The 129,238-nt window shown below is 41.9% G+C and overlaps 14 protein-coding genes and 3 pseudogenes across 14 annotated transcripts; 2 read left to right on the plus strand and 15 right to left on the minus strand.

Moving 5' to 3' along the window:
• Positions 1 to 2,988: 2,988 nt before the first annotated feature.
• Positions 2,989 to 8,628, plus strand: LOC134322899 (extracellular calcium-sensing receptor). The gene is made up of 5 exons (XM_063004313.1): positions 2,989 to 3,279; positions 4,668 to 5,486; positions 5,635 to 5,862; positions 6,783 to 6,906; positions 6,986 to 8,628. Exons 1-5 carry the CDS (start codon positions 3,004 to 3,006, stop codon positions 7,888 to 7,890), a joined length of 2,352 nt encoding a protein of 783 aa, XP_062860383.1. The 5' UTR covers positions 2,989 to 3,003; the 3' UTR covers positions 7,891 to 8,628.
• Positions 8,629 to 9,579: 951 nt separating this feature from the next.
• Positions 9,580 to 14,301, minus strand: LOC134323408 (extracellular calcium-sensing receptor-like). Its single transcript, XM_063004936.1, has 6 exons — positions 14,111 to 14,301; positions 13,644 to 13,944; positions 11,758 to 12,543; positions 11,068 to 11,292; positions 10,860 to 10,983; positions 9,580 to 10,478 (listed from the first exon to the last, which is right to left on the minus strand). Exons 1-6 carry the CDS (start codon positions 14,299 to 14,301, stop codon positions 9,580 to 9,582), a joined length of 2,526 nt encoding a protein of 841 aa, XP_062861006.1.
• Positions 14,302 to 16,016: 1,715 nt separating this feature from the next.
• On the minus strand, positions 16,017 to 20,712 carry LOC134323409 (extracellular calcium-sensing receptor-like). Its single transcript, XM_063004937.1, has 6 exons — positions 20,597 to 20,712; positions 20,215 to 20,515; positions 19,346 to 20,131; positions 18,618 to 18,842; positions 18,277 to 18,400; positions 16,017 to 17,001 (listed from the first exon to the last, which is right to left on the minus strand). The coding sequence occupies exons 1-6, from the start codon at positions 20,701 to 20,703 to the stop codon at positions 16,112 to 16,114; spliced, it is 2,433 nt and encodes an 810-aa protein (XP_062861007.1). The 5' UTR covers positions 20,704 to 20,712; the 3' UTR covers positions 16,017 to 16,111.
• Positions 20,713 to 22,815: 2,103 nt separating this feature from the next.
• On the minus strand, positions 22,816 to 27,861 carry LOC134322901 (extracellular calcium-sensing receptor-like). The gene is made up of 6 exons (XM_063004314.1): positions 27,617 to 27,861; positions 27,223 to 27,523; positions 25,613 to 26,398; positions 24,023 to 24,247; positions 23,797 to 23,920; positions 22,816 to 23,714 (listed from the first exon to the last, which is right to left on the minus strand). Exons 1-6 carry the CDS (start codon positions 27,850 to 27,852, stop codon positions 22,816 to 22,818), a joined length of 2,571 nt encoding a protein of 856 aa, XP_062860384.1. The 5' UTR covers positions 27,853 to 27,861.
• A 5,651-nt stretch (positions 27,862 to 33,512) lies between these two features.
• On the minus strand, positions 33,513 to 37,012 carry LOC134322902 (extracellular calcium-sensing receptor-like). Its single transcript, XM_063004315.1, has 6 exons — positions 36,795 to 37,012; positions 36,320 to 36,617; positions 35,431 to 36,216; positions 34,855 to 35,079; positions 34,652 to 34,775; positions 33,513 to 34,411 (listed from the first exon to the last, which is right to left on the minus strand). The coding sequence occupies exons 1-6, from the start codon at positions 37,010 to 37,012 to the stop codon at positions 33,513 to 33,515; spliced, it is 2,550 nt and encodes an 849-aa protein (XP_062860385.1).
• Positions 37,013 to 39,107: 2,095 nt separating this feature from the next.
• On the minus strand, positions 39,108 to 42,724 carry LOC134322903 (extracellular calcium-sensing receptor-like). The gene is made up of 6 exons (XM_063004316.1): positions 42,534 to 42,724; positions 42,106 to 42,403; positions 41,237 to 42,022; positions 40,935 to 41,159; positions 40,681 to 40,804; positions 39,108 to 40,006 (listed from the first exon to the last, which is right to left on the minus strand). The coding sequence occupies exons 1-6, from the start codon at positions 42,680 to 42,682 to the stop codon at positions 39,108 to 39,110; spliced, it is 2,481 nt and encodes an 826-aa protein (XP_062860386.1). The 5' UTR covers positions 42,683 to 42,724.
• Positions 42,725 to 45,123: 2,399 nt separating this feature from the next.
• Positions 45,124 to 56,499, minus strand: LOC134322962 (extracellular calcium-sensing receptor-like; annotated as a pseudogene).
• Positions 56,500 to 57,839: 1,340 nt separating this feature from the next.
• Positions 57,840 to 61,435, minus strand: LOC134322963 (extracellular calcium-sensing receptor-like; annotated as a pseudogene).
• Positions 61,436 to 63,687: 2,252 nt separating this feature from the next.
• LOC134323413 (extracellular calcium-sensing receptor-like) lies at positions 63,688 to 67,539 on the minus strand. The gene is made up of 6 exons (XM_063004941.1): positions 67,403 to 67,539; positions 66,956 to 67,244; positions 65,955 to 66,773; positions 65,633 to 65,857; positions 64,683 to 64,806; positions 63,688 to 64,586 (listed from the first exon to the last, which is right to left on the minus strand). Exons 1-6 carry the CDS (start codon positions 67,450 to 67,452, stop codon positions 63,688 to 63,690), a joined length of 2,406 nt encoding a protein of 801 aa, XP_062861011.1. The 5' UTR covers positions 67,453 to 67,539.
• Positions 67,540 to 72,538: 4,999 nt separating this feature from the next.
• Positions 72,539 to 76,682, minus strand: LOC134322905 (extracellular calcium-sensing receptor-like). Its single transcript, XM_063004318.1, has 6 exons — positions 76,546 to 76,682; positions 76,095 to 76,383; positions 75,068 to 75,886; positions 74,746 to 74,970; positions 73,535 to 73,658; positions 72,539 to 73,437 (listed from the first exon to the last, which is right to left on the minus strand). The coding sequence occupies exons 1-6, from the start codon at positions 76,593 to 76,595 to the stop codon at positions 72,539 to 72,541; spliced, it is 2,406 nt and encodes an 801-aa protein (XP_062860388.1). The 5' UTR covers positions 76,596 to 76,682.
• Positions 76,683 to 79,603: 2,921 nt separating this feature from the next.
• LOC134322904 (extracellular calcium-sensing receptor-like) lies at positions 79,604 to 83,555 on the minus strand. The gene is made up of 6 exons (XM_063004317.1): positions 83,419 to 83,555; positions 82,968 to 83,256; positions 81,950 to 82,768; positions 81,628 to 81,852; positions 80,601 to 80,724; positions 79,604 to 80,505 (listed from the first exon to the last, which is right to left on the minus strand). Exons 1-6 carry the CDS (start codon positions 83,466 to 83,468, stop codon positions 79,604 to 79,606), a joined length of 2,409 nt encoding a protein of 802 aa, XP_062860387.1. The 5' UTR covers positions 83,469 to 83,555.
• A 1,807-nt stretch (positions 83,556 to 85,362) lies between these two features.
• LOC134322906 (extracellular calcium-sensing receptor-like) lies at positions 85,363 to 89,690 on the minus strand. Its single transcript, XM_063004319.1, has 5 exons — positions 89,421 to 89,690; positions 88,437 to 89,249; positions 87,289 to 87,513; positions 86,359 to 86,482; positions 85,363 to 86,267 (listed from the first exon to the last, which is right to left on the minus strand). Exons 1-5 carry the CDS (start codon positions 89,673 to 89,675, stop codon positions 85,363 to 85,365), a joined length of 2,322 nt encoding a protein of 773 aa, XP_062860389.1. The 5' UTR covers positions 89,676 to 89,690.
• Positions 89,691 to 90,750: 1,060 nt separating this feature from the next.
• LOC134322964 (extracellular calcium-sensing receptor-like) lies at positions 90,751 to 96,963 on the plus strand. The gene is made up of 7 exons (XM_063004369.1): positions 90,751 to 90,780; positions 91,972 to 92,132; positions 92,271 to 92,568; positions 93,187 to 94,020; positions 94,117 to 94,338; positions 95,848 to 95,971; positions 96,068 to 96,963. Exons 1-7 carry the CDS (start codon positions 90,751 to 90,753, stop codon positions 96,961 to 96,963), a joined length of 2,565 nt encoding a protein of 854 aa, XP_062860439.1.
• Positions 96,964 to 98,559: 1,596 nt separating this feature from the next.
• On the minus strand, positions 98,560 to 101,476 carry LOC134323414 (extracellular calcium-sensing receptor). The gene is made up of 6 exons (XM_063004942.1): positions 101,340 to 101,476; positions 100,959 to 101,247; positions 100,074 to 100,874; positions 99,744 to 99,958; positions 99,547 to 99,668; positions 98,560 to 99,467 (listed from the first exon to the last, which is right to left on the minus strand). The coding sequence occupies exons 1-6, from the start codon at positions 101,456 to 101,458 to the stop codon at positions 98,560 to 98,562; spliced, it is 2,454 nt and encodes an 817-aa protein (XP_062861012.1). The 5' UTR covers positions 101,459 to 101,476.
• A 12,450-nt stretch (positions 101,477 to 113,926) lies between these two features.
• Positions 113,927 to 117,162, minus strand: LOC134323415 (extracellular calcium-sensing receptor-like). Its single transcript, XM_063004943.1, has 6 exons — positions 116,993 to 117,162; positions 116,583 to 116,871; positions 115,666 to 116,481; positions 115,350 to 115,577; positions 115,151 to 115,274; positions 113,927 to 114,822 (listed from the first exon to the last, which is right to left on the minus strand). The coding sequence occupies exons 2-6, from the start codon at positions 116,835 to 116,837 to the stop codon at positions 113,927 to 113,929; spliced, it is 2,319 nt and encodes a 772-aa protein (XP_062861013.1). The 5' UTR covers positions 116,838 to 116,871; positions 116,993 to 117,162.
• Positions 117,163 to 118,794: 1,632 nt separating this feature from the next.
• Positions 118,795 to 121,761, minus strand: LOC134322965 (extracellular calcium-sensing receptor-like; annotated as a pseudogene).
• A 2,035-nt stretch (positions 121,762 to 123,796) lies between these two features.
• On the minus strand, positions 123,797 to 127,574 carry LOC134323416 (extracellular calcium-sensing receptor-like). The gene is made up of 6 exons (XM_063004944.1): positions 127,360 to 127,574; positions 126,953 to 127,244; positions 126,070 to 126,861; positions 125,730 to 125,957; positions 124,920 to 125,043; positions 123,797 to 124,695 (listed from the first exon to the last, which is right to left on the minus strand). The coding sequence occupies exons 1-6, from the start codon at positions 127,572 to 127,574 to the stop codon at positions 123,797 to 123,799; spliced, it is 2,550 nt and encodes an 849-aa protein (XP_062861014.1).
• Between the last annotated feature and the right edge of the window lie 1,664 nt (positions 127,575 to 129,238).

Raw genomic sequence — 129,238 nt, forward strand, 5'->3', positions numbered from 1 at the left:
TTTCACCCTGTTCTTCAATGGTCAGGACCCCCACAGGACCCCCACAGAGCAGGTATTATTTAGGTGGTGGATGATTCTCAGCACTGCAGTGACACTGACATGGTGGTGGTGTGTTAGTGTGTGTTGTGCTGCTGGAGTTTTTAAATACAGTGTCCACTCACTGTCCACTCTGTTAGACACGCCTACCTAGTCGGTCCACCTTGTAGATGTAAATTCAGAGAAGATCGCTCATCTATTGCTGCTGTTTGAGTAGGTCATCTTCTAGACCTTCATCAGTGGTCACAGGACGCTGCCCACGGGGCGCTGTTTGCTGTTTTTTTTTTGGTTGGTGGACTATTCTCAGTCCAGCAGTGACAGTGAGGTGTTTAAAAACTCCAGCAGCGCTGCTGTGTCTAATCCACTCATACTAGCACAACACACTAACACACCACCACCATGTCAGTGTCACTGCAGTGCTGAGAATCATCCACCATCTAAATAATACCTGCTCTGTGGGGGTCCTGTGGGGGTCCTGACCATTGAAGAACAGGGTGAAAGGGGGCTAACAAAGCATGTAGAGAAACAGATGGACTACAGTCAGTAATTGTAGAACTACAAAGTGCTTTTATATGGTAAGTGGAGCTGATAGCATGGACGTTATTATGGCTGATCGGTATATATATATATATATATACAGTGTATCACAAAAGTGAGTACACCCTTCACATTTCTGCAAATATTTTATTATATCTTTTCATGGGACAACACTATAGAACTAAAACTTGGATATAACTTAGAGTAGTCAGTGTACAACTTGTATAGCAGTGTAGATTTACTGTCTTCTGAAAATAACTCAACACACAGCCATTAATGTCTAAATGGCTGGCAACATAAGTGAGTACACCCCACAGTGAACATGTCCAAATTGTGCCCAAAGTGTAAATATTTTGTGTGACCACCATTATTATCCAGCACTGCCTTAACCCTCCTGGGCATGGAATTCACCAGAGCTGCACAGGTTGCTACTGGAATCCTCTTCCACTCCTCCATGATGACATCACGGAGCTAGTGGATGTTAGACACCTTGAACTCCTCCACCTTCCACTTGAGGATGCGCCACAGGTGCTCAATTGGGTTTAGTCCATCACCTTTACCTTCAGCTTCCTCAGCAAGGCAGTTGTCATCTTGGAGGTTGTGTTTGGGGTCGTTATCGTGTTGGAAAACTGCCATGAGGCCCAGTTTTCGAAGGGAGGGGATCATGCTCTGTTTCAGAATGTCACAGTACATGTTGGAATTTATGTTTCCCTCAATGAACTGCAGCTCCCCAGTGCCAGCAACACTCATGCAGCCCAAGACCATGATGCTACCACCACCATGCTTGACTGTAGGCAAGATACAGTTGTCTTGGTACTTCTCACCAGGGCGCCGCCACACATGCTGGACACCATCTGAGCCAAACAAGTTTATCTTGGTCTCGTCAGACCACAGGGCATTCCAGTAATCCATGTTCTTGGACTGCTTGTCTTCAGCAAACTGTTTGCGCGCTTTCTTACGCGTCAGCTTCCTTCTGGGATGACGACCATGCAGACCGAGTTGATGCAGTGTGCGGCGTATGGTCTGAGCACTGACAGGCTGACCTCCCACGTCTTCAACCTCTGCAGCAATGCTGGCAGCACTCATGTGTCTATTTTTTAAAGCCAACCTCTGGATATGACGCCGAACACGTGGACTCAACTTCTTTGGTCGACCCTGGCTAAGCCTGTTCCGAGTGGAACCTGTCCTGGAAAACCGCTGTATGACCTTGGCCACCATGCTGTAGCTCAGTTTCAGGGTGTTAGCAATCTTCTTATAGCCCAGGCCATCTTTGTGGAGAGCAACAATTCTATTTCTCACATCCTCAGAGAGTTCTTTGCCATGAGGTGCCATGTTGAATATCCAGTGGCCAGTATGAGAGAATTGTACCCAAAACACCAAATTTAACAGCCCTGCTCCCCATTTACACCTGGGACCTTGACACATGACACCAGGGAGGGACAACGACACATTTGGGCACAATTTGGACATGTTCACTGTGGGGTGTACTCACTTATGTTGCCAGCTATTTAGACATTAATGGCTGTGTGTTGAGTTATTTTCAGAAGACAGTAAATCTACACTGCTATACAAGTTGTACACTGACTACTCTAAGTTATATCCAAGTTTCATGTCTATAGTGTTGTCCCATGAAAAGATACAATGAAATATTTGCAGAAATGTGAGGGGTGTACTCACTTTTGTGATACACTGTATATATATATACACTGTATATATAATTATAACTCCCTAAAACGGTAATAAAATTTTCTATATTTTAAAATGATTTCTATTGTGTACGTTGTGTTTTCTTTAGTACAATGTGAGCAGTTCTAAGAAGCATGTATGATCTGTATGTGATAAATAAACTCAGATTTCATTAGATTTTCGTTGATTTTAGTTTTCATCTGATTGGCCTGTTTTAAAATCAATCCCCGTCGTGACCAGACGACGTGACGAACATCTCGTATAAAGCTCCGTCCTCACGTCGCTGTTCACTTTGGGTGGAGTCCCCGGTGCCCATGATTGTATTCAGGAGCCTCTCTGATGCTTAAGAAGATGCCAGCTGGTGTGTTGGCACTACTGGCTCTTTTTCAGCTCTTCTGGTTTAAAGTCGAGTCTTTAAATTCGAGTCACGGGTGTCAGAGGTTCGGGGAATTCGATCCGTATGTTCTGGAAGAGAACGGGGACGTTATTATTGGGGGGCTTTTCCCTTTGCACTACGTCGCTCCAGAACCTGATCATGTGTTTACAGGCCAACTGCTGGATCGGCGGTGCAGTGGGTGAGTAAGATCGTGCAGGGTGCACCTTGTGTTTGAGTTTCACACATGAACGAGCTTCAGTATGTAATAAAAACACGTCAAACTAATAATGTTTAAATTTTATATTATTTTATCTACCTCTCTCACCCTGTCCAGTTTTGATCTGAGAGCTTTCCGCTGGGTCCAGACCATGGTCTTCACCATCGAGGAGATAAACAGGAACCCCGCTCTTTTGCCGGGGGTGAAGCTGGGATACCGGATTCTGGACTGCTGCGATCACGTTCACACCAGCCTGCAGAGCGCGTTCACTCTGGTCAACAGATCCTCTAACCTTGACGTGGAAGCTTCTGCAGCCAGTAGTCCACGCTGCCTTTCTAAAGCTCCTGTTCCTGCTATCATAGGCCTGGCATCATCCACCCCGACCAGGACAGTAGCTCACACGTTCGGACCATTTGAGATCCCTCTGGTGAGCTCGGTTTAAAGAAGGAATGTGGCTTTATTTATAAAATTTAAGGAGAGTATCAGATTATCTGATGTATCTGATGTATCTGACACTATCGTCATGAGCACAGGCGGTGGATTCTGTATCTGTAGAACCAGTGCAGCGATATTTTAAATGAGCTTTAATTATCATGTCACTACATTTACACTCTTAACTGTAGCTTCTGTGCTGATGCAAAAAAAAAAAAAACACAATAAATATGAAAATAAAGGAAAATAAAAAAATAATTGCAGAAATAAACAAATAAATAGAGAAATAAATAAATAAATGCAAAAATACTTAAATAAATAAATGCAAAAGTACTTAAATAAATAAATAAATAAATAAATGAAAAAATACAAAATAAATAAATAAATATATGCAAAAATACAGAAATAAATAAATAAATGCAAGAATACTTAAATAAATAAACAAATGCAAAAATACTTAAATAAATAAATAAATAAATGCAAAAATACTGAAATAAATAAATAAATAAATAAATGCAAAAATACAGAAATAAATAAATGAATTAATAAATAAATGCAAAAATACTGAAATAAATAAATGCAGAAATAAATAAATGCAGAAATAAATAAATGCAGAAATAAATAAATAAATAAATACATACATAATTGCAGAAATACAAAAATAAAAATAAATAAATAAATGCAAAAATACAGAAATTAATAAGTAGAAAAATGAAAATGAATGCAGAACTTCAGAAATAAATAAATAAATGAATAAATAAAGAAATCCAGAAATAAATAAATGAAATAATAAATACAGAAATAAATAAATAAATGCAGAAATAGGCTTATTAGACAGTGATGTATGGAAATGTAGAAATAAATTCAGGGCATTTATTGAAATATGTCCTATTTCATGTATTTATCAACTTATTATTTAATTAATTAATTAATTAATTTATATAATATACGTTTTATTTGTGCATTTATTTATTTATTGTCATTTCTCGTCCACTGTATCACAGGGCCATTACTGATTACTGATTACTGATTTACTGTATGGTTGAAAGCCGCTCTGGTCGCATACCAATAAGACCGAACACTCCAGCTTTAAAATAAATCCTATTTCTGGTTTAATCATCTTTCTGTTTTTATAAGGTTCTATATGGTGGAACAGTGGGTCATGTACTTGCTGCACAGACTTTATCAAAAAAACTTGGTTCAAGATCATGTGTATCATAAATATGTGCTGAACATTACGTTTAAAACAGATTGGTGTGGTTTAATGGTTTGTAATATTTTCTATCTGATGTGAATGAAACACACTTATATATCTGTGAGAAGCAACTAACCCATTCTGCTCATCCTCATCCTCGTTCTCTTCTTCACCTTTACTTCTCTCAGATCAGCTACTTTGCGACCTGCACGTGTCTCACCGATAAGCGTATTTACCCCTCGTTCCTGCGCACCGTCCCCAGCGATGTTTTCCAGGTTCAGGCTCTGGTTCAGCTGATGGATCATTTCGACTGGCGTTGGGTGGTCACGATAGGCACGGAGGACGATTACAGTCGCTACGGGATCCAGGCCTTTACGGAGGAGCTGGAGAGACGGGGTGGCTGTGTGACTTTCCACCGTACCATCCCCAAGGTGCCCGTTCCGGAACAGATCAGTGGGATTGTTGATGCCTTGGAGGCCTCCACAGCTCGGGTGGTCGTGGTTTTCGCAACAGAGGGTCAGCTCCTGGAGCTGCTGATGGAGGTGGCCCGGAGGAACCTGACAGGCTGGCAGTGGGTGGCCAGTGAGGCCTGGGTGACCGCCAGTATGCTCACTGCACCTGAGTTTCAACACGTCTTAGCCGGGACGTTGGGCTTTTCCTTCAGAGGAGCCAACATCTCTGGACTGGCTGAGTTTCTCCTCAAGGTGCGCCCCTCGGCCGACCCCGGGGCCGTCTTCACTAACATGTTTTGGGAAGAACAGTTTGGTTGCAGGCTAAGTTATGCTGGCAGTAGGGGCGCAGACAGGCCGCTGTGTACTGGTTTGGAGGATCTAACCCAGGTGGAAAGCAGTTACACGAGCATGACTCCGGTGCGAGTCTCCTATAACGTGTATAAGGCGGTATACGCCATCGCCCATGCCCTACACCAGCTTCTACAGTGCACCCACTCGGCACAAGACTCAAATCAGAGGAGCTGTAAGACTGGCACACAGTTCTCACCTGGGCAGGTAATGTATGTGGACACATAAGTAAAAGCTTGTTGGACAAATATGAGCATCAAAACAGAGATTGTCCATATATATTTGGCTATATGGTGTATTAATTCCATAATATCCATTATTAATGTATATATTCTCACCCTGTTTCCTTTATTAGTTACTACAGTATCTGAGGAACGTAAAGTTTACCAACCAGTTTGGAGAGAAAGTGTATTTCGATGAGAACGGAGAGCCGGTTCCACTGTACGACATCATCAACTGGCAGAGAGACGGGCACGGTGGAATCCGTTTCCGGAAAGTGGGCAGCTACGATGGTTCGGCGTCCCGTTGGCAACAGCTTGACGTTAACATGAACCTGATCGAATGGACAGGAGGGCAGAGAAAGGTAAATCTGCTCTGGTCAGCAAAGCAAAGAGTGGTTTAACGTACGATTAACTGCTTATACAATCAAGGGTCACTCTCTGGAGACTTTGCCTGCTTTTCAGTAATACCCTGGATGGGGTGCCAGTCCATCTCAGGGCACACACACACCCCTTCACCTATAGGTCAATTTTGTATCTCCAGTTAGCCTGACTGCATGTTTTTGGACTGTGGGAGAAAACCCACACAGACACAGGGAGAACATGCAAACTCCACGCAGAAAGGACTCGGACCACCCCACCTGGGGATCGAACCCAGGACCTTCTTGCTGTGAGGCGTCAGTGCTACCCACCGAGCCACCGTGCCACCTTGGAGTTGAACAGTAATTCAATAATTGAATTCAACAGTAACTCAATAATTTAAGTTTTATTCTCAAATTTTGACGAGACCCACTGTGCATTGTGCTTTTTATTGGGTGCAGTCAAACTAGCCTTATTTAAGTTTCTAATTCTATCATTTTGACCAAACACACAGATAAATCCATAATAAACTTAATAAAAAATATATCATTTGTCTTTCTTTGTGTGTCCAAAAAGTTACTGGAACAAAATATATAAATGATAAATAACTGTATGTCGGCTGTATGTCAATCTAGTCATATCCAATTCCCCGATCACATTTCGCCTCCTCTACTTCTGCAGACCTCCACTCCTGACCGAGGAGGGTCGCTTCTTTTCACCTGCACCAGGCGGGTTCATACAGAGATCTGTATCATGCACAGAGAGTCACGCACTGATCTCCGTTATCCCCCGTCTCTGTGCAGTGCCTCGATCAGCCAGCAGAGGTCGTAACTGCAGCAGTTATGATAAATCGCCCGGCCTCCCAGTAGTACAGCTTTAAAACCCTTAGATTCTGATCTAAATATAGGTTGTTTTTTTACTGCAGGTTCCTTCGTCTCTGTGTACGTCCCCGTGTCCTCCCGGGACTCGACAGGCCACGCGGACAGGACAACCCGTCTGCTGCTTCGACTGTCTGCCCTGCACCGACGGAGAGTTCTCCAACACATCAGGTAAAGACAGGTGTACCTAATAAAGTGCTTGTCAAGTGTATGTACGTTATATCAATCACGTGTGTGCCGTTCTTTTCAGGAGTCACAGAATGCATCAAGTGTCCTCTGTATTACTGGTCCAACGCTGAGAGGGTGGCATGCGTGGCTGGCATCGAGGAGTTCCTTTCCTTTCAGGAGGTCATGGGTATCATCCTGGTGGCGCTGTCTCTCCTCGGGGTCGCCGCCGCCAGCGCCGTCTTTGTGATCTTCTTCCGCTTCAGAACCACTCCTATAGTCAAAGCCAACAACTCGGAGCTGAGCTTCCTGCTCTTGGTGTCTCTGAAACTCTGCTTCCTCTGCTCACTGGTGTTCCTGGGTCGACCCTCTCTGTGGTCCTGCCAGGCCCGGCAGGCGGCGTTCGGGATCAGCTTCGTCCTCTGCATCTCCTGCATCCTGGTGAAGAGCATCGTGGTGCTGCTGGCCTTTCGTTCCACCATGCCGGGTTCCAGCTCCCTGAAGCGCTTCGGTCCGACTCAACAGAGAGCGTTCATTGTCTTCTGTACTGCCGGCCAAGCCGTGCTCTGCATGAGCTGGCTGGTATCGTCGCCCCCGTACCCCTATAAGAACACCTCCTATCAGGGCGGGAGGATTGTGCTGGAATGTAAAGATGTCTGGCCACTGGGGTTCTATCTGGTTCTTGGATATATCGGCGTCCTCTCCTGCATTTGCTTCATCCTGGCCTTTCTGGGTCGGAAACTTCCGGACACGTTTAACGAGGCCAAGCTGATCACGTTCAGCATGCTGATATTTTTCGCAGTTTGGATCTCGTTTATTCCGGCGTACAACGGCACACCGGGGAAATACACTGTCGCGGTGGAGATGTTCGCCATCCTGGCCTCCACTTTCGGCCTGCTGTTCTGCATCTTCGCTCCTAAATGCTACATCATTCTGCTGAGGCCTGAACTCAACACCAAAAAAGGACTGACTGGAAAAAGCTCAAAATGAGGCATTCTTATAATATGCGGTCCTATAGGGCCTATACTGTATGGCCAGAACAACACGGACAATCCTGCTTAGGTGTACAAAATCCCATTAAAAGCTCAACCCTCATTAAACACCTTTGGGATTGATTGGAACCTCAACTGGGAAGCCGGCCTTCTCATCCAACATCGGTGCCTGACCTCACAACAAAGTCTCAGAGCAGAGGCTGTTATAATAATAAATACAAAGGATGCACGCTCAGGGTCAGGTTAGACCAATGCACATCAAGTCAACTTAGTTTTTAAATAATATGGACAAAGTGTACTTCAGTTCTAGTCTTTAGCACTGCTGCTTTGTGTGGATGGCTGGTAAACTCTATTAACTCTATAATACTTTAGAAAATTATAATGTGAATGGTGGCCTACAGGTGGCGCTGGAGTAAACCAGTGAGGTTTCTATATAATACTGTAATAATAATTGTAATAATAATAATAATAGAAATAAGCCTGTGATTGTTTTAGCAAGAAGATGCCGGGCCTCATTCTGCACATACAACTACAAAGTGCGTGTGCTTGAGCGGCCTGCCTGTGGTGCATCATGAAGAGGACGGCGAGCACGGACTGTCGAGCACCTGAAGTCTCGTATCAAGCAAAACTGCAACCATTAGTGTTCTCAGTTCCCCACACATTAAAACATCTCATAAATAGGAAAGCTGATGGAACACGGGGGGAACATGCCCCCATCCTGACTTTTTTGGAGTGTCCTGCAGGAATCTATTTACACATTTATTATTATATATTAAGATTTTTTTTCTGTTTACTTGTATCCGTTAAATAAAGATATAAGAGAATAAAGATTTAAGAGAATTAACACATCACAGATTCTTCTTTTTATTGCGTATTACAAAGTGGCCTAACTTTGACTTATTGGGCACAAATTCCCACAGACACACTTCAAAACCTTGTGGAACGCTCTCCCAGGAGTCTGGGCGCTCTCTTTTAACCACTTATCTCGTTCTACCATCTCATTAGACCCAGAATTATCTTCCTTTCTGGTCAGTGATCCCATTTTAAAGGCAACCTTTTCGTCATCCTGTGGGCTACACCATACGGCCAAAAGTATTTGGACACCTGACCATGAGCTTGCTGGACATCCCTGTTTTTGTCTTTGCGTCTGTCAGAATGACAGCATGTGTATGTATACGGCTGGGCACTGATTGATCAGTCAATGTTCCAATTCATCCCAGAGCTGATGAGTTTGGCTGAGGTCAGGGCTCTGTGCAGGAGGTTTTCTTGCTCTGTATAGAGCTGGAACAGGAAAGGGCCTTCCATAAACTGTTGAAAGCATTAAATGTCCTTTATATAACTGATTTATTACACCTTTTAGTATCTGTCGTGGCTGAAACACATGAATTCGATAAGTAGAAGCGGTGTCCCTATACTTTTGTCCATGTAGTGTATAGTTTTCAGGTCACCCAAATAACATTCTATACATTTATTGTTTACTATGATTTAATGGTAAACACAAAAACCATGTGAGAACATATATTTTATTATTATTTACTGTGACGTGTTTATATACAAGTGCATTTTACAGTCTTTTAAACACCTGACACTAAATACAAACCAGTATCTAAGTGGACGCTGCCTTTATATAACATTCTTACATTCTATATATATTTATGTCACCCTTATTTTTTATAAAAAGCATTGATCATGTTTTCCCCATGAGGTGCTTCTTGGTGTTCTGCTCCGGCCTAAACACGATTATAAAACATTTAGGAGCAAAAATACAAACAATCAGACCAAAACTTGATGCTAAAATAGCAAAAATCTCCACAGCTACAGTAAATTTACCAGGTGAACTGACATACGCTGGAATAAAAGTGATCCAAACTGCACAGAATATCAACATGCTGAAGGTGATAAATTTAGCTTCATTAAAATTATCAGGAAGTTTTCGAGCCAGAAAAGCCAAAACAAAACACAGAAGAGCCAAAATCCCGATATAACCCAGAACAGCCCAGAAGCCCACAGCTGATCCTAATCCACATTCCAGTATGATTCTTTCCTTGTATGTTAGTAGATTTTTAAAGGGGAATGGAGGGGAGATTTTTAACCAAAGAACACAAATAATGACCTGTATTAAAGTAAAAGCAAGAACACTGAGTCTCTGCTGTGGAGGCCCAAACCATTTCATGATGTTACTGCCCGGAAGTGTCGCTCTGAACGCCATCAACACCACTAATGTTTTACCCAGAACACAGGAGATGCAGAGGACGAAGGTGATCCCGAACGCTGTGTGGCGCAGCATGCAGGACCACTCCGAGGGTCGACCGATGAAAGTAAGTGAACAGAGGAAACACAGAGTCAGAGAGAAGAGCAGCAGGAAGCTCAGCTCAGAGTTGTTGGCTCTGACGATCGGGGACATCCTGTGTTTGTAGAAGATGGTCGCCACGAATACAGCCATGACGGCCCCAGCGATGGAGAACACGGTCAGGATGATGCTGAGGGTGTCGTCCCAGGACAGGAACTCGACGGGTTTGGGGAGGCAGCTGTCTCGCTTAGGATTGGGCCAGAACTCAGGAGGGCAGCGCAAACAATCTAAAGAGTCTGAAAGCAAAATAAAACCTTATTAGAGCCTAATTTTATATTCAACACTATATTGTATTTTACACTACATTACTCCCCTTTGGTACAAGAATATTTCACCCTGTCATTTCTGTCGTCTTCTAATCAGTCTTCTGCTGCTGGGACCTTGATGGCATACGAGGAGGGTATATTTGCCTGACATATGATGTGTACGCTGTCCACTGACCCCCTATTATTCGCCTGTACTTTGAGGGATTTGTGTGTAGGGGCCAGTCTAGCACATGGAGAGTCACACGCTCTTCTATATCTATACAGCCGCCTTTTTTTCGACAAGTAGAATATCAGAGCTTGATCTGAGAGTCCAGATCAAGAGTCTGGATGAAAGGAGTCATGATAACCTACCTGTCGTGTTACTGATCTCTCCCTCCCCGCAGGGTATACAGTCATAGCAGCAGACAGGTCTTCCCTTCTGCACGGCCTTCCTGGTACCCGGAGGACAGCTCTCGCTGCACACGGAGACTGGAACCTCAAAAAGAAATGTTATAATGCTTTAAATCCAAATTATTCAGAATGTATTACAGCTTAAGGATGCAGAGCCTCGATACCGTACCTTGGTCTGTCCTCCCACCCAGCTGATGGCTTTGTTTATGGTAAATTCTTGCCCTCTCGGTCTGGACGAGTCGTAGTGACCAACAGCCACAAAATCCAAAGCGCCGTCCTTCTTAACCTGCCAGTTTACGAGCTCGTAGACGGCCGGAGGGTCTCCGCTAGAGTCGAACGAGACCTGTAAACCGTTCCTGGTAGTGAAGTTTACTCGTTTGAGCTGGTCACGTATCTGCAATTTAAAAAACCTGTTTATTAGTTGTAGTGCATATATTCTATTTACAGAAAAATGCCAATAATGTAGAGTTCTGGTCGCCCAAGTGCTCTCCGAGTCTCAGCTCTGCTACCAGTCAGCTAGGCGCCCCCTTGTGGGCACAACTGGCAGAGCCTGCAGCAGACAGAAACGTACAGTAGTCTGCTGGAAGGGAAAAGACGGGACTAAAAAGAGGGTGTGTAAGGACCCCGTACAGAAGTGGAGGAACGTGGAGATCAGTGCGTGACTCTCCGTGCGCGAGACCGACCTCACGTGCTGATCCACTGAAGTACGGGGGGATAAGAAGGGAGGGCGTGTCAGGAGACTATACCCTTCCTGTACACCATCGGGGTCTCGAGCAGAGGAAGAGGAACTGGCTACGACTAAACTGGGAGAAAAAGGGACAAAATGCATAAATTAAATAATAAATGATGTAGTTTATACCTGCCATGGTGCCAGTTTAATGTTCTTGTCGCACTGCGTTTCATTACATATCAGCTGGTGAATGGCGTACGCTATGGCATACGTTGCTTTGTACACCATATTAGTGACGCGCAGCTGAGACGTGTCTGTGTACGCATTGTGCAGTGCGTTAATGTCCTCGGTGCCATCACACACCCGTGTGCCCTCAGAGGTGCCCGTCCGCCCTTCAAGCTTACAGCCGAACGAGCTCTCCCAAAACTCAGTAAGCAGAGGCGATTTCAAAGCCTTGGTGGCCGTCAGGTCTAATAGAAACTCACGAAGTCCTGGAATAACGTATCTGGGGATCCCGAACCCTATCGCCCCGGCGCACATGTTAAAGCGCAGCAGCTCGGGCTCAATGATCCACGTCTCGCTTCCTATCCACTGAAGAGGAGGCGGTGGCTGTCGGGCGAGCTCCTCCAGGAGGAACCGCATATCACCAGAGGCAAGAAACGCCACGATGACGCGGGCGGTCGACCTGCGGATCACGTCGGCCACTCTCTCCAGTTTACTGCGGGGTTGCGTCCTGTAGTAGGACTCCGAATACTCAACACAGATCCCCTCCGCCTGCGCGGCCTTCAGGAACGCCGCCATGCCGTAATTTCCGTAGTCCGAGTCGCTGCGCACCGCTCCGATCCACGTCCAGCCGAAGTGTTTGACCATTTTCGCCAGCGCGGCCGCTTGGTGTTGGTCGCTGGGTATGGTCCTGAAGAAGGCAGGATACTGAGCTTTATCACTCAGACACGTGCAGGTTGAATAGTGGCTCACCTGGAGTTCAGACAGAGCAAGAAAAACAAGATCATGAAATGTTACTTTGATCATCATAAAACCTTTTGATGTTGTGGATCAAAGTCAGAAAATTTGTTTGCTAATTGATCAAATACTTGATCACTGCTTTATTTATCAGGGGTCTGGTGGGTCTGGCACCACACAGAACTCTAGGTGCATGGCAAAAATTCACACTGAGGGCTGTGTACAGTAGCCAACCCACCTTCTGCACATTTAGAAAACAGGAAAGGGGGAGAGAATCCTGATGCAGACACTGAGAAACCCGTTATGATGAATCTCCAGGCAGACAGAAAACAGGAGCAAGGATAAAACCCAGGTCCTCAGGTTCTATGCTGTGCAAAGACATTACACATCTACTGTATACTGTATATTCGTACTAAATAGCCAAAAGTATTCGGACGCCTGACCGTGAGCTTGTCAGACGTCCCATTTTAAAAACAAACACTACTAAAACAGAGCGACCTCAGCTAGAACAACAGCCGCTCTTCTGTAAAGCATCTCACAAGACTTTGAAGTGTGTCTGTGGGTATCTGTGCTCATTCAGTCAAAAGCTGGCAGCATTTGTATGTACTGTTTACGGCCGGGCACTGATTGATCAGTCGATGTTCCGGTTCATCCCAGAGCTGTTGACTGGGGCTGAGGTCAGTGCTTCGTGCAGCTTGTATTTACGTCTTTATAGAGCTCGCTCATGCTGGAACAGGGGTTTATTACTTGTTGGCTTAAACACTCAACTTCACTAATTAGAAGCAGTGTCTCAGTACTTTAATATATATAATATACTATAAAAATATAATTTATAGTTAAATATACCAATTTTAACCTTAAAGTTAATTTTTATATACATTAATTTAAAATAAATACAGTCAGTAATGCATTTTTCGTAATGGAAGCATGAATAAAAACAATAATAAAAATAAATAAATAAATAAAAGCCGCTTTTAATAATCTTTAGGAAAGTCTAAGACAAAGAAAATGTTTTCCCTTTTTTTCTTCTTTACATGATCATCATATTCAGAGTTCATATTCATAAAATCTAAATTATCATATAGATTCAGAACCCTGTGCCCACTATTATTTACCTGAGGAATTCTAAATAGCCCGAGCAGCCTGGCCATGCTGATAGAAGGGGTGGAGGCAGACTCCCCCACTATGGCGGTCACAGCAGCAGACGCTGATTTTGAGCATGAATCCGTGTCGTTAAATGCGGCTTCCAAACCGTTTGCGAACTGAAATGCGACTTTGATGGCCATGGGTACGGCGGAACAGGAATCGTGTATCTGGTACCCCAACATGATGCCTGGGAGGAGGTCGGTTCTGTTGTTGATCTCGTGGATGGTGAACTCCATGGCACGGGCGAAGCGCAGCTCCCTGTAGTCCATGCTGAGAGGAGGAGAACAAACAAAACAACATTAGGGGTGAATTTAAGCAAGAACTTAGTTATGCTTTAACAGACCATGTTGTGCCATTTAATGATTTGACTGGAGTTATAATGCTATAAATGATCATCCTGTATTTAATCTTTGCATGTTTTTCATCGTGCACAGACCTTCCGGAGCACTGGAGCTGTGACGGCAGCTTGGTGTAGCTGATCTGCTCTGATTTTGTGTAATAATGAATAGAAAAAATCCCTCCAACTACAAAATCTCCGTTCATAAATATACCAGGCAGCTGAGGGTCTGTCCACAGTCTGCAGCTGACCGGGTCAGACCGACATGCCGCAGGACCGAGCCCGGTCATCCACAGCGTTAACACGAGTGGCACCAGACCTGAAACGAGCTGCATGGCAGGATCAGTGATGCCAGGTTCTCTGCAGGCCGGGGTGCTCGCTTCGGTTGGCTTTAAATACCCGCCCTGATGTAGAGCTTTGATAGGAGCAGTGGGCGTGAATCGAACACAATGGGCATGTTGGCATGTTGACGTGTTTGTGTAATCGTGACCGTGGCCTTCTTGTTGTTCTTTCAGAAATAATCATTATTACACACACACACACACACACACACACACACACACACACACACACACACACACAGGTACTGAGCCAAACTGCTACCTGTCCACCTAGAGGTCTCACTATTCCCAAAAAACGTCCAAATTACCAAAGCACTAACTAATTTTCCATAGGACGATTTTCTTAGTAGTTCCAAAACGTTCATGCATGCAATCAAATCCATAGAATCACGCATGACTTATAATATGTTGGAATACCGTTCAAGTTTTAAGCCTTAAATTCAAGGTATGCACATCCATATACTGTCACAGGGTGGCACGAGGTGCCGGGTGTACCCCACTCCTGTGGTGTTTTTGTAGGAGACAGAACAAGACTGCGGCTAAAGATACTAATATCTGAGATGAACAAAGGACTGAAATATGATAAAATAATTATATTTAATATGTCTGGTTTATTTAGTCTAATTCTGATTGATCCAAATGATCCTCAAGGCCGCCCGAGCAGTATGTTGGTCCCTGCTGAGTCCTGGTTCCTCTCAAGGTTTCTTCCTTGTAACCAGGCTGCCACAGCGTGAGTCTGCAAACAATGACCCTGGCATTTGGGCACTAACTACACCAACACATCAACAAAACTTTATCGATGACGTCCATCCATCAGCACGCCCTGGATAGGACACCATTCCACTGCGGGGTCTTGACCATCCCTCTTCAGACATCGTTATCGTCTGTATGTAGACGCTCGACTGGCTCAGAGGACCGCTGGGGACTCGAACCCTTGATCCCAGCAGTAGTGCGCTAGTGTAATTTCCCTCTGCGCCACCCGAGCACCCTAAACTTACATTCATCGTCTTCCTGTTCTGCCAGCTGTGCAAGTGTGTGGCAAGTCCCTGCCATGTGCCATCATCAGGGACCTGGAATTTTGCTCCTTTATTAGCATTGTACTGTATGTTACTCACTAGACCAAGAATTCTTTGGCCAGTGAGCCTGTTAAGGCCCTTAATCTGCCAAATGCTGTAAATGTAAATGTATTCTGGTTAAAAGCCTTGTTGTTCTTGTGCCAGACAAACTGCTGATCTATAGGGCCAAACAGTTCCAGTGTAGGGCAGTGGTTGAAGTACTGGACTAGTATTTAAATCTAGCTTAATACTGTCAGATGATTTTCAAATAGAATTAGTAGCCTGAAATGCTAAAAGCTTAAAAATGTTCCACATTTATTGGCTCTGATCGTTATTATGTTTGTATTATTTGTTTGTATTATTATCAGATTATTCGTTTGTAAAAATCTCTACCTGCGACACCACGTGGAATTCCAATCTCAGGCCAAGCACATGGTACTATTTTGATTTGGTGACATCTGGTGGTGAAGCAGTGTAATAGCATCCTTCACCCATATACGGTACTTGATTTAAATAAACACAGAAACGATCTGAGGAAATGTATTTTATTATTATTTACTGTCATATGTTTATGTACAAGTGTTAGAACAAGTGCAGTTTACAGTCTCTTAAACACATTTATTTTTATTCTCATACAAACAAGTATATAAGCTGATATAAAATTCTTAGTATTTTTTATTTATTTATTTTATAAAGGCATTCAATTAAGTTTTCCCCATGAGGTGCTTCTTGGTGTTCTGCTCAGGCCTAAACACGATTATAAAACATTTAGGAGCAAAAATACAAACAATCAAACCAAAACTTGAGGCCAGAATAGCGAAAATCTCCACAGCTACAGTAAATTTACCAGGTGAACTGACATACGCTGGAATAAAAGTGATCCAAACTGCACAGAATATCAACATGCTGAAGGTGATAAATTTAGCTTCATTAAAATTATCAGGCAGCTTCCGAGCCAGAAAAGCCAAAACAAAACACAGAAGAGCCAAAATCCCGATATAACCCAGAACAGCCCAGAAACCCACAGCTGATCCTAATCCACATTCCAGTATGATTCTTTCCTTGTATGTTAGTAGATTTTTAAAGGGGAACGGAGGGGAGATTTTTAACCAAAGAACACAAATAATGACCTGAATTAAAGTAAAAGCAAGAACACTGAGTCTCTGCTGTGGAGGCCCAAACCATTTCATGACGTCACTGCCCGGAAGTGTCGCTCTGAACGCCATCAACACCACTAATGTTTTACCCAGAACACAGGAGATGCAGAGGACGAAGGTGATCCCGAACGCTGTGTGGCGCAGCATGCAGGACCAATCAGAAGGCTGACCGATGAAAGTAAGTGAACAGAGGAAACACAGAGTCAGAGAGAAGAGCAGCAGGAAGCTCAGCTCAGAGTTGTTGGCTTTGACTATGGGAGACGTTCTGTGTCTGTAGAAAACAGCAGCAACACACACAGCCATGACGGCCCCCGCGATGGAGAACACGGTCAGGATGATGCTGAGGGTGTCGTCCCAGGACAGGAACTCGACGGGTTTGGGGAGGCAGCTGTCTCGCTTAGGATTGGGCCAGAACTCAGGAGGGCAGCGCAAACAATCTAAAGAGTCTGAGATATCAACAAATGAAAGGTTAGATCCCTGTAACGTCTGGAAATGTGCATTAAATCCATCCATTTACAAAACCCTGGGTTCAAACCTCAACGCTGCCATGTTCTGCACCTCCCAAAACATGAAGAATCATCATAAATCTGGTCTTGGTTCCACCCCAGAACCACTGGGCACTAAGATCATCAATACACAGTATGAAGACTGGTATATGGACATATGAGCCATGTACAGTACTAATTGTAGATGATTTGGTAGTGTGTCTGTCAGAATTTATGTCTATTAGGCAAAAACACATAAATAAGGTACAACATCAGGCACAATTTACCTTGTGTTTTTTGTGGTTGAGGTCAGGGCCATGACTTCATGGACCTTGCTTGGTTCACAAGGGCAATTAAGACTGAAATAGTGTATAGTCGTTCCAAAATTTTAACTGATGACTAGGTGATTAGATGGGGTGTTTACATACTTTTGGCCATATGGTGTACAGTATTTGTAGAATTAATATTATAATAGTGCTAGAAAATTTTTATTACAGGGGTTAAATCATATCAAAACAATCATACTGGTTTGTACTGGCTCATTTACATTTATGTTTATGTATGTACATTGTGGCAGCGAGGGTGGCGCAGATGGTAGAGCGGCTGCCGCGCAGCATCCTGGAACTTGGGGTCCTGACCTGAATGGAGTGTTTTGTATGTACGTGGGTACGTCCCACGTACATACAAATTAATAATGCAAGCATTTAATTATTTAATTATGTGTAAATAACTTTTTAACTTCTATTTGCAAATTTTTCTTCTTTTTTTTCTTTGTTTTAAGTTAGTAGAGTGTTTATTCTTTCTACATAAATGGGTGCTACTGTAAGAACTGCAATTTCCCTCTGGGATCAATAAAGTATTCTGATTCTGATTCTTCAAAACATGCAGAGTGTGTACTGGCTACTTTAAATTGCTCATAAATGTGAGTGTGTGAGTGAGTGAGCAAATGGATAAGTGTGAGTTGCCCTGCCATGAACTGGAACTGGTGCACTAGTACGTAGGGCATTCCTGTCTCAGTGCCAGTCCCACCACAACCCTGCAGAAAAAGTGTTGTTGCATGTTGTTTTTAATGCATCATTTTGGGGTTTCGTTGCCGTTTCATTGTGCCACCAAGTCAACTAGTGGTGCCATGGTCACATTGGTGATGGAACCCTTAATAAAAAGGTTCTTTTGTGAACGGTAGACCTACACTAAACTAAACTAAATCTTTGTATTGTGATTCCAAACCTGTTTTGTTGCTGATCTCTCCTTCAGCGCAGGGTATACAATCAAAACAGCAAACAGGTCGTCGCTTCTGGACGGCCTTCCTGGTTCCTGGAGGACAGCTCTCACTGCACACCGACACCGGGACCTCATAGATGGATGAGAAAAAAAGCCTTGTTATTTAGTTTCTGACTGCACGTCTTTGGACTTTTGGGAGGAAACTGGAGAACCCAGGGGAAATCCATGTGGACGGAGAACATGCACATAGAAAGGACCCTGGATGCTGCACCAGGACTCAAACTAGGAACTGCTATTTAAAACAATGCATTTATAATACCGTATTCATCACGGTGGTCATACCGTACCTCGCTCTGTCCTCCCACCCATCTGATGGTCCTGCTCATTTTAAACTCCTGTCCTCTCGGCCTGGACGAGTCGTACTGACCCACGGTCACGAAATCCAAAGTGCCGTCCTTCACGAACTGCCAGTTTAAGAGCTCGTAGAGGGCCGGAGGGTCTCCGCTGGAATCGAACGAGACCTGAAAACCGTTCTTGGTGGTGAAGTTCACTCGCTTGAGCTGGTCGAGGATCTGCAGACATCACAAAACATGTGTACATGTCTCTGTGTCAACTCGTGTACACATTAATCACAGATAATACTAAATATTAATCTACATATTGTTTATACACTGTAGGTACATTATAGGGGCAAAAGTATCAGGACACAGCTCAACAACAACAGTTACTAACAGGTGTAATAAATCAATCATATAAAGGGAAGAATGTGCTTTGCAACAACTTTAGGGAAGGCCCTTTAGGAGTCCTAACCTCAGCCCCACTCAGCTGCTCTGGGATGAATCGGAACATCAGTTAAATCTTTCAGGGCCCAACTGTACAAAATGCTGTCATTTTTTTAACTGAATGGACACAAATCCCTACAGACATATTTCAAAGTCTTGTGAGAAGCCTTGTCAGAGGAGCGCCTGTCGTTCTAGATGAAAAGATCCCACCCAGGTTTTTTGCTCATATAGTGTATATGTTTAAATAAACACATTATACTGTATTTTATAATATATGTTTAAAATGTTTATACCTGCCAGGGAGAAAATTTGATGCTTTTATTACATCGTGTGTCATTACAAATAAGAGCATGGAGGGCGTGCGCTATAGCATACGCTGCCTTGTACACCATGTTCGTAACACGCAGCTGAGACGTGTCCAAGTACGGATTCTGTAGTGTACTTATGTCCTCAGTGCCATCGCATTCCCGTGTGCCCTCAGAGGTGCCCGTCTGCCCCTTAAACTTACAATTAAATGAGCTCTCCCAAAATTCTGTTAACAGAGGCGATTTTAAAGCCTCATCTGGACTGAGATCCAGCAGAAACTCCCGGAATCCTGGAATAACAGACTTCGGGACGCCGAACCCTATCGCCCCGGCACAGATGTTATATCTCAGAAAATCAGGATCTGTGATCCAGGTTTCGCTTCCTATCCACTGGAGAGGAGGCGGTGGCACTCGGGCGAGCTCCTCCAGGAGGAAGCGCATCTCGCCCGTGTGCGTGAACGCCACGATGACGCGGGCGGTCGACCTGCGGATCACGTCGGCCACTCGCTCCAGTTTACTGCGGGGTTGCGTCCTGTAGTAGGACTCCGAATACTCCACGCAGATCCCTTCTTCTTGCGCGGCCTTCAGGAAGGACGCCATGCCGTTGTTTCCGTAGTCGGTGTCGCTGCGCACAGCTCCGATCCACGTCCAGCCGAAGTGTTTGACCATTTTCGCCAGCGCGGCGGCTTGGTGTTGGTCGCTGGGTATGGTCCTGAAGAATGTCGGGAACTGGCGCCTGTTGCTCAGACACGCGCAGGTCGAGTAGTGGCTCACCTGCAGTTTTAACATGATACAGATTGTGAATTAATAATTATTATTATTATTTCATTTCTTACATGCGGGACGTTTCTCTTTACCTGCGGAATTCCGAACAGGCCGAGCATTCTGGCTACGCTGATGGACGGAGTGGAGGGAGAATCCCCGATGACGGCGGTTACAGCAGCGCGTGTCGATTCTGAACACAAATCAGAGTCATTAAAAGCGCTTTCGAAACCATTCGCGAGCTGAAAAGCGACTTTGATGGCCATGGGCACCGTAGAGCAGGAATCGTGGATCTGGTACCCCAACACGATGCCCGGGAGGAGGTCGGTTCTGTTGTTGATCTCGTGGATGGTGAACTCCATGGCACGGGCAAAGCGCAGCTCCCTGTAGTCCATGCTGATGGAAGATAAAACAACATTAGACGAACATACAGAGAGATAAACGTACAGAAGGTAATTGTATTTCATACACACAGACCTCCCGGAGCACTGCAGCTGAGATGGAAGCCTTGTGTAGGTCATCTGCTCGGATCTGGTGTAGTAATGGATGGTAAAAATCCCTCCGATTATAAAATCTCCGTTCATAAATATACCGGTCGGCTGAGGGTCAGTCCAGAGCTTACAGCTGACCGGGTGAGCATTACACACTGCAGGACTGAGTACACTTACACACATCATTAATAAACACCACATTAGATTGGAAGTGAACTGCATGGCTGGATTGATAGAACCCCGCGCTCTGCAGCCCAGGACGGCCCACTCACCGAGCCTTAAATAGCAATCCTGCCATGATGCGCTGATAACCGTGGGTGTGGTTATGCGTGCTGTTTTCATTATTCTGAATCCGATAGGTTGTTGTCGGACTGTTGTAGCAGGTTGGTGTGTTGCTAAATTCTTGACCCTAACAGGCTACTGAGATTGTTGGAATCAGAGGTGATGCCCCCGTAGACCCTCAAATATTATACAAAACATAATATATATAAATATAGAATGCCTTTATTTGTCATATATACAGATACATGTGTACAGTATGATGAAATTCTTTCTTAGCGTATACCAGCTTGTGTGGAAGTTGGGGTCAGAGTGCAGGGTCAGTCATTGTACGGCGCCCCTGGAGCAGACAGGGTTAAGAGCCGTGCTCAAGGGCCCAATGGTGGCTGCAAGGCAGAGTTGATAGCCCAAGGCCCTACCGACTAGGCTACCAGTGTCCCAAAACAATCCTGTCCCCCTGTCGGGGAATCGAACCCCAGTCTCCAGTGTGACAGGCGGACATACTGTTCACTATACTAACAAGGACTATAAGATGATATAATTAAATATAATAAAATAACTGACTTCTGCTATTTCATCCACTCCTAATTCCACAATCAACATTTAAATCCAAGCAAATCAATCCCTCATACCTGCCTGTTCAATTTGTGTCGGTACGTGAAGGGTTAGAAAGAAAGAAGTAAGTTTGCTGTTCTTAGCAGGAACGTCCAGCCAATTCCAAACAATCACATCGTCCCTCTAAATGATCAGGCTTTGCTATCGCTGACTTTATGACAAGTTCTGCCCGCTGTGGGAACATAATAGAGATGTAATATAGATGGTGTAGGATAAAATTGTTATTCAATGGTTCTACATGAAAACGTTTAAGTCTGACACAAGTGACAGGGAGCTTCGGATGTAGGAAAGGAATTTGCCATGTCTGGAGAACTAGAAAAAACTCTACGTTTACGTGCGGTTCTATTCTGCTTGTAGCTTGTTTATTATAAAAAAATTATATAAATGCTATTGATCAAGTGAACACATAAACGTACAGAAATACAAAATAAACAGTTAAAATATTATCAACTTTCATTAACTACATCAGATTAAATATATCATGAACATTTAAATGCAACAATAATGTTTAACTTTTACTACAAAATTCAGTCCCCTGGACAGTTTTAGGGGGTAAGTAAGTTTGTTAATTAGCTTAATAAACAGAAAAAATACATACAAAAAGAGAAAAATCCAGCCTTTTATTTTAAATAAATTTATTCCATTAAAAAAAAAGTTTAATCAGAAAACTAAATGTCTAAAGCAATTTTCCATTCATTTTTATTTAAGTTGGAATTGTTATGCAGTAATCCATGACTTTCTGTTTTACTTGGGTATGTATATGAGGTGCCACAGAGGTCAAACGATCAGAGAGCACACGATTCAAATAAGGACAAAAAGCAGGTTGACCTTCATGAGTCAGAAAATGGCTTTAAGAACCTATTCAATAGCTTCGATTATGAGTTCTTACAGCAGTTTATTAGCTGAAGAATAAGGACCAGAACTGTGGGCCTCCCTTTATACTGCTCTAGTCAGGTTACATGTTCAGAACTTCCTCTGAAGATCGGGTGTAAGCCATTCTGTAATAAACGTTGTTCCTTATTTTGCTTACAACATCCTACAACAGCTTAAGACAGTGTTGCTTATCTCTGTAATTTCCACATTCAGATTCTACTAAGCATAAAATCTAACATTTCCACTGCAATGGTCAGTGCATGTATATATTTTCAGTGTGATTAAGCTGCCTCACCATCATTTTAACTTCTTAGCTACACTCTATACTCATTGTTTGACTACATTGTCAATAATTGTAGAGGTGACTGTAGATACTAATACAAACCGAAGTACTTTCTTAATTATAGACTCATTATAACCTACAGTAAGTAATTTTGATCAAGTTTTCCCCATGAGGTGCTTCTTGGTGTTCTGCTCTGGCCTAAACACGATTATAAAACATTTAGGAGCAAAAATACAAACAATCAAACCAAAACTTGATGCTAAAATAGCGAAAATCTCCACAGCTACAGTAAATTTACCAGGTGAACTGACATACGCTGGAATAAAAGTGATCCAAACTGCACAGAATATCAACATGCTGAAGGTGATAAATTTAGCTTCATTAAAATTATCAGGCAGCTTCCGAGCCAGAAAAGCCAAAACAAAACACAGAAGAGCCAAAATCCCGATATAACCCAGAACAGCCCAGAAACCCACGTTAGAACCCAGGTTGCATTCAAGAATAATTCTTTCCTTGTAGTGTTTTAGATTTTTGAAGGGGAACGGAGGGGAGATTTTTAACCAACACACACAAATAATCACCTGAATGATCGTGAAGGTAACAACACTGAGTCTCTGCTGTGGAGGCCCAAACCATTTCATGACGTTACTGCCTGGAAGTGTCGCTCTGAACGCCATCAACACCACTAATGTTTTACCCAGAACACAGGAGATGCAGAGGACGAAGGTGATCCCGAACGCTGTGTGGCGCAGCACGCAGGACCACTCGGAGGGTCGACCGATGAAAGTAAGTGAACAGAGGAAACACAGAGTCAGAGAGAAGAGCAGCAGGAAGCTCAGCTCAGAGTTGTTGGCTCTGACTATGGGAGACGTTCTGTGTTTGTAGAAGATCGTCGCCACACACATGGTTAGAACGGCACCGGAGATGGAGAACACGGCGAGGATGATGCTGAGGGTGTCGTCCCAGGACAGGAACTCGATGGGTTTGGGGAGGCAGCTTTCTCGCTTAGGATTGGGCCAGAACTCAGGAGGGCAGCGCAAACAATCTAAAGAGTCTGATAAACGATATTAAGAAAACAGATCCAATGCAGAGATTTAAACACAACCTTGATTCAACATTATGTTGTGAAACCAAACCTGTTTTGTTGCTGATCTCTCCTTCAGCGCAGGGTATACAATCAAAACAACAGACAGGTCGTCGCTTCTGGACGGTTTTCCTGGTTCCTGGAGGACAGCTCTCACTGCACACTGACACCGGGACCTGAGCATGAGAATATTAGAGTCATTTCCTTCCTCATGCATTTGATAAGACATTATGATCAGATTATTATTTTAGCTTCTGCGTATAAAATATATACTCTACCTCAGTCTGTCCTCCAGCCCAGCTGATGGCACTGTTCATGATGAACTCCTGTCCTCTCGGTCTGGACGAATCGTACTGACCCACCATCGCAAAATTCAAAGCGCCGTCCTTCTTAAACTGCCAGTTTATAAGCTCATATACAGCTGGTGGATCTCCGCTGGAATCGAACGAGACCTGAAACCCATTCCTGGTCGTGAAGTTTACTCTTTTGAGCTGGTCAAGCATCTGCAGACGTAATTTACACTGAAACTATTAGTACTGTGTGGAATTATCTAAACTTATATAATGTCGTTTATTTATTTATTGTAGATGTGTGGTTCAAAAAGTTGGGACAGTATTTAAATCCAGACAATAATCAGAGTTTAGTGATCTGTATATGGTATTGTACACTTTTTTCTCATAGATTTTTCTGCCAGTTCCTAATTCCATTCCTACAACACAGTTGGTACAGGGCGATATAAGACAGGAAGGTATGTAAAATATTAATAAAAAGGCCTTTTTTACAGTTGGCGCTCTCATGATTTAAAAAAAAAGGTGCATTACTGAAAGGTTCTGTTGTTTGCAAGCATGGATGGGTCAAAAAGTGTGGGGACAAAGTTTCTCAACTCATAATTGCAAGGAATTTAAGGATTCCTCACCTACAGTCCCTAATACAGCGGTACCTTGTAACTCAATGTCCCCTAAACTCAAAATCTTTGAAACTCAACGCCCTTCGTCGTGAAATTTGTACCTTTACGCTCAAGGTGTTCAGTTTTTTTTAATATATAGAAACACTTAACCTCTCTTAATTAATAATAAGTTTCTCACTCGCTGTTTTACTACAATAAGTCACGTTAAATTTTGTGCACCGCCAGCGGCGCAAAAGCGGTTTTGTCACTTCTCATGTGAATGCGTCGGTGCTGAACGGAATACGGTATTCCAACATCAAGCATCTCCACCATTAAGAAGCATCAGGAAACAATGGAGAAGTAAAGCTAAAGTGCAGCTTTTATTGTATTTTTATTGATGCTTAACTTTTTGTAATTGTATTTCTGTGTTTATATTATATTTGTGTTATTTTCAGTGTTTAAGTGTCAAAAACAACCTCATTATTTTACATGAGACTAAAATATCTGCAGCTCCACGGGACCATGGACGCATTAACAGGTTTCCCAAACATCCTTATGGGAAAAAATACCTTGAAACTCAATGTCATTAAACTCAACGTCGCTCCCAGAACCGACTGATGTTGAGTTTTAAGGTACCGCTGTATTATTAAAAGGATTTAAAAATCTGAATCTGGTCCACCTGCAGTCCAGACCTGTTTCCAGAAAATGTGTGGAGATCCCAGACTGCACCAGCTGAAGTGTTATATCAAGCAAGAATGGTAAAAATAATTTTACAGTTATAAAAAATCAACTATTAAGAAATTGTGACCTAACACAGAGGTAAACATTCTGCCCACCTGAAGTTTTTGGGATGTTACAGCCATCAAATTAAGAATGAACTGTATACTGTACATACACGAAGCCAATAAAATGGATTATTGAAAACATATCGTGTGTTTGGACTGTTTTTAATGAAATACGGTGTAATTAAAGCACTTTATACCTGCAAAGGTGTAAATCTGATGCTCTTGTCGCACCGTGTGCCAGTACAGATGACGCCGTGGAGGGCGTACGCTATGGCATACGCTGCTTTATACACCATGTTACTGATGCGCAACTGAGACGTATCAGTGTACGCATTCTGCAGTGTTTTTATATCTTCACTACCATTACAAACCCGTGTGCCCTCAGAGATGCTCGTCTGCCCTTGGAGCTTACAGCTGAACGAGCTCTCCCAAAATTCTGTTAACAGAGGCGATTTTAAAGCCTCATCTGGACTGAGATCCAGCAGAAACTCATTCAGTCCTGGAATAACAGACTTCGGGACCCCGAACCCTATCGCCCCGGCACACATGTTATATTTCAGGAACTCGGGATCTGTGATCCAGGATTCGCTTCCTATCCACTGAAGAGGAGGCAGCGGCTGTCGGGTGAGCTCCTCCAGGAGAAAGCGAATGTCTCCTGTGGCCATGAACGCCACGATGATGCGGGCGGTCGACCTGCGGATCACGTCGGCCACTCGCTCCAGTTTACTGCGGGGTTGTGTCCTGTAGTAGGACTCCGAATACTCCACACAGATCCCCTCCGCCTGCGCAGTCTTGAGGAACGACGCCATCCTGTAATTTCCGTAGTCGGTGTCGCTGCGCACCGCTCCGATCCACGTCCAGCCGAAGTGTTTGACCATTTTCGCCAGGGCGGCTCCCCCGTGCTGGTCGCTGGGTATGGTCCTGAAGAAGGTGGGGTACTGAGTCTTATCACTAAAACATGCACAGGTAGCATAGTGGCTCACCTGCAGTTCAGACAGAGGAGGTAAAAATGAACCATTACTGAATTGCTTACAGTTAACAAACGTGCATGTTTATGGGTTCTACATCACATGTGATGATAATATAAAAATTGCTATTCTTTTTACTATTATATCAGGGGGGGGCCAAAAGTCTGAAACCACTAGTAAACATGTGTCTGAAATATATCCTGGTCAGGGTTGCACTGGGTCTGATTTATTGGAAAAAAGGCTAGAAACACCCCGGACAGGTCGCCAGTTCTAATAGCTCTAATGATCCTGACTGTACATCTTTGTGCTATTGGAGGAAGTCCACACGGACACAGGGAGAACATGCAAACTGTGGTGGCTGTGTGACCAAGGAATAGAACCCAGGCCCTTCTTGCTGTAAGGTGACTTTGCTACACATTGAGCACTGGGTCTGATTTTATGGGTAAAAGGCAAGAAACACCCTGGACAGGTCACCAGTTCTAGTAGCTCCAATGAACCTGACTGCACGGACACAGGGAGAACATGCAAAACTCACACAGAAAGGACCCTGGCTGCTCGACCGGGGAATTCTGTCCATTGACGCTGAGCAGCTAGCATCAATTAATATCTATTAACAGCTATAACCTGTTTTAAATATGGCAAAACCAAATATTAAGAAGATATAACTTTTTACTCAAAGTGTTATACGATTTGATTCAATATGATTTGTAATAATAAAAAATAAAAAAACAATAAATTAATGGAAAAACCTAAACAGAAGCATTTGTGCAGTTGGCTCCTAGTTTACACTCTTAAACTTCCATATATCGTTATGATAGATGCAGCAAAACGACCTTCACCTGCGGAATTCCAAACGGACCGAGCATTCTGGCTATGCTGACCGATGGGGTGGACGTGGAATCTCCAATAACAGCAGTTACAGCGGGAGACGTTAATTCTGAACACGAATCAGTATCGTTATACACAGGCTGGAAACCGTTTGCCAGCTGAAAGGCAACTTTCAATGCCATCCTTGGCGTGGCGCATGAATCTAGTATCTGATAGCCTAACGTAACGCCCGGAAGGAGGTCGGTTCGGTTGTTAATCTCCTGAACGGTGAATTCCAGAGCTCGAGCGAAGCGGAGCTCTCTGTAGACCATTCTGTTAGAACAAAACATATCAAATAAACATTAATACAGTGCAGTCTGAACAGAACGCACACACTAACACACTCTCTCTCATACACACACACACCTCCCTGAGCACTGTAACTGTGATGGCAGCTTGGTGAAGCTCATCTGCTCTGTCTTTATGTAGTCATGAATACCAAATATCCCTCCGATCATGAAGTCTCCATCCCTGAACAAGCCGAGGTTCTGAGGCTCGGTCCACAGTCTGCAGGTGACCGGGTTCGCTTCACACACCGCAGGACTGAGAGTTCTGATCCACAGAAATAATACTAATCTGTTCAGACTGGACGTGGCCTGCATGGCAGAATCGGCCGCATCGAGCACTCTGCAGGTCATTGCAGCTTTCTGATGTGAACGCGCTTTATATAACCACATTGCCATCATGCCTTGTCATTAAGTGTGGGTATAAAATGGGCACAAGGGGTGTGGTCATGTACGCAGTGTTAAAGTTTTCTTAAAATGTACTGGTCATAAATATACATACAGCAGCTTTTTTGTTATGTGAAGCTTGTTTATTAGTAGACAGTCACCCTGGTTCCAGTAGCTTTTATTTTAGATCTTTTTTGTTGATGTTTTTTTGAATACATATGACTATCTTACGGTGGCCGAGAAGTGCAAAACAAATTTACATTTCAGAAAACAAAATTACAAAAAAACAAAAACAAATTTACAACAAAAGCAAAAACAAATTTACAAGTGCTCGGGTACCCAGTGTTTGTAAATTTGTTTTGGCATATGTAAAAGTGTTTCAGCACTTGTAAATTTATTTTCGGCATATGTAATTTTGTTTTCTAAAATGTATATTTGTTTTGCACTTCCCGGCCGCACATATTTGACGGAAAAGGCAGGGACAATAAACCGGAAGTGCGTGTTGCTTACCTGCTGTCAATCAAACTGTTTCTCAGCGATAAAGTGAACGGAGTTTGTGATGGTGACGATAAACAAGGTTTTGTCTAGTTTGTGGAAATCATTTCATCCAGTTGACCCGCTATTGTTTTTCTTGTGGAAAGTTTTGTGCAGATGTTTAGACGTGGCGTGTGCATCTCTATTTACCGTCCGCTCTTCTAAACATCTAAGGAATTCCCACAAGAACAACAAAAGCGAAATAATGAAAATCATTAACACAAAATGGACAAAACATTGTTTATTAGGGACGGAACATTTGATACCGAGGCTTTAAAACTTGTTTCACTTTTGTAACAGTGGACTCAGTGTATCGGAACTTATATTAAAGCAGCAGCATGTGCGGGACTGATGAAGCTTTGTGCTGTGTTTTATCTCACTCACTATATAAGAGACAATCAAACCAGGGTTACCCACCGTCCTGTAACATCCACAATCCTGCTTTATCTGGAGACTAAACACCGCGTTCAGTACTGAACTGATACAGGACGCTTTGTTCCGTATTTTTATCAATGGGAGACGGTGTGGTGTATAAAACAGAAGGAAACTGCTGCTTAATTCATTATATTAAGTAGTGTTCACTTTTATTCTTAGTAACGGTGTGTGTGCGCTGGTTATAGCAGCAGGGGGGGACCTTACACAGTCATGAGAACAAAGGTTTTATTTATGGTGTTTAACATTTATTATTTTCATTCTTTATAATAATAAGTCAGAACCATATTTTAGGCAAAACAACGCACTCCGCCCACTGTGCTACTCATACAGCGGTTTATTAAACAGGTTATGTCACGTTACTAAGAATAAAAGTGAACACTACTTAATATAATGAATTAAGCAGCAGTTTCCTTCTGTTTTATACACCACACCGTCTCCCATTGATAAAAATACGGAACAAAGCGTCCTGTATCAGTTCAGTACTGAACGCGGTGTTTAGTCTCCAGATAAAGCAGGATTGTGGATGTTACAGGACGGTGGGTAACCCTGGTTTGATTGTCTCTTATATAGTGAGTGAGATAAAACACAGCGCCAAAGCTTCATCAGTCCCGCACATGCTGCTGCTTTAATATAAGTTCCGATACACTGAGTCCACTGTTACAAAAGTGAAACAAGTTTTAAAGCCTCGGTATCAAATGTTCCGTCCCTAATAAACAATGTTTTGTCCATTTTGTGTTAATGATTTTCATTATTTCGCTTTTGTTGTTCTTGTGGGAATTCCTTAGATGTTTAGAAGAGCGGACGGTAAATAGAGATGCACACACTACGTCTAAACATCTGCACAAAACTTTCCACAAGAAAAACAATAGCGGGTCAACTGGATAAAATGATTTCCACAAACTAGACAAAACCTTGTTTATCGTCACCATCACAAACTCCGTTCACTTTATCGCTGAGAAACAGTTTGATTGACAGCAGGTAAGCAACACGCACTTCCGGTTTATTGTCCCTGCCTTTTCCGTCAAATATGTGCGGCCGGGAAGTGCAAAACAAATATACATTTTAGAAAACGAAATTACATATGCCGAAAATAAATTTACAAGTGCTGAAACACTTTTACATATGCCAAAACAAATTTACAAACACTGGGTACCCGAGCACTTGTAAATTTGTTTTTGCTTTTGTTGTAAATTTGTTTTTGTTTTTTTGTAATTTTGTTTTCTGAAATGTAAATTTGTTTTGCACTTCTCGGCCACCGTACTATCTAGACAAATTTTATGTCATAATAAGATGAAAATTTGCACCTCATGTATATTTCAATAGGTGCAGTCAAGGTGCAAACCAGGATCATGTGTACAAGTCACCAGGTATGAAGCTTACGAAGCTTAATGACATTACAGAGCTGCCTAGATCATTCATTCATTCATTCATTGTCTGTTTTTACCACCACTTTATCCTGGTCATGGTCATGGTGGGTGCAATTTACTGGGCAAAAGGTTGGAAACACCCTGGACAGGTCGCTAGAACTTCACATGGCACACACACTCACACTCACACACACTCCTAGGCCGATTGTGTATCCTGACTACATGTCTTTGGACTGTGGAAACCGGAACCTCCGGAGGAAAAATGAAAAGAACATGCAAACTCCAATTGGAAATTGAACCCAGGACCCTCTTACTGTGGGGCGACAATGCTACCCACCAGAGTCTCACTCACTGTCTTTATCGCTTATCCAATTAGGGTTTCGAGAAGGGGGGGGGGGGGGGGGTGCTGGAGCCTATCCCAGCTTCTCAATGGGCACAAGGCACACACACACACACCCATTCACCTATAGGGCAACTCAATGTCTCCAATTAACCTGACTGCATGTTTTTGGACTGTGGGAGGAAACCTGTACCCCTGGAAGAAAACCCACTATAAATGGGGAGAAAATGCAAACTGCACACAGAAAGGACCCAAACTGCTCCACCTGGGAATCAACCCCATGACGTTTTTGCTCTGGGGCGACAATGCTACCCACCAAGCCACCGTGCCACCCGCCTGGATCATCAAATTAAATAGTAATAATAATAATAGTACATTTTTAGAAAATCCACGAGTGTATTTTTATAATTTATTTAAAGACAAACAGTTGTGGAAGTCTTTAAAAACCCAACATGGCATCGGGGTGATCCGAGGGCAGCAGCTAGGGGTCAGTACAGGCTTATCCATGTCACCAAAATCACACCGACGTCTAAAGCGAGACATAAAAGTAAACAAAATGTAAACACATCTCACAACTTTATCTCTCAGACTCACATAATAATGTAATAACATATATTTTAATTCAATAAAATGTCTTTATTTCTTCATTTTGCCCATAAGACAGCGTTTGTTCCAGGTATGTCAACAATTTTGGAATTGTTCAACAGTTCCAACAATCTTTTTTTGGCTTCTCAGCTTTGACTTCAACTACACCAAAACTGTCAAGTTCAGCACACCCTCTTTGTAGGGTGTCCAGTTTATGGACCGGTTTGTCCTCTTTTGGAAGCTTAGATGCTTCTAATGATCATAATTAATTTTCCCGTCGTTGGATTACGAACACGTCAACAGAAACGACTCGTATTTCACTGGTTTGAAGTGGGCGTCCACCACTTTATTGTGGAACATCCGGCCCTAAAATACTGGTTATGACTAAGTTTTAATAACCGTCATGCTGTCGACACACCAACACCAAAACCAGCGTCCAGCTCTGAGTGGTCGCTCAGCACCGACTCATTTGGAAGAGCAAGAAAGATGAACTTCATGCTTTTTGTATTTAAATAACACAAGTCGAGTGTAAATGTGTAGAACCTTCATTAATGTGCTGTTTCAATTATATCAATTAAGGTTTTAATTTTAGGTGCTATAGACACGATCCTGACTACCCACTGTCATGCCCTCCTTTTTAAGGTAATAGAAGGAGCCACCCTACCTCTATGTGTAACGAAAGTCTGGGTGAAACGGCAGGACACGAGTGCACAGACGTCAAAAACACGTTTAAATTCATTTAATATTAAATTAAATAAAGAAGCAAAACACAGAACTAACAAACAGCAGAAAAAAATTGAACACAAGCATTAGATGCCAACTAGAAACTACACAGAGGCTACTCTTTGTGCTAAGCTAAGTGCTAAATGCTAACAAGAACTAATCTAAGTCAACCACTAACGCTAAATCCTACTAACCTAAGCTAACAACAGATTAATGGAAACAAAGAGGAAAACCATAAAAACAACAAACAGAAAGGACCCAAACCGTGGACTGGTACCAGTCCGTTACTGGGCCGCACAGAAAGAATAAATAATTGGAGACGCTACAAGAGCAATTACGTTTCCAATACTCTTCAGGTGTTATTGTGTCCAATGGGAAGGTTCCTAGTATTTCCCTTAATACTCCAAGCAGGTAGTGTGGGTGCTGCTCAGCAACATCAGTCCTAACAACCAGGGTTCAAAATCCATCTGGGCTCTACAGCTTCCTTCAGTACAACAGTGTTTTATTTCCTTTTAATTTCCACGGTAAATCAGAAGTACGTAGCAGAGCAACCTGACCAAATGGCTCAACATCTGCTGTGGGAATTAGATCTGGAAACCCTATAGCACTGTGCAAATGGCTGGGAATGTCACTAGGGTCCTCGTCCCATGTAGGGTTGCCACCTGTCCCGGTTTTCCCAGGATTGTGCTTCTTTTTAACAGTCAGTCCAAAAAACTTTTACCTCTCTCCCAGGACACTTAATGTTCTGGTTTTCTAAGTGTTAGAGTTTGTGTTCCTACATGTTTTTTATCAGGCAGACCATCAGTTAGTAAGGAGTTCGGCATCAAAGCGGCAGTTAACGATAACTAATTGTGCTAAATCTTCTAATTAATAGAGACGTTATTCTCGAGTAAAGGCCGTTAACATGGGTGGCGAAGAAAATGAAGCGTTCATCTTACTTCAATAAAGACTAGGGATGTAACGATACACTCTATTTATGATGTGATGCGATTCACGAACCTGGCAACCCTGTAGTGACGTCAACCAGGCAAGGTGAACAGCGCCAGCGCCCTCTGCTGTTTAAAGTAATTATCGATTCATTATACTTGTAAACTGATTTGAATCGTTACACATGTGAATCGATTTTTAACTGTCTTGTGGTGCATCGTTACATCCCTAATAATGACTGGATGAAAAATGAAAAGCATACCCTGGGCGATCCACTTTCTGCTACCTGTTCCACGTGCTCGGTTAAAATGCTGCCACCGTTGGACCCTTGAGCAGGACGCTTAACCCTCTCAGCTCTAGGGGTGCCGTACAGTGGCTGACCCTAAGCTGTGACCCTAGTTACCAAGCAAACTGGGAAATGGAATCAGTATTTCATTGTACTGTACGTGTGTATATGTAGATTATTATTATATTGACTTAGAAATGATCACATATACATGATGAATTGTTGTCAAAGGCTTTTATTTAATAAAATTTCAATATGTACATAAATGTACCTTTAAATATTTTATCGTGATATGAAACAATATTCTAAAAAGCATAAAAGAGGACATATAGTTACTGTGCATATTTATAATGCCACATTTGTCATCGATATCTGGGACTCAAATAGATTTTGATCATGTTTTCCCCATGAGATGCTTCTTGGTGTTCTGCTCCGGCCTAAAAACGATTATAAAACATTTAGGAGCAAAAATACAAACAATCAAACCAAAACTTGAGGCCAGAATAGCAAAAATCTCCACAGCTACAGTAAATTTACCAGGTGAACTGACATACGCTGGAATAAAAGTGATCCAAACTGCACAGAATATCAACATGCTGAAGGTGATAAATTTAGCTTCATTAAAATTATCAGGCAGCTTCCGAGCCAGAAAAGCCAAAACAAAACACAGAAGAGCCAAAATCCCGATATAACCCAGAACAGCCCAGAAACCCACAGCTGATCCTAATCCACATTCTAGTATGATTCTTTCCTTGTAGTGTTTTAGATTTTTGAAGGGGAACGGAGGGGAGATTTTTAACCAACACACACAAATAATCACCTGAATGATCGTGAAGGTAACAACACTGAGTCTCTGCTGTGGAGGCCCAAACCATTTCATGACGTCACTGCCTGGAAGTGTCGCTCTGAACGCCATCAACACCACTAATGTTTTACCCAGAACACAGGAGATGCAGAGGACGAAGGTGATCCCGAACGCTGTGTGTCGGAGCACGCAGGACCACTCCGAGGGTCGACCGATGAAAGTAAGTGAACAGAGGAAACACAGAGTCAGAGAGAAGAGCAGCAGGAAGCTCAGCTCAGAGTTGTTGGCTCTGACTATGGGAGATGTTCTGTGTTTGTAGAAGATCGTCGCCACACACATGGTCAAAACGGCACCGGAGATGGAGAACACAGCAAGGATGATGCTGAGGGTGTCATCCCAGGACAGGAACTCGACGGGTTTGGGGAGGCAGCTGTCTCGCTTAGGATTGGGCCAGAACTCAGGAGGGCAGCGCAAACAATCTAAAGAGTCTGAACAGAATAGAATGTTTTTATTTGTCATGTGTACAGTACAATAAAATTATCTTTCCACATATCCCAGCATGTTTGGAAGCTTGGGGTCAAAGCGCAGGGTCAGGTATTGTACAGAACCCCAGGAGCCAACAGGGTTAAGGCTGGTACTCTGATTTGTAGACCAAAGCTCTGCCCAGTAATTAAAACCTTGTATCATCCAACACATTTTAGAAAAAGCATTATGTTGTGAAACCAAACCTGTTTTGTTGCTGATCTCTCCTTCAGCGCAGGGTATACAATCAAAACAGCAAACAGGTCGTCGCTTCTGGACAGCCTTCCTGGTTCCTGGAGGACAGCTCTCACTGCACACCGACACCGGGACCTAAGAAAGTCACGAAAGCTAAAATTAAATAAACAAATACATTTTTATAAACAAATATGGCAGGTTTTTCATTCTGTACCTCGGTCTGTCCTCCCACCCAGCTGATGGCTTTGTTCATTTTAAACTCCTGTCCTCTTGGCCTGGACGAATCGTACTGACCCACCGTTACGAAATCCAAAGCGCCGTCTTTATTAAACTGCCAGTTTATAAGCTCATAGAGGGCCGGAGGATCTCCGCTGGAATCAAACGAGACCTGAAAACCGTTCTTGGAAGTGAAGTTTACTTGCTTGAGCTGGTCAAGAACCTGCAGACACAGTTTGTTAAGTACAGCTGCATTAATTCTAAAATTTGTATGTACAGCTTTTAGGGTTTCTGTCTCTCTTGCTTGAATAACGTCCATCAGTGAAGCTGGGAACTCTGGGACAAGTAAAAAGGTCCACAGTGGACCTCTAGTCAGAAACTGACCACTAATGAAAGGCAACTGGATGACTATTGTGTACTCGGTCAGCACTTGGTCTGAGACTGCATGTCAATACTGAGTGCACCTTCATTATTAAATTACATTAGTGCTAATAGAATAGTACATTATATTAAATTATATAAAAGCATATATGTTCTAATAATATAATGTATATGTTTTCCCATCGATTTATACCTGCCAGGGTGAAAACTTAATGCTCTTGTCACATTGCAGGTCAGTACAGATGAGACCGTGGATGGCGTACGCTATAGCATACGCTGCTTTGTAAACCATATTAGTGATGCGCAGTTGAGACGTGTCAGTGTAGGAGTTCTGAACACCACTTAGGTCCTCAGTGCCATCACACACCTGGGTGCCCTCAGAGATGCCCATCTGCACTTGAAGCTTACAGCTGAAAACAGTTTCCCAAAATTCTGTTAACAGAGGCGATTTTAAAGCCTCATCTGGACTGAGCTCTAGAAGAAACATACGAAGTCCTGGAATTACAGACTTCGGGACGCCGAACCCTATCGCCCCGGCACACATGTTATATTTCAGAAAATCAGGATCTGTGATCCAGGTTTCACTTCCTATCCACTGGAGAGGAGGCAGCGGCTGTCGGTTGAGCTCCTCCAGGAGAAGCCTCATGTCTCCTGTGGCCATGAACGCCACGATGACACGGGCGGTCGAGCTGCGGATCAAGTTGGCCACTCGCTCCAGTTTACTGTGGGGTTGCGTCCTGTAGTAGGACTCTGAATACTCCACGCAGATCCCCTCCGCCTGCGCGGCCTTCAGAAATGATGCCATGCCGTAATTTCCGTAGTCGGTGTCGCTGCGCACCGCTCCGATCCACGTCCAGCCGAAGTGTTTGACCATCTTTGCCAGTGCGCTTGCTTGGTGTTGGTCGCTGGGGATGGTCCTAAGAAAGGCAGGGTACTGATTCTTATCACTCAGACACGCACAGGTAGCATAGTGGCTCACCTGGAGTTAAGGCAGTGCAAAAAGGAATCATTATTTCAACAAACTGACTGTAAAATATTAAATGTATTATTCTTACACATTGTTACACATGCCAAACCATTACCTGAGGAATTCCGAAAAGGCCGAGCATCCTGGCGATGCTAAGCGACTGTGTGGAAGCAGAATCTCCGATGACAGCAGTCACAGCAGCTTCAGATGTTGAACAAGAATCAGTGTTGTTTAAAATGGGTTCGAAACCATTTGCAAGCTGAAATGCATTTCTGATCGCCTTCGGCACCGTAGAGCAGGAATCGTGTATCTCATAGCCCAACGTAATGCCAGGCAGGAGGTCGGTTCTGTTGTTGATCTCATGGATAGTGAACTCCAAAGCACGGGCAAAACGTACCTCTCTGAAGTCCATACTGTTAGAAAAATTTAAATAATCTTATAATATCGTATTATAATCGTATTAAAATGAACAATTTACTTAAGCAAATATTTCATTAGTACATTTTGATACAAGCAAAACAGGACAGAAGGTAAATTACAATGTAAAAATTCTACAAATCCTATAAATAAAAGCTATGTACTCCAGAGACTCGTACCCAGAGCACTGTAACTGTGATGGGACCCTGGTGTAGGTAATCTGCTCAGATCTGACAGAATCATGAATAGCGAAAATGCCCCCGATTACAAAATCTCCGCTCATAAAAATGCCAGGCGACTGAAACTTGCTCCACAATCTGCAGCCGGTTGGGTTTGCTTTACCGGCTGCAGGACCGAGCGCGGTCACCCACACCATCCATACGAGTGGCATCAGACCCACGGTTAGCTGCATGATCGGTGGCTTTCAGTGCTCTGAAGGCCAGGACTGCTCATCTCGCAGGGCTTTATATAACCACCATGTTTTGATGCCGGGTACGTAAGTGCGGCTATGAAGTGGGCGTGGGGGCGTGGTTATACGGCAACTTAGAAAACATTCTGCCCCTGTTGTCTGTGTTGTTTTCTCATACTACAAATAAACAAAAGCAATAATAAAAATCTAATCAGTAAATATGTTTTTTTTGTGTTTTTTTTTTTTTTTAATTTAATAAAATAGAATTTAATAAAAGTTAAAAAAAAAGAATAATAAAATTCTTGTCTGAATTCTTGTCTATTAAAGGCTACCAGAATTGTCAGCGCACAAGCCCCAAGTGACCTGCAAAGGGGAAAGCAAGTTCCAGAATAATGAGCTTACTTGGGGTAGAGGAGTGAGCTTAACACATTAAATGTGCAAGCAGTTCCCTATTTCCCATGTCGTAATATCTATCATTTAAGAGAGATTTATGCAAGGCTGTCATTTATCATTGGGCCTGGCACATTTGGAAAGGACTACTCTGACCCCTACATTGGAGGTGTCCAACTTAATGATGACAGGAACCTCGGGGGCGGACAGTTTAAGGAAAGGGGCTGAGCTCCTCTTAGAGTGGTTAAGGGCGGTTAAGGGTGCCACAATGGTACTTAATTTTCTGATAAACCATCTAAGTAAGTTATCAAAGCCCAGGAAATGTGCCAACATACCAAAAAACCGAGGTGGGGCAAGGCTAATTGATGATGTCCTTTGTTTTGTCTGGGTAAATCTGAAGACTTTGTTGCCTTCCTTGAATATGACAAAGCCAAGAAAGGCCACAAAGCTGGTGTCAAATTGCAGCAAGCTGGTGTCACCAATTGCAGAATGTGCCTCACACATGATACATGATGTCAAGATTCTTACTATAGGTAATAATGTCATCTAGATAGACAAATGCGTCATTATGGAACCACTGGGAAATGGTCAGGGTGTTCTTGAGCCCAAAAGACATTATCTTATATTCGTACTGGCCCTAAGGGGTGAACAAGGCAGTTCTTTCATTAATTCCATTGTAGTGCAGAAGTCCAGTTTGGTGGGGAATGCTGCAGACTGCTTGGTGTCCTTCTACTCCGGAATGATAAGACTTAATAGTTAGATTTTATTATTTTTTTTGTAAGACAGTTTACTAATTAAACACAATGATATTTATTAAATAATATATTTTTCCAGAATTATTAAGTGGACTGTGTGTTGAAATGGTAGGGGCTTTATACTTTTTATGGACTGGATTTTCATTGACGATCCAGTCTGTTGTAATTGTGAGTTGTATCATTGCTAAGCCAATACACAGAAATGTTATATACATTTTTATGTACATCATTATATTTAATGTTACATCCAGATATGCTTAAAATAATGTAAAAATTATAATGTTCCCATCACTTGTTGATATGACTACAATGTTCTAGTCTGGCAAGAGATCCCCCAACCCAGGACATTTGATTGCCCCCAGTGTCCATTCATGGTTATGGCCTTGACTCACTAGTATCTCTCATTTTCTGGTCCTCTTTCTGCTTAAAAATGATTATGGTTATGTTTAAAATATATTATTAAGTGAATGTTTGCTCTTGTTGTATTAGAGGGTAAAATTATCTCAATATAGTTTATGTATTTAGTGTAGGGTACATGTTTAATTTTGTGTATAACTGAATAAAGAAACCATACATTTCTATTACATTTTAATAAATCAGTTTGCCATTTATAATAAAAGTCCAAATATAATTATATTATAGTTAACTGTTGTTTACACAAATGGTTTACAGACTTTATAACAGAACAAATGTACTGTTAACAAGGAGAAATTACTGATTAATATTTAAATAAATATTATAAATATTGTAGTGGTGGCACAGCGGTGACAGTAAAGTACTTGTAGTAGGAATCCTGATGGTTCAAGCCATATCACTGCCAGTTTAGTACCTTTGGGCCCTCAAACAAGGTGTTTATAATATAAAGTGAAGTACAATAATAATAAAGGTGGACAATCTTAGAGGTCTGTAATGTGTTCTTAAATATATTTTAACTATGTTTTCCCCATGAGGTGCTTCTTGGTGTTCTGCTCCGGCCTAAAAATGATTATAAAACATTTAGGAGCAAAAATACAAACAATCAGACCAAAACTTGATGCTAAAATAGCAAAAATCTCCACAGCAACAGTAAATTTACCAGGTGAACTGACATACGCTGGAATAAAAGTGATCCAAACTGCACAGAATATCAACATGCTGAAGGTGATAAATTTAGCTTCATTAAACTGATCTGGAAGTTTTCTAGCTAAAAAAGCCAAAACAAAACACAGAAGAGCCAAAATCCCGATATAACCCAGAACAGCCCAGAAACCCACAGCTGATCCTAATCCACATTCTAATATGATTCTTTCTTTGTAGTGTTTTAAATTTTTGAAGGGGAACGGAGGGGAGATTTTTAACCAACACACACAAATAATGACCTGAATGATCGTGAAGGTAACAACACTGAGTCTCTGCTGTGGAGGCCCAAACCATTTCATGACGTTACTGCCCGGAAGTGTCGCCCTAAACGCCATCAACACCACTATTGTTTTCCCCAGAACACAGGAGATGCAGAGGACGAAGGTGATCCCGAACGCTGTGTGGCGCAGCATGCAGGACCACTCCGAGGGTCGACCGATGAAAGTAAGTGAACAGAGGAAACACAGAGTCAGAGAGAAGAGCAGCAGGAAGCTCAGCTCAGAGTTGTTGGCTTTGACTATCGGGGACATCCTGTGTTTGTAGAAGATCGTCGCCACAAATACAGCCATGACGGCCCCCACGATGGAGAACACAGTCAGGATGATGCCAAGAGTTTCATCCCAGGACAGGAACTCGACGGGTTTGGGGAGGCAGCTGTCTCGCTTAGAATTGGGCCACAACTCAGGAGGGCAGTGCAAACAATCTAAAGAGTCTGAGAGATAAAAGTATAGTAATATTAATAAAGCAAAATCACAACCATATGAGCCAAAACTATGCAAACAGCCTATTTTTATATATGTTTTATATAAGACTGTAATACACATGGTGTTGGACCTTAAACTAAGCAACCCAACAGTCTCATCTTATTGCTTATATATTATTTATTTCTACAGACCTGGGTTTCTGTCAATTTGTTGCTTAGTGGTTAACATACTGGACTAGAGATCAGAAAGTTGCTGGTTCAAGCTGCATCTCTGCCAGGTTGCCACATTTGGGCCCCTGAACAAGGTCCTAAACCCTTAACTGCTTGAATTGTATAGTGACACAAGACGCCTTCTAAATGCCGTAAATGAAACTTTTATCATTAAAACTACTAAACAAATTGAACACTCAGTAAAACACGCTAGAACAAACTCGTGAGTTTAGATCTCAGGTCTGCTACCAGCCGGCCGGGCGCCTAAATGGACAAAGATCGGCTCATTTAAGGGTGGGGGGTGCTGGAGGGGATTCCTGATGACTGCTGCAGTTACGACCTCTGCTGGCTGATCGATGGCGCTGCACAGAGGTCTGCATCAGTACAGGAGGTAAAATACAACCATTAGATTGGGAGAGGTTAATATAATATATAATATAATAATGTTGAAATTATCTACAATAAAACCAAACCTGTCTTGTTGCTGATCTCTCCTTCAGCGCAGGGTATACAATCAAAACAGCAAACAGGTCGTCGCTTCTGGACGGCCTTCCTGGTTCCTGGGGGACAGCTCTCACTGCACACCGACACCGGGACCTGAGCAGACAAAGGAGAATAAAAGACATCAGGAGAACAGGTCTGACGTTTATGTGCACACCATGAAATATGGAAATAATGTGAAAAAATATGGGAATTGTCAATTCTTTACATATTTTTTTAACCGTACCTGATACTGTCCTCCCACCCAGCTGATATTTCTGCTCATGATGAACTCCTGTCCTCTCGGCCTGGACGAGTCGTATTGACCCACAGTCACAAATATTAAAGCCCCGTCTGCCTTCACCTGCCAGTTTATAAGCTCATAGAGGGCTGGAGGGTCTCCGTTGGAATCAAACGTGACCTGAAATCCATTCCTGGTCGTGAAGTTGACTTTTCTGAGCTGATCAAGAACCTGCAGACATAATTTAACAGTCGTTGTCTAATGTCACCGTAAATATTAATATACTGGTTTAATAAACGTGTTTATACCTGCCAGGGTGAAAATTCAGTCTTTTTGTCGCACTGTGTGTCAGTACAAACAAGATCATGAAGGGCGTACGCTATGGCATACGTGGCTTTGTACACCATGTTAGTGATGCGCAGCTGAGATGTATCAGTGTACGCATTCTGCAGTGTTTTTATGTCTTCACTACCATTACAAACCCGTGTGCCCTCAGAGATGCTCGTCTGCCCTTTGAGCTTACAGCTGAACGAGCTCTCCCAAAATTCTGTTAACAGAGGCGATTTTAAAGCCTCGCCTAGACTGAGATCCAGCAGAAACTCACGAAGTCCTGGAATAACAGACTTCGGGACGCCAAACCCTATCGCCCCGGCACACATGTTATATTTCAAGAAATTAGGATCTGTGATCCAGGTTTCGCTTCCTATCCACTGAAGAGGAGGCAGCAGATGTCGGAGAAGTTCCTCCAAGAGAAGCTTCATGTCACCTGAGGAAACAAACGCCACGATGATGCGGGCGGTTGACCTGCGGATCACGTTGGCTACTCGCTCCAGTTTACTGCGGGGTTGTGTCCTGTAGTAGGACTCTGAATACTCCACGCAGATCCCCTCCGCCTGCGCGGCTTTGAGGAACGCTGCCATGCCGTAATTTCCGTAGTCCGAGTCGCTGCGCACCGCTCCGATCCACGTCCAGCCGAAGTGTTTGACCAGTCGTGCCAGTGCGGCCGCTTGGTGTTGGTCACTGGGTATGGTCCTGAAGAAGGCAGGGTACTGAGCTTTATCGCTCAGACAGGAGCAGGTAGACGAGTGGCTCACCTGGAGTGCAGAGAGGAAAAATAAACAAACATTGGTCAGTCAGGACGATCATTAGATAGTACTGAGTAGAATAAATAATATACCTGTGGAATTCCGAAGCGACCGAGCATCCTGGCTATGCTGAGCGACTGCGTGGAAGCAGAATCTCCGATGACGGCAGTCACAGCAGCTGAAAATGTTGAACAAGAATCAGTGTCATTTAGAACGGGTTCGAAACCATTTGCAAGCTGAAACGCCACTTTGATCGCCTTCGGCACCGTAGAGCACGAATCGTGTATCTCGTAGCCCAACGTGATGCCAGGCAGGAGGTCGGTTCTGTTGTTGATCTGACGTATGGTGAACTCCATGGCACGAGCAAAGCGCAGCTCCCTGAAGTCCATGCTGTGAACACAGGTAGAAAAAAGATGGACAATAAATAACATGTAACATTAATACAATGCAGTAAACATCATTTGTTTATATTTTTAAAACAACCACAGTTTTCTGGAGCATTTCCTTCATAGGCTCGTACCCAGTGCACTGGATCTGAGCTGGCAGCTTGGTGTAGGTAACCTGATCAGAGCTTGTGTAATGATGAAGCGTAAAAATGCCTCCGATCACAAAATCCCCGTCCATGAAGATATCCGGCCGCTGGCGATCACTCCACAGTCTGCAGCTCATCGCCTTCGCTTTACACGCTGCAGGACCGAGCGCCGTCACCCACAGAACTGACACTAACGGTATTAGTATGGAATTGGGCTGCATGGCCGGATCAGAGGCGTTCAGAATGTCAGAAATCTGAAGGCCAGCAGAGCTCCTGTGTGGCGCTTTAAATACTCTGCTGCCATGCCTCAGCAGATATCGTTAGGGCACGAGGGGAGTGGTTATGTATTTATTATTGGGTCTAATTATAGAATTAATGTCTTGTGTAGAGTTTTTTTCAAAGTAACGTAAGAATTATCATTTATTACTTCCAACAAAACAAACATATTTAATCATTATTATAATTCAGTACATTTTAGTCATATTGATCTTAAATGTATTTACATTTACAGCATTTAGCAGACGGCTTTATTGAAAATGACTTACAGTATCGTGACTTACACATTCTGAGCAGTTGAGGGTCAGGGGCCTTGCTCAAGGGTCCAACAGCAGCCTTGTGACCTTGTGATTACTAATCCAGCGCCTTAACCACTAGGGTCCAACTACCTAACATGCAAACTTTACACAGAAGGAACCTGAATCGCTTCAGCTAGGATTCGAACCCAGGACCTTCTCACTGTAAGGTGACATATTTTGTGTTGTGTGTGTGGATTGAACTGAGAGAGATATGTTTGGCATCCTGAGAGACATGAGGCCAGTACAGTACAGTCAAAAAGACATCCTCGGTCCAGTGTCAGTACCAGACATTAACAAAAAAGAAGTTCCAGCTTATTGGGACTATTGTTCGCCTAAGTGTCAAGGACTTTGTTGTTGTGCTGTCAGCATCCTATCATCCTGATGTGCACTTACCAAGCACTTCATTAGGTGCACCTTTCTAGTATGTATTAATGGATTATTTTCTAAATGACCCCAAAGAAGCCACATATGATCAAGGAGGCCCAAAGAGCCCCAAACGTGTATGTGCAAAGCCAGTTTGCAAATGTGTAGGCCACGACTTTAACGTCAGTGGATGAGGAGAGATTGTGAGACAGTAAAGGCTCACCGTGAGTCTCATCGAAAATAGCCGCTTTGCTCAGCGCTCAGCTTGAGCAGTGCGGTGAAACGTCATCAAAGTGAATAACCATCAAATCCAGTCTAAAAGCATCCACGTGTATCTGAGTGTGGCTGGATTTCTTCTCACTGAGTGAAGGTTTTAAACTCTTCTACAGCTTTTACAGTAGAGTTGAAAAAGCTTAACGTGGCTTAACGTACTAAAAGAACGGCCCAGGAACTTTAAACTTCTCTCAATTATTACTGGTCATAAGTGTTTCTTCTGTTGAAATGATGAACCTGTGGTGCAAAAGGAAAATAATAATTAATAATAATAATAATAATAATATGCTAAGTTTGTATGGCCTGAGTTTCTTTTACCACCTTATGTGAAACAGCTTGTCTCATTGGAGGCACTTTAAAAGGGTCAATCAGGTGAACTTCTATGCTATACTATATGGACAAACGTATTAGGGCACACCTTCTAATTATGAAATTCTTGTGCTTCAAGAAAGTATATTTCAAGATATGCAGCAACAGTTTAGGGAAGGCCCTTTCCTGTTTTAGGAAAGCAAGCTCTATAAAGACATGAAGAAACTGCACAGAGCCCTGACCTCAGCCCCACTCAACAGCTCTGGGATGAACCGGAATATCGACTGAGGCTTTCTTGACCACTGTGAGTGATAATCATCACTGCCTCTCTACTCTGATCCCCGGCTGTGTTTACCGCTGCAATTACACCGCTGTGTGTGTGTGTGTATATACTGTTTATACTCAATATATATTGTTCTGTACACTATAATGTTGTTGCTGGTCATATATAGTTAAAATTTGTTCTACTACTGTAGAACAGTAATTGTCCTTATATAGTCTATATTTTTATTTAATTTTTACTCTATTTTATTTACTTTATCTGTGTTTGCTCTGTGCTGGGGCTGCTAACACTCGGTTTTCCACCATGGGTATCAAAAAAGCCATCTTATCTTGTCGTATATTCTGTGTTTTGTGTTTCTGGTTTGCATGTGGTTGGAAGCGTGCTTAAACATGGGAAATACGCTATATAAATAAAAGTGATGATAATGTTAATTTCTCTTGTTTCTGTGACATTAATACACAGAATCTTATAACTGGGACCTTTAGTGTAGGCAATAAATAAAGAATAATTAAAATAATAGAAAAGGTTTTTATTTGCCATTGTACCACAGAGTATGTGAAGTATATATTGAGACATACAGAATAATAGTTAAAGTCTGATTACATTTATATACACGTATTTTACAAGCCTTGAATATTGGACTATCAAGTACAGCAATTCACTATTTTTACGCAAAAAACATCAATATGTGAATAAAAAGGACGAAGGTGATTATAGTATTTGAATAGGGGAGTCAGGAAGAACTTTATTACAACTGTAATGTTGTAGTGTGTTCTTAAATAGATTTTGATCATGTTTTCCCCATGAGATGCTTCTTGGTGTTCTGCTCCGGCCTAAACACGATTATAAAACATTTAGGAGCAAAAATACAAACAATCAGACCAAAACTTGAGGCCAGAATAGCAAAAATCTCCACAGCTACAGTAAATTTACCAGGTGAACTGACATACGCTGGAATAAAAGTGATCCAAACTGCACAGAATATCAACATGCTGAAGGTGATAAATTTAGCTTCATTAAAATTATCAGGCAGCTTCCGAGCCAGAAAAGCCAAAACAAAACACAGAAGAGCCAAAATCCCGATATAACCCAGAACAGCCCAGAAACCCACAGCTGATCCTAATCCACATTCTAGTATGATTCTTTCCTTGTAGTGTTTTAGATTTTTGAAGGGGAACGGAGGGGAGATTTTTAACCAACACACACAAATAATCACCTGAATGATCGTGAAGGTAACAACACTGAGTCTCTGCTGTGGAGGCCCAAACCATTTCATAACGTCACTGCCTGGAAGTGTCGCTCTGAACGCCATCAACACCACTATTGTTTTACCCAGAACACAGGAGATGCAGAGGACGAAGGTGATCCCGAACGCTGTGTGTCGGAGCACGCAGGACCACTCCGAGGGTCGACCGATGAAAGTAAGTGAACAGAGGAAACACAGAGTCAGAGAGAAGAGCAGCAGGAAGCTCAGCTCAGAGTTGTTGGCTCTGACTATGGGAGATGTTCTGTGTTTGTAGAAGATCGTCGCCACACACATGGTTAGAACGGCACCGGAGATGGAGAACACGGCGAGGATGATGCTGAGGGTGTCGTCCCAGGACAGGAACTCGACGGGTTTGGGGAGGCAGCTGTCTCGCTTAGGATTGGGCCAGAACTCAGGAGGGCAGCGCAAACAATCTAAAGAGTCTGAACAAAGAATTTTTATTATTATTTATTTATTTACATGTTGTACTACCATGCTATACTGTTTAGGGTCATGGTGGGCTTAATGCAGTAACACACTCTAGACAGGATGCAAATTCGTCGTGGGGCCTCTGCCATCCCCTCTAAGACATAGCCAATGATGTCTATATGTAGACGCTCGAGCAGCCAATAGCACCGCTGGAGTTCGAACCCTGGATCCCAGCATTAGTGGGCTAACGTAATTACCAGTGTGCCACCCAAGCACCCTATTATTATTGTTAATGTTATAATTATTGCTGTAAGGGGGCGGCACGGTTGCTCAGTAGGTAGCACTGTCGCCTTACAGCAATAAGGTCCTGTTTCCTATTTTTCGCTCAGTAAATTCGACCCACCGCGACCCTAAATAGGATAAAGCGATGGTAAAACAGACAATGACTGATTGATTATTATTATTATTATTATTATTAAAGGTTGTAATTTTGTAGAAAACAGCACAAAACAAACAGAACTATAGTTGTTTTGTGTGGATTGAGACCAAATTGGCATTTTATCTACAATAATACAAGACCTGTTTTGTTGCTGATCTCTCCGTCAGCGCAGGGTATACAATCAAAACAGCAAACAGGTCTTCTCTTCTGGACGGCCTTCCTGGTTCCTGGGGGACAGCTCTCACTGCACACCGACACCGGGACCTAAGCAGAGAAGAGAGAACATCCAACACAGTTAAAAGAAATAATAAAAGTAAACAAAATGTTGTCAGGACTGTTGATATATGGTACCTTGGTTTGTCCTCCCACCCAGCGGATGTCCTTGTTTATTAAAAACTCTTGTCCTCTCGGCCTGGACGAATCGTACTGACCCACCGTCACAAAATCCAAGGCGCCGTGGTTTTTAAACTGCCAGTTTATAAGCTCATAGAGGGCGGGAGGGTCTCCGTTTGATTCGAACGAGACCTGGAACCCGTTCCTTGTAGTGAAGTTTACTTTTCTGAGCTGGTCGAGTATCTGCAAACATACGTAATTAGTCATGCGCTACCTTATTAATAATATACAGGAATATAATGACAAATATGCTGCTTAATTACTATAAACAGTGGAGAAATATAAATATATTTATGTTCTATATAGCAGACCTGAAATAAATAAAGAATATAATAACCTAAATATTAAACTGACGCTCTGTTATACCTGCCATGGTTGAAATGCTTTGCTCTTGTCGCACTGTGTGTCAGTACAGATGAGACCGTGGATGGCGTATGCTATGGCATACAGTGTATCACAAAAGTGAGTACACCCCTCACATTTCTGCAGATATTTAAGTATATCTTTTCATGTGACAACACTGACAAAATGACACTTTGACACAATGAAAAGTAGTCTGTGTGCAGCTTATATAACAGTGTACATTTATTCTTCCCTCAAAATAACTCAATATACAGCCATTAATGTCTAAACCACCGGCAACAAAAGTGAGTACACCCCTTAGTGAAAGTTCCTGAAGTGTCAATATTTTGTGTGGCCACCATTATTTCCCAGAACTGCCTTAACTCTCCTGGGCATGGAGTTTACCAGAGCTTCACAGGTTGCCACTGGAATGCTTTTCCACTCCTCCATGACGACATCACGGAGCTGGCGGATATTCGAGACTTTGCGCTCCTCCACCTTCCGCTTGAGGATGCCCCAAAGATGTTCTATTGGGTTTAGGTCTGGAGACATGCTTGGCCAGTCCATCACCTTTACCCTCAGCCTCTTCAATAAAGCAGTGGTCGTCTTAGAGGTGTGTTTGGGGTCATTATCATGCTGGAACACTGCCCTGCGACCCAGTTTCCGGAGGGAGGGGATCATGCTCTGCTTCAGTATTTCACAGTACATATTGGAGTTCATGTGTCCCTCAATGAAATGTAACTCCCCAACACCTGCTGCACTCATGCAGCCCCAGACCATGGCATTCCCACCACCATGCTTGACTGTAGGCATGACACACTTATCTTTGTACTCCTCACCTGATTGCCGCCACACATGCTTGAGACCATCTGAACCAAACAAATTAATCTTGGTCTCATCAGACCATAGGACATGGTTCCAGTAATCCATGTCCTTTGTTGACATGTCTTCAGCAAACTGTTTGCGGGCTTTCTTGTGTAGAGACTTCAGAAGAGGCTTCCTTCTGGGGTGACAGCCATGCAGACCAATTTGATGTAGTGTGCGGCGTATGGTCTGAGCACTGACAGGCTGACCCCCCACCTTTTCAATCTCTGCAGCAATGCTGACAGCACTCCTGCGCCTATCTTTCAAAGACAGCAGTTGGATGTGACGCTGAGCACGTGCACTTAGCTTCTTTGGACGACCAACGCGAGGTCTGTTCTGAGTGGACCCTGCTCTTTTAAAACGCTGGATGATCTTGGCCACTGTGCTGCAGCTCAGTTTCAGGGTGTTGGCAATCTTCTTGTAGCCTTGGCCATCTTCATGTAGCGCAACAATTCGTCTTTTAAGATCCTCAGAGAGTTCTTTGCCATGAGGTGCCATGTTGGAACTTTCAGTGACCAGTATGAGAGAGTGTGAGAGCTGTACTACTAAATTGAACACACCTGCTCCCTATGCACACCTGAGACCTAGTAACACTAATGAGTCACATGACATTTTGGAGGGAAAATGACAAGCAGTGCTCAATTTGGACATTTAGGGGTGTAGTCTCTTAGGGGTGTACTCACTTTTGTTGCCGGTGGTTTAGACATTAATGGCTGTATATTGAGTTATTTTGAGGGAAGAATAAATTTACACTGTTATATAAGCTGCACACAGACTACTTTTCATTGTGTCAAAGTGTCATTTTGTCAGTGTTGTCCCATGAAAAGATATACTTAAATATCTGCAGAAATGTGAGGGGTGTACTCACTTTTGTGATACACTGTATGTTGCTTTGTACACCATGTTACTAATGCGCAACTGAGACGTGTCGGTGTACGCATTTTGGAGCTTGCTGATACTCTCAGTGCCATCACACACCCGGGTGCCCTCAGAGATGCCCGTCTGCCCTTGGAGCTTACAGCTGAAAACAGTTTCCCAAAATTCTGTTAACAGAGGCGATTTTAAAGCCTCGGCTGGACTGAGTCCTAACAGAAACTCATTCAGTCCTGGCATAACAGACTTCGGGACGCCGAACCCTATCGCCCCGGCACACATGTTATATTTCAAGAAATTAGAATCTGTGATCCAGGTTTCGCTTCCTATCCACTGGAGAGGAGGCAGTGGCTGACGGAGAAGTTCCTCCAGGAGAAGCCTCATGTCACCCGAGGACATAAATGCCACGATGACGCGGGCGGTTGACCTGCGGATCACGTTGGCCACTCTCTCCAGTTTACTGCGGGGTTGCGTTTTGTAGTAGGACTCTGAATACTCCTCACAGATCCCCTCCGCCTGCGCGGCTTTCAGGAACGCCGCCATGCCGTTGTTTCCATAGTCGGTGTCGCTGCGCACAGCTCCGATCCACGTCCAGCCGAAGTGTTTGACCAGTTGCGCCAGTGCGGCCGCTTGGTATTGGTCACTGGGTATGGTTCTGAAGAATGCAGGGTACTGAGTCTTATCACTCAGGCACGCACAGGTAGATGAGTGGCTCACCTGCAATTTAGGAACAGGAAAAGGAACTTAAAATTATTAGACACCTGAAAGTATTCTATAGATTAAAAACCCATGTACAATAATTCATATGATACCAAGAATAAACACATAAACAATTTCACCTGTGGAATATTGAAGCGGCCGAGCGTCCTGGCTATACTGAGCGACTGTGTGGAAGCAGAATCTCCGATGACGGCAGTCACAGCAGCTTTAGACGTCTGACAGGAATCGGTTTCATTGAACGTCGGCTCAACACCGCTCACCAGCTGAAACGCCACTCTGATCGCCATCGGAACGTTAGAGCACGAATCGTGTATCTCGTAGCCCAACGTGATGCCAGGCAGGAGGTCGGTTCTGTTGTTGATCTCACGTATGGTGAACTCCATGGCACGAGCGATCCGCAGCTCCCTGAAGTCCATCCTGTTAGGAGGGCAAAAGTTCTGAACATGTTTACAAAAATACATTAAAAACCTAATTAATAATTAAAACAGACACCTTGTACCCTGAGCACTGGATTTGGGGCGGCAGCTTGGTGTAGGTTATCTGCTCCGACCTTGTGTAGAAATGAATCGCAAAAATCCCCCCGATCATAAAATCTCCGCTCATAAAAACACCCGGCGACTGAGGCTCACTCCACAGCCTGCACCCGATCGAGCGAGCTTTACACGCCGCAGGACCGAGCGAGGCCGTCAGCAGTAGCGACACGAATGTCATCAGACTCGAGGTGAGCGGCATGGCAGGGTCGGTGGGGCTCGGCGCTCAGAGGCCTGTACGGCGTCCTCGGCGTGCTTTATATAGCATTCCTGCTTTGATGTTTGGGATTCGGGGTGTTGTTTGAGCACCAGGGGCGTGGTGCTGCATTCATTACACGTGTGTGTGGAATGTGACCACCTGTAATTACCGTCAATCAGTTTGTTCATTCACTATCTGTTTTACCACCGCTTTATCCTGGTCAGGGTCGTGGTGGGTCTGAATCACTGGGCGTAAAATAGGAAACACCCTGGACAGGTCACCAGTCCATCACAGGGCAAACACACATACACACACTGCTTGTCTTTGGAAGGAAACCAGAGCACCTGAAGGAAACCCACACAGACATGAAGTACATGCAAACTCTACACAGAAAGGACCCAGACTGCCTTAGCTGGGAATCGAACCCAGGACCTTCTTGCTGTAAGACCTCAGTGCTACCCACCGAGCCAGTGTTCTGCCATCGTCTACCAATAAATAAAACAAGACATGAATCCTGTCAGTTTGTTTTTGACACTTTTATTTCATTTTATTCTCATTTTGGCGTTTAGCAGACGCTTTTATCCAAAGTGATTTACAGAACTGTGACAGTATACAGTCTAAGCAATCAATGGTTAGGAGCCTTGCACAAGGGCCCAACGGTGGCAACCTGGTAGTCATGGGGCTTGAACCAGCGACCTTTTAAATATTAGTCCAGTATTTTAACCACTAGGCTACAGCTGCATGCTTTTATAATAATACATAATGAATCATTCTGTCCAATTAAAGCTTTAATAAATTAAAGTTTAAACTGCTCATATGCAGTTGTATGCACAAGATTCAACACATAAAAAGCTCAACACATCCTAGATTATGTCTCCAATTTATTTATTTACTTATTTATTTATTTATTTATCATGTAAAACAAATAAAAAAATAGAAAATTAAATCTTGCATGAGCCAAATTTTATGTTAATTCTTTTTAAATTCAGTTCATAAACAGAAGCTGTACATTATATGGATGTGTTAGTATTTTAACTTTATCACATTCAGGCCTATTTTTGTGCATTTTCCGCCTGAACAACGTACCCAGTTTTTCATGCATTTTCTCTCCCTTTTTCTCCCAATTTTAGAGTGTCCAGTTTTTACCCGATAGCATTACGCTTCCTCTCTACTGGTGCTGACCCCCATCCTGATTAAGGAGAGCAAACCCCCTCCGACACGTGAGCAGTAGCCGACTGCATCTTTTCTCCTGCACGAAGCAAGTTCATACGAGGATCAGCCTTGTGCACGGAGAGCCACACCCTGATCAGCATTATTCCTCTAATCTGTGCAGAGGCTATGAATCAGCCAGCAGAGGTCATAATTGCAGCAGTTATGAGCTCCCTATCCGGCTCTCTTCCCTGGATGAACAACAGCAAATCGTTGTTCATGGCCGTCCAGCCCAGCCGAATGGCAGAGCTGAGATTCAATATGATGTACTCGAGATCCCAGCTCCGGTGTGCTAGCGTATTTTACTGCTGCTGCCTGAGCGACAAGCGACTTTTTATTTAACCTCATTTTCAACCTCAATATCAGTATAAACAGCTAAAGGCCATGATTATACAGTATTTTACCATGATCAATCAGCTGATTAAATATATTAATTTATGTATTTATTAGGATTGTAACGTGATGTTTTACACTTTGGTTCCATTCATGACAGGACAGGTAGTTACTGCTTACACAAGATTCATCAGTTCAGGTTTAATATCAAACACAGTCCTAAACTATTTAGTGTCTCCAGTTCACCTCACTTGCATGTTTTTGGGCTGTGGGAGGAAATCGGAGCTCCTGGAGGAAACCCACACAGACACGGGGAGACACCGACCCGGATAATCTATGTTGATGGAGTTTCAAGTCAGCTTCTGGCTTTAACTTTAGATACCATGAGAATCCAGTGTACTGTGGGATCTTCTATCCTACCAATTTTCTCCCAGTCAATTACCCGGATCATATTTCGGCCTCTACTGCTGCAGACCTCCACTTTCAATGTTAGGAGAGCCAAAACCATCACACGCCCCCATGTCATGTGTGCAGTACCATCCTCTTCTTTTCACCTACATGAGGTGGGCTCATATGGAGATTTGTATAGCGCACAGAGAATCACGCACTGATCTCTGTTATTCCCGTCTCCATTGATCAGTCGCACCATCGATCAGCCAGCAGAGGGCGTAATTGCAGCAGTTAAAATTAATCCCCTCTGATGCTCCCACCCTCAGAAAAGCAGATCATTGTCCGTTTAGCAGAACTGAGATTTGAACCCACAGGGCTCCCCAGAAAATGTACAAGTTGCTTATAAATGGGATAAAAAAATTGTGGTAAATGTATTTCATCTTTATTAGTTTTATTACAAAACTCTCAGATGCTTAATCTTTAGCATTTTTCCCCATGACGTGTTTCTTTGTGTTTTGTTCTGGTTTGATTAAAATGACGTAACACTTCGGCGCAAAAATGCACAACAGTAAACCAAAAGCTGACGACAAAATAGCAAAAATCTCCACGGCTACTGTGTATTTACCAGGTGAACTGACGTACGCTGGAATAAAAGTGATCCAAACTGCACAGAATATCAACATGCTGAACGTGATCAGTTTGGCTTCGTTAAAATTATCGGGAAGTTTTCGGGCTAAAAAGGCCAGAACCAAACAAATGAGGGCGAGGAGGCCGATGTATCCTAAAACCGCATAAAAGGCCACGTCAGAACCCGTGTTACATTCTAAAATGATTTTTCTGCTGTGCTGCGTGAAGACTTTATCAGGGAACGGAGGGTTAATATTCAGCCAGAGAACACAGATCCCGATCTGAACGGCCGTGCAGGAACACACGAAGGTTCTCTGCTGCGCCGGCCCAAACTTTCCTGCCACGTTGTTTCCAGGTAAAGTCGCTCTGAACGCCGTTACGACGACTAGAGTCTTTCCCAGCATGCAGGAAATGCAGGAAGCGAACGTGATACCAAACGCCGTGTGGCGCAGCATGCAGGACCAGGCCGAGGGTTCACCGATAAACGTGAGGGGACAAAGGAAGCAGAATATAAGTGAGAGGAGTAAAAGCAGACTGAGCTCTGAGTTATTGGCTCTCACTATGGGTGTGTTTCTGAAGCGTATGAACACCAGCATGGTACAGAAAGTTAAACAAGCACCAAACAGTGAGACAGAAATCAGAACCACTCCCATCGTCTCAGTGAACGACAGGAACTCGGTGCTTTTCATCACGCAGCCGTCTCTCCTCTCATTGGACCAGAACTCTTCAGGACAGGTGATGCAGTCGGCGGCTCCTAAAGCAGAGAAAAAAGACATTCAGAAAACTTTAATTACTAAATGCACATTTTAATATTATTATAATAATAATATTAGCAGCGGATCGCACCTGTTGTATTCGATATCGAACCATCAGCACATGGGATGCAGTCGAAGCAGCACACAGGACGTCCTTTAATTTGAGCTATCCTGGTTCCTTGGGGACAGATTTCGGAGCACACAGCTTTTGGGGTCTGACAGAATAAAGCAAATAATAATAATAATAATAATAATAATAATAATGGCAACGATAACAACAATAATAACTCTAATAATAATAATTAAAATAATAATGATTCTAATAATAATAATAATAATACACAGTGGAAGCCCAGTGGTTAAGGTACTGGACTAGTAATCAGAGGGTTTCAGGTTTAAGCCTCAACACCTCCAAGTTGCCACTGTTAGGCCCCTGAGCAAGGCCCTTAACTCAAAATTTTATTTAGTCATAATTGTAAGTTGCTTTAGATAAAAGTGCCTGCAAAATACCACAAAAGTAAATGTGGTAACAATAATAATATTAATAACAATTTAAGAAAAAACAAAAGAAGAAGATATATAAATGTTAAAATTTAAAAAAAGAGCACACATATACAGACATGGAAACAAAAAACACATACGACACTGAACACCCTGTCACCAAATGTACGCAGGTTCAAGGGGGGAACTTTCTGACTTTCTAAGGTGCATATTCTAATCAGGACCATGGGGGTTCTGGAGCCTCTCCCAGCTTTCAAATGCCCACAGTAAAACCCTGAAAAGGCCGCCTTTTTGCTGTGAGGCGACAGTGCTACCCACCAAGCTACCGTGCTGCCGGGTAGGAACTTTCAGCAAATGCAAATCAGAGGAGCAAAGAGGCCGAGCTGAGGAATATTATTCATGAAGCAGACTACCAAGAAAACAGGGTGCAAAACCATGCAAAAAATTTTTTAAACCAGCACAAGCAATTTATACAGTTTATACATGATACTGAACTGGGAGCCAGTGAGAACCGGAATCTAGTATGGGTTCAAGTCCCTGCAGCTGAATTCTGTGCAAAATATGTTAGTTATGGTGTGTTTATAGTACCGTGTTTCCTGTGCGCCAGACGATCTTGTCTTCATCGATCACGAGTTCATATCCACCGTTCGCTGCTGGACTGAAATGACCGACCGATATGTGCTGCACTTGTCCGTCCCTCAGCTGCCAGTTTATAAGCTCATACGAGGCTGGTGGGTCTCCGTTCTTGTCAAAAAACACTTCCTCTCCATAAGCATCTACAAAACGTACTGTTTTTAACTGCTCAGTTACCTTGTGAACACAAATACAGAAATACAAAAATACAGCTTTAACTTCGTACCAAAGGTGAATAAAACAGAGTGGCATGCACTTAGCTTACCAGGTTGGGCGTGATCTGTGAAGCAGTCAGACATGGGGTCGAGACATTGCTTTCAGAACTTTTACAAAACATCACCTGATGTACAGCATGCGCAATCGCATATACTGCTTGATAGACGTTAAAAGTCTCTCTTAGTTGTGTAACGTCAAAGAATTTATTAGTGTAATCGACGTTTTCCTCTCCTGAGCACACCTTACTTAAACCTGTGGTGTTAATTAAACCAGCAGACGGGGGTTTACAGCCCACCAACGTTTCCCAAAAATCACTGACAAAACTGGATTCTCCTTCATGATATGGGCTGATATCTTTGAGAACCGGCTCCAGTTTGGGCATGGCCATCTTTCTGACCACAAATCCTATCGTCCCACTGAATGATTTAAACATATCCGGAGTGGACAGGCCGTCAGCCGTCACCCAGGCTTCACTCGCGATCCACTGTATTCCTGTGATGTTCTGCTTCACTATTTCACTCATTAAAGGAGAAATGTCCTTCTCTGGTGAGAACGCGAGAATCGCTTTTACTGTCGACTGTTTTATCAGCTTAACAGCTTCTAGAAATTTACTTTGGGGATAAGTGCGAGAAATCGTGCCCACAAATGCGATGCAGACCCCGTGTGCCTCCACTTCCTTTATGAAAGCCGATATGCCATTTCTTCCATAATCATTGTCAGACTGTAAAACTCCAATCCACGTCCATCCGAACTGTTTGACAAGGAAAGCCAAAGCCTTCGCTTGGTGGTAATCACTTGGTATTGTGCGGAAAAATGTCGGATATTTATTTTTGTCACTTAAACAAGCGCACGTTGAAAAGTAGCTCACCTATACAGATAAAATAATCACATAAATATAATCTACAGCAATATTTGAATACATTTCTTGTGGAGAATGGTTTTATTTTATTACTGTGGGTATTCTGAACGGTCCAAGTGCCCCAGCCACAGCTAAGGACTGACTAGATCCTGCTTCAGCTACGACAGCTAATATCGGAGGTGGGCGACACTGAGAGGACGATCCCGTTGCCTTTTCCTCCGATGAGCTTACAAGCATCAGGGCGGCTCGCAGAACATTTATAGGAGAGGAACAAGAATCCAAAATTTTGTATCCCAAAGAAACGTTGGGAAGCAAACGATCACTGTTGTTTATTTCATCTACAGCAAACATCATGGTCCTGGTCCAGCGGAAAGCTCGCAGGTCAAATCTGCAGTAACATCACAGCAGTGAGGAAAAACTCTAATAATCTAATAATCATAATAGTAGTCTAATAATGGTCTAATAATCATCACATGTTATTGTCAAGATACAAAACAAACTCACCCTTTACATTCAGCCCTATATGGTTTGTTCTCAAAAGAATAAAGTGCATTCTCCTGTCTGGAAAAAACAGGGAAGATGCCACCTATCATGATGTCGCCGTCCTTCAGTAAACCCTGCACTTCAAATGTAGCCAGGAGCTCACAAGCATAGCCTGACTGCATACAGAGAAGAAAACATACATAGAATACTTGATGTTTAATCATGGCTGCTCAGAAGATTAAACAGGACATGAACCAGGGCTGTGTGCTTTATAAAGACCATGAAGACTTGAGCTGGGTGGCATGAGGTGGTTCTTGTCGGAGGTGTGCCAATCACCACTAAACCTGTTATCCTTAGAGACTAAAGACTAAAGACACAGAGTCTGGAAAAACATCTAATAATTTTAATGCACAATTGAATTTCATATGTCACATGACTTTTTTTAATTTGATTTTAATTTCTGCCACTGTCCTTTTACCTGTGACCAAAACCTAATCAAACAAAAAGTGATTTAACAAAAAGTAATTTTTTTTAAAGGTGCTTTTTCCTAAAACGCCTTTCAAATAGTGTTTTAGCATGTACAGTTGTGGTGAACGTTATTTGCATCCTTGAATATTAAGTGCATGTATTGGAAATGTAACCTGTTCTTCTTGACTGTATCTGGAAATATAACTTGTTCCTGACTGTATTGTCTGTCACGTCATCCAGACCAGCTTATATAACTTGGTTTTACATATTGACACAGATATTACTTATAAAACTAGTTTTCGAATATTTCTACGGAAACATTGTAGAACAAGGAGAAATGTCTGCATCATTGGAAGGGGGTTAAGGTTTAGGGTTTGGGTAAGGGTTGGGGGGCTGGCCAGCACAACCATTCTACTGGCACAGACACATATACGTTTGGTGTAAAAGTTAGGGGTCCCATTTGGCTTGGCAAGCCAAGTTGGCACGGGCCTTCCAGCAGAATGATGATTTAAAGAGCTGATTGGTGAGGCTTTTCTTTGTACACTTTCTTCAATATGTTGCATTGTTCAGTATTATTATGGTCATTTATGTGCTGAATGGTCATTTACAGTATTTTGCTTGCTATTGCTTCTTTGGTAAAAAATTATATACCTGTTAAACCTTAAACCTCAGCTTAATTATTCATTTCTAAAAGCTTCTGTCCTGTTTTGAAATAGTTCAGATAAGTAATAACATTTTCAGATATCTGTTTTGCTTGTGTAAGACATGCATCATGTAAAATAACTCCTGGAATAAAGTATCTAGTAAGAATGTTTGAATATATTAAGAGTCACAGTTTTATTCACAATAGTTTATTACATTTTATACATATAATATATTTAATTACATATACAGTATATCAACTTTTTCATCATAAACATAGCACTCATGCATTTGCAAATCAGAGATGTAGGACATAAAATAAATGCATTTTTTATTGTGTCTAATTTTCTTTACCCATTAAATGCTGCTTGGTATTTTTTTCTGGTGTTAGTAGAATTATGTAACACTTTGGCGCGAACAAGCACATCAGGAGCCCGAAGCTAGAAGCTAAAATGGCGAATATTTCAACGGCGGTGGTGAATTTACCAGGTGAGCTGACGTAGGCGGGCACAAACGCCAACCACACGGCACAAAAGATCAACATGCTAAAGGTGATGTATTTAGCCTCGTTGAAATTCCCGGGTAGTTTCCGAGCTAGAAAGGCTAAAACAAAGCACAAGCAGGCCAAGAGGCCGATGTAGCCCAGATCGCACCAGAATGCCAGGTCTGATCCCACACTGCAGTCCAGAATGACTTTGGAGCGCTGAGACTGTGTGTTCCTGTAGGGGAACGGCGGAGAGGCTATCAGCCACGTCGCACAGATGATCATCTGGACCAGAGTGCAGCTGAAGATGATGATTCTCTGCTGCGTCGGCCCCAGCCATTTCATCACGTTGTTCCCGGGCTGGGTGGCTGTGAAGGCAGCCAGGACCACCAGGGTTTTGCCGAGGATGCAGGAGATGCAGAGCGAGAAGGTGATGCTAAACGCCGTGTGGCGCAGCATGCATGACCAGGACGTGGGCTCGCCGATGAAAATCAACGCACACAGGAAACAAAGAGTCAGCGAGAGCAGGATAAAGTAACTCAGCTCAGAATTGTTCATGCGCACTATGGGGGTGTTTCTGTAGTACAGGAAGACTGCAAACACGGCTAATGTGGTGCATGCCCCCACTACAGAAATCACATGGTACACAGTCAAAGCAGCACACAGGCTCCCCCTGACGGACAGCCTTCCTAAATCCTGGAGTGCAGCCGACACTACAAATGGATACTGGCACCTATTTTCCAAAAATCAACAACAAGACGTCAGTAAAACTCTACAAAACTCTCCCTTTTTCTCCTAAATTGTCATAACCGGTTCGTTTTCCGCTTTTGCGGACCCTAATGGCGTACAAGCAGGGTATATTTGCTTGACACGCCCTCCCTCCGACATGTGCAGTCCCCGACCCCTTTTTACTCCCCTGTACTTTCAGGGTTCTTTTTAATCCAGTCTTTTCCCAACCAGCAGACTTTAGTGACCAATTTTGTCAGCTGCACTGTCTGCACTGCAAACTGTGCCTGCTAGGTGGCACCCAGTCGACTGGTAGCAGAGCTGAGTGTCAAACTTGCAGCGCTGGTGTACTAGCAGAATACCCCACTGCGCCACCTGGGCAGGTAGATTTCTGTAGTTACGTTCACATGCAAGGATTTTCTCCAATCAGATTGAATTCACTGGGATTATAGATGAAGACTCAGGTGCTTTTAGGTTACCGGTAAGTACACATTACCATGACAACCAGCATCACCCGGGTCCAATCAGAGTAAAAGGAGCAGGACGTTTACATAGTGTTTATTCTTATATTTAATAAATTATCTAAAGGATTTCCACCACGTTCAATCGAATAATCATATTAGAGTTTGAAGCATTCAGAAATAATAATAATAATAATAATAATAATAATAATAATAATATATTCTTGGCCCCTCACATGGAGCAGCTTGGTGTAGTCAGCCGACGGTTTGCTTTTTCCCGACTTACCTCCACTTGACCCTACAGAACTTTAATAGATGGTATATCATGTACTGAATTACATTCTGAGAGCAGCTTGCCTCGCTTTTGTCTCCAGCCCACATGATTCCAGAGTCGTAAATGACCAGCTTGCTGCCAGCCTCAAGAGCCCCATCATACATGCCTACTTTAACCAGCTCAATGTTCCCGGCCGTGCCCTTCTGCCAGTTGATCAGGTCGTAGGACGGGATCGTTTCACCGTTCGAGTCAAAGTTCACCGTCTCTCCTGAGATGGTAAATGAGACCTCTTGGAGGTAATGCTGGAGCTGTGAGACCACATGAAATGAAATAATATGGACATGACGACATGCTGTTAGTCAAAACAATTAATATACACAGTATATTTACAAAAATTATGGGTACCTGCCATGGGTAGATTTTAGTGCTTTCAGCACATGTGGAGTTAACAAATGGCCCATGTCCAGCTTGGCAGGAGATGAGATTATGCAGCGAGTGAGCTATTGCGTACACGCCCTTATAGACATTATAGCCAATGCGAGGGCTGGATGTGTTCATGTAGGCCGAGTGGTCATTCCTGAGCGCCTCATGCCCTTCACACATGGGCAAATGAGAGCTGGTACTGAAGGAGGAGATAGTTGAGCACCCATACAGAGCACCCCACAGCTCATGCACCAGGGGGTTATCGGGGTATGTCTGTGGGTTCACCTTTGTCAGATAGTCTCTCAGACCTGGAATGTGACCCTGCCGTATCGCAAACCCTATGGTGCCACCTAGGTAGGGGTAGAACTTACTTCCAGTGAACACTGAAGCTGTGACCCAGGCCTCGCTGGCGATCCACTGGATCCCTGTCACGTTCTGTTCCATGTAGTCTCTCAGAAAGGGCATGAGCTCGCCCTCAGCCGCAAACACCACCACGACCCGAGCGCTGGAGCCATTTATCGCTCGCATGATCTCCAGGGCCCTTCGGGTGTTGTACTGCAGGGGGATCATTTCCTGGTAGGCTACACATATGTTTGTACCTTTGAGCTCCGCCAGCAGCCCTTGGAGGGCAGATTGACCGTACTCGTGGTCGCCCCCCACCACACCGATCCACGTCCAGTTGAAGTGCAGCAGCAGCTTGGCAATGGCTTTTACCTGGTAGGCGTCGCTGGGTATGACCCTGAAGAACGTGGGAAATTCTTGTCTGTTGCTCAGGCAGGCGCAGGACGAGAAGTAGCTGATCTGTAAAAGAAAAGCAGAAGCAAATTTTCGTCAAGGTCTTGTATGCACAGGAGAGTTCAGCCCAGTCGCACACAGACCTTACACAGACTTTTCATTTCATCATTATAGACAGAAATAAGAGAGCTTAATGAGGAATGTAAATAACTAGTAATTATTAAAACATAAATACATATATTTGTGTACCATTGGAATCCTAAACGGCTGCAAAATTCTAGAAACCACGATAGACAGAGCTGAGCTCGATTCCCCAATGATGGCCAACATCAGACTGGCATTAGAACACATTGGCCTGTCGGCTTCGTTCAGTCCGTTGATGACGGCCATAGCCGCTCTCTGTGCCGTTAGAGAGTATGCACAGGAGTCAAATATCTTATAGCCGAGCGTGTGGTTAGGTAACAGCATACCACTGTTATTAATTTCCTCCACTGCCATTTTCATAATCAGAGCCCAGCGAAAAGTTCTGGAATCAAACCTGCTCAAAGGAAAATGCAAATCAGACACAAACAAACATGAAACATCATGAATTATACAAGATATAAAACACAATCCTACGTATTCTTCACATTTACACACAGAACTGTTTCAGTTATACAATAATCGTTCAGAACAATTTCAGTAGGACGTTTTTACCCATTGCACTTTACCGGTCCAGGCTTGTGGGTAAAATTTAAATCTGGCATTTCCTTATCGTAATGAAAGGGGAAAATACCACCGATCACAAAGTCCCCATCGGCTTTGAAGCCGGGTTCGAATTCATTCTGCAGAGTGCACTGAAGACTTAACGTCCCACCGAGCATCAATACAGAGAACAGAAGGAAGCACAGGGGTCGGAATGTCATCTTCAGCAACTCAAGTCTGACTTACGATGATGGCAGGGGCTTTATTTTATACCGTACAGCGTCTGCCCCGTGGCCCTCATCACAACACCACAATCACATGGCGTCATGACATCACCAATACTGCCAATACGATTTTACACAATGTGCATGTCATTAAAACCACACGTCTGTTTCTTATGTGCATTTCAATATATACATTATATTGACACGAGTTTTGTTTCAGCTTCAACAGGTGTACTAACCAATAATATAATTCCAGCTGTGCACCAACAGTTTAGGGAAGGCCATTTCTTCTTCCAGCATGCAAAACTGCAGAATCCAAACTGAGGCTTTTCTTGGTTAGCCACCTCTGTTCATGTTTAATTAAATAATTTATTTGGATTTTAATGTGATGTTAATGTGATGACAAGACTCATCAGTTCAAGTTTAATATTGAACACAGTCATGGACAATTTAGTTCCAATTCACCTGACTGCACGTCTTTGTACTGTGGAAGGAAACTGGAGCTCCCGGAGGAAACCCACAGAGACATGGAGAGAACATGCAAACTCCACACAGAAAGGACCTGAACCGCCCCACCTGGGGATCAAACCCAGGACCTGGAAGGCAACAGTTCTTGAGAGTTAAGTGCCTTGCTCAAGGGCCCAACAGTGGCAACGTGGCAGTAGTGGGGTTTGAACCAGTGACCTTTGGATTACTAGTCCATTACCTAAACCGCTAGGCCACAACAGTCCCCAGGTAATAAAACAGCTCGTAGTCTCCTATAACATCTCATTAGGTTGGAGAGTACAGAAGAAGACATTTGGACCGAACAAGGAATTTGGGAACATTCTTCTTTACAAAACCTCTCCAGATGGAATCCAGCTCCTATCTTGTACACTCTCCTATGTCTCACCCCACAGGTTTTCTATGAGGTTTGGATCATGGGACCGAGAAGGCCTTGGAAACTAGAGTTCAGTGTTCAGTAAAGCATGTGTTGTGTTGATCTGATCACTGGTCCTGTTAAACAAATCCACCAATTTTTCATTTTTACTTCATGGGCAGATCTGGTTTTTTATAAAGTCCATGATGCCATCTACCCTAACAAGCTTCCCAGGATCACAGACCCTCCACCATACTTTTTTTGTTGACTGACCATACTTAGTGTTTGTTGACTGTAGAACATGGTTACAGTCAAAGTCCCAGTAGCATTTGGTAAACTTTAGATGCTTTTTCCTAAAATGCCTTTCAAATAATCTTTCGGCATGTACAGTTGTGGTGAACATTATTTGCACCGTTGAATATTAAGTGCATGTATTGGAAATGTAACCTGTTCTTCTTGACTGTAGTTGAAAATATAACTTGTTCCTGACTGTATTGTCACCTCATCCAGGCTCACTTATATTAATTGTTTTTTACATATTGACACAGATATTACTTTTATAACTAGTTTTTGCATATTTCCTCAAAAACATTGTAGAACAAGGATAAGTGTCTGCATCAGTGGAGGGGGTTAGGGTTTAGGGTTAGGGGTTTGGAATAGGGTTGGGGGGGTGCTTGCCAGCACAACCTTTCTGCTAGCACAGACACATATAAGTTTGGTATAAAAGCTAGGTGTCCAAGATGGCACAGACCTCCCAGTTTAAAGGTGGCGGAATGATGATTTAAAGAGCTGATTGGTGAGGCTGTTCTTTCTACACTTTCTGCGATATGCTGCATTGTTCAGTATTATTATGGTCATTTATGTGCTGGATGGTCATTTACAGTATTTCGATTGCTTTTGCTTGTTTGGTAATAAACTATATACCCATAAAAACTTGAACATCGGCCTCATTATTCATTCCTGAAAGCTTCTGTCCTGTTTTGAGATTGTTTTCAGATAAGTAATAACATTTTCAGTTATCTGTTTTGCTCAAGTTAAACGATGCATCATGCAAAATGACACCTGGAATAAAAATCGCTTGTATTTACACATTCATATGTTTGAAACAAAGGACATAATGTGTTATATAAATATATGTAATATTATTTGAACCAGAGTAACAGTTTTATTCACAATATTTTATTACATTTTATACATATATTTATTTCCATATGCAGTATACATACTTTTTCATCATAAACTTGTCATGTATATGCAGATAAACTACGATCAACATCCTGAGAAATGTGGAATATAAAATAAATGCATTTTTTAGTGTCTACTTATCTTTACCCATTAAATGCTGCTTGGTATTTTTTCCTGGTGTTAGTAGAATTATGTAACACTTTGGCGCAAACAAGCACATCAGGAGGCCGAAGCTAGAAGCTAAAATGGCGAATATTTCGACGGCGGTGGTGAATTTACCAGGTGAGCTGACGTAGGCCGGCACAAACGCCAACCACACGGCACAAAAGATCAACATGCTAAAGGTGATGTATTTAGCCTCGTTGAAATTCCCGGGTAGTTTCCGAGCTAGAAAAGCTAAAACAAAGCACAAGCAGGCCAGGAGGCCGATGTAGCCCAGAACGCACCAGAACGCCAGGTCTGATCCCACACTGCAGTCCAGAATGACTTTGGAGTGCTGAGACTGTGTGTTCCTGTAGGGGAACGGCGGAGAGGCTATCAGCCACGTCGCACAGATGATCATCTGGACCAGAGTGCAGCTGAAGATGATGATTCTCTGCTGCATCGGCCCCAGCCATTTCATCACGTTGTTCCCGGGCTGGGTGGCTGTGAAGACAGCCAGGACCACCAGGGTTTTGCCGAGGATGCAGGAGATGCAGAGCGAGAATGTGATGCTAAACGCCGTGTGGCGCAGCATGCATGACCAGGACGTGGGCTTGCCGATGAAAATCAATGCACACAGGAAACAAAGAGTCAGCGAGAGCAGGATTAGGAAACTCAGCTCAGAGTTGTTCATGCGCACTATGGGGGTGTTTCTGTAGTACAGGAAGACTGCAAACACGGCTAACGTGGTGCATGCCCCCACTACAGAAATCACCGTCAGGGTTAAACCCATGGCATCATGGGAAAGAAACTCAACGATCTTTGGGACACACGCTGTTCCATTATCATTGGACCAGTAATCTTCAGGACAGTCCATGCAGTCTATTGAATCTGTGAACATTAAAAAAATATGTATAAATAAAATAATTAATGCAGCAAAACATGAACAATAGCTTTAGTACAGTTATGTTTTATGAATCCACCGACCTGTCTGATTACTAATCTTGCCACTGTCACATGGTACACAGTCAAAGCAGCACACAGGCTCCCCCTGACGGACAGCCTTCCTAAATCCTGGAGTGCAGCCGACACTACAAATGGATACTGGCACCTATTTCCCAAAAATCAAAAACAAGACGTCAGAAAAATTTTACGAAACTCTCCTTTTTCTCCTAATTTATCATAACCTGTTATTCAGCTTCTGTGGACCCTGATGGAGTATTTGCCCAACACGCGCTCCCTCCGATGTGTGCATGGCCCACCGACCCCTTTTTACTCCCCTGTACTTCTAGGGTTCTTTTAAGTCCCATCTTTTTCCACCCAGCAGACTTTAGTGACCAATTTTGTCAGCTGCACTGTCTGCACTGCCAATTGTGCCCTCTAGGTGGCACCCAGTCGACTGGTAGCAGAGCTGAGAGTCAAACTTAGCGAGTTCCCAGAATTCCGGCGCTGGTGTACTAGCAGAATACCCCACTTGCCCACCTGGGCAGGAAGATTTCTGTAGCTACGTTCACATGCAAGGATTTTCCCCAATGAGATTGAATTCACTGGGATTATAGACAAAGACTCAGGTGTTTTTAGGGTACCGGTAAGTACACGTTACCATGACAACCAGCATCACTTGGGTCTAGTCAGAGTAAAAAGAGCAGGACATTTACATGGTGTTCATTCTTATATTTATTAAATTATCTAAAGGATTTCCACCACATTCAACCGGATAATCATATTAGAGTTTGAAGCATTCAGAAATAATAATAATAATAATAATAATAATAATAATAATAATAATAATAATAATATATTCTTGGCCCCTCACATGGAGCAGCCTGGTGTAGTCAGCCGACGGTTCACTTTTGCCCAACTTACCTCCACTTGACCCTACAGAACTTCAATAGATGGTATCTCATGTACTGAACTACATTCTGAGAGCAGCTTGCCTCGCTTTTGTCTCCAGCCCACGTGATTCCAGAGTTGTAAATGACCAGCTCGCTGCCAGCCTCAAGAGCCCCATCATACATGCCTACTTTAACCAGCTCAATGTTCCCTGCCGTGCCCTTCTGCCAGTTGGTCAGGTCATAGGATGGGATCGTTTCACCGTTCGAGTCAAAGTTCACCGTCTCTCCTGAGATGGTAAAGGAGACCTCTTGGAGGTAATGCTGGAGCTGTGAGACCACACAAAATGAAATATTATGGACATGAAGACATGCTGTTAGTCAAAACAATTAATATATACAGTATATTTACAAAAATTATGGGTACCTGCCATGGGTAGATTTGAGTGCTTTCAGCACATGTGGAGTTAACAAATGGCCCATGTCCAGATTGGCAGGAGATTAGATTATGCAGCGAGTGAGCTATTGCGTACACGCCCTTATAGACATTATAGCTAATGCGAGGGCTGGATGTGTTCATGTAGGCCGAGTGTTCATTCCTGAGCACCTCATGCCCTTCACACATGGGCAGGTGAGAGCTGGTACTGAAGGAGGAGATGGGTGAGCACCCATACAGAGCACCCCACAGCTTATGCACCAGGGGGTTATCGGGGTACATCTGTGGGTTCACTGTTGTCAGATAGTCTCTCAGACCTGGAATGTGACCCTGCCGTATCGCAAACCCTATGGTGCCACCTAGGTAGGGGTAGAACTTACTTCCAGTAAACACTGAAGCTGTGACCCAGGCCTCGCTGGCAATCCACTGGATCCCTGTCACGTTCTGTTCCATGTAGTCTCTCAGAAAGGGCGTGAGCTCGCCCTCGGCCGAAAACACCACCACGACTCGAGCGCTGGAGCCGTTCATCACTCGGATGGTCTCCAGGGCCCTTCGGGTGTCGTACAGCAGGGGGATCATTTCCTGGTAGGCTACACATACGTTTGTACCTTTGAGCTCCGCCAGCAAGTCTTGGAGGGCAGATCGACCGTACTCGTGGTCGCCCCTCACCACACCGATCCACGTCCAGTTGAAATGCAGCAGCAGCTTGGCGATGGCTTTTACCTGGTACGCGTCGCTGGGTATGACCCTGAAGAATGTGGGGAATTCCTGTCTGTTGCTCAGGCAGGCGCAGGACGAGAAGTAGCTGATCTTTAAAAGAAAAGCAGAAACAAATCTTCGTCCAGGTCTTGTATGCACAGGAGAGTTCAGCCCAGTCGCACACAGACCTTACACAGACTTTTCATTTCATCATTATAGACAGAAACAAGAGAGCTTAATGAGGAATGTAAATAACTAATAATTTTAAAACATAAATACATATTTTTGTGTACCATTGGAATCCTAAACGGTTGCAAAATTCTAGAAACCACGATAGACTCAGTTGAGCCCGATTCCGCAATGATGGCCAACATCGGACTGGCATTAGAACACATCGGTCTGTCGGCTTCGTTCAGTCCGTTCATGACGGCCAAAGCCGCTCTCTGTGCCAATAGAGGGTACGCACAGGAGTCAAATATCTTATAGCCGAGCGTGTGGTTAGGTAACAGCACACTACTGTTATTAATTTCCTCCACTGCCAGTTTCATAACCAGAGCCCAGCGGAAAGCTCTGGGATCAAACCTGCTCAAAGGAAAATGCAAATCAGACACAAACATGAAACAACATGAATTATACAAGATATAAAACACAATTCTACGTAATCTTGACATTTACACACAGAACTGTTTCAATCTGCTATACAATAATCGTTCAGAACAATTTCAGTAGGACATTTTTACCCGTTGCACTTCACCGGTCCAGGCTTGTAGGTACAATTTAAATCTGGCATTTCCTTATTGTAATGCAGGGGGAAAATACCACCGATCACAAAGTCCCCGTCGGCCCTGAAGCCGGGTTCAAATTCATTCTGCAGAGTGCACTGAAGACTTAACGTCCCACCGAGCATCAATACAGAGAACAGAAGGAAGCACAGGGGCCGGACTGTCATCTTCAGCAACCCAAATCTGACTTACGATGATGGCAGGGGCTTTATTTTATACCGTACAGCGTCTGCCCCGTGGCCCTCATCACAACACCACAATCACATGGCGTCATGACATCACCAATACTGCCAATACGATTTTACACAATGTGCATGTCATTAAAACCACACGTCTGTTTCTTATGATGTGCATTTAAATATACAGTGTATCACAAAAGTGAGTACACCCCTCACATTTCTGCAGATATTTAAGTATATCTTTTCATGGGACAACACTGACAAAATGACACTTTGACACAATGAAAAGTAGTCTGTGTGCAGCTTATATAACAGTGTAAATTTATTCTTCCCTCAAAATAACTCAATATACAGCCATTAATGTCTAAACCACCGGCAACAAAAGTGAGTACACCCCTAAGAGACTACACCCCTAAATGTCCAAATTGAGCACTGCTTGTAATTTTCCCTTCAAAATGTCATGTGATTTGTTAGTGTTACTAGGTCTCAGGTGTGCATAGGAAGCAGGTGTGTTCAATTTAGTAGTACAGCTCTCACACTCTCTCATACTGGTCACTGAAAGTTCCAACATGGCACCTCATGGCAAAGAACTCTCTGAGGATCTTAAAAGACGAATTGTTGCGCTACATGAAGATGGCCAAGGCTACAAGAAGATTGCCAACACCCTGAAACTGAGCTGCAGCACAGTGGCCAAGATCATCCAGCGTTTTAAAAGAGCAGGGTCCACTCAGAACAGACCTCGCGTTGGTCGTCCAAAGAAGCTGAGTGCACGTGCTCAGCGTCACATCCAACTGCTGTCTTTGAAAGATAGGTGCAGGAGTGCTGTCAGCATTGCTGCAGAGATTGAAAAGGTGGGGGGTCAGCCTGTCAGTGCTCAGACCATACGCCGCACACTACATCAAATTGGTCTGCATGGCTGTCACCCCAGAAGGAAGCCTCTTCTGAAGTCTCTACACAAGAAAGCCCGCAAACAGTTTGCTGAAGACATGTCAACAAAGGACATGGATTACTGGAACCATGTCCTATGGTCTGATGAGACCAAGATTAATTTGTTTGGTTCAGATGGTCTCAAGCATGTGTGGCGGCAATCAGGTGAGGAGTACAAAGATAAGTGTGTCATGCCTACAGTCAAGCATGGTGGTGGGAATGCCATGGTCTGGGTCTGCATGAGTGCAGCAGGTGTTGGGGAGTTACATTTCATTGAGGGACACATTAACTCCAATATGTACTGTGAAATACTGAAGCAGAGCATGATCCCCTCCCTCCGGAAACTGGGTCGCAGGGCAGTGTTCCAGCATGATAATGACCCCAAACACACCTCTAAGACGACCACTGCTTTATTGAAGAGGCTGAGGGTAAAGGTGATGGACTGGCCAAGCATGTCTCCAGACCTAAACCCAATACAACATCTTTGGGGCATCCTGAAGCGGAAGGTGGAGGAGCGCAAAGTCTCGAATATCCGCCAGCTCCGTGATGTCGTCATGGAGGAGTGGAAAAGCATTCCAGTGGCAACCTGTGAAGCTCTGGTAAACTCCATGCCCAGGAGAGTTAAGGCAGTTCTGGGAAATAATGGTGGCCACACAAAATATTGACACTTTAGGAACTTTTACTAAGGGGTGTACTCACTTTTGTTGCCGGTGGTTTAGACATTAATGGCTGTATATTGAGTTATTTTGAGGGAAGAATAAATTTACACTGTTATATAAGCTGCACACAGACTACTTTTCATTGTGTCAAAGTGTCATTTTGTCAGTGTTGTCCCATGAAAAGATATACTTAAATATCTGCAGAAATGTGAGGGGTGTACTCACTTTTGTGATACACTGTATACATTATATTGACATGAGTTTTGTTTCAGCTTCAACAGGTGTACTAACCAATGATATTATTCCAGCTGTGAACCAACAGTTTAGGGAAGGCCATTTCCTCTTCCAGCATGCAAAACTGCAGGATCCAAACTAAGGGTTTTCTTGGTTAACCACCTCTGTTCATGTGTAATTAATTAATTTTTTTGGATTTTTATGTGATGTTAATGTGATGACAAGACTCATCAGTTCAAGTTTAATATTGAACACAGTCATGGACATATAAGTATCTCCAATTCACCTGACTGCACGTCGTTGTACTGTGGGAGGAAACTGAAGCTCCCGGAGGAAACCCACAGAGACAAGAAGAGAACATGCAAACTCCACACAGAAAGGACCTGAACCACCAAACCTGGGGATCAAACCCAGGACCTGGAAGGCAACAGTTCTACCCACTGAGCCCCCATGCCACCCTTGTCATGTTTAAAAAATACAAAAAAAAATATGCTATTAAATACTGTCGCCTCACAGCAAGAAGGTCCTGGGTTCGATCCCCAGGCGGGACGGTCCGGGTCCTTTCTGTGTGCAGTTTGCATGTTCTCCCCCTGTCTGTGTTGGTTTCCTACGGGCGCTCCGGTTTCCTCCCACAGTCCAAAAACATGGTCAGGTTAATTAGAGACACTAAATTGCCCTATAGGTGAATGGGTGTGTGTGTGTGTGTGTCTGCCCTGCGATGGACTGGCGTCCCGTCCAGGGTGTTACTGTGTGCCTTGCGCCCATTGAAAAACTGGGATAAGCTCTAGCACCAAACCCCCCCAACCCCCCCCCAACCCCAATGAAACCACCAGTTAGTGCAGACGGGGGTTAACAGCCCACCGTTTCCCAAAAATCACTGACAATACTGGATTCTCCTTCATGATATGGGCTGATATCTTTGAGAACCGGCTCCAGTTTGGGCATAGCCATCTTTCTGACCACAAATCCTATCGTCCCACCGAATGAACATCTCTGGAGTGGACAGGCCGTTGGCTATCACCCAGGCGATCCACTGGATTCCTGTGATGTTCTGTTTCACTATTTCGCTCTTTAAAGGAGAAATGTCCTTCTCTGGTGAGAACGCGAGAATCGCTTTTACTGTCGACTGTTTTATCAGCTTAACAGCTTCTAGAAATTTACTTTGAGGATAAGTGCGAGAAATCGTGCCCACAAATGCGATGCAGATCCCGTGTGCCTCCACCTCCTTTATGAAAGCCGATATGCCATTTCTTCCATAATCGTTGTCAGACTGTAAAACTCCGATCCACGTCCATCCGAACTGTTTGACAAGGAAAGCCAAAGCCTTCACTTGGTGGTAATCACTTGGTATTGTGCGGAAAAATGTCGGATATTTATTTTTGTCACTTAAACAAGCGCACGTTGAAAAGTAGCTCACCTATACAGATAAAATAATCACATAAATATAATCTACAGCAATATTTGAATACATTTCTTGTGGAGAATGGTTTTATTTTATTACTGTGGGTATTCTGAACGGTCCAAGTGCCCTAGCCAATTTCATATGTCACATGACTTGGGATTTTAGTTTCTGCAACTGTCCATTTACCTGTGACCAAAACCTAATAAAACAAAAAGTAATTTTTAAAATAAAAATGAACCCCTTAATTTAAGACTTTGTTAATAAAACAGCTCTTAGTCTCCTATAACATCTCATTAGGTTGGAGAGTACAGAAGAAGACATTTGGACCAAACAAGGAATTTAGGACCATTCCTTTTTACAAAACCTCTCCAGATAGAATCCACGTCCTCTCTTGTACACTCTCCTATATCTCACCCCACAGGTTTTCTATGGAGTTTGGATCATGGGACCGAGAAGGCCTTGGAAACTAGAGTTTAGTGCTTAGTAAAGCACATGTTGTATTGATCTGATCACTGGTCCTGTTAAAAAATCCACCAATTATTCATTTTTACTTCATGGGCAGATCTGGTTTTTTATAAAGTCCATGACGCCATCTACCCTAACAAGCTTCCCAGGATCACAGACCCTCCACCATACTTTTTTTTACTTCACAGACAATACTGGGTGTTTGTTGACTGCAGAACATGGTTACAGTCAAAGTCGTAGTAGCATTTAGTAAACTTTAGGTGTTTTTTCCTAAAACGCCTTTCAAATAATCTTTCGGCATGTACAGTTGTGGTGAACGTTATTTGCACTGTTGAATATTAAGTGCATGTATTGGAAATGTAACCTGTTCCTCTTGACTGTAGTTGAAAATATAACTTGTTCCTGACTGTATTGTCACCTCATCCAGGCTCACTTATATGAATTGTTTTTTACATATTGACACAGATATTACTTTTATTACTAGTTTTTGCAAATTTCCGCAAAAACATTGTACAGTAGAACAAGGAAAAATGTCTGCATCAGTGGAGGAGGGTTAGGGTTTAGGGTTAGGGGTTTGGAATAGGGTTGGGGGGGTGCTGGCCCGCACAACCTTTCTGCTGGCACAGACACATATAACTTTGGTATAAAAGCTAGGTGTCCAAGATGGCATGGGCCTCCCAGTTTAAAAGTGGCGGAATGATGATTTAAAGAGCTGATTGGTGAGGCTGTTCTTTCTACACTTTGTGCGATATGCTGCATTGTTCAGTATTATTATGGTCATTTATGTGCTGGATGGTCATTTACAGTATTTTGATTGCTTTTGCTTGTTTGGTAATAAACAATATACCTATAAAACCTTAAACATCGGCCTCATTATTCATTCCTGAAAGCTTCTGTCCTGTTTTGAGATAAGTAATAACATTTTCAGATATCTGTTTTTGCTCAAGTTAAACGATGCATCATGCAAAATAACTCCTGGAATAAAGAATGCTTGGATTTATGAACAGATAGGTTTGAAACAAAGGACATAATGTGTTATACAAATATATGTAATACTATTTGAACCAGAATCACAATTTTATTCACAATAATACATTTTATACATAAATTTATTTCCATATGCAGTATACATACTTTTTCATCATAAACTTGTCATGTATATGCAGATCAACTACGATCAACATCCTGAAAAATGTGGAATATTAAATAAATGCATTTTTTATTGTGTCTACTTTTCTTTACCCATTAAATGCTGCTTGGTATTTTTTCCTGGTGTTAGTAGAATTATGTAACACTTTGGCGCGAACAAGCACATCAGAAGGCCGAAGCTAGAAGCTAAAATGGCGAATATTTCGACGGCGGTGGTGAATTTACCAGGTGAGCTGACGTAGGCCGGCACAAACGCCAACCACACGGCACAAAAGATCAACATGCTAAAGGTGATGTATTTCGCCTCGTTGAAATTCCCGGGTAGTTTCCGAGCTAGGAAAGCTAAAACGAAGCACAAGCAGGCCAGGAGGCCGATGTAGCCCAGAACACACCAGAACGCCAGGTCTGATCCCACACTGCAGTCCAGAATGACTTTGGAGCGCTGAGACTGTGTGTTCCTATAGGGGAATGGCGGAGAGGCTATCAGCCACGCCGCACAGATGATCATCTGGACCAGAGTGCAGCTGAAGATGATGATTCTCTGCTGCGTCGGCCCCAGCCATTTCATCACGTTGTTCCCGGGCTGGGTGGCTGTGAAGACAGCCAGGACCACCAGGGTTTTGCCGAGGATGCAGGAGATGCAGAGCGAGAATGTGATGCTAAACGCCGTGTGGCGCAGCATGCATGACCAGGACGTGGGCTCACCGATGAAAATCAACGCACACAGAAAACAAAGGGTCAGCGAGAGCAGGATTAGGAAACTCAGCTCTGAATTGTTCATGCGCACTATGGGGGTGTTTCTGTAGTACAGGAAGACTGCAAACACGGCTAACGTGGTGCATGCTCCCACTACAGAAATCACCGTCAGGGTTAAACCCATGGCATCATGGGAAAGAAACTCAACGATTTTTGGGACACACGCTGTTCCATTATCATTGGACCAGTAATCTTCAGGACAGTCCATGCAGTCTATTGAATCTGTGAACATTAAAAAATATGTATAATAAAATAATTAATGCAGCAAGACATGAAGAACAATAGCTTTAGTACAGTTATGTTTTATGAATCCACCGACCTGTCTGATTACTAATCTTGCCACTGTCACATGGTACACAGTCAAAGCAGCACACAGGCTCCCCCTGACGGACAGCCTTCCTAAATCCTGGAGTGCAGCCGACACTACAAATGGATACTGGCACCTATTTCCCAAAAATCAACAAGAAGACATCAGTAAAACTCTACAAAACTCTCCCTTTTTCTCCTAATTTATCATAACCTGGGTTTCAGCTTCTGTGGCCCTTGATGGCGTCTGAGGAGGGTATATTTGCCCAACACGCACCCCCCACTCCCCCCCCCCCCCCCGACCCCTTTTTACTCCCCTGTACTTCTAGGGTTCTTTTCAGTCCCATCTTTTCCCACTCAGCAGAGTTTAGTGACCAATTTTGTCAGCTGCACTATCTGCACTGCCAATTGTGCCCTCTAGGTGGCACCCAGTCGACTGGTAGCAGAGCTGAGAGTCAAACTTGGCAAGTTCCCAGAATTCCGGCGCTGGTGTACTAGCAGAATACCCCACTGGCCCACCTGGGCAGGAAGATTTCTGTAGCTACGTTCACATGCAAGGATTTTCCCCAATCAGATTGAATTCACTGGGATTATAGACGAAGACTCAGGTGTTTTTAGGGTACCGGTAAGTACACGTTACCATGACAACCAGCATCACCCGGGTCCAGTCAGTCAGAGTAAAAGGAGCAGCAGGACGTTACCTAAAATTTTAAATGGCTTTATCATGATGGCATTTTCAAATGCACATGCGCAGAATGTCGTTAAATGTTCCAAATGGGATGTAATGTTATATACAGGTGTTTACATGGTGTTTGTTCTTTTATTTAATCAATTATTTAAATGATTCCCACCACGTTCAATCAGATAATCAGATTCATCTGTAGTGAGGTGTCAACATGGACGTGTTCTATTCTGATTGAAATTTGTTGTGACTTTTAAAGCATGTACTTTGCTTTAAATTAACAGCTTGAAGTATTCAGAAATAATAATAATTAAAAAAAAATATATATATATATAATATTAATAATAATAATAATAATAATAATATTAATAATAATAATAATAATATTAATAATAATAATAATATATTCTTGGCCCCTCACATGGAGCAGCCTGGTGTATTCAGCCGACGGTTCACTTTTGCCCAACTTACCTCCACTTGACCCTACAGAACTTCAATAGATGGTATCTCATGTACTGAACTACATTCTGAGAACAGCTTGCCTCGCTTTTGTCTCCAGCCCACGTGATTCCAGAGTTGGAAATGACCAGCTCGCTGCCAGCCTCAAGAGCCCCATCATACATGCCTACTTTAACCAGCTCAATGTTCCCGGCCGTGCCCTTCTGCCAGTTGATCAGGTCGTAGGACGGGATCGTTTCACCATTCGAGTCAAAGTTCACCGTCTCTCCTGAGATGGTAAAGGAGACCTCTTGGAGGTAATGCTGGAGCTGTGAGACAACACAAAATGAAATAATATGGACATGACGACATGCTGTTAGTCAAAACAATTAATATATACAATATATTTACTAAAATTATGGGTACCTGCCATGGGTAGATTTTAGTGCTTTCAGCACATGTGGTGTTAACAAACGGCCCATGCCCAGCTTGGCAGGAGATGAGATTATGCAGTGAGTGAGCTATTGCGTACACGCCCTTATAGACATTATAGCCAATGCGAGGGCTGGATGTGTTCATGTAGGCCGAGTGTTCATTCCTGAGCACCTCATGCCCTTCACACGTGGGCAAGTGAGAGCTGGTACTGAAGGAGGAGATTGGTGAGCACCCATACAGAGTACCCCACAGCTCATGCACCAGGGGGTTATCGGGGTATGTCTGTGGGTTCACCGTTGTCAGATAGTCTCTCAGACCTGGAATGTGACCCTGCTTTATCGCAAACCCTATGGTGCCACCTAGGTAGGGGTAGAACTTACTTCCAGTAAACACTGAAGATGTGACCCAGGCCTCGCTGGCAATCCACTGGATCCCTGTCATGTTCTGTTCCATGTAGTCTCTCAGAAAGGGCGTGAGCTCGCCCTCGGCCGAAAACCCCACCACAACCCGAGCGCTGGAGCCGTTCATCACTCGCATGATCTCCAGGGCCCTTCGGGTGTTGTACAGCAGGGGAATCATTTCCTGGTAGGCTACACATACGTTTGTACCTTTAAGCTCCGCCAGCAAGTCTTGGAGGGCAGATCGACCGTACTCGTGGTCGCCCCTCACCACACCAATCCACGTCCAGTTGAAGTGCAGCAGCAGCTTGGCGATGGCTTTTACCTGGTAGGCGTCGCTGGGTATGACCCTGAAGAACGTGGGGAATTCTTGTCTGTTGCTCAGGCAGGCGCAGGACGAGAAGTAGCTGATCTTTAAAAGAAAAGCAGAAGCAAATTTTTTTGAGCGATGTCAAGGTCTTTAATGCACAGGAGAGTTCAGCCCAGTCACACACAGACCTCACACAGACTTTTCATTTCATTATTATAGACAGAAATAAGAGAGCTTAATGAAGAATGTAAATAACTAGTAATTATTAAAACATAAATACATATTTTTTGTATTTTTTCTATTTGTGTACCATTGGAATCCTAAATGGTTGCAAAATTCTAGAAACCACAATTGACTCAGCTGAGCCCGATTCCGCAATGATGGCCAACATCGGACTGGCATTAGAACACATCGGTCTGTTGGCTTCGTTCAGTCCGTTCATGACGGCCATAGCCGCTCTCTGTGCCGTTAGAGGGTACGCACAGGAGTCAAACATCTTATAGCCAAGCGTGTGGTTAGGTAACAGCATACCACTGTTATTAATTTCCTCCACTGCCAATTTCATAATTAGAGCCCAGCGAAAAGTTCTGGAATCAAACCTGCTCAAAGGAAAATGCAAATCAGACACAAACAAACATGAAACAACATGAATTATACAAGATATAAAACACAATCCTACGTATTCTTCACATTTACACACAGAACTGTTTCAATCTGCTATACAATAATCGTTCAGTACAATTTCAGTAGGACGTTTTTACCCGTTGCACTTCACCGGTCCAGGCTTGTAGGTACAATTTAAATCTGGCATCTCCTGATTGTAATGAAAGGGGAAACTACCACCGATCACAAAGTCCCCGTCGGCCCTGAAGCCGGGTTCGAATTCATTCTGCAGAGTGCACTGAAGACTTAACGTCCCACCGAGCATCAATACAGAGAACAGAAGGAAGCACAGGGGCCGGACTGTCATCTTCAGCAACTCAAGTCTGATTTACGATGATGGCAGGGGCTTTATTTTATACCGTACAGCGTCTGCCCCGTGGCCCTCATCACAACACCACAATCACATGGCGTCATGACATCACCAATACTGCCAATACGATTTTACACAATGTGCATGTCATTAAAACCACACGTCTGTTTGTTATGATGTGCATTTAAATATATACATTATATAGACAAAAGTGTGGTTGAATTCACATGTTTTGGATTCAACATGTATAATACACCAATAATATAATTCCAGCTGTGCACCAACAGTTTAGGGAAGGCCATTTCCTCTTCCAGCATGCAAAACTGCAGGATCCAAACTGAGGCTTTTCTTGGTTAGCCACATCTGTCCATGTTTAATTAATTAATTTATTTGGATTTTAATGTGATGTTTTACACTTTTGGTTCCATTCGTGACAGGACAGGTAGTTACTGCTCACATAAGATTCATCAGTTCAAGTTTAATATTGAACACAGTCATGGACAATTTAGTATCTCCAATTCATCTACAATTCATCTTTGTACTGTGGGAGGAAACTGGAGCTCCCGATGGAAACCCACAGAGACATGGAGAGAACATGCAAACTCCATACAGAATGGACCTGCACCGCCTCACCTGGGGATCAAACCCAGGACCTGGAAGGCAACAGTTCTACCCACTGAGCCCCCATGCCACCCTTGGTCATGTTTAAAAAATACTAAAGAAATAAATACTATTAATTTGGTGACTTTAACATAGGCAGCTCAGTGGGTAGCACTGTCGCCTCACAGCAAGAAGGTCCTGGGTTCGATCCCCAGGCGGGGCGGTCCGGGTCCTTTCTGTGTGCAGTTTGCATGTTCTTCCCGTGTCTGTGTGGGTTTCCTCCCACAGTCCAAAAACATGCAGTCAGGTTAATTGGAGACACTGAATTGCCCTATAGGTGAATGGGTGTGTGTGTGTGTGGAGTGTGTGTGTGTGTGTGCCCTGCGATGGACTGGCGTCCTGTCCAGGGTGTTACTGTGTGCCTTGCGCCCATTGAAAAGCTGGGATAGGCTTCAGCACCAACCCCCCCCCCCCCCCACACCCTAATTGGATAAGCGGTTAAGAAAGTGAGTGAGTGACTTTAACAATAAAAAATCAGCCATATGCAAAACACCACGTTTAATTTTCTACATTTCTACATAAAAATTGTGCAGTAAATTATGAAAAAATCCATCTCTAGGTTTGATGCCTCTAAAATAAACATACAGTTTGACAGGGGTGTCTTGTTTACACTTTCTAACCATTTTAAACAATCATTGTCACCTTAAATAAGATATAGAATATTGTTTGTATTCGTGTTTTAGTTCGTTTTTAGTAATCAGACATTTATTAGTAAATATTATGAAATAAATACATTATGAGGAGACACAGCCGTCAGTTTATTCATTGTTCAGTAGCTTATATGAAACTACTGAACACTGGACCTATAGAAACCAGGAATGCCTGGATTCACTGTCAGGGCAAGAACTGAGAGGTTCATAAAATTAGAGCTTTAATTAACCAGCATGTAAGAGGTAAATGGATGGAGAGAAAAATAGGATCACAGTTGGAGATTTTTCTGCAATTTTATGCTGCCTTCATCCCAACAAACTGTGTGTGTGTTTGAAAAGCTAGCTCTCTCTCTACATAGACGCATTTTACATCATCTTATGCACGCTCCCGAGAAGGAGGCTGTTTGAAATCCTAGATGCCTTAATATGCTGTCTACTAAGGTATCTTAAAACTTCAATGTTGTTAGAATGAGTGAGCATCGGAAGCATCCTTTGCGGCCAAGGCAATCCCAGCATTCAGTGTGGCACAACTTTTCTCACAGAAAATTTTTTAAAAAACATGGCGGACGGTGCGGAGAAACGAATTGAGTTATTTTCAAATGTAAATAAATTATTATTGATTTTTAATTTGTATAAACTTGTACTAGTGTATTTATTTGCAAGTTTGGGTTTGTCAGGGACAGTTTAACCATTTTCGGTACACGGAGGGAGATGTTATTTGACATGCTAGTGCATTGTGCCACCTCATCCCATTGGTTTGAATGGCATGATGCTAACTGTGTTAGCTTAGTAAGCGAAACCCGATGTTATCACTGTCTACGTAGTGCATTTGAATAAGCTGCCTTGTAAGTCAATGACTTATTAGAATCCTTTCTACTGAGGCAGCTGCCTGTGTAGGCAGTAAGATAGCAAGGCAGCTCACTAGGTTTTCGAACACACCCTATGTGGAACACAACCAATAAAATCATGACTTCTTTTATTTAACCACAAAGATTAGAACTGAAATCAGGTGACGAGTGATTTTATTGAGAATCATCATTTTCATAAAGGCTTTTATTTCTATATAATACATTTTACATAGTATTTTAAACATCTTAATAATAATGTTTATAACTTTTAGCAACACATTATTCTTTTGTACTATTTACATCTCAGCAAATATTGTAATATCTACTAAATCTCTTTATCTTGCTGTTAATAGTGCTTATGTGCAAGAATAAACTAAAATAAATTAAGGTCCAGATTGGGGACCAGAATAAGAATGAGGTCCAGATCACAATAAGAGACACCAGGTACCTGGAACCATGAACCAAAGGTCTTTTTATGTTTTATTTTAAATCATTTGGTTACAGAGTGATAATAATAATAGAGATGATTGAAATCCAAATACTGCTGACAAACTTTCCTTACAATTTATACATGTTTAATTTCTACTGTATTATTAATTCACTTTAAAGTTATGAAGAATATCACATGACTAAGTGAGAATGTCTATAATATTAATATTTTAATTTAAATAAATAAAAAGATACTACATTATTTGGTAGCTTTACCCATTAAATGCTGCTTGGTATTTTTTTCTGGTGTTAGTAGAATTATGTAACACTTTGGCGCGAACAAGCACATCAGGAGGCCGAAGCTAGAAGCTAAAATGGCGAATATTTCAACAGCGGTGGTGAATTTACCAGGTGAGCTGACGTAGGCCGGCACAAACGCCAACCACACGGCACAAAAGATCAACATGCTAAAGGTGATGTATTTCGCCTCGTTGAAATTCCCGGGTAGTTTCCGAGCTAGGAACGCCAAAAGGAAGCACAAGCAGGCCAAGAGGCCGATGTAGCCCAGAACGCACCAGAACGCCAGGTCTGATCCCACACTGCAGTCCAGAATGACTTTGGAGCGCTGAGACTGTGTGTTCCTGTAGGGGAACGGCGGAGAGGCTATCAGCCACGTCGCACAGATGATCATCTGGACCAGAGTGCAGCTGAAGATGATGATTCTCTGCTGCGTCGGCCCCAGCCATTTCATCAAGTTGTTCCCGGGCTGGGTGGCCGTGAAGGCAGCCAGGACCACCAGGGTTTTGCCGAGGATGCAGGAGATGCAGAGCGAGAATGTGATGCTAAACGCCGTGTGGCGCAGCATGCACGACCAGGACGTGGGCTCACCGATGAAAATCAATGCACACAGGAAACAAAGAGTCAGCGAGAGCAGGATTAGGAAACTCAGCTCTGAATTGTTCATGCGCACTATGGGGGTGTTTCTGTAGTACAGGAAGACTGCAAACACGGCTAACGTGATGCATGCCCCCACTACAGAAATCACCGTCAGGGTTAAACCCATGGCATCATGGGAAAGGAACTCAACAATCTTTGGGACACACGCTGTTCCATTATCATTGGACCAGTAATCTTCAGGACAGTCCATGCAGTCTATTGAATCTGTGAACATTAAAAAAATATGTATAATAAAATAATTAATGCAGCAAAACATGAACAATAGCTTTAGTACAGTTATGTTTTATGAATCCACCGACCTGTCTGATTACTAATCTTGCCACTGTCACATGGTACACAGTCAAAGCAGCACACAGGCTCCCCCTGACGGACAGCCTTCCTAAATCCTGGAGTGCAGCCGACACTACAAATGGATACTGGCACCTATTTCCCAAAAATCAACAAGACGTCAGTAAAACTCTACAAAACTCTCCCTTTTTCTCCTAATTTATCATAGCCGGTTCCTTTTCTGTTTTTGCGGACCCTAATGGCGTACAAGCAGGGTATATTTGCCTGACACGCCCTCCCTCCGACATGTGCAGTCCCCGACCCCTTTTTACTCCCCTGTACTTTCAGGGTTCTTTTTAATCCAGTCTTTTCCCATCCAGCAGAATTTAGTGACCAATTTTGTCAGCTGCACTGTCTGCACTGCCAATTGTGCCCACCAGGTGGCACCCAGTCGACTGGTAGCAGAGCTGAGAGTCAAACTTGCAGTGCTGGTGTACTAGCAGAATAGCCCACTGCGCCACCTGGGCGGGAAGATTTCTGTAGTTACGTTCACATGCAAGGATTTTCTCCAGTCATATTGAATTCACTGGGATTATAGACAACGACTCAGGTGTTTTTAGGGTACCGGTAAGTACACGTTACCATGACAACCAGCATCACCCGGGTCCAGTCAGTCAGAGTAAAAGGAGCAGGACATTTACATGGTGGGAATTCTTTAGATAATTTATTGAATATAAGAATAAACACCATGTTCAATCGGATAATCAGATTCATCTGTAGTGAGGTGTAAACATGGACATGTTCTATTCTGATTGAAATTTGTTGTGACTTTTGGAGCATGTACTTTCCTTTAAATTTTAGAGTTTGAAGCATTCAGAAATAATAATAAAAATAATAATAATAATTATTATTATTATTATATATTCTTGGCCCCTTACATGGAGCAGCCTGGTGTAGTCAGCCGACGGTTCACTTTTGCCCAACTTACCTCCACTTGACCCTACAGAACTTCAATAGATGGTATCTCATGTACTGAACTACATTCTGAGAGCAGCTTGCCTCGCTTTTGTCTCCAGCCCACGTGATTCCAAAGTTGGAAATGACCAGCTCGCTGCCAGCCTCAAGAGCCCCATCATACATGCCTACTTTAACCAGCTCAATGTTCCCGGCCGTGCCCTTCTGCCAGTTGATCAGGTCGTAGGACGGGATCGTTTCACCGTTCGAGTCAAAGTTCACCGTCTCTCCTGAGATGGTAAAGGAGACCTCTTGGAGGTAATGCTGGAGCTGTGAGACAACACAAAATGAAATAATATGGACATGACAACATGCTGTTAGTCAAAACAATTAATATATAAAATATATTTACTAAAATTATGGGTACCTGCCATGGGTAGATTTTAGTGCTTTCAGCACATGTGGAGTTAACAAACGGCCCATGTCCAGCTTGGCAGGAGATGAGATTATGCAGTGAGTTAGCTATTGCGTACACGCCCTTATAGACATTATAGCCAATGCGAGGGCTGGATGTGTTCATGTAGGCCGAGTGTTCATTCCTGAGCACCTCATGCCCTTCACACATGGGCAAGTGAGAGCTGGTACTGAAGAAGGAGATAGGTGAGCACCCATACAGAGTACCCCACAGCTCATGCACCAGGGGGTTATCGGGGTATGTCTGTGGGTTCACCATTGTCAGATAGTCTCTCAGACCTGGAATGTGACCCTGCCGTATCGCAAACCCTATGGTGCCACCTAGGTAGGGGTAGAACTTACTTCCAGTGAACACTGAAGCTGTGACCCAGGCCTCGCTGGCGATCCACTGAATCGCTGTCATGTTCTGTTCCATGTAGTCTCTCAGAAAGGGCGTGAGCTCGCCCTCGGCCGAAAACACCACCACAACCCGAGCGCTGGAGCCGTTCATCACTCGCATGATCTCCAGGGCCCTTTGGGTGTCGTACAGCAAGGGAATCATTTCCTGGTAGGCTACACATACGTTTGTACCTTCGAGCTCAGCGAGCAGCCCTTGGAGGGCAGATCGACCGTACTCGTGGTCGCCCCTCACCACACCGATCCACGTCCAGTTGAAGTGCAGCAGCAGCTTGGCAATGGCTTTTACCTGGTAGGCGTCGCTGGGTATGACCCTGAAGAACGTGGGAAATTCTTGTCTGTTGCTCAGGCAGGCGCAGGACGAGAAGTAGCTGATCTTTAAAAGAAAAGCAGAAACAAATTTTCGTCAAGGTCTTGTATGCACAGGAGAGTTCAGCCCAGTCGCACACAGACCTTACACAGACTTTTCATTTCATTATTATAGACAGAAATAAGAGAGCTTAATGAGGAATGTAAATAACTAATAATTATTAAAACATAAATACATATTTTTTGTATTTTTTCTATTTGTGTACCATTGGAATCCTAAACGGTTGCAAAATTCTAGAAACCACGATAGACTGAGCTGAGCCCGATTCCCCAATGATGGCCAACATCGGACTGGCATTAGAACACATCGGTCTGTCGGCCTCGTTCAGTCCGTTCATGACGGCCAAAGCCGCTCTTTGTCCCGTTAGAGGGTACGCACAGGAGTCAAATATCTTATAGCCGAGCGTGTGGTTAGGTAACAGCATACTACTGTTATTAATTTCCTCCACTGCCAGTTTCATAATCAGAGCCCAGCGAAAAGCTCTGGGATCAAACCTGCTCAAAGGAAAATGCAAATCAGACACAAACAAACATGAAACAACATGAATTATACAAGATATAAAACACAATCCTACGTATTCTTCACATTTACACACAGAAATGTTTCAGTCTGTTATACAATAATCGTTCAGTACAATTTCAGTAGGACGTTTTTACCCATTGCACTTCACCGGTCCAGGTTTGTAGGTACAATTTGAATCTGGCATCTCCTGATTGTAATGAAAGGGGAAAATACCACCGATCACAAAGTCCCCGTCGGCCCTGAAGCCGGGTTCGAATTCATTCTGCAGAGTGCACTGAAGACTTAACGTCCCACCGAGCATCAATACAGAGAACAGAAGGAAGCACAGGGGTCGGACTGTCATCTTCAGCAACCCAAATCTGACTTACGATGATGGCAGGGGCTTTATTTTATACCGTACAGCGTCTGCCCCGTGGCCCTTATCACAACACCACAATCACATGGCGTCATGACATCACCAATACTGCCAATACGATTTTACACAATGTGCATGTCAATAAAACCACACGTCTGTTTGTTATGATGTGCATTTAAATATGTACATTATATTGACACGAGTTGTGTTTCTGCTTCAACAGGTGTAATATAATTCCAGCTGTGCACCAACAGTTTAGGGAAGGCCATTTCCTCTTCCAGCATGCAAAACTGCAGGATCCAAACTAATGGTTTTCTTGGTTAGCCACATCTGTCCATGTTTAAAAATACTAAATAAAAAATACTATTCATTTGTTGAGTTTAACATATAAAATAATAACAATAAAAAAAGATAAATAGATAGATAGATAGATATTGTTTTGATCCCGAAGGAAACTAAAGCCCTAGTAGCATTGAATAGTAATAAAAACACACACTATAAAAAATTTTTAATGCAAAATAACAAAAAAACCTGAAGAACATTGTAAAAATAACAGTACAGTTACAGAACTGAACATATACCTTCGAGGTACCTGTATTTGACATGTATTGGATAGCTGTAAAACAGTATATGCAAAACAGCACAGTTAATTTTCTTAATAAAATTTTTTCTGGTGTGGTAAATTCAGCAAATAAATAAAGATTGTGTAGTAAAATCTTTATTTTGTTGATATATATTTGAGAGGCATCAATCTAAACATAAATTTTGACAGGGGTGTCTGTTGTTTACATTTTCTAACCTTTTTAAACAATCATTGGTGCCTTTAATAAGAAACAGAATTATGAGTGTATTCATGTTTTAGTTAGTTTACCTCATTTAGTTTAGTTTTACTATTACGAAAAAAATACACAATGAGGAGACAGCCGTCAGTTTATTTATTTGTGCAGTAGCTTATGAGAAACTGCTGAACACTGGACCTATATAAACCAGGAACGCCTGGATTCACTGTCAGGGCAAGAACTGAGAAGTTAATAAAATTAGAGCTTTAATTAACCAGCATGTAGGAGGTAACACATTTATTTTTGAGGTAAATGGTTGGAGAGGCAATCAGGATCACAGTTGAAGATTTATCTGCAATTTTATGCTGCCTTCATCCCAACAAACAATGTGGAACACAAACCAATAAAATCACGACTTCATTTATTTAACCATGAAGATTAGAACTGAAATCAGGTTTATTATCAGACAAGAGAACCAAAACTCAGTAGTGTCCAGTGGTTTTATTGAGAATCATCATTATTATAAAGGCCTTTATTTTCTTATAATACATTTACTTATTTAATGATTACATTGTACATAGTATTTTAAAAATCTCAATATTTTTTGTACTATATACATCTCAGCAAATATTGTAAAATCTTCCAAATATGTTGATCTTGCTGGTAATAGTGCTTATGTGCAAGAATAAACTAGTTCTCAATAAGGTCCAGATTATAATAAGAGACACCAAGTACCTGGAACCATGAACCTCGTCACAGAAATAATAACAACAGAGATTACTGAAATCCAAATACTGCTGACATACGTTCCTTACAAGTATTTATACATGTTCAACTTCCACTGCTTTATTAATTCACTTTAAAGTTATGAAGAATATCACATGACTAAGTGAGAATGTCTATAATATTAATATTTGAATTTAAATAAATAAAAATATACTACATTATTTGGCAGCTTTACCCATTAAATGCTGCTTGGTATTTTTTTCTGGTGTTAGTAGAATTATGTAACACTTTGGCGCGAACAAGCACATCAGGAGGCCAAAGCTAGAAGCTAAAATGGCGAATATTTCGACGGCGGTGGTGAATTTACCAGGTGAGCTGACGTAGGCCGGGACAAACGCCAACCACACGGCACAAAAGATCAACATGCTAAAGGTGATGTATTTAGCCTCGTTGAAATTCCCGGGTAGTTTCCGAGCTAGGAACGCCAAAAGGAAGCACAAGCAGGCCAAGAGGCCGATGTAGCCCAGAACGCACCAAAACGCCAGGTCTGATCCCACACTGCAGTCCAGAATGACTTTGGAGCGCTGAGACTGTGTGTTCCTGTAGGGGAACGGCGGAGAGGCTATCAGCCACGCCGCACAGATGATCATCTGGACCAGAGTGCAGCTGAAGATGATGATTCTCTGCTGCGTCGGCCCCAGCCATTTCATCACGTTGTTCCCGGGCTGGGTGGCTGTGAAGGCAGCCAGGACCACCAGGGTTTTGCCGAGGATGCAGGAGATGCAGAGCGAGAAGGTGATGCTAAACGCCGTGTGGCGCAGCATGCACGACCAGGACGTGGGCTCACCGATGAAAATCAACGCACACAGGAAACAAAGAGTCAGCGAGAGCAGGATTAGGAAACTCAGCTCTGAATTGTTAATGCGCACCATGGGGGTTCCTCTATAGTGCAAGAATATTGCCAGGACGAATATCGTCAGACAGGAGCCAACGATGGCTATCACCATCAGGATGATCCCCATCGTATCCCTGTGGGACAGGAACTCCACAGCCTTAGGGATGCACACCGTTCCTTGAGTGCTGGACCAGTAGTCTTCGGGACAGGCCATGCAGTCTACTGAATCTTCACACACAAACGCAGAACAGGTTATTCGTTAATGCTGTGCTTCGTTAAGTCATTATAAAAGGTTTATAACACAAGAGTTGCCGATTACCTGTCTGATTACTAATCTTGCCGCTGTCACATGGTACACAGTCAAAGCAGCACAAAGGCTCGCCATTACGAACAGCCTTCCTGAATCCCGGAGAGCAGCTGTGACTGCAAACCGACACTGGTACCTGTTCCCAAATACATAGAACAAACAATGAGCCCAATCAGACATCAGTGGTTCTCAACCAGGGTGCCGAGCTCCCCTAGGGGGCCTCATTGAGCCTATAGAGGGGTCCTGTTACATGTAATTAATAAGAGGTAAAAGAATCACACATAATGGGACAGGGAAAACAATAGGCTGTTGGCGTGTGGGATATCTTGTGATGTCATAATTCAGTTTTAACCCTATTCTATAGCTCACGTTGGGTCTTTGAGAATGGACTTATTTGATTTGCCCGCCACAGCAGTGCAAAGGTTAACGTACGGCATCTTTGAATGATTCTGATTTAGTTGTTGATGCATCTTTCGCTGAAGCAGACCCAGGTGATGAAGCTCCTACCATCACCCATCAGAAATAAACCCACTATCAGAAAATACCAAGATTTTTACCATTGCAATAGATTCATCAAATTCCCCATGAGCAAGAACACAAAACCTTTTGTTGTCCTTGCTGAAAGTGTAGGAATAAGATCATAATCTGTGTCAAGGGGGTCCCAGAAAATAATTTGAACACAGAGGGGTCAAAGACAAAAACAAAAGGTTAAGAACCGGTGCTGCACTTTATCCGAAAGGCATCATCTTAAAATCAAACATTTCAGAAAATACAATTCTAGTTTATGTCCAGGTAAAATTACGCATGGAAATAGTTGTCGGTATTAGTCCAAGAATCAACACACCCAAAACAGGCGCTCTCCTCATTGTCTTCTAATTTATTTTGTATGAAGTTCTTTTCTAATCATTAATTTCTACATTGATAAGTGAACGAGCACCTTGCCTTGCTCTGATTGTCAGGCCAAACGATCGCATGATCCTGGATGACCAGTTCCTTCCCAGCCTCCATCGCACCATCATAAAGCCCCACCGTAACAAAATCAACATCTCCGTTCGGGCGCCTCTGCCAGTTTATCAGATCGTAAGATGGAACCGAGTCTCCTTTCACATCGAAGTTTACTCGTTCACCGGAAACTGAAAACGACACCTCCTGGAGGTAATGCTGAAGCTTTTAATGTAGATGAACATAGGAATTAAAATATTAATTTATAAAACATAAAAATAAATTATTATTTTGTAAGAATGCATTTTTGAAAACAGTACAGGATTTAATTTATACATAAAGATAAAGGTAAAAGTTTGCATACACTTCTTAGGGTCATGTATGTCCATGTTTATGTTTATTGTTTATTGGTTGGTTGGTTCAAAGAAGAAAAAAACAAAACAAAAATTAATTAATAACCTGTAATAAAATTTAAAACAACAGCAGTTATAATAATAATTTAATAAAAAATGATAATAATAATAAATATTATAAAATAATAATAATGATAATAATACAATAATTAAATAACAAAATGATAATATTAATGATACTATTTATAAAAAATAATAGCAACAGCAACAATAATAATGATAATAATAAATATAATAATAATAATATATGTATATATATATATATAATAATAAATATAATAATAATAAATGTAATAATAATAATAATATATATAATGATAATAATAATAAATATAATAAAATGATAATAATGATATAACAATACAATAATAAAATAATAAAATGTTAATATTAATAATATTATTTATAAAGACAAATAATAGTAACAAGAGCAACAACAACAACAACAACAATAAAAATAATAATAATAGTAATAATTAGAGGAGACAAAAAACAAAAAAATCAAGAATATTTTTGGAGATATTTTAAATGTTTTTATTTATATATTATTTATTTATTTGAGGGTTTAAAGAAGAATTTCTTCTAATTATCCACTCATATAAAATGGAACAGTTGCAGGCATGCATGACTATTACAAGTGTATGCAAATGTTTGATTTTCCCCGTGTGCTGGTGTATTACTTGGTTTAACAGGACTAGTGTTAAATATAATTGTAATATACTGTAAGGGTCGTACCTGCCATGGATAAATATTTTTGAGGTCTGCACATGCCGAGTTATTAAATGGCCCGTCTCCAGGTACACACTGTAGTAGATTATGAAGCGAGTGAGCGATGGCGTACACCGCTTTATACACGTTATACGTAACACGAGGACTCGAGGTGTTCATGTAGGCTGTATGTTCCTTGCTCAGCGTTTCCTGTCCTGTACAGAGGGGAAGTATGTTGTGATTGTTGGAAGATGTGAAGGGAGAGCAGCTGTACAGAGCCTCCCAAAGCTCCAGCACCAGAGGGTTAGACGGGTACCACTGTGGGTTCACCATCTGCAAATATTCCTTCAGTCCTGGTACAAACCCCTGACGGACAGCAAATCCGATCGTACCTGCTAGGAAGGGATATGCTTCTGCTAATATGGAGGCTGTGACCCAGGCCTCACTGGCAACCCACTGGATTCCTGAGATGTTTTGATTTCTGAATTCCCTCAAGAAAGGGTAAAACTCTCCCTCTCCCGAAAACACCACCACCACCCTGGCTGTGGATCTTTGCATCACGTTTAGAATCTCGAGGACCCTCTCTCGCTTGAAATCTTTGGGAATCATTTCGTGATAGGCCAGGCAGATGTCCGTGTTCTCGATCTCTTTCTTCAGGCCTTGTAAAGCAAACCTGCCATAATCGTGGTCTTCAGTGACCACGCCGATCCACGTCCAGCCGAATCTCTTCAGCAGCTGAGCGATGGCTTTTACCTGGTAGTCGTCGCTCGGGACTACTCTGAAAAACGTGGGGAATTGTTCCCGATCGCTTAGACAAGCGCAGGTAGAGAAGTAGCTTATCTGTAAAACAATAATCACTTAAAAGTTCAACATTTTACACCAAAAATAGATATTTTAACAGATCTTCAATATTAGATTTCTAAACTGGCTTTGCATGTGAGGATCTTAGTAAATTAGAATCATAAAACGCCAGGTAGCCAGAAAGTTTTAAAAAATCCCGTCACCCTTTACCATCGGTATTCTGAAAGGCTGTAGCGTTCTAGAAACAACAATGGTCTGTGAGGAACCAGATTCTCCAACGATGGCGAGTAAAGGGCCCGCACCGGAACACAGTGAGCCTACAGCCGCATCCTCATCATTCAGTACAGCCAGGACCGCCCTCTGAGCTGTGACTGGGGTCGCACACGAGTCGAATATCCTGTAGCCCAACGTATGGTTCGGCAGCAGGTCTGGACTCCTGTTGATCTCGTCTACAGCGAGCCTCATGGCCAGAGCCCAGCGCAACGCCCTGGAATCAAACCTACAGCACAAGCATGGAGGGGAGATGTTAAAACATTAAAAATGACAATGCTTTGTCAACCCGATGTAAAACTGTCTCACCCCTGACACTGTGCTGCCAGAGGTTTGGTGGTGTAGTCTGTCAGTGGTAGCTCCACTCTGTAGTGTAAAGGGAAAATCCCTCCGATGGTGACGTCTCCATCAGCTTTAAAAGAAGGTTTATCGAAATCCCCCTGTGATGAGCACCTATACTGAGCAGAAACAGTCGAGCAGGGAAGAAACAGGGCGGAAAGCAATAGGTACATCATCTCGCTCGACCTCCAGAGTGATCAAGACCGAACCTCCGAGGTGTTTTATAGGAGACCTTCAGGACCATCTGATTTGACATCACTTAGTTTTACGTTCCTAGTCAGGTGATCTTTTAACATGTGATCTCCCATTCTGATCTGCTCCTTTCAAAATCTAAAGTATTGGGACATCCTTTAAATCATTAAACCCATGTGTTTTAGCCACAACAATTACTAACAGGTTTAATAAATCAATGATATAACAAAGATTATGTGCTTTCCAAGTTTAGGGAAGGCCCTTTCCAATACTTCAGTCTTGTAAGAAGTTTTTGGCTGTTGTTCTAGCTGAAGATCACATATAGGTCAATCTGTTTTAATACTGTTTGTTTTTGAAATAGGACCTCCAACAAGCTCATGGTCAGGTGTCCAAATACTTTAGGCTATATCGCATATCATATATAAAGTGTGTGTTTTTTCATATTTTGGTAAATTTGGACATAATTTATATGGTTTTGTAGGACAAACTGCATTAAGACTATAAATATCACATACTTGTTTTGGTCCAAGATAAAAATATTACAAATTGTAATTTAATAAACTGGGTACTTAATAAAGCCAGCAGTGGTCTTTAAAAAATGCTGCCACGGCCCCCGGTCACCAGTCATGACTGTCATATGCTGGGGGGGGGGGGTGCTGCCTTCCACCCCTGGAGACATCGTAGGTCCCTCTTGACAGCAATAAACAAAAAACGTTAGAGATGAAAAACCAAAACAACCATGCAACAGATTGAGCTCCAGGAGAAGCCAGTTATGTCTTTAAATTGGGCCTTTACTCTGGCGTATCGGTCTTACAAATAAGAGAGGATACAGAAGAGGCTGGTCCTGATCGGCTGCAGCTAATTAAGACTTAATGACTTAAGAGACTTAAGACTGCTCTTGAAGTGCCAATTAAAGGAACTGGTCTCAACACCCAGTTTCATGCTTATGTTGGGTGCAGGGTCATGGTAATACTGATACAGGAACTGTCCTTTTCCAAACTGCTGGCCCCAAATTTTTTATCATATAATTTATTTTTTTTATATATAACTGATTTTTTTCCCCCAATTTTTTCCGCCTAATCTAGTCGTGTCCAATTACCCTGAATGCGTCCTCTATACTGATTCGACCCTTCACCGCTGACTGAGGACGCCTCTCAACTGACATACGCCCCCTCCGGCACGTACAGTCAGTACAGACTGCACTTTTCACCTGCACGAGGCGAGTTCATACACTTGACGGGCACTGTGTATAGAGGGCCACACCCCAATCAGCATTATTCCTCAGCCCTGTGCAGGCGCCATCAGTCAGCCAGCACGGGCCGCAGTCGCACCAGTTATGAGGACCTATGATCCGACTTTCTTACCCTCTAACCCTGAACAACAGCCAATCGTTGTTCATGCTGCCGCCCAACCCAGTCGGAAAGGCAGAGCTGAGATTCTATACGATGTATTCGAAACCAGACATGATTGGCCCTGTCTATATCCACAGAAAAGGAAGGGGGTTGTTGCTGCAATTGTGACCTCTGCTGGCTGGTCAGGGCACCTACATGAGAAATGATCATTTGAAAACATAAAACACTAATTTGTTTGAAATAAGGAAAAACCTTACTTAGACATTTTGAAATGTGTACTTGTACTTACTGTAACCTTATAGATATATATTTATACTAGTCTTACAGATTATGTTTGATTTTTGCTTCATAAACATCTCAACACATATAATTAACACAAAAGCACGACTCACAGTTAAGTGCAGTCTTGTTATAAAAAACAAATACAGCGGGAGCAGCGAACGTCATTGGTTCACGTGGTTCTCTGGGAATAGTCGAGGCTGTCCCAAGATTTTCGTGCTACATATATATGCCCACTTGTGCCACCTTGCTGATTTGTGTCAGTTATGGCACGTCATGCTTGTTTCTTTACATTCTGGCTTCTTTTTTACCCACATACGTGGTGTCAGTCCACAAACGGGGACGAGTGTGTTTATCAGGGAGATGAAGGGACACACAGTTTCTACCAGGATGGAGATGTGGTACTGGGAGGTCTGTTTCCTCTGCATTACAGCCCTGTGTCTGCAGCGCAGTCTTTCCAAAGCAAACCTCCACCAACGGAGTATAAGTAGTACGTCCCAGATTATTAAATTATTACGATCCAGAATATTAAATTAAGTCTTTTTTAGTATCACAGTTTTGCTTTAAATATTTGATGTATTATTTGATGTATTATTATTGTCGTATTGTGTCTCTGCATCTGCTGCAGCTTTAGTTCTCGAGCCCTGAGGTGGATGAGGACCATGACGTTCGCCGTGACAGAGATAAACACGAGACGAGACCTGCTACCGAATCTGTATTTGGGCTACCACATCCGAGACAGCTGCGACGACATTCCGGTGTCCGTCAAAAACTCACTGCTGCTGGTCAACGGGCAGCCAGAAAAAGGGAACGGGTCCGGCTGCGCTAATGTCGGGAGGCGGCCGTCTCCTGTCATTGTGGGAGATGCTGCATCTGGGATCTCCATGTCCGTGCTCAGAACGCTGGGTTCATTTAGTATACCTTTGGTAAGAATGAAATCAGCTGGGTGGATTGAACATTATTGCTCATATGTTATTATATTAGTAGAACATTGTCGGTTTGATCAGCTTGTTGCAGGAACACTTACTTTATTGAGTCTTATATAGATATAAGATATTAGTGGTACTTTCAGAGACTGTATTGCACTTCTCACTAAGTATTCCCAGTGCTCAACCAACAAACAGTGATAGAAAGAATGAGCTGTAACTTATGTAGTCAAACAAAGAGGTACAGCAAGTAAAGGACGTCAAACCTGGGTTAAATCCTCGCTTTTGGTCACTGTCTTGCTTTTCTTTTCATTTCCAGTCCCAAATGTACCCTAGTTGCCTTCTGATGGACTGGTTCAGTTCTCCAACCTGTCAAAACATGCTGGGAGATGAGTCCAGGGTGTAATCATGCCTTGCACCCTGTAGTTTTAGGTGTCAATGGACTTATTGTGATCCTGACCAAGATGACGAGCCAAGTTAAAAGAAATGAATGAATAAATAAGCTGTCATCTCACAACTTACCTCATTTTTTCCATTTTAGATCTTACAGGCATTTACTGCTATTTTGCTTGAATAAAATCTAAACATAATTCTTATTATAATTCCATGTCCTCTCAGGTGAGCTACTTTGCGTCCTGCTCGTGTCTGAGCAACAAGAACGAGTTCCCCACATTCATGCGGACGATGCCAAGCGACGAATTTCAGATTAAAGCTTTAGCTAAGCTGGTCCATTACTTCCGCTGGACCTGGGTGGGCGTCATAGGTGTGGAGTCGGACTATGCCCGCTTCGCGATCCAGCTCTTCCTGAAGGAGTCAGCCAGGTACAGCGTGTGCCCAGCATACGTGCACTTTTACCCCGTCACCCTGAATGCAGAGGCCATCCAGGAGCTGCTGGACACGGTCCGAGCCTCGACGGCCACGGTCGTACTGAATTTCTCGGGCGAGTCTGAGCTGCACACCATCCTGAAGGAGTGCAGGAGACAAAACATCACACATCTGCAGTGGATCGCGAGCGAAGCCTGGGCTACGTCACAGGCGCTGTGGGCCGATTTTAGCGATCTCTTACAGGGAACTCTGGGCTTTGCTATTCGGAAAGGTGACATTCCAAACCTTGGTGGTTATCTCAGAGAGATTAACGCTTCCAGTGGGCAAACCTCCCACTTTTTGGCAGAGTTTTGGGAGGAAACTTTTAACTGTCGGGTCAATAGATCCATAAATACTCATATGCACACAAACACTGCCCAGGTGAAAGAAACCTGTAGTGGGAAGGAGAGTCTGGACGAGGTGTACACACCATACGCAGATGTATCACAGCTAAGAGTGTCCTACAACGTGTACAAAGCTGTGTACCTGATAGCACACGCCCTGCATGATATGAGTTACTGTGTTCCAGGACAAGGCCCCTTCCAAAATGGGACATGTGGAAGCCTGAATCCTCTTGTTCCATGGCAGGTGTGCTATTTAATGGTCTGTTTTAGCATATCATACAATACTGTTGTTGGTTGATTTATGTAAATGCAATAATCAGATGGTCAATCTTCCCTAAAGCTTCTGAGCTACATGAAAAGAACGCGATTCACGTCTCTCGGCGAGGACGTTCGCTTCGACCAGAAAGGCGACCCCATAGCCTCCTACGATCTGATGAACTGGCAGGTGGGGAGCGATGGCTCACTCCAGCTAACGAAGGTGGGCTTCTACGATGCGTCGCTCCGAGAGGACCGAGACCTGGTCATAAATGAATCTGTGATTACGTGGCACAGAGGAAATAAGGTGTGTGCCATTTCATTCATCACCAGATCGTGTTCCACACGCCTGCTGTTCACTCATTTATTCTGCATCTCAGCTGATTTTATATTAGGACTTGTTCTAATCTCACAGTATGAGAGAAATGTGCATCAAAAAATAGTTTCTACATCGATCATGTTCACCGTCACATAAACCCCAAAAGCTCAAAGTCCAGTCGGGTGAAATCATCTTCAAAACTTGGCTGATCAATAACCTTAATGCCCTTACCTTCTATAGCATCTTATTTAGGCTTGCAACTAACAGGGCCGTATCCTTGGACTTTTGTATCCTGGCGGTTAAGGTACTGGTGACTAGTAATCAAAAAGTCACTGGTTCAAGCCCCACCTCTGCCAGGTTGCTGCTGTTGGGCCCTTAAGCAAGGCCCTTAACCCTCAATTGTTTATATTGTATACTGTCACAGTACCGTAAGTCACTTTGGATAAAGGCGTCTGCTAATCGCCGAAAATGTAAATGTTGTCTAGTTAAACTAGAGTAGGGTAATGTTTACTGTGGAAGCTCTTCTGTAAGACGCTCTGGATAAGAGTGCCTGCGAATCGCCAAAAATGTAAATGTAAATCTCAAAAGGTTGGTTATTCAGTTCTAGCACAGACAGACAGGACAGAAGCTTTCCTTTAAAAATGAGCAATAATTAAAATGAAGGATTTTAATATAACCACTATTTTTTTAAATATTTTTTTATTTATTATACTTTTTTTTATAGGTTTGCCTTTACATAACCTCTATACTTTTATACACATGAATTGTAACTTGTTAATTGTAAAAACTGTGTATTTACGAGCATAAGCAAATACAGTGGGAGCCAAAAGTCTAAGTTAATCAGTGAAAATGCTTCTATTTTACATATTAATAATGTTTTCATTTTCTAATTTTCTATCACCACTAATTCTACTCAGGGTTGTGGTCAGTCCAACCTACTGGGCAGAAACACCCCAGACAAGTCACTAGTGACATTCTTTTTAGTCACCAGTGACTTTGAGCAGGTGGATTTATTCAACTCCCATTTTAATTGGTGTTTCCAGACCTTTGGCCCAAAATTCAAAAAGTCTAAGTCAAGAAAATGGAGCACACATTAATTACATTACTATATTTTTGCAGAGATGTTGTTGGTAGTTCCAGCTCTGAGATATCTGCTGTATGAATGAAATAACCTTTACAGCAGTCTGAGTCTTGGCAAAAAAGATGATAATTCCTCTGGTAAAGTCACAATTTCCAAATTCCCCATAATTTTATTAAGATTTAGGTAAGAAAAGTAACTTGGCTCAGTTTATCCAAACATAACACACTAAATCATTGCAAAACAGCTGCAACAGAAATTTGCCCTCTGATGACAACCATTCTGATTTCCCAAAAGTAGCAATTGCATGCATCACTCGAGTATCAGTGCTTTACAGTATTTGTAGTAAAAGGATTCTCAGTATAGATGGAGTATGTATTTATCTATGTAAAAATTAAATGTCCTCATGCGGTTCTTAGGCACCGGTATCACTGTGCAGCAAGAGCTGTGTGCCGGGCTCCAGGAAGGCCAGGCGAAAGGGTGAACCTATATGTTGCTTCGACTGTATTCCATGTGCTGAGGGAGAGATTAGCAATCAAACAGGTGTGAAATCTGTCTTGTTCACTATTTCTATTTCCTCTGATGAATTTTATCTTCATAATGTTGAATTGCAACCGTTTCTGATCAATTTTCTCACAGACTCGATTGATTGTTTGAGATGCTCGAGAGAAACGTGGTCAAACCAAGCCAGAGACCAATGCATGCCAAAGACCCTGGAGTACCTGTCCTTTACAGAGCCATTAGGAGTAGTCCTCTGGGCCGTTTCAGCTTCTGGAGCTTGTCTGACTGCGGCGGTGCTTTGTGTGTTCTTTACCCACCGGAACACTCCGGTGGTCCGAGGCAACAACATGGAACTTAGCTTCCTGCTCCTCTTGTTCATTTGTGCATGCTTTTTAATTAGCTTGACATTCATCGGTAAGCCCACGGACTGGCTCTGCCAGATCAGATTCACCGCTTTTGGAGTCAGCTTTGCACTTTGCATCGCTTGCATCTTGGCTAAGACGGTCGTAGTTTTGATGGCTTTCAGGGCTACCCTACCCGGGAGCGATGTACTGAAATGGTTCGGCCCAATCCAGCAGAGGTTCAGCGTCGTACTCTGCTCTCTAGTACAAGTGATTATCTGCATAATCTGGCTAACAAGCAAACCTCCATTAGCCGTCTTTAACACCGAGTTTCTGGGTCCTTCTATCATTCTGGAGTGTAAGGTGGGATCTGAGGTTGGGTTCTGGTGTGTCTTGGGGTACATTGGGCTCCTGGCTTGTTTGTGCTTTTTAATCGCCTTCTTGGCCAGGAAGCTCCCGGACAATTTCAACGAGGCAAAGTTCATCACATTCAGCATGCTCATCTTTTTTGCGGTGTGGATAACGTTCATTCCTGTTTACGTCAGCACTCGTGGAAAATATATGGTCGCTGTGCACGTCTTTGCCATTTTAGCTTCTGCATTTGGGCTACTTTTGTGTATATTTGCCCCAAAGTGCTACATCATTCTGCTGAAACCTGAGAAGAACAGCAAAAAGCACATGATGAAAAAATAACACCATCACTCACTGACCTGACTGATCACATATTAGTAAATCTGTATATAAATAAAGATATGTAAAGATGAACTTTGATCCTGACATTATAATAAAGATATCTGCTTTGAAGTATATGTTGTGCTTTTTTCTTTAAAGGTACAAAACACACACACACACACACACACACACACAGAAGTGAATTTATTTATTGAATATAAAACAGAACATGTTTTCCAGTCACATTTCCAGTAAAATAACTACAAACATTTTCAATCAATAATCATAATGCAGCTGTCCAGAATATTAGATCCAACTCATAATAAGAGCCACTTGTATACAGTGACATAAAACTTTCTAAGGCTGAGACCTTGACAAAACACATTGAAAGGTGAAATCAAAGAAACTCAACACCCTTTGTGAAGAAATTTGTACCTTAAACTCGACGTGTGTGTGACCGTCGCTTTGTTCAGCGCTCGGCTTGATCAGTAAAACCTCAACGTGTGAATCTGAGCTGAATCTGCATCAGTGTGGAATAAGGTTCAGATCCAGGGTTACAGCTCCACATGTATCTGTGTTAATCTGGATTCTCCTCCCTGTTTCACTTTTAAACTTGTGTTACAGCTCCAGCTTCTGAGAAATGGTGAGAATCAGAATCAGCTTCTCCCAGAGTCTAAAACGCTTCTGGTTCAAAATAAAGCTTAACGTGGTTTAATGTAGTAAAAGAAGGAGACAGGAGCACTAAACTTCTCTTCATTATTACTGCTCATAAGTTCCTCCACTAATCACATTCCTCACTCGCTGTTTTACTACAATAAGTCACGGTAAGTTTTGTGCACCGCCGTCACATTTCATAGGAAATAACGGCACAGCGGCGCAAAAGCGGTGTAAAAGCGGTCTCATGTGAATGCGCCGGTGCTGAAGGGAATATGGTATTCCAACATCAAGCATCTCCACCATTAAGAAGCATCAGGAAACAATAAAGAAGTAAAACTAAAGTGCAGCTTTTATTGTATTTTTATTGATGTGTAACTGTTTGTAATTGTATTTCAGTGTGTTTATATTACATTTGTGTTATTTTCACTGTTTAAGTGTCAAAAACAACCTCAATATTTTACATGAGACTAAAATATCTGCAGCTCCACGCAACCATGGATGCATTAACAGGTTTCACAAACATCCTCATGGGAAAAAATACCTCGACGCCACTCCCAGAACCAAATGACGTTAAGTTTTAAGGCACCGCTGTACTAATAAAAGTACCTCGTAATTTGAATGACATGAACATGACACCTGTATCAGTATAAATATTATTGTGACTTTTCAAATTATGAGTAGATAAAATATATCTTTAAGGCCCTAGTGGGTTCTGACGGTTCCCCTCTGAATTATAATGAATAAATATAAATTACTTTGCATTATAGGACTATATTGTGAGTCTATCAGGTGCAGCAGTGTTGTTGGGATTGTAAATACTGAGTAAACTTACTTGCTTAAACATAGTATGCATCTTTAAACAAGCCACACTACTTTAAAAATGGCTTTAGACTAGAATTATCTCTGAATTAATATTACACTTCAATATCATAGTAGATGCCATTCAAATAACAATATTAACTAAAATTTAGCATTTTTCCCCATGACGTGTTTCTTTGTGTTTTGTTCTGGTTTGATTAAAATGACGTAACACTTCGGCGCAAAAATGCACAACAGTAAACCAAAAGCCGACGACAAAATAGCAAAAATCTCCACGGCTACTGTGTATTTACCAGGTGAACTGACGTACGCTGGAATAAAAGTGATCCAAACTGCACAGAATATCAACATGCTGAACGTGATCAGTTTGGCTTCGTTAAAATTATCGGGAAGTTTTCGGGCTAAAAAGGCCAGAACCAAACAGATGAGGGCGAGGAGGCCGATGTATCCTAAAACCGCATAAAAGGCCACGTCAGAACCCGTGTTACATTCTAAAATGATTTTTCTGCTGTGCTGCGTGAAGACTTTATCAGGGAACGGAGGGTTAATATTCAGCCAGAGAACACAGATCCCGATCTGAACGGCCGTGCAGGAACACACGAAGGTTCTCTGCTGCGCCGGCCCAAACTTTCCTGCCACGTTGTTTCCAGGTAAAGTCGCTCTGAACGCCGTTACGACGACTAGAGTCTTTCCCAGCATGCAGGAAATGCAGGAAGCGAACGTGATACCAAACGCCGTGTGGCGCAGCATGCAGGACCAGGCCGAGGGTTCACCGATAAACGTGAGGGGACAAAGGAAGCAGAATATAAGTGAGAGGAGTAAAAGCAGACTGAGCTCTGAGTTATTGGCTCTCACTATGGGTGTGTTTCTGAAGCGTATGAACACCAGCATGGTACAGAAAGTTAAACAAGCACCAAACAGTGAGACAGAAATCAGAACCACTCCCATCGTCTCAGTGAACGACAGGAACTCTGTGCTTTTCATCACGCAGCCGTCTCTCCTCTCATTGGACCAGAACTCTTCAGGACAGGTGATGCAGTCGGCGGCTCCTAAAGCAGAGAAATATCCAATAAAAGGCAAGTTTATATACCCCGCATATACGCTGTAATATTCAGCTGGAATCTTCACCTGTTGTATTCGATATCGAACCATCAGCACACGGGATGCAGTCAAAACAGCACAGAGGACGTCCTTTGATTCGAGCTTTCCTGGTTCCTTGGGGACAGATTTCGGAGCACACAGCTTTTGGGGTCTGACAGAATAAAGTATATGTTAGATCTATAATCAGGGTAACAACAACATGATTTTAGTTATGGTGTGTTTATAGTACCGTGTTCCCTGTGCACCAGACGATCTTGTCTTCATCGATCACGAGTTCATATCCACCATTCGCTGCTGGACTGAAGTGACCGACCGATATGTGCTGCACTTGTCCGTCCCTCAGCTGCCAGTTTATAAGCTCATATGAGGCTGGCGGGTCTCCGTTCTTGTCAAAAAACACTTCCTCTCCATAAGCATCTACAAAACGTACTGTTTTTAACTGCTCAGTTACCTTGTGAATACAAATACATTACAGTTCTGATCAAATTTAGCATTTCTGGACTCAATTTAAATCAAATTAATTCACGCACTCAGCTTACCAGGTTGGGCGTGACCTGTGAAGCAGTACGACACGGGGTCAAGACATTGCTATCAGGACTTTTACAAAACATCACTTGGTGTATGGCGTGTGCAATCGCATATATTGCTTGATAGACATTATAAGCCACCCTTAGTTGTGTAACGTCAAAGAATTTATTAGTGTAATTGACTTTTTCCTCTCCTGAACACACCTTCGTGGTGTTAATTAAACCAGATAGTGCAGACGGGGGTTTACAGCCCACCAACGTTTCCCAAAAATCACTGACAAAACTGGATTCTCCTTCATGATAGGGGCTGATATCTTTGAGAACCGGCTCCAGTTTGGGCATGGCCATCTTTCTGACCACAAATCCTATCGTCCCACCGAATGATCTGAACATCTCTGGAGTTGATGGTCTGTCGGCCGTTATCCAGGCTTCACTCGCGATCCACTGTATTCCTGTGATGTTCTGCTTCACTATTTCACTCATTAACGGGTAAAGATCACCCTCAGGAACAAACGCCAGAATCACCCTCACTGTCGACTGTTTTATCAGTTTCGCAACTTCTAGGATTTTATTTTGGGGATATGTGCGCAAAATCGTGCCCACAAATGCGATGCAGACCCCGTGTGCCTCCACCTCCTTTGTAAAAGCCGATATGCCATTTCTTCCATAATCATTGTCAGATTGTAAAACTCCGATCCACGTCCATCCGAATTGTCTGACAAGGAAAGCCAAAGCCTTCGCTTGGTGGTAATCACTTGGTATTGTGCGGAAAAATGTCGAATGTTTATTTTTGTCACTTAAACAAGCGCACGTTGAAAAGTAGCTCACCTATACAGACAAAAAAAAAATCCATAAAAATCACAACGATACGTTTTTATATTTTTTTGCACGTAGGTGTCACTTGATTATTACCACAGGAACTCGAAAAGGTCCAAGCAGCCCAGCAACAGCTATAGACTGGGATGATCCCGATTCCGCGACAAAAGCCGATACGGGAGGCGGATGACATTGAGATGAAGAGCTATTTTCTTCTGACATACTCAGCAGAGTAAGTGCAGCTCTCAAGACGACAGTAGGAGAGGCGCAAGAGTCTGAAATTTTATATCCTAGAGTGATTTTAGGGAGCAAACGAGCGTCCCTGTTTATCTCCTCTATTGCAAACATCATGGTCCTGGTCCAGCGAAATGCTCGCAGGTCAAATCTGTGTTAAATGACAGCAAGAATATATAGAATGTTATAATAATCCCCTACATTTATACTATATAGTTTAGCATTTGATCATTTAAAACTCACCCTCTACATTTAACTTTGGGAGGTTGGTCATCAAATGATGCAGGAATATTCTCCTGCTTATTAAAAATAGGAAAAATGCCACCTATCATGATGTCCCCTTCCTTAAACATGTCTTGCATCTCAAACTTACCAAGCAGTTCACATGCCAAGCCTGTTTGTGTACAGAGACAAAAACAAAGATGAAATACATGAAGCTTACCCATGACTGCCTGGTTCAGGGCAGGAAGTGTGTGTCCTCATTTATAAATACTGTCTTCGCTTGCCATGTGTGACATGGGTTGGTCCGAGGTGTGCCAACTTCTTGTGCATGTTTTCCTAAGGGACGAATGAGACACTGTAGTCTTGATTCTCACAGATTGTAAGTAATCAATCATTATAAATCCATCTATTCATTCATTCATATTATTATCTGCTTTTTTCTGGTCAGGATCACAATGGGTACAGTGAAACCCAAAACCACAAGGTGCAAGGCAGGAAAACACACACCTTTGACAGGACAGGCTTTATATTATTCAGAATCTTCACAAAAACTGCAATTCCAGCTCCAGTAAGAATGAAAAGAACAACTGTCTTATTTTTAGTCTCTTTTATTTAGTTATTTATGCTTACAATGACAACATTAAAGTGGACATTAAACACTAGATGGATTCCCACTTTAAAAACCCTTACAGGTTGAACAGTCAGTAAAACTGGATTAAAAATAATACGCTATTTAAGTGTCCTAGTGCAGCATGTGACGTCATAATGCGGGTTGTCGTGGAAAACTTACATTAGCTAACGTTAGCTAATTGCTCATACCTCAGCTTTTGTTTTTCAAAACGATCCAAACCAAATTTATATCTATGTGTCGTTGCATTAGGAATAAAATCCATTGGTTTGTAAACCTGTATAAATCCAAACTTTAGAACCGCATCGAAAAATGTGAAGGATTCAGTTCAAACGTATCATTCACGACACGAACGACTCTGTTCAAACGGATCATTTAGATATGAATTGCGCTGATCAGACAAATCATTCTACACATAAATGACTCTGTTCAGATGAATCGCTTCACAGAGTTGAAATGTAAACTAATGTTAGTGTTTTAGTCTTTTAACTAGTGTTTCATATCCACTTTAATATGTAATTTATCGTGATTACAAAACAGGGTAAATTATAGTTTATTTACAGTATTACATGGTTACTGTAAAACATAAATAAATGTTTTGCCACAGCTTTTCTGTCTCTAATCAAGAAACAGTGGTAGCCTAGTGGGTAGAGTTTTTGGCTGTCAGCTAGAAGGTTGAGAGTTCGAATCCCAGCTCTACCATGCAGCCACAGTTGGGCTTTTGAGCAAGGCCCTTAACCCTCTCAGCTTACCCTGCGCTCTGACAGAGAATTTCGTTGTGCTGTACATTTGTATATATGACAAATAAAGGTGTTCTATTCTATATAGTGTACCTACCGCATGGTACAGCAGACTAGATCCAGTACCTTTGCCCAGCATACGCAATAAAGTGAAGACATTACTGATTGGAAATCTTTATATTGGGTGCTTGGGTGGCACAGCGGCAAGTTATGCTAGCTTACTACCACTGGGATGCAGGGTTCAAATCCCCAGCGGTGCTATCGGCTGGCTGGGTGTCTACATACAGACATGACTGGCTATGGGGGTTATAATCAGTGTTTTGTGTTACAGATACTTCCACTTCCACTGCTGTCAGGTCCAGGTCCACTTAATTTTGTTGCCCTATAATGACCACCTTTGTCTGGCTGGTACAACTCAGTACTCAAAGTACAGCTCATCATCTTAACTGCTCTTTCTTATTACAGTTTTATTATTATTAAAAGTTATATCTTCAATTACACTCTTTCTTTATGCTTACCTTCAACAACTTTTGTCCTAGAATGGATCTGACCTAGTGGCCACAACCAAACAAAACTGAAAGGGTCATTCTCAATATTCATGAATATTTCCTTCAGGATCAATGAATTATCTATCCATCCATCCATCCATCTATTTTTTTTTTTTAGATTGTGTAAACATACTACATTTTGTATTTCAAAAATTTGCCTTTTTCCCCCAAATAAACTACATATCAATTTGAGGTTATGTTAATAAATCTTATATTGTTAAATTACTATAGTATTATTATTATTATTATTATATTATTTAAAGAAAATGATGGATGCCGGTTTTGAGTTATGTTTTAACGTTTTTATTTTCACAAGTTAATTATTCATTCATTCACTCAGTATCTGTTTTACCACCACTTTTACTCAGGGTTGAGGTGGGTCTGATTCATTGGAGGGAGGGTTGGAAACACCCTGTACAGGTCACACACACACTCACAAATATAAAATGCAAATATTAAAATTCATCCATCTGTGTGTAAGTAGAATTAACACCTATTTGTTTTTATCCTACATTTTAATATTCTGTATTAGAATAAATCCTAATCGTGTGCTGGCTGTTTATATGTTTCATACATACATGCAATATTGATTATTATGATAAATAATAAGAAATGGCATTTGTGGGACATTGTAAATGTTTTTATTCCATAAAATGTTCTATTATCAGTGTAATTCAAATAGATTTTGTAAATCCAGGGTAAAAATGTGTTGAAATGCTAAACGTGCACTGCTCTTACGCTGATGAACAGCGTCCGTGTCCGTGCTGTTATGCAGGTAAGGATTGAAATGTACAGGGAGAAATAAAGACCCACACATGAAAGTGTAGAAGCAATAAACATAAACCAGACAACCACACATCTTAACTGAGCTAAAAGAGGCCAGATTTGTGTCGCTAAGGCTAATGCATTTTTAATAATCATATTTTCTTTCTGATGCTTCACGTTGTTGGTAAAGACGTGTAAACGAATGACCAAACAGCTCAAAGCAATGCGGATCTGAAAGAGTAAGAGTACAAAAACCCTGCGTCTCCACTGTGTAGGACCAGGCCTCTTCATGTTCATGATGTTTCTGGATAATAGTGTAGCTCTGAAAGCCAGTAACACCAGCACAGGTTTCTCCACAAACCAGAAGATGCTGAAGATAAACGTTATCTCACATCCACTCCAGCAGACTCTGCAGATGCATCCAGATGTTTGTGTGGTGACGGTAAAAGAACTGAGGTTACAACAACATGAGACTGTGAATAAAAGCAGGATCTTTAGTTTAGAACGACCGGGTCTGTGGTCAACAGAATGTCTTTGTTGATAGTCGATGAGAACAGTTGCAGCTTGACCAGCCAGAGATGCTGACAAGGGTGTCAGTAGCAGCCCCAGAATTACTGTATGAACAAGGTATTTGATTGTAGCTCCCCAATATTGCTTAATCTGGCATAACAGAGCAACTGTGGAAACAAAACCAGTGTTTAAATACTTTATAAGATCAACAACTGTGTAATTTCCTACGTGACATAAAATCACCTTTTTTGGAGTTTGACGTTTTGACTTCTGGATGTTGTCTGTTTAAGGTGTTTCCTTCCATTTGGTTTCTAGCTGGTTGTTTCTTTGGTAGGCCGCTTAGCATGCAAACATTATTCTGAGGGAAAAACAGAAAACAATGCTGTAAATTCAGGCTGTTGAGTTTTATACTGTATACTGATACTGTAGGATCTTTACTGCGACACTAAATCAGCAATTTTAAAGTGAACAGTCACTGGAATTAATATGAATAAGACTTTGTGTAGGCTTATAGCTACAACGACATTGGAGGCCGATCCAGGTACTGAGACCTGTGCTACTCTGAACTGACAAGCCTACGACGGCTGCTCACTCCACCAGAATATTTCCACTTTATTCTCAAAATAATTTTGACTTTATTCTCGAAAGCAAAACTTAAAAATATTTTTTTAAGGGCCTGTTTTTAGTGCTTCTTGGATTATATCTGACCATCCTGACTAATGTTCTTCAAAAAGTCAAAGTACATTGATATTTTGAATGATCTACTGAAAGTATTCACTGTATATCTAAATCAACACTGACATTTAAGCATTTTGACAATATAGTAAGGAAAGGTTCACACATTAACATAAGACTCATTAACGTTAACTTGTATTTGAGAACATCAGTGCACAGAGGGCAAATACAGGCACAACATGCCAAAATGTAGATGCTGCCAATCACACTGTGCACGTGTATCAGAGAGCAACCACAGTTCAGAACAGCAGACAGACAAGCGCAGGCAGGAAAACGTCTATAAAACTCGTTCTTCCAAAGGTTCTGGATTAAATTACAGTCTATTGTGACCAAAAACTCAATCAGACATGGAATCCTAGATGTTAATCAACATAATTCATTAATTATTGTCATTTTTTCACTCAGGCAGGATGAGACCAGCCTGTATTCAGTCAGGCACCAGAGTATCACACGGATTCGTACAACAACAACTTTTGTCCTAGAATGGATCTGACCTAGTGGCCACAACCAAACAAAACTGAAAGGGTCATTCTCAATATTCATGAATATTTCCTTCAGGATCAATGAATTATCTATCCATCCATCCATCCATCTATTTTTTTTTTGAGATTGTGTAAACATACTACATTTTGTATTTAAAAAATTTGCCTTTTTCCCCAAATAAACTACATATCAATTTGAGCAGGGTCTTTTCACACCACAACTGTATTACTCCGCTGACGTGTTGCCGGTAACGACAAACTTCATGCACACAAACACGCACGCAGGCGACACAGCCTTTTTTCCCGATCGCGTTTTAAATCCGTGATCTGATACACAATCTAGTGCACTATGTAGGGAACATTAATGTGTTTGTAACGCGGACAGTTAGCTTAATAGCCCAGTTAGCAGCTCCTAAAAGTTCTGTTATCACCCATAATCCTATGGTGTGTGCGAGAGGTTTTTTTATTTCTTTTTTTTCCCTTCGGAGGTTCTTGCCTTCTTCTTCTTGTTCTTCTTACCTCCTTGAAATGAGTTTTTGCAACTTGGGATTTGCTTTGTAGTGTTAAACGATATGCCTTTTTTAGCCTACTGTGTTAAGGCAGGGTAGGGAATTTTCATAGCAGCAACTCATTCGTTGTGAAACTACTTTTTGGCGGAAGGTATTGTCAATATTAAAGCATGTTCAATATGAAATTCAGGGCTTCTTTGATCTTTTTTCTTTCTTTATTTTGTAAAAACTGTTGTATAAAAGCAATAGAACACTTGAGGTTGTGTGTTATCATGAATAACATCACGGCTGTGATGATCTACGGCACTCGCCCTCGGCTCGTTCCTGCGACCGAATTACAGCTTAAATCAAACATTCCAAACAGTGTGTAGAGTAAATATATTTACTTTTGGCCCCGCTGCAGAAAACAGTACAGGATGTACCTGAGGGGAGAACCTGAAATAAAAGATGGCAGAGAATTGATGCACGTCATTATTAAAAAACATCTACAGTTCTATAGTAATAATGTCTTCTTATTCATTTGAAATAATTAATAATAATTTTTAATATTAATTAAATTGATTAGTTAATTTAAAATAAATAAATACATAATTAATTAATAATAATTAATATTTTTTATTAATTTTTATATATATTTTTTATTATTTGAATTTGCCCATTCCTTTTTCAGCTTGTTTACAGATACCGTGTGGTTTCTTTTTTCTATACTTCATATCACAACTGCACACACACAGTACAGCTTCACACCAGGTTACAGAAATTGAATTGAATAATTAATAAAACATAAATCAAATAATAAAGCAAATAAATTAATTCAGTAAAAAAAAAAACATTTTGTTCATTTTCAAAGGCTAAAAGTTAAAATATTGTCTACAGGAAACAAGTTTCATCTCCTGATTCACAATTAGTGTTTAATTGAATATTTGAACATACTAAGAAAAAAAAATTTTTAAACAAAGGTTATACCATATTTAATATTTAATTATTTTTTTTACATTGTGCATTGAACTAATAAATTAAAATTGTAAAATAATTCAGCAGAAAAAATTTGGTTTTAGTTTGTTCCTTGTAGAGAACATGTTATTGTTTTTCAGCAAATCAACAAAACATATAAATTAAATAAATCATAAAATAAATAATAAAATATTAATAATAATAAAATCCATCTCATACTTACTCCCCAGATCTCTCTTTGTATTCATGATTACTAAAACTGAGGCCTGTAACAGCCATGATCGTTTGCTCTGCTAAAATCCCATTATGTAGCTGCTCATGGCTGAAATTTGGGTCTCTTATAAGAAGAGCGAGCAGAACCAGAGCAACCCCTCTCATCTCAGCCTGAGCTCAGATGAAGTTTCACAGCTAAAAGCATCCAGGTTTTATAGCCTCTCCTCTGTGACCCAGGTGGAACGGCCAGTCGATTCACAACACAATGACCCCAATTCTCAGAGGTAGACGTTCGTCAGGTTACGTCTGATAACGACCGCGGTGGCACAGTAACTGGATTTATCGTTATTGTTGGTTAATAAGCAGGAAACAGAACTGCAGACTCACATTTATCTATCGTGTGAAAATAATTGAGATGGTAACTTTGAGAACTCGATTTTACTGATGATCCAGGCTGAGTTTATAAAATGGTTGTGTATTTTGATGATGATGCAGGATGTTCCTTTAGAAGAAGGTGTACCATTCATTCATAAACATATTCCACCTCTCAAGAACACTCCAGTAGGTAGATTAAGGTAGATCAGTAGGTGTAAACGAGTAAATAAGTACGTAAAGTTGTAAGTGATGCCCTGCGATGGACTTGCACCCAGTCCATGATGTATTCTTGTGTTTTCGGGTGGTGCTGGGCCCAAAATCACCCTCGATTCTTTTCTAAATTAAACAAAGACGTGTCTAATAGTTTCCTGTGATGTATTTCTTAAATTCAGCCAAGGTGTACAGTTTAATCATTTATTTATTCTGACTATGGAACAGCTCGCCACTTTTTATTAAGGCGCCCCGTACAATTGATCGTTTTAATCCAACTTGGAGACCTATTTATTTTCACAGGCTTTTTCTCTGCACACTGTTTTATTTACACTGATTTTTATCTTGCTTTACGTCTTTTACTGTATTTTATGTCAGTACTTTGCTTTATTATTGTTCTGATTTTATCATACAGCATCTTGGATGACATTTGAGGTCTTTGAAGGCTTGACTTGACTAGCTGCTTCACTCTGGTCAAGGTTACTTTGGCTTTCAGCTTCAATGCTGAAATTACCAATCATAAATTATTAAACTAAGAAAGCTTTTCATTTCTTCATTTACTGTTATTATAGTAAGCAATATTAATACATGTGGTAAGAACAGACCCCACAGAAAATGGTCAATTCTGGTTTTATTCAATACACAAGAGGTGACCTGCAAAAACCAACTAGTAAAACCAGCATAGTGTTAAAAATCCTAACAATGGCTGGTTTGCACCAAAATGGGCTTGTATGTGCTGTTGTTTAACAGGGTTAATCAAATGTTTAGATCTTATATAAACCACTGCTAACACACCAACTAATTTAGCATGGAATCACCACAGTTCATCTTAAACAGATCAGTATTTTAAAAGTGTATACTTTGTGTCACAGATTCTTAAAAATGACATTTACAACATTGTTTATTTTAAAAAAGGCCTTAATTTTTCTTCCATCGGTCTTAAAAATGCCACAGATGATAAATATAATTTTGGTTTTATTTTGTGCATCACATTTTGCAGCATCCAGATCCTTATGAAGTTATCTTCATTCCGTTTTAATACCATACCAGACATAGTGGAACCAATGGAGCAACAGTATTTTAGTAAGGCGCAAATCTCAGTTGTGTTCATTACTTGCGTTTAGTTACCGGAAATGTCAGTACTGATGGAATGGCAAAGTGTAAATTTAACAAAAACTGACTGGATAGCTCAAATGTTAAACTGGATTAAAGATTAAACTGTTTTTGGAGCTGAAGTGCGAGAAGCAAAGTGATTGCAAAATCTTGGCAGCAAACACTGACCATTTACCAGTACTACCCCAATGTTGGTAGACTACTCTGGTGTCTGCACACTGTACCGAAACCAGGGCCGCCAGGCCCCCCCCCCTCCCAGATTTTCTCACTGCCCCCCTAATCAACGCAGTCCAGAACCAGGGCTGACCGAAACACCAGTTCTATAACGAAATAATGTTTTCTGATTCTAAGATTACTCACACTTAAATATTGGTTCATCAGCAAATACAAGGAATCACACGCTTACAGTAAAGTGTTTAAACATAACAAACATAACATTTGTGTCATTGCGTGGTTTTTTGACAGTCTGTCATGCAAAAGTCTTTATTGAAGTCTTACATTTAATTTCCCTGTACCTGAACATATCCTGTTTTTAGTACGGACCTACTAAAAGTTTCGTTAAGGCCCTGATTATTTTCTAGCATTACACCCACTGCATTCATGTTTTTATTTACTATTTTGGAGCAGACCAGACATAAACAACAAGGTCTGTCATGTAATTCTGCAAAGTTCTATATACAGGACCACTCACGGTCGGCATGGTGGCCCAGTGGGTAGCACTGTCACCCCACAGCAAGAAGGTCCTGGGTTCCATCCCCAGGTGGGGCAATCTGGGTCCTACTGTGTGAAGTTTGCATGTTCTCCCCGTGTCTGTGTGGGTTTCCTCCTACAGTACAAAGACGTGCAAGTGATGAATCTTGTGTAAGCAGTAAGTACCGTTTCTGTCATGAATGGAACCAAAGTGTAAAACATCACGTTAAAATATTTGGTTTTATCTAAAGTTGAAGGTTAATCAGAAGTAAAAGAAGTAGCACTTAAATATATCTTGTGTTGACCCTATTATTTCTGCATGTGGGTCACTTTGGACAATGGTCATCAGTTATTCAGACAGTGTATTGCTACAGTTCTCATGTTTTGATCCAGAGAAGGTTGTGACACATTAAAAACACACATTAAAAACATATTTAATTAAGTCTCAGAAGGAAACTGTATTATTGTTTTATTATTGTTATTATTATTATTAGCATCGAATTTCATTAGAGTCAGAGCATGAAAAGAGCAAAGTGAAAAACACGAGGGTTTGGTGCTAATTGCTCCTGACGGGGTGGATACGAAGCATCAGCAGCTCTTTCGGAACACTCGTCCTGCTTCTCCAGGGACTTTCTCACCGTCTCCAGCACCTGCTGCTCATCACATCAGGGAGAACGAGCCCGACGATAACAATAATAAACTGTAATGTGACGTGTTTGTACATGTTTGTGGTGGCGGTTTGAGCGGTGATACATGTGTTGTTAAACGTTCAGATGGGGATTCAGGTCAGATTTAAAAGGGAATTAAGAAAAAAATATTTTGACACTTTCCTCCCCAAGTGATGTTTTATCTTTGTTTATTGTTAACGTTTCGGTGGGTTACATCATAATATCTGAGCGGGACAACAACTGTTATCAGGGCCTGTAGATTCATCAGGTCATAACCTAACATGCAAAAAAAACAGTTCTGATAAACAGAGAACAATCAAGTCTTAGAGCAAAGTTGAGCAAATTAGAGCAAATTTAGTACAAGTATACAATATTTTATTTGTATTTTGTCCCAAACAACTAAGTCCACTTCAATTTAACAGTTAACATAAACCTGACATGGTTTTCTGAAGGTGTGCTGGGTCTAAAATGTGCATACAGCACTTTAAACCATTAATGAAGGGCAATGGTAGCTCAGAGGTCAAGTTACTGGACTAGTAATCAAAAGGTTGCAGGTTGCCACTGTTGGACCCCTGAGCAAGAACCTTAACGCTCTATTGCTTGGACGATATACTGTCACAGTACTGCAAGTCACTTTGCATAAACGCGTCTGCTAAATGCTGTAAATGTAAATGTAATGTAGAGCAGTGGTAGCTCAGCGGTCAAGGTTCTGGACTTGTACTTAAAAGGTCACTGGTTTAAGACAAATTGCACTTCCAAGTTGCCACTGTTGTACCCTTGAGCAAGGCCCTTAACCCTCAATTGCTTGGACAGTATACTGTCACAGTACTGTAAGTCTTTTTGAATAAACGCATCTGCTAAATGCAATAAATGTAAATGTAATGTAGGGCAGTGGTAGCTCAGCGGTCAAGGTTCTGGACTTGTACTTACAAGGCTGCTGGTTCAAGCCAAGTTACCATTGTTGGACCCCTGAGCAAGGCCCTTAACCCTTAATTGCTTAGACAGTATACTGTCACAGTACTGTAAGTCATTTTGAATAAAAATGTCTGCTAAATGCCGTAAATGTAGAGCAATGGTAGCTCAGCAGTCAAGGTTCTGGACTTGTACTTAAAAGGTCACTGGTTTAAGACAAGTTGCACATCCAAGTTGCCACTGTTGGACCCCTGAGCAAGGCCCTTAACCCTTAATTGCTTGGAGAATATACTATCACAGTACTGTAAGTCGCTTTGGATAAAAGCGTCTGCTAAATGCCCTAAAGCAATGGTAGAGCAATGGTAGCTCAGCGGTCAAGGTTCTGGACTAGTACTTAATAGGTCGCTGGTTCAAGACAAGTTGCACTTCCAAGTTGCCACTGTTGGACCCTTGAGCAAGGCCCTTGACCCTAACCCAAACTTATCATTAGGTTTGATGATTGACAGGACACTTGGGTGTCGGTCAGTTGGGTCTGTTACTGCACCAAGTGAATCTGACCCTGATTGTCCATGACTGTGTTTGATATAACCTTAAAAAGTGATGAACCTTGTGTAATGAGTAGCTCAGCGGTCAAGGTTCTGGACTAGTACTTACTTGGCTGCTGGTTCAAGCTTGGACCCCTGAGCAAGGCCCTTAACCCTCAGTTGCTCAAATTGCGTTCTGTTATAATTGAAAAAAAAGCTTTGGGATAACCCTAACCCAAACTTATCACTAGGTTTTATGATCGACAGGCCACTTGGGTGTCGGTCAGTTGGGTCTGTTACTGCGCCAAGTGATTCTGACCCTGATCAAAATAAAATGACAAAGAAATGAAAATTATTATTGAGTAAAGCTGGTGAGTTCTCTGTGTTTATAAAAATATTACCAGCTTGACCTGATCAGTACAAATTCTTCTGTCGAGATACAAAACAAAACCAACCAACCAACCCTGAACCCTTCTGCTTTGTTTTCAGTTATGCAACCTTGTTCTGAACCAGCACCTTACTGTTGGGCATTTTCTATGTATGGCAGACGTTAAGGCCGTAACAAGGTTAGGTTCGGTTTAAACAACTTCTGATTCAAGTTCAGATTTCCAGTCACCCCATTTATAACAGTGTGTAGAAATCAATCATATAAAATGATTTATATATGTTTAACTTGGTGCCAAAGGTTTAGGGAATGTTCTTTTCTGTTTTAGCATGACCCTGAGCCTGTAAACCAAGTGAGGTCAATAAAAACATGGTTCGGAAAGTTCAGTGTGACTCCAGTTCTACTGAAAACCTTTAGGCTAAATTGGAAAATCGCTCGTCTCTCACCATTAGTGCTTGACCTCAGACGTGCTGTTTTAAATATTTAAATGCTCTGGCCACAAATGAACACAAACACATACTATAGTTATAATAATAGTAATAATATCGTATAGAAATAATAATAACAATTATAATAATAATACTTCTACTACTACTGCTATTAATACTACTACTACTAATAATAATAATAATTTTTATAATAATAATTATACTGCTAAATATAATGCTGTACCTTCTTATATCTCATGCAAAAGACAAACTAAAATCTTTATTTACAAGATTCTCACACTTTACTTCTACACCATTCACATGTACATATTGCACCTATTCTTTTTAACTATTTATTCAAATTCTGTCCCCTGTCTTGAATATACTGTATGATCATTAGTAGGGATTGTTAAATCCCTGCATCATGGTGGCCCTCAAAGCACCGATTGTACCGTATCCTGCTGTGATTACAGTCGCCTTTAAAGTCTTGGACAATTTGTTGTTTTTCTTGGAGGTTAAATTCTGTGTTTGGTGTCAAAATGCCAAATTTATTCTGTATATTTATAATGTATATCTACAATTATATTGTTCTCCTTTACCACAGACACGACTCATAACACAAGAGGCGCACCGCTTTATCTTCCAGAAGCACAAACTCATTTTCACTTTCACATCTTTCATTAAATTTCCTCCTTCTGCTTCAATTTTCTCTTCTTGTACATTTTGGGATTATTTGTAAATATTTCTCAGCATCACTTGTTGGAAAACCGCCTCAGTTAAACGCTGATGTGGAAACACCGCCATATAGTGGTGAGATGCGGCCAAATTGCGGGTCACGAAGTCGGCATGCATTGTGTATGATTTTACAGTGTATTTTAAGACAATCATATGTCTTTTAAGCTTTCACGGGCCACATATATTGACGTGGCGGGCTGGATTTGGCCCCAATGAGTGATGAGTTTGACACAGGTGATGAGTGGTGTAGGGCTTGCTTAACAAAATGTCATAGTCTTTGTAGAATATTGGAGAATTCAACACAGATAGGCCGTATAAGCCAGCAGTAAAGATATGAAGATATGTGTTTATTTATAGGCGAATAAATGGTACATATTTATGTTCATTAGTTAAATCCTCCACACAAAATAAGTAAGCTTTATATAGGTTACAAGAATTAAACAAGCACATATTATTAGAAAATGTAAGATTTTTTTATATCAGATTATTTTCCCATCAGTTGTTTTTTGGTGTTCTTCTCAGGTTTCAGGATGATTATGTAACATTTAGGAAGGAAAATACAGAACAGCAAACCAAAACTTGAGGCCAGAATAGCAAAAATCTCCACAGCGACAGTAAATTTACCAGGTGAACTGACATACGCTGGAATAAAAGTGATCCAAACTGCACAGAATATCAACATGCTGAAGGTAATAAATTTAGCTTCATTAAAATTATCAGGAAGTTTTCTAGCTAAAAAAGCCAAAACAAAACACAGAAGAGCCAAAATCCCGATATAACCCAGAACAGCCCAGAAACCCACAGCTGATCCTACATTACACTCTAATATAATCCTGTCCTTGTAATAGTTCATGTTCTTATAGGGGAACGGAGGGGCTATTGTCAACCAACACACACAAATAATAACCTGTATTAAAGTAAAAGCAAGAACACTGAGTCTCTGCTGTGGAGGCCCAAACCATTTCATGATGTTACTGCCCGGAAGTGTCGCTCTGAACGCCATCAACACCACTATTGTTTTACCCAGAACACAGGAGATGCAGAGGACGAAGGTGATCCCGAACGCTGTGTGGCGCAGCATGCAGGACCACTCCGAGGGTCGACCGATGAAAGTAAGTGAACAGAGGAAACACAGAGTCAGAGAGAAGAGCAGCAGGAAGCTCAGCTCAGAGTTGTTGGCTCTGACGATCGGTGTGTCCTTGTACGTAAAGAAAATTACAGCGACGGCGATGGTGAACGAAACTCCTAACAAAGAAAACGACACAAGAATGATCCCCATTATTTCCTCGTACGACAGAAACTCCACCAGCTTTAGGATACAGATATCGTTCCTGTCATTGGACCAGAGTTCAGGTGGGCACTTGATGCAAGATACAGAATCTGAAGAAAGAGAAAATTAATAAAAACTTTATTAACCAAATGTTTCAGGATGTTCACTAAATCCTTCTTGTTTTTATGTGCAGAACTGAAACATTCATACATTAATTTACACTAATTGTGTCATCTAGGTCTAGTTGCAGGGCAAGAATACATCATAGAATAGATGCCAATCCTTTGCCGGGCACCATACACCCACATATTCTATCACTCACACCAAGGGCGCAATTTACAGCATGTGTGTGAAGGACAAAAAATAGGCCAGGACAGTTGCTGTGCATCACCCGCCCTCGTGATGCCCATAATTGAAATAAAATACACTTTATAATACCTGTCATATTGCTGATCTCTCCTTCTGCACATGGTATACAGTCGTAGCAGCAGATGGGCCTTCCTTTCTGCACGGCCTTCCTGGTGCCCACAGGACAGCTCTCGCTGCACACCGAGACTGGAACCTGAAAGCCAAAGTGTCCATTATTACACATTTATATTATATTATATTGATTGTAGACAAATTGTTGCATGTGTACCTCTTGCTTGTTGTGGGCCCAGGCTATACTGACGTTGTTAAACGAAAGCTGAAGATGCGCCTTTAATGAAGCATCGTAGAAACCCACTTTAACAAACACTGTTCTACCATCCTGGTCCTGCTGCCAGTTCAGCAGATCGTACCTTGCTGCTGGGTCTCCATTTTCATCAAAATATACCACCTCATTTGTTGAAGTGGAGAAGTAAATTTTCTTAAGCTCACTGAGGACCTAAATGAAACATAGAAAACTGCATAAAGTGACAAATATATGTATTTCCTTCTGTTAACAGTCAAAATTCTTATATTCTTATACTGACCTGCCAAGGTTGAAGGCTGTCAGTTGGATTTGCACACACGGTAGGACTCTCATTTCCACCGTCCCTTTTTAAACAGGCGTAACTGTTATGCAGGGCGTAAGCCACGGCGTACACGGCCTTGTAAACGTTATTTGCAATCTGTAGCTCTGAAACGTCCGTGTACTGATTTTGCACTTCACTTAGAACTTCACTACCTGAGCACGATCGTGTCATCTGGACATTTTCTCGAGTGTGAAGTTTACATTCGAATATCGTCTCCCACAGCTCCTGATAAAGATCTACATCAGTGGAAGGGTTAAGCTTGGAGAGAAATTCCCCAAGTCCTCGGATTTTAGCTTTCGGAATGGCAAAACCCATCGACCCTTTTAGAATATGTCGCCATTCGGGTGTGGCGATGTTCATATCAGAGATCCAGGATTCGCTCCCAATCCACTGAAAGCCAGTGATGTTTTGCAGGGCCATTTCTCTTAGAAGAACCTCCATGTCAGAGTACGAGACGAAAGCTACGATTACCCTGGAGCTCGAGGTCTTGATGATCTCCACTATCCTCTGTAGTTCTTCTCTCGTGTCCGTTCTAAAGAACGCCTTCGAGTACTCGATACAAACTCCTTCTTCTTTGGCTGAGCTGATGAACGTGTTCATGCCATTGTTACCGTAGTCGTTATCGCTGCACAGAGCTCCGACCCACGTCCAGCCGAAGTGCTTGACCAGCTTGGCCAGCGCTCTGCTCTGGTAGTAATCGCTGGGAACCGTTCGGAAGAAAGACGGGTGCTTGTTTTTGTCACTCAGGCAGGCACATGTTGCAAAGTGACTGATCTGGAATACAAATATTACAACGACTGAGTTAAACAATGCATCCAGACAAATGTAACTATAGGTTAAATCTACACAAATAATAATAATATATTTGGATTTACCACCGGTATGTTCAAAGGTCCAACTGTAGCAGAAATGGCAATGGAAGGAGTAGATGATGTTTCTGCTATGATTGCTTGAACTGTTTCAGGTTTGGAGCAGGTCGTTGTATTCTGCTCTGTTTGGCCGTTAACTAAAGACAAGGAAGCTCTTAAGGCCATTTGTACAGATCCACAAGAATCATAGATTTTATAACCCAGACTGACACCAGGAAGAATATCAGATCTGTTATTGATCTCCTCAATGGCAAACACCATCGTTTGGGCATTTTGAAATTCTCTCAGACTCAAACTACAGAATGTAGACAAGCATAAAATGTCAGTGAACACTGTAAACATTAAAATAATTCACTTAGCCAATGCTAAGAGTTTCTCTCGACCCTTTTAGGTGTTTTCCCCCAGCGCATCCTCACCTTTTGCATTTTGGTTGCCTCGGCCCGGATGTAAACGTGTGTGTCGTCGTGTCCCAGCTGTTGTGGAAGGAAAAGATCCCACCAATATTTACATCCCCAGCTCTGTTGAGCTGAGGACCATCAGACAGCCCTCTTAGGCTGCAAGGAGGCTCAGCAGCTCTCGCCAGAGAAATCAGAAGCCATGTGTGCAGGAAACTCATCCTCATCCCTCAAAAAAACATCCTGACCCCTGTTTGGGCTTTTATAAATGACTTTTGGGTGTGGGTGTTCCCTAGGCAGCTGCATTACCTCAATGAGATGCATCGAATAGTAGAGAGGAAGACTGTTGTGCACTTGTAGTACACAAATGTATAGTATAATGTAAACAGCGTGTATAAAATGCTCATTCATATAAGCCTTTAAAAACAGAACACACTGCAGTAACAAGTAACAAACTTTGTGGGTTTATCTTTATACTTTAGAAAAGTGGGATCATATTAAAGCCATTTTGATGTAAAATACTGTTAATACACAAAAAATCTGAATGAAAACCGCTTGTCACAGTTGGGCCAGCTACTCAGTCCACCAGTGTGTGACAACCTGACTTCTCGAAAAGAGATTTCTCATTTTATATAATTGATTTTATAAACCTGTTAACAACGGGTGTGTCTGAAACAACTGAACTCAATAATTGAGGAGAGTCACGTACTTGGGCCAGATTGTGTACAAAGCTCATTTCTGAAACGTTGGGTCAAATTCTCATTTCAATTAACACAAGAATCAGAATTTTTTTTATTCTATTGAACCTTTATTTGAATGAGACAGAAAATCATTGTTACTTAACACAGTCCACCACTGCAAGGAAATATGCAATCTGAAATCCCATTCATCAATTGTATGCAGCCAGGTTTTCTGGGCTCACCACTGTTCCATGATGTTTTGGGGCTGGCTTGGTCTATTTCATTTATCATTGTGAGGTATATATTGAAATGCTTGTGTGTTTGTGGCACTGTATAATATGCAATAGCAATTAAACTAGTCCTATTTACATGGGCACATAGAAGCCACTAATTATAATAATAAATAATAAATTAAGAGGTCATTTTACAATGTAAAATTTAATCACATAATTTACCACACCATCAAATTAATGATCTAAGTTGCTCTATAAATATTTTTCCATATATTTCTTTACTGAAGAAAAACTAGAAGCATGGTAAACCAATAGTTTACCCCAGCATACCACCCTGACCTGGCTGTGGTGGCCTTGCTGTTTGTTGGACCTGACTGCAGGTTGGACTCTTTCTTATCTAAGTCCTCATCAAGGTTCTGAACATTGCTTTAAAGTTGGGTGTCTAGTTTCCTAAACCTATCTTAACGTTATGTAATGTCTGTAGTGACTGAATGCTTTATGAGAAATAAGATATAGTAATACACCCACATTTATGGCCCAAACAACAGGCACCATCACACGAAAATAATCAAACTAACTCTGCAGCCTGGAACTGAGATAGTGGACAGAAAAGGAAAAGAACCTGAATGAGAACCAGTTGTCACAGTTGGGCCAGCTACTTAGTTCACCAGTGTGTAACAACCCGAGTTTGTGAAATAAAGAGCAAAGAGAGTCAAATTAATGATTCTAACTACTGTATGACAATTTCTTTGTAAGAAAAAACTAAAATGAACCTAAAGAGATTTTATATACAAGAATCTGTGTCTTGTAATTATTTAGAGACAGAAAAAGAATAGAAATGTGACATGAAACACTGTAAGTCTGTGTTAGGTTTTGACATTAACTATATAACTATATTATTTGCCAAAAATCATTGTGTCCTTCCCATCAACTGCTTTTTAGTGTTTATTTCAGGCCTCAGCAAAATAACAAAGCACTTCGGTACAAAAATACAGACGAGTAAACTGTAACTTGAAGCCAAAATAGCGAAAATCTCCACAGCGACAGTAAATTTACCAGGTGAACTGACATATGCTGGAATAAAAGTGATCCAAACTGCACAGAATATCAACATGCTGAAGGTGATAAATTTAGCTTCATTAAAATTATCAGGCAGCTTCCGAGCCAGAAAAGCCAAAACAAAACACAGAAGAGCCAAAATCCCGATATAACCCAGAACAGCCCAGAAACCCACAGCTGATCCTACATTACACTCTAATAATATTTTCTCTTGGTAATAATTATAATTTATATAAGGGAAAGGAGGTGAAATTGTTAACCAACACACACAAATAATAACCTGTATTAAAGTAAAAGCAAGAACACTGAGTCTCTGCTGTGGAGGCCCAAACCATTTCATGATGTTACTGCCCGGAAGTGTCGCTCTGAACGCCATCAACACCACTATTGTTTTACCCAGAACACAGGAGATGCAGAGGACGAAGGTGATCCCGAACGCTGTGTGGCGCAGCATGCAGGACCACTCCGAGGGTCGATTGATGAAAGTAAGTGAAGAAAGGAAACACAGAGTCAGAGAGAAGAGCAGCAGGAAGCTCAGCTCAGAGTTGTTGGCTCTGACGATGGGTGTATTTCTATAGCAGTAAAAAGTGAACATAGTTAATATCGTAAATAAAACTCCAATTAAAGAAAAGACTGCGAGCAATATTCCCATTATATCTTCGTAAGATAGAAATTCCACTTCTTTTGGAACGCAGGCGTCTCCTCTGGTGTTGGACCAGTACTGCACCGGACATTTCAAGCAGTTAAGAGAATCTGGAAATGAAGTAAAATAAATGTTTCATTAAAAAAAAAACGTTTTGACCTGAACTATATGTTAAATTTATTATCTTTCACCTGTCGTGTTGCTAATTTCTCCTGGTGTGCATTGAATACAATCAAAGCAGCATATAGGCCGTCCTTTCTGAACAGCTCTTCTGGTACCAGGGGGGCAATTTTCACTGCAGACAGACGCTGGTACCTGGGCATTACATGTAGTGGAAAGAATAATAACAGTCAGTCAACTGATTAACAATTTATAGCATTTTGGTATTATTTATAATGTGATAAACTAAATGAAATACCTCTGTGCTTCCTCCTGTCCAGACAACTCCGGCACCGTTCATGGTAAACTGTCGGTCTTTAGGCAGAGATGCATCGTAGTGACCGATAGTTACGACTCTCATTGTACCTTCGGGTGAAACTTGCAGATTGATTAACTCATATTTTGCTGGTGAGTCCCCATTTTGGTCGAAAAATACATTTTCCCCCTGAGGTGTGAGGAAATTCACATTCTGCAAAAACTGCAAAACCTTAAACACACACACACACACACACACATTTCAATTAATAAATAAATATTACAACCATGTGAGTTTTTAGGATAGATCTTGCTCTCCTGTCTTACCTCCCAGGGCTGTACGGGGTACAGATCCACACAGCTTGAATTAGAGGCCTGATTTTTGCTGTGTTTGCATAAAAGCAGAGCGTGCAGCGCATGCGCCACGGCATAAACCGCCTTGTAGACGTTGTTGGTGAATCTCAGATCAGACACATCAGTGAACGAGTTTTTGACATTTTTTAAATGCTCGGACCCGTTACACGTCCTCTGACCTGCTCTTGGAGTCAGCGAGCAGTTGAAGACACTTTCCCAGAATTCTTTGAGAAAAACACTGTTTGGAAACTGTGAGGGATTGACCTCCTGTAGAAAGTCGCCCAGTCCGGGTAAATCGACTCTGGGCACGGTGAAGCCCACAGAGCCGATCAAAGCGACGTGTTCTGGTCCTTCTGTGAGGGAGTCGTCAGTGATCCAGGCATCGCTGCCGATCCACTGCAGTCCTGTAACGTTCTGCACGTGTAACTCCTTAACCAAAACTTTAATCTCTCTGTGAGACATAAAGGCCATTATTACTTTAGACGTGGAGCATTTTATGATCTCTACGACTTGTTGTATCTTATAGAGTGGACTTGTGCTTTCAAACGCCACAGAATACTCGATACACACGCCTTCTTCTCGAGCTGCTGTTATAAACATAGCAATGCCATTCAGCCCATAGTCATTGCCGTTGCTTATGGCTCCTATCCAGGTCCAACCAAAGTGTTTGACCAGCTGAGCCAATGCTTTGCTCTGATAGTAATCACTGGGTATAGTTCTGAAAAAGGACGGGAAGTCTTTTCTATTGCTCAGGCAAGCACACGTTGCAAAGTGACTGATCTGTTAAAACACAAATGCACGTTATTTTAAAAGATTATTTATGTATTGCAAGCAATCATGACGATAATCAGTATGCATGTTTCCCACCACTGGTATATGAAACTGTCCGACAGTCCTCGCCATCCCAATAGTTGGCGTCGACCCAGAATGTCCAATAATAGCTTGGACTGTTTGCGACTTGCAGTTTTTACTCGTTGAGCCTGTGTGACCGCTCAGCAAAGCCAGTGAAGATTTCACAATATCCATCGATCCACAACTGTTATAGATTTTAAATCCCAGAGAAACTTCAGGCAGAATGATGGGATTTTTATTTATTTCCTGCACTGCAAAAATCAACGTCTGCGCAAACTGGAACTCCCTGAAGCTAAAACTAAAAGCAGTGTACTGATTAGGAAACACTACATTTAATTTCAGTCTAAAAAAGACATCATTTTAGTGCAGACACACATACTCAATGCATGGACGCACTTCTGGAAAGCTCCTGAAAGTGTCTATGTGGCCATCCTGACCGGTACGGAATGAGAAAATGCCTCCGATGATGAGATCTCCATCTGTCTGAAGTTCAGGCGCTTCCACTCGACTGTGTAGCCGACAGTCAGGCTCCTCCGCCTGAGAAAGCAGAACCATCAGGAGAAGATGATAGAGAAGCATGGCAGCTCAGACCTTTGCTGCTTTGTCAAGCATGTACCAGCATTTATACCGGTAAAGCTCAGAATACGCCTCATGGGTGTCATGTCATAACGACCTTAATGTCATTACTGCCTCAGGAGACTGAGACAAATAAAACTAACTGGAACATTTTACACTTTTAATACTTTTTCTTTTGTAAAATAATGTGATGTTAGACCTTCTCCTAACTAACCTGGAGAAATAGGATGAATGGAATTTTTCAGATTGTGAACGTGCTGTGATTTGACACGTCAACTTTAAAGTGTTTTTGAGAGAAATGGCGGCACGGGAGGCGGAGTGGGTAGCACAGCAAGATAAGCCGGAGTTTGATTCCCTGGCTCGGAGGCTTGTCCTTTCTGTGTGGAGTTTGCATGTTCTCCCGCGTCCGTGTGGGTTTTCTCCGGGTGCTCCGGTTTCCTCCAACAAGTCCAAAGATGTGCAGTCAGGACAAGTGGAGCTACTATAAATGTACCTTTATGTGTGTGTGTGTGTGTGTGTGTGTGTGTATGTGTCTGTATTTCTGCCCTGTTATTATATATGTTATTAGTTTTAAATAAATTAAGTCAAAAGGATTTGCACATTATTTTTTTACATTTAATTTGCACATTAAAATGTTATGTAGTCACATTGATATTACAAGTGTATGCAAACCTTTAACTAAATCATTTACTGTTTACATTTATTAGCCACACAGAGCAGCACAACACATACTGAACCAAAATACAGTATATATAAATAATTTAGCTTTATTTAAGGATGAAAAGTCTGCACATACAATCCACCACAAGATGGCAAAATAATTCCATGAATAACTTCAGAAGCGACGCGGTTCAGAGACGAACAGCTTTTTAATGAGCATTTAAATAAATACAGTTTCAAATCAATAATGTTAACTGTGATTTTCATGAAGAGTCTTTAATGTTTTATTAAAATAACAGATTCACATGAGCAAAGAGGATAATCACACTATATAATACTATATAAAATGATTTCAGCAGTGCACAAATATATTAGATCATCTGAAGCACAGTGAGAAGCTTAGACTCTATAATCATATAAAATGACTATAATAAAATCAAAATAAATAAATAAATAAATACTTCCTTCTGAATAAAAGCCACTGATCTTCATGAAAGCAGTAATAAATGAAGCTAGATAAACCGTATTTACACTCATCAGTTTCAACTTATTTATATACAAGTTATGTATGAAAAAGTTTGTAAACCCACTGAAACAGTGTTTATAACTTATATGTTGCAATCATTTCCTTCGGGAGTGTGATTTATCTGCCCTGCCTTACAAAGCATTGGTTTCTGCTTTTAATAATATTTTTATTATAATATGTAAAATTCACACACTGCAAAAATCAGTACCCCGTCATTCATGTTAGGATGCAGCATGTAGTGAATGGAAATAATTTAGAGATGATTTGGATGGCCGAGACCCCACGATGGTGGCTGAGATCTGAGATGTTGATTATTTTGTTCTAATTTGGGTATATCCAGTTGCTGTTTGCATGACACCCTTGCTGTAAAACGTTGGCACACACCTCTTTTAATAGGTGTAAATCCTGCTGGCTGCTTTACATTGGTCAGTGGTGAATTCTGACAGAGTCCTAGGGAGAATTATACTATATTCCTCCATTGCTCATGTTGGGACCTTGATCAGACAGTAGGAGTATTTTGTTTAAACAAGAAAGAAATCCTTACTGACACAAAGTGCACCACAAACAACCACACTCAATTGCTTTGCAGCCACTGTTGGGCCCCTGGGCCGACTCTGAGCTCTGACCCCATCTTCCAAGCAAGCTGGGCTACGTTATATAAGTTTGTTCTTATATACGTAAAATAAGTTGTGATAATTGAGTGAACAGCAAAAGATGACCTTTATATATCATATTATTATGTCATCCTTATGCAGTATGTGACTTAACAAAATGTTAAAAAAATATATTTTGCCTTTACATAGTTGAACAATTCTACTAAGGTTTTGACTAATTTTTGCCCATCATGTGCTTTTTTGAATTTTTTTCTGGTTTTAATAAAATAACATAACATTTAGGAAGAAAGATGCAAAACAACAAGGCAAAACTCGATGCCAGAATAGCAAAAATCTCCACAGCTACAGTAAATTTACCAGGTGAACTGACATACGCTGGAATAAAAGTGATCCAAACTGCACAGAATATCAGCATGCTGAAGGTGATAAATTTAGCTTCATTAAAATTATCAGGCAGCTTCCGAGCCAGAAAAGCCAAAATGAAACACAGAAGAGCCAAAATCCCGATATAACCCAGAACAGCCCAGAAACCCACGTTAGAACCCAAATTGCATTCCAGAATGATCTTTTCTTTGTAATGCTTAAAATTTTTAAAAGGGTACGGAGGAGATATTATTAACCAACACACACAAATAATGACCTGAATTAAAGTGAAAGCAAGAACACTGAGTCTCTGCTGTGGAGGCCCAAACCATTTCATGACGTTACTGCCCGGAAGTGTCGCTCTGAACGCCATCAACACCACTAATGTTTTACCCAGAACACAGGAGATGCAGAGGACGAAGATGATCCCGAACGCTGTGTGGCGGAGCATACAGGACCAATCAGAAGGCTGACCGATGAAAGTAAGTGAACAGAGGAAACACAGAGTCAGAGAGAAGAGCAGCAGGAAGCTCAGCTCAGAGTTGTTGGCCCTGACAATGGGGGTATTTTTATATCTAAAGAAGATGACCGCTATTATTATAGTCATGAATGTACCAATAACAGAAATAGTTGTTAATAAAATGCCCATTATTTCATTATAGGACAGATATTCAATTTCCTTTTTAACACATTTGTCCCTTGGTGGATTTGACCAGTATTCTTGTGGGCACTGATCACATGTAGTAGAATCTGTAACACAGTGTGAGAACAGAAAAGCAGAATCTAAATATACAGTGACGTTAAATGATTATAAGAGTTTAAATACGCAATATGACCAGGAGTCTGTCTGAAAACCTATCATTGTCTCTACATAGGTAGCATTTAAGATATCCTACGCTCCTCTCAAGAAACCTCTCAATTCTTAAATAAAACAAAAGACGTTAAGTGGGAGTATCATGTATTGTCTGTCATACCTGTCATATTACTGATCTCTCCTTCAGCACATGGTATACAGTCGAAGCAGCAGATCGGTTTCCCTTTCTGTACAGCTTTTCTTGAGCCAGGAAGGCAACTCTCACTGCACACGGATTCTGGAACCTGCAATCATTAAAATACAGGCAGTTCTCAAATATATTAAAAAGTATATTTCTCAAATATATTTCTTGCTAAAGTCAAGAAGAAAACGGGGCAGCAGTAGCAGTCAAGGTACTGGACTAGTAATTGTGAGGTTGCCAGTTCAGTCCCCACTACCAGCAAGCTGCCACAGTTGGGCCTCTGAACAGGGACCTTGTCCCTCAGTTGTTCAACCTGTATTCAGTCATAACAGTAAGTCGATTTGGATAAAAAGCATCCTCTAAGTGCCATAAAACTTAAACTGCCACCTTGGTAAGTTCTAATTTGCAGTACTTTAGAAGCTGCTGGGGAGGAAACACTTTAAAACTGAATTTAAAGTGGTTAAACTGGCCCAAATAGGTGCCTTGCGTGAAAATGTCTGATCCAAGTAAAAAAAGAAAAAACACACCTATTATTCGAAGACCTAGAAGATACCAAATACCAAAATAAACATGAAAAACTGAAAAAGTGTTTTCATTATTTTGCAAAAAAAGAACAGTTGCAAAAGTCAATAAAATAAAATGTCATGACATGTACATTAGTAATTAATAATACTTAATAATGTAGTTTGTTTATATCATCGTAATTATATCATATTGTACATAAACTGTACAGAAGCATCGATATTTGGATTGATAAGGCCAGGACAGGATTTTCTTGCTGATATTTACCTGATTGGTATTTTGTGCCCAGGTAATCGTGTCCATGTTAACAGCTAATCGACTGTGTTCAGGAAAAGATGAATCATAAAGTCCAACAGTGATGAATTCATGCTGGTGTTGCTTACTGGTTTGCCAGTTTATGATTTCATATTTTGCAGCAGGGTCGCCATTCTCATCAAAAAATACCTCTTCACCCTCCTTGGTTTTGAAACGCACCTTTTTGAGGTGTTCAAGAAACTAGAAGAATAATAGAACATGAATTCATTAATTGCTGGTGCTTAGTGATTGGGAACGTTTTGTCACATCTACACTCTTTTGGAACAAAATGCTAATATGAGGATGAACTCACTGTGAGAGGGTCGGGCTGCTTTTTTGTAGGACATGTTTGCTTGCAACCTAGAAGGTCGTGTAAGGTATGGGCGACAGCGTACACGCCTTTGTAGACATTACTGAAAATAGGCAGGAGTGACATATCAGTGAACGTGTTCTCCACCTCAGATAGCTTCTCTTGTCCTGTGCACAACTGTGCGTCCGTCGATTCGTTCTGAGGGGCGTATTTACACTTAAACAGAGCCTCCCAAAATTTTGTGAATATAGCGCTGCCTGCTGATTTCAGCGGATTTATATCGAGGATGAAGTCCTTCAGCCCCATCACGTTCGTTTTTGGAACGGACAGCCCTATGGCTCCTTGCAGGATGTTGTGCTTGTCCAGCGCAGCGACGGTCGAATCTGAGATCCAGCCCTCAGTTCCGACCCACTGGTAACCGGTGATGTTGTGCTCGAAAAATGCATGCAGCAAGATCTCCAGGTCCCAGTGAGCAAGGAACGCCACTATCACCCGGGACGTTGAGCTTTTGATTTGCTCGACTATTCTCAGCACTTTTTCTTGAGAGTAGGTTCTAAAAAATGGAAGGGAGTATTCTAAGCAGACGCCCAACTGTTGGGCTATTTTGGAGAAAGTGGCCATCCCGCTGTTGCCATAATCATCATCGGTTCTTAAGGCGCCCACCCAGGTCCAACCGAAGTGCTTGACCATCTCTGCCAGTGCTCTGCTTTGATGGTAATCACTGGGAATGGTGCGCAGAAATGAGGGATATTTCCTCTTGTCACTGAGACACTCACATGTGGCGTAGTGACTGATCTAAACAGAATAACAAAAGTAATAATACATAAATCATTTTTAGATAGCAGATTTAGCCTTTGGAAAGCATTACAGGCAAATTAATACTTACTATAGGAACGCTAAATGGGCCGATACTCTTGGCAATGGCCATACTGGGTGATGAGGCCGTGTCCCCAATTATAGCTTGAACCTGGGCTGGTTTGGTACAAGCCTCATCTGAGGCCGAGTTCTCGTTTCCATTAATAAGTGCCATCGCCACTTTTACCCCCCTCGCCATGGAACTACAAGTGTCAAAAATTTCGTAGCCCAGCGAGACTCCAGGTAAGAGAGACGAGCTGTTGTTGATCTCCTCCACCGCAAAGATCAAAGACTGCGAATACTGGAAAGCCCTGAAATCAAGACTAATAAAGGAAATAAATACACACAGAGAAAAATACTCAACACTCATGTTGATCACGCCAGAGGATCCTCACTGCACATAAATACCTAGGGTCTGTCACTTTCTGTGCTGCTTACCTCATGCACTTCAGAGGCGGCGGCATCGACACATAAGATAAGTCTTTAATATCCCAACTGCTATGGAAAGGGAAAATTCCTCCAACGATGATCTCTCCATCTTTCCATAGCTGGGGATACACTTGATCTCCCTGCAGGCGACAAGCACCCTCATTAGCTCGAGAAAAATTTATAATAGTCATCACCACATGCAGCAATGCAAAGACGGGCTCCATCCAGCCTCCTGCGTATCAGGTTCAGTGGTTTAGACAGCTAAACTGGGAGGACTGGTGGTATTTATAAAGATTGAGATGCAAATCCTCTAATGTAATGTCACACCAGTGGCCAACGATTCAAGGGGGGTGTGACTTTCTGAATTTATCAGTGCTAATCTGATAATTAGCTATTCATAATGTAGCCTCTGGTCTTACCAGTTTTACAGACTTGAATCTAAAACAGTGACTATAAGTAACAGGTGCAATAATTAATAATAATTTACAATATATGTGCAAAGGTATGCAGACACTATTCCTAATTACTGAGGGTTTTTTTTAGATTTAGACACACCCATTGCTAATCATGTATAAAATAAATTACTTATAATAAATTATCTGCTCTAAATATTGTGCAACAGTTTTTTAAAAGATTTTTCCTGTTTTTACATGATTGTTCCCTCATGCACAAAGCAAGGTCTGTTATGACAAAGCCTAACCTCATAACCTTTAACCTTTGTTGTTAAAGTAGATGCCTCAGAAACAGGCACTGCAGACCTTCACTCCTGACCGAGGAGGGTGTCATGGAAAATGTGGTGAGAAGTCAAACAGTATACCACAAACTGAATTGTAGTCACACATGTAGTCACATCACTGTTTTAACACTTGGGTGTTGGACTTTGAAACCTCCATTCTGTGATAACAGTTGCTTCTTATATGTATAACAACATTTTACAGCTTAACAACTTGTTGCTTATCTCTGTACTTTAGACTCTCAGTCACACCTCAAGCACAATATAACTAAGGATTTAATGCACAAAACAGCATAAAACTTACACTTAAGTAATGTTAAGCATAAAAATCTAGTTTTACCATAACAAGGGTCTTGACTAACACGCCCCTCCAACACGTGGGCAGTAGCCAACCACTTCTTATCACCTGCACAAGGCAGGTTCATACTAGGATCCGTATTGCGCATACAGAGTAACGCACTGATCTCTACTATCCCCAGTCCCTGTGCAGCACCATCAGTCAACCAGCAGAGGGCGTAACTGCAGCAGTTATGAGGAATCTCCTCAAATGAGCCGTTTATTGTTCATATAGGCGCCCAGCCTACTGGTAGCAGAGTTGAAATTGGAGTTTAAGATGTCAGCTCTGATGTGCTAGCATGTTTTATCGCTGTTAATGACAATTTCTAACAAGGAATTTGGAGACCATGACGCAAAGTCAAATAGCATTATGGATAAAGTAAAAGCCAAACACAAACTTATGAAAGAACTTAAATGCTTTCTAAATTGCTTTTTACACAAAAATGTAATAATAATTTAATCTTAATCTTAATCTTAATAATTTACTCCCAAAATAAACGTGGGAAATCAACTTAGGCTAATGGAAGTAAACACCTTCACAGTCTTATGGATTGTACATTTTGTAATTTAGGCCATAGTATATAAAGTATATGTGACTTCAAAACTGTGTGTCAAAAGTGATGGCAGCAGCACTGGGTGCCCCAGAATCTGTACCGTCTTCATTTCATTTAACACCAGTTCATGCCACCAGTTCTTATATGACTTTTTTAACGTGGGGTGCATTCACAACTGGGATTAGTCGGGGTATAGAGCACTAGTGTAAACTTTTTATTGTGGTGCACAGTGAATTACCTACCAGTTGATGTACCGATTACTGAT

The sequence above is a fragment of the Trichomycterus rosablanca genome, chromosome 11, assembly GCF_030014385.1.
Source record: "Trichomycterus rosablanca isolate fTriRos1 chromosome 11, fTriRos1.hap1, whole genome shotgun sequence".
Classification (NCBI taxonomy): Eukaryota; Metazoa; Chordata; class Actinopteri; order Siluriformes; family Trichomycteridae; genus Trichomycterus; species Trichomycterus rosablanca.

Coding starts and splice junctions, on each gene's coding strand:
- LOC134323413 (XM_063004941.1), bottom strand. CDS start 67,452: ATGCCAGATTTAAATTGTACCTACAAGCCTGGACCGGTGAAGTGCAAC. Junction 67,245..67,402: donor GGACCGGTGAAGTGCAACGG/GTAAAAATGTCC, acceptor TCCTTTGAGCAG/GTTTGATCCCAGAGCTTTCC. Junction 66,774..66,955: donor AACCGTTTAGGATTCCAATG/GTACACAAAAAT, acceptor TTTCTTTTAAAG/ATCAGCTACTTCTCGTCCTG.
- LOC134323415 (XM_063004943.1), bottom strand. CDS start 116,837: ATGGTGTTTGCCATTGAGGAGATCAATAACAGATCTGATATTCTTCCT. Junction 115,578..115,665: donor ACAGCCTTCAACCTTGGCAG/GTCAGTATAAGA, acceptor TGTTTCATTTAG/GTCCTCAGTGAGCTTAAGAA. Junction 114,823..115,150: donor AGAGATCAGCAATATGACAG/GTATTATAAAGT, acceptor CTCTTTCTTCAG/ATTCTGTATCTTGCATCAAG.
- LOC134323414 (XM_063004942.1), bottom strand. CDS start 101,458: ATGCAAGACATGTTTAAGGAAGGGGACATCATGATAGGTGGCATTTTT. Junction 101,248..101,339: donor CCCAAAGTTAAATGTAGAGG/GTGAGTTTTAAA, acceptor CATTTAACACAG/ATTTGACCTGCGAGCATTTC. Junction 99,959..100,073: donor CGTGTCGTACTGCTTCACAG/GTCACGCCCAAC, acceptor GTAACTGAGCAG/TTAAAAACAGTACGTTTTGT.
- LOC134323408 (XM_063004936.1), bottom strand. CDS start 14,301: ATGACCGGGCTCGGTCCTGCGGCATGTCGGTCTGACCCGGTCAGCTGC. Junction 12,544..13,643: donor GGCTATTTAGAATTCCTCAG/GTAAATAATAGT, acceptor TCTGAACTCCAG/GTGAGCCACTATTCAACCTG. Junction 11,293..11,757: donor TTAAACTGGCACCATGGCAG/GTATAAACTACA, acceptor TTTAAATTGCAG/ATACGTGACCAGCTCAAACG.
- LOC134322902 (XM_063004315.1), bottom strand. CDS start 37,012: ATGCCACTCGTATGGATGGTGTGGGTGACCGCGCTCGGTCCTGCAGCC. Junction 36,217..36,319: donor GCCTTTTCGGAATTCCTCAG/GTAATGGTTTGG, acceptor CCTTAACTCCAG/GTGAGCCACTATGCTACCTG. Junction 35,080..35,430: donor TTAAGTTTTCACCCTGGCAG/GTATAAATCGAT, acceptor CTGTGTCTGCAG/GTTCTTGACCAGCTCAAGCA.
- LOC134322905 (XM_063004318.1), bottom strand. CDS start 76,595: ATGCCAGATTTAAATTGTACCTACAAGCCTGGACCGGTGAAGTGCAAC. Junction 76,384..76,545: donor GGACCGGTGAAGTGCAACGG/GTAAAAACGTCC, acceptor TCCTTTGAGCAG/GTTTGATTCCAGAACTTTTC. Junction 73,438..73,534: donor CAAGATTAGTAATCAGACAG/GTCGGTGGATTC, acceptor TAATGTTCACAG/ATTCAATAGACTGCATGGAC.
- LOC134322903 (XM_063004316.1), bottom strand. CDS start 42,682: ATGAGCTGCAGACTGTGGAGTGATCGCCAGCGGCCGGATATCTTCATG. Junction 41,160..41,236: donor CTGAATTTTCACCCTGGCAG/GTATAAACACGT, acceptor TTATGTCTGCAG/GTTCTTGATCAGCTCAGAAA. Junction 40,805..40,934: donor GGGTGGGAGGACAGTATCAG/GTACGGTTAAAA, acceptor TTGTCTGCTCAG/GTCCCGGTGTCGGTGTGCAG.
- LOC134322899 (XM_063004313.1), top strand. CDS start 3,004: ATGGTCTTCACCATCGAGGAGATAAACAGGAACCCCGCTCTTTTGCCG. Junction 3,280..4,667: donor GACCATTTGAGATCCCTCTG/GTGAGCTCGGTT, acceptor TACTTCTCTCAG/ATCAGCTACTTTGCGACCTG. Junction 5,487..5,634: donor CACAGTTCTCACCTGGGCAG/GTAATGTATGTG, acceptor TTCCTTTATTAG/TTACTACAGTATCTGAGGAA.
- LOC134323409 (XM_063004937.1), bottom strand. CDS start 20,703: ATGAACGGAGATTTTATAATCGGAGGGATTTTTACCATCCATTACTAC. Junction 20,516..20,596: donor CAGCTGCAGTGCTCCGGGAG/GTCTGTGTGTAT, acceptor ATCTTCCATCAG/CATGGACTACAGGGAGCTGC. Junction 18,843..19,345: donor TCAAATTTTCTCCCTGGCAG/GTATAAACATTT, acceptor TGATGTCTGCAG/ATCCTCGACCAGCTCAAGCG.
- LOC134322904 (XM_063004317.1), bottom strand. CDS start 83,468: ATGCCAGATTCAAATTGTACCTACAAACCTGGACCGGTGAAGTGCAAT. Junction 83,257..83,418: donor GGACCGGTGAAGTGCAATGG/GTAAAAACGTCC, acceptor TCCTTTGAGCAG/GTTTGATCCCAGAGCTTTTC. Junction 82,769..82,967: donor AACCGTTTAGGATTCCAATG/GTACACAAATAG, acceptor TTTCTTTTAAAG/ATCAGCTACTTCTCGTCCTG.
- LOC134322901 (XM_063004314.1), bottom strand. CDS start 27,852: ATGCAGGCCACGTCCAGTCTGAACAGATTAGTATTATTTCTGTGGATC. Junction 27,524..27,616: donor CAGTTACAGTGCTCAGGGAG/GTGTGTGTGTGT, acceptor TTGTTCTAACAG/AATGGTCTACAGAGAGCTCC. Junction 23,921..24,022: donor GGGCTGGAGGACAGACTGAG/GTAGAGTATATA, acceptor TCTCATGCTCAG/GTCCCGGTGTCAGTGTGCAG.
- LOC134322964 (XM_063004369.1), top strand. CDS start 90,751: ATGCAACAGATTGAGCTCCAGGAGAAGCCA. Junction 90,781..91,971: donor TTGAGCTCCAGGAGAAGCCA/GTTATGTCTTTA, acceptor ACGTGGTGTCAG/TCCACAAACGGGGACGAGTG. Junction 95,972..96,067: donor AGAGATTAGCAATCAAACAG/GTGTGAAATCTG, acceptor ATTTTCTCACAG/ACTCGATTGATTGTTTGAGA.
- LOC134323416 (XM_063004944.1), bottom strand. CDS start 127,574: ATGGAGCCCGTCTTTGCATTGCTGCATGTGGTGATGACTATTATAAAT. Junction 126,862..126,952: donor GCCCATTTAGCGTTCCTATA/GTAAGTATTAAT, acceptor TATTCTGTTTAG/ATCAGTCACTACGCCACATG. Junction 125,044..125,729: donor GGGCACAAAATACCAATCAG/GTAAATATCAGC, acceptor TAATGATTGCAG/GTTCCAGAATCCGTGTGCAG.
- LOC134322906 (XM_063004319.1), bottom strand. CDS start 89,675: ATGAGGCTCGCTGTAGACGAGATCAACAGGAGTCCAGACCTGCTGCCG. Junction 86,483..87,288: donor GGCCTGACAATCAGAGCAAG/GCAAGGTGCTCG, acceptor ATTTGGGAACAG/GTACCAGTGTCGGTTTGCAG. Junction 86,268..86,358: donor CAAGATTAGTAATCAGACAG/GTAATCGGCAAC, acceptor TTGTGTGTGAAG/ATTCAGTAGACTGCATGGCC.